Genomic DNA, 144,179 nt, shown 5'->3' on the forward strand with positions numbered 1-144,179 from the left:
TTAGGATAATAAATTATTAGGGTGCGTGGGTGCGCGGACCACTAAAGTGGTCCGCGAGCATGCAGTGTTTGTTCCACCGAGTAGACCTTCGGACCCTGATCATCTTTTGCCAAGAAACCACTCTTCCATCTTTTATAGCCTCCGAGATACACACCGACGAAATTTGTACGGCGGCCATTTTGTTTTTCCAATATTTTCCACTTTTTCTATTAATCGTTTACTACATTCTTCAAAGATTGCGAGTTTCAACGAAATCGGTTGGAAAATAAAAGAGTTGCAAAAATCATATCGGCCGCCATCTTGTTTTTCTGAAATGTCTTAATTTTCCCCTACTCATATTGCGCATCCAAACATATCTCCCATACATCAATGTATCGTCTTCTGACTCTTTCTAGGAGAAATGAGACATTCAATATTCGCCATACATTTTCTTTCTTTTTCATCGAGAAACCAAGATTGCGAGTTTCAACGAAATCGGTTGGAAAATAAAAGAGTTGCAAAAATCACGTCGGTCGCCATCTTGTTTTTCTGAAATTTCATAATTTTCCCCTACTCATATCGCGCATCCGAACATATCTCCCAAACATCAATGTATCGTTTTCCGTCTCTTTCTAGGAGAATGAGACATTCATAATCGCCATACAAAATGTATGGAAAAATAAATTCCGCCATTTTGAATTTTTTTTCTATTCATCGAGTAGACCTTCGGATCTTGATTCTCTTTTGCCACGAAACCACACTTCCATCTTTTATACCTTCCGAGCTGGACACCGGCGAAATTTGTATGGCGGCCATCTTTTCTTCGCCATTTTGAATTTTTTTTCAGCTTTTTGGCAATTGGATGACGTCATGAATGACATTTGCTCGAACACCCCCCACCTATCTTCAATACCTTAAGCGGACCCTTCACCCGTCTCCGATGTCCTCAATCATCAGCTTTCTCCATAATTTTGGCTTACTAAGTTTTTGTTTTCTATATAACACCATCAGTGAAAAAAAAATTTTTCATACAAAATTTTACAGGAGTTTCTTAGTTGAAAATCTCGAAAATCTCCCCAAAACTGGCAACACCGGTTGCATATCTCCATACTGCCAGCCGAGATACACAATCGATTCATACATACTGACTTTCCAAAATGTTGCCAACTGCCTCAAAAACGTGATCAAAATTTCGAAAAATTAAAAAAAATACAAAATGGCTGCCAACTCGTTTCACAGAAAGATTTTGCACGGTTTCATAATTTTCCTATTATTTACAGGATATACCGCGCCCGATGACGTTTCAATCTCTCCTCTCGCTCACACCCACGCGAAACGATCGCCCCTAAAAAAAGACCACGTCGAAAATCACTTTTACTTTGATAAATTCCAGTGTTGCCAGTCTCCGGTGACAAAAATACCCAAATGTCATTTGTACGAGCAAAACACGTAATCACTCATACTCGGATTTTGCTAAAAGTGCGTATTTCGATTTTTTACAATTTCCCGAAAATCTTGAAATTTCCCTAAAAATGGGGTAATTTTTTCCCACCGATCTATACCTCGAGCCTATACGTACAACCGCTTTATAGAAGCCGAATCGCTCCGATGTTGCCAACTTTGAGATATTTAACTTTTAAAATTGCGTTTTTTCGTACCTCGAACAAAACGGCCGCCATGACAGCCGCCATCTTGAATTTTTAAAAACCACTCCCGTTCTGTCAAAATACAGGATAGTCGTGGGAGAAACCAAGAAAAATAATTATCCTCGATTACCCCGTTTCGGATCTGTGGCGCCGCGGTTCGGGGTCGAAAAATGAAAATTTTGAAAACGCTACGGCTCGGCCGCCATCTTGTTTTTCCAATTTTTTCCACATTTCCCATTAATCGTTTACTATTTTCTTCAAATATTGCAAAATTCAATGAAATCGGTTGGAAAACAACAGAGCTGCAAAAATCACCTCAGCCGCCATCTTGTTTTTCTGAAATGTCATAATTTTTCCCCAGAGGACTCCCGAATCCGAACACAACTCCCCAGCATCATTATATCATTTTCCGTCTCTTTCTAGGAGAACAATTATGTCAATGAGTCAGTCAGTGAGTGAGTGGTAATCGAGCTATATATAGTATAACTAGTGTTTTGCTCGGTGCGCGAGCTGCTAAAGCAGCTCGCGTGACGTGGTAAGGTAAACTTTATTATATAAAACCAAATTGATTTATTAAGATACATAATTCACCCCGAAAAACCCCATAAAATGACAGGCATTTCTATTTTTTGTAGAAAATGTAAGTCCGCCATCTTGGATTTGAAAATTAATGTCATTATCAAAATCAGCACCCTGGAAAACCCTGAAAACGACATCCATATTATTTTTTGTAGATTAGGATAATAATTTAGTAGGGTGCGTGGGTGCGTGGACCACTAAAGTGGTCCGCGAGCATGCAGAGTTTGTTCCACTGAGTAGACCTTCGGACCCTAATCATCTTTTGCCAAGAAACCACTCTTCCATCTTTTATATTCTCCGAGATAGACACCGACGAAATTTGTACGGCGGCCATCTTGTTTTTCCAAAATTTTCCACTTTTTGTATTAATCGTTTACTACATTCTTCAAAGATTGCGAGTTTGAACGAAATCGGTTGGAAAACAAAAGAGTTGCAAAAATCATATAGGCCGCCATCTTGTTTTTCTGAAATGTCATAATTTTTCCCTACTCATATCGCGAACCAAAACATATCTCCCGAATATCATTGTATCGTTTTCTCTCTCTTTCTACGAGAATGAGACATTTAATATTCGCCATACAAAATGTATGGGAAAATAAATTCCGCCATTTTGAATTTTTTTTCTATTCATCGAGTAGACCTTTGAATCCTGATCCTCTTTTTCCAAGAAACCGCACCTCCATCTTTTATACCCTCCGAGCTGGACGCCGGCGAAATTTGTATGGCGGCCATCTTTTCTTCGCCATTTTGAATTTTTTTTCAGCTTTTTGGCAATTGGATGATGTCATGAATGACATTTGGTCGAGCACCCCACACCTATCTTCAATACCTTGAGCGGACCCTTCACCCGTCTCCGACATCCTCGATCATCAGCTATTTCCAAATTTTTCCTCGATTTTTTTTAAATTTTCTATACGAAACCATCAGTGGAAAAAAAAATTTCATACAAAATTTTACAGGAGGAGTTTTTGGGGAAAATTTCGAAAAACTCCCCAAATGTGGCAACACCATTTACATATTTCGATACTGCTGGTTGAGTCACACAATCGATTGATACATGTCGACTTTCCAAAATGTTGCCAACTGCTTCAAAAACGTGGTCAAAATTTCGAAAAATTAAAAAAAATACAAAATGGCCGCCAACTCGTTTCACAGAAAGATTTTACACTGTTTCATAATTTTCCTATTAACTACAGGATATACCGCTCCCGATAACGTTTCAATCTCTCATCTCGCTCGCACCCACGCGAAAGGGGATACCGTGAAAAAGACCGTGTCGAAAATCACTTTTTCTTTGATAAATTCCAGTGTTGCCAGTCTCCGGCGACAAAAATACCGAAATGTCATTTGTATGATCAAAACACATAATCGCTCATACTCGGATTTTGCGAAAAGTCCGTATTTCGATTTTTTTCAATTTCCCGAAAATCTTGAAATTTCCCCAAAAAATGGGGTAATTTTTTTCCTCCAATCTATACCTCGAGCCTATACGTACAATCGCTTCATAGAAGCCGAATCGCTCCGATGTTGTCAACCTTGGGATATTTAACTTTAAAAATTGCGTTTTTTCGTACCTCTAACATAATGGCCGCCACGACAGCCGCCATCTTGAATTTTTAAAAACTACCCCCATTCCGTCAAAATTAAGGATAATCGTGGGCGAAACCAGAAAAAAATTATAAGTTTCAATTTCCCGTTTCGGATCTGTGGCGCCGCGGTTCGGGGTCGAAAAATGAAAATTTTGAAAACGCTCCGGCTCGGCCGCCATCTTGTTTTTCCAATTTTTTCCCCATTTTCTGTTAACCGTTTACTACTTTCTTCAAAGTTTGCAAAACTCAACGAAATCGGTTGGAATACAAAAGAGCTGCAAAAATCACGTCGGCCGCCATCTTGTTTTTCCGAAATGTCATAATTTTTCCCCAGAGGGTTCCCGAAACCAAACACAACTCCCCCACATTATTATATCATTTTCCGTCTCCTTCTAGGAGAACAATTATGTCAATGAGTCAGTGAGTCAGTGAGTGGTAATCGAGCTATATATAGTATAAATAATAACTAGTGTTTCGCTCGGTGCGCGAGCTGCTAAAGCAGCTCGCGTGACGTGGTTATGTTAACTTTATTATAATTAACCAAATGATAGACAAAACGACACCCATATCAATTTTTTTCTTAAAAAGTGCATGTCCGCCATCTTGGATTTGAAAATAAATGTCATTATCAAAATCAGCACCCTGGAAAACCCTGAAAACGATATCCATATTATTTTTTGTAAATTAGGATAATAATTTAGTAGGGTGCGTGGGTGCGCGGACCACTAAAGTGGTCCGCGAGCATGCAGAGTTTGTTTCACCGAGTAGACCTTCGGATCCTGATCATCTTTTGCCAAGAAACCACTCTTCCATCTTTTATAGCCTCCGAGATAGACACCGACGAAATTTGTACGGCGGCCATCTTGTTTTTCCAAAAAATTCCACTTTTCCTATCAATCGTTTACTACTTTCTTTAAAGATTGTGAGTTTCAACGAAATCGGTTGGAAAACAAAAGAGTTGCAAAAATCACGTCGGTCGCCATCTTGTTTTTCTGAAATGTCATAATTTTTCCCTACTTGCTTCCACCAGCCAAACACATCTGTGCTACATTATCGTATCGTTTTCCGTCTCTTTCTAGGAGAATGAGACATTCAATATTCGCCATACATTTTCTACGGGGAAAAATAAATTCCGCCATTTTGAATTTTTTTTCTATTCATCGAGTAGACCTTTGGATCCTGATCCTCTTTTGCCACGAAACCACACTTCCATCTTTTATACCCTCCGAGCTGGACACCGGCGAAATTTGTATGGCGGCCATCTTTTCTTCGCCATTTTGAATTTTTTTTCAGCTTTTTGGCAATTGGATGACGTCATGAATGACATTTGCTCGAGCACCCCCCACCTATCTTCAATACCTTACGCGGGCCCTCCACCCGTCTCCGAAACCCTCAATCATCAGCTCTCTCCATAATTTTGGCTTACTAACTTTTTGTTTTCTATACGACACCATCAGTGAAAAAAAAAAATTTCATACAAAATTTTACAGGAGTTTCTTAGTTGAAAATCTCGAAAATCTCCCCAAAAGTGGCAACACCGGTTGCATATCTCCATACTGCCAGCCAAGATACACAATCGATTCATACATATTGACTTTCCAAAATGTTGCCAACTGCCTCAAAAACGTGATCAAAATTTCGAAAAATTAAAAAAAATACAAAATGGCCGCCAACTCGTTTCACAGAAAGATTTTACACGGTTTCATAATTTTCCTATTAACTACAGGATATACCGCTCCCGATGACGTTTCAATCTTTCCTCTCGCTCGCACCCACGCGAAAGGGGATACCGTGAAAAAGACCGTGTCGAAAATCACTTTTACTTTGATAAATTCCAGTGTTGCCAGTCTCCGGTGACAAAAATACCCAAATGTCATTTGTACGAGCAAAACACGTAATCGCTCATACTCGGATTTTGCGAAAAGTCCGTATTTCGATTTTTTACAGTTTCCCGAAAATCTTGAAATTTCCCAAAAAATGGGGTAATTTTTTTCCTCCAATCTATACCTCGAGCCTATACGTACAATCGCTACATAGAAGCCGAATCGCTCCGATGTTGCCAACTTTCAGATATTTAACTTTTAAAATTGCGTTTTTTCGTACCTCGAACAAAACGGCCGCCATGACAGCCGCCATCTTGAATTTTTAAAAACCACTCCCGTTCTGTCAAAATACAGGATAATCGTGGGCGAAACCAAAAAAAATAATTATCCTCGACTACCCCGTCTTGGATCTGTGGCGCCGCGGTTCGGGGTCGAAAAATCAAAATTTTGAAAACGCTACGGTTCGGCCGCCATCTTGTTTTTTCAATTTTTTCGACATTTCCCATTAATCGTTTACTATTTTCTTCAAAGATTGCAAAATTCAACGAAATCGGTTGGAAAACAACGGAGCTGCAAAAATCACGTCGGCCGCCATCTTGTTTTTCTGAAATGTCATAATTTTTCCCCAGAGGGTTCCCGAATCCGAACACAACTCCCCCACATCACTATATCATTTTCCGTCTCCTTCTAGGAGAACAATTATGTCAATGAGTGAGTCAGTGAGTCAGTGAGTGGTAATCGAGCTATATATAGTATAACTAGTGTTTTGCTCAGTGCGCGAGCTGCTAAAGCAGCTCGCGTGACGTGGTTGGGTTAACTTTATTATACTAAACCAAATTTATTTATTAAGATACACAATTCACCCCAAAAAACCCACAAAACGACACCCATATAAATTTTTTCTTAAAAAGTGCATGTCCGCCATCTTGGATTTTAAAATAAATGTCGTTATCAAAATTAGCACCCTGGAAAACCCTGAAAACGACATCCATATTATTTTTTGTAAAAACGGGGTAGTTAGGGTTAATAAAGTAGGGTGCGTGGGTGCGCGGACCACTTAAGTGGTCCGCGAGCATGCAGAGATTATTTCACCGATAGACATTTAGATCCTGATCATCTTTTGCCAATAAACCACTCTTCCATCTTTTATAGCCTCCGAGATAGACACCGACGAAATTTGTACGGCGGCCATCTTGTTTTTCCAAAAAATTCCACTTTTTCTATCAATCGTTTACTACTTTCTTCAAAGATTGTGAGTTTCAACGAAATCGGTTGGAAAACAAAAGAGTTGCAAAAATCACGTCGGTCGCCATCTTGTTTTTCTGAAATGTCATAATTTTTCACTACTTGCTTCCACCAGCCAAACACATCTGTCCTACATTATCGTATCGTTTTCCGTCTCTTTCTAGGAGAATGAGACATTCAATATTCGCCATACATTTTCTATGGGGAAAAAAAATCCGCCATTTTGAATTTTTTTTCTATTCATCGAGTAGACCTTCGGACCCTGATCATCTCTTGCCAGGAAATCACACTTCCATCTTTTATACCCTCCGAGCTGGACACCGGCGAAATTTGTATGGCGGCCATCTTTTCTTCGCCATTTTGAATTTTTTTCCAGCTTTTTGGCAATTGGATGACGTCATGAATGACATTTGCTCGAGCACCCCCGCCTATCTTCAATACCTTAAGCGGGCCCTTCACCCGTCTCCGAAACCCTCAATCATCAGCTCTCTCCATAATTTTGGCTTACTAAGTTTTTGTTTTCTATCTGATGCCATCAGTAAAAAAAAAAATTTTCATACAAAATTTTACAGGAGTTTCTTAGTTGAAAATCTCGAAAATCTCTCCAAAAGTGGCAGCACCGATTGCATATCTCCATACTGCCAGCCGAGATACACAATCGATTCATACATACTGACTTTCCAAAATGTTGCCAACTGCCTCAAAAACGTGGTCAAAATATCGAAAAATAAAAAAAAATACAAAATGGCCGCCAACTCGTTTCACAGAAAGATTTTACACGGTTTCATAATTTTCCTATTAACTACAGGATATACCGCGCCCGATGACGTTTCAATCTTTCCTCTCGCTCGCACCCACACGAAAGGGGATACCGTGAAAAAGACCGTGTCGAAAATCACTTTTACTTTGATAAATTCTAGTGTTGCCAGTCTCCGGTGACAAAAATACCCAAATGTCATTTGTACGAGCAAAACACGTAATCACTTATACTCGGATTTTGCTAAAAGTGCGTATTTCGATTTTTTACAATTTCCCGAAAATCTTGAAATTTCCCTAAAAATGGGGTAATTTTTTTCCTCCAATCTATACCTCGAGCCTATACGTATAATCGCTTGATAGAAGCCGAATCGCTCCGATGTTGCCAACTTTGAGAAATTATCTTTTAAAATTGCGTTTTTTCGTACCTCGAACAAAACGGCCGCCATGACAGTCGCCATCTTGAATTTTTAAAAACCACTCCCGTTCTGTCAAAATACAGGATAATCATGGGCGAAACAAAAAAAAATAATTATCCTCGATCACCCCGTATCGGATCTGTGGCGCCGCGGTTCGGGGTCGAAAAATCAAAAATTTTAAAACGCTACGGCTCGGCCGCCATCTTGTTTTTTCAATTTTTTTCACATATTCTCTTAACCGTTTACTACATTCTTTGATAATTGCGAGTTTGAACGGAGTCCCTTAAAAAACAAAGGAGCTGCAAAAATCACATCAGCCGCCATCTTGTTTTTCCGAAATGTCATAATTTTTCCCCAGAGGGTTTTGGAAACCAAACACAACTCCCCTACATCATTATATCATTTTCCGTCTCCTTCTAGGAGAACAATTATGTCAATGAGTCAGTGAGTGGTAATCGAGCTATATATAGTATAACTAGTTTTTGCTCGGTGCGCGAGCTGCTAAAGCAGCTCACGTGACGTGGTAAAGTTAACTTTATTATATAAAACCAAATTGATTTAATAAGATACATAATTCACCCCGAAAAACCCCATAAAATGACAGGCATTTCTATTTTTTGTAGAAAATGTAAGTCAGCCATCTTGGATTTGAAAATAAATGTCATTATCAAAATCAGCACTCTGGAAAACCCTAAAAACGATATCCATATTATTTTTTGTAAATTAGGATAATAATTTAGTAGGGTGCGTGGGTGCGCGGACCACTAAAGTGGTCCGCGAGCATGCAGTGTTTGTTTCACCGAGTAGACCTTCGGACCCTGATCATCTTTTGCCAAGAAACCACTCTTCCATCTTTTATAGCCTCCGAGATAGACACCGACGAAATTTGTACGGCGGCCATCTTGTTTTTTCGAAATTTTCCACTTTTTCTATTAATCGTTTACTACATTCTTCAAAGATTGCGAGTTTCAACGAAATCGGTTGGAAAACAAAAGAGTTGCAAAAATCACGTCGGCCGCCATCTTGTTTTTCTGAAATGTCATAATTTTTCCCTACTCATATCGTGTACTTGAATACATCTCCCTTACATTATCATATCGTTATCCGTCTCTTTCTAGGAGAATGAGGCATTCAATATTCGCCATACAAAATGTATGGAAAATTAAATTCCGCCATTTTGAATTTTTTTTCTATTCATCGAGTAGACCTTCGGACCCTGATCATCTCTTGCCAAGAAACCACACTTCCATCTTTTATACCCTCCGAGCTGGACACCGGCGAAATTTGTATGGCGGCCATCTTTTTTTCGCCATTTTGAATTTTTTTTCAGCTTTTTGGCAATTGGATGACGTCATAAATGACATTTGCTCGAGCACCCTCCACCTATCTTCAATACCTTAAGCGGGCCCTCCACCCGTCTCCGAAACCCTCAATCTTCAGCTCTCTCCAAAATTTTGGCTTACTAACTTTTTGTTTTCTATACGATACCATCAGTGAAAAAAAAATTTTTCATACAAAATTTTACAGGAGTTTCTTAGTTGAAAATCTCGAAAACCTCCCCAAAAGTGGCAACACCGGTTGCATATCTCCATGCTGCCAGCTGAGATACACAATCGATTCATACATGTCAACTTTCCAAAATGTTGCCAACTGCCTCAAAAACGTGATCGAAATTTCGAAAAATTAAAAAAAATACAAAATGGCCGCCAACTCGTTTCACAGAAAGATTTTACACGGTTTCATAATTTTCCTATTAACTACAGGATATAACGCTCCCGATGACGTTTCAATATTTCCTCTCGCTTGCACCCATGCGAAAAGGGATACCGTGAAAAAGACCGTGTCGAAAATCACTTTTTCTTTGATAAATTCCAGTGTTGCCAGTCTCCGGCGACAAAAATACCCAAATGTCATTTGTACGAGCAAAACACGTAATCACTCATACTCGGATTTTGCGAAAAGTCCGTATTTCGATTTTTTACAATTTCCCGAAAATCTTGAAATTTCCCTAAAAATGGGGTAATTTTTTCCCACCGATCTATACCTCGAGCCTATACGTACAATCGCTTCATAGAAGCCGAATCGCTCCGATGTTGTCAACCTTGGGATATTTAACTTTTAAAATTGCGTTTTTTCGTACCTCTAACATAATGGCCGCCACGACAGCCGCCATCTTGAATTTTTAAAAACTACCCCCATTCCGTCAAAATTAAGGATAATCGTAGACGAAACCAGAAAAAAATTGTTAGTTTCATCTTCCCGTTTCGGATCTGTGCCGCCGCGGTTCGGGGTCGAAAAATCAAAAATTTTAAAACGCTACGGCTCGGCCGCCATCTTGTTTTTCCAATTTTTTATACATTTTCTGTTAACCGTTTACTACATTCTTCAATAGTTGCGAGTTTGAACGGAGTCCCTTAAAAAACAACGGAGCTGCAAAAATCACCTCGGCCGCCATCTTGTTTATCTGAAATGTCATAATTTTTCCCCAGAGGGTTCCCGAAACCGAACACAACTCCCCCACATCATTATATCATTTTCCGTCTCTTTCTAGGAGAACAATTATGTCAATGAGTGAGTGAGTGAGTGAGTGGTAATTGAGCTATATATAGTATAACTAGTGTTTGCTCGGTGCGCGAGCTGCTAAAGCAGCTCACGTGACGTGGTAAGGTTAACTTTTATTATATAAAACCAAATTGATTTATTAAGATAATTCACCCCGAAAAACCCCATAAAATGACAGGCATTTCTATTTTTTGTAGAAAATGTAAGTCCGCCATCTTGGATTTCGAAATGAATGTCATTACCAAAATCAGCACCCTGGAAAACCCTGAAATCGACATCTATATTGTTTTTTGTAAAAACGGGGTAGTTGAGGTTAATAAAGTAGGGTGCGTGGGTGCGCGGACCACTAAAGTGGTCCGCGAGCATGCAGAGTTTGTTCCACTGAGTATACCTTCGGACCCTGATCATCTTTTGCCAAGAAACCACTCTTCCATCTTTTATAGCCTCCGAGATAGACACCGACGAAATTTGTGCGGCGGCCATCTTGTTTTTCCAAAATTTTCCACTTTTTCTATTAATCGTTTACTACATTCTTCTAAGATTGCGAGTTTCAACGAAATCGGTTGGAAAACAAAAGAGTTGCAAAAATCACGTCGGTCGCCATCTTGTTTTTTCTGAAATGTTATAATTTTTCCCTACTCGCCTTCCCCACCCGAACACATCTCCCCTACATTATCGTATCGTTTTCCGTCTCTTTCTAGGAGAATGAGACATTCAATATTCGCCATACAAAATGTATGGGAAAATAAATTCCGCCATTTTGAATTTTTTTTCAATTCATCGAGTAGACCTTTGGATCCTGATCCTCTTTTGCCACGAAACCACACTTCCATCTTTTATACCCTCCGAGCTGGACACCGGCGAAATTTGTATGGCGGCCATCTTTTCTTCGCCATTTTGAATTTTTTTTCAGCTTTTTGGCAATTGGATGACGTCATGAATGACATTTGCTCGAGCACCCCCCACCTATCTTCAATACCTTAAGCGGGCCCTCCACCCGTCTCCGAAACCCTCAATCATCAGCTCTCTCCATAATTTTGGCTTACTAACTTTTTGTTTTCTATACGACACCATCGGTGAAAAAAAAAATTTTCATACAAAATTTTACAGGAGTTTCTTAGTTGAAAATCTCGAAAATCTCCCCAAAAGTGGCAACACCGGTTGCATATCTCCATACTGCCAGCCGAGATACACAATCGATCCATACATACTGACTTTCCAAAATGTTGCCAACTGCCTCAAAAACGTGGTCAAAATTTCGAAAAATAAAAAAAAATACAAAATGGCCGCCAACTCGTTTTACAGAAATAAATTACAACGTTGTACAACTTTTCCAATAACTACAGGATATACCGCTTCCGATGACGTTGCAATCTTTCCTCTCGCTCGCACCCACGTGAAACGATCGCCCCTGAAAAAACACCACGTCGAAAATCACTTTTTTTTTTATAAATTCCAGTGTTGCCAGTCTCCGGCGACAAAAATACGCAAATGTCATTTGTGCGAGCAAAACACATAATCGCTCATACTCGGATTTTGCGAAAAGTCCGTATTTCGATTTTTTACATTTTCGCAAAAATCTTGAAATTTCCCGAAAAATGGGGTAATTTTTCCCCACCAATCTATACCTCAAGTTCAAACATACAATCGCGTCATAGAAGTCAAATCGCTCCGATGTTGCCAACTTTGGGATATTTAACTTTTAAAATTGCGTTTTTTCGTACCTCTAACATAACGGCCGCCATGACAGCCGCCATCTTGAATTTTTAAAAACCACTCCCGTTCTGTCAAAATACAGGATAATCGTGGGCGAAACACGAAAAAATAATTATCCTCAACTTCTCCGTTTCGGATCAGTGGCGCCGCGGTTAGGGATCGAAAAATGAAAATTTTGAAAACGCTCCAGCTCGGCCGCCATCTTGTTTTTTCAATTTTTTCGACATTTTCTATTAATCGTTTACTGTTTTCTTCAAATATTGCAAAATTCAACGAAATCGGTTGGAAAACAACGGAGCTGCAAAAATCACGTCGGCCGCCATCTTGTTTTTCCGAAATGTCATAATTTTTCCCCAGAGGGTTCCCGAAACCGAACACAACTCCCCCACATCATTATATCATTTTCCGTCTCCTTCTAGGAGAACAATTATGTCAATGAGTCAGTGAGTCAGTCAGTGGTAATTGAGCTATATATAGTATAAAGTATAATAAAATAATATAATATGTAAATATGTATGTATGTTTGTATCCAGATTCTGTGTTCCACCGTAGCGCCTAAACTACTGAGCCGATTTTGATGAATGAGGTGTCAAACGATTCTTTGTAATGGCCCTGGTAACATAGGCTATACTTTATAAGAAAAAAATTGGCCTGATGGAAGTTACATCAAAAAAAGTGAGGGTCTCAAATTTTTTTTTATTGCTATTGTGTCGAGTGGGATGTCCAACGAAAGAGGAAAAAATTCTGAGTTCATAAATATAAATATAGTTATTATTAAAATATACCAAGCGACAGAAACCCCATTTTACTATAATTAAATTCGTTTCGATTAGAAATAACAGATGGCGCCACTAGCTGCTTACAACGCATAGCTCAATGAATTTCTCATATAGTAAGTAAGCGACAAAAACCCCATTTTATTATAATTTTATTATTTCTCATACAGCAGCGCCACCTATTGGCTATTTACGAGACCTCGGTTATTCGTCGCATCTTTTTCAAATAAAAAAAAGTTGAAAAAACAATAACCCGACTACGTAAAAAATGAGACAACTTGAACCCGACTTGGTACAAGTAAAATAAACTAAAAAGAAAGAAACAAGATTGTGCTTAGTACTATCATCGTCTTGATTGAGATTCAATACAAAGGCCGTGGTCGTGCATTGTCGACAGCAAAAAGAAAATATTCTAATTTGGTAGACAAATAAAATCATTGGGAATGCCGTCAATCAAGGATAAGACATACGCTGTCGACAACGCACGACCACGGCCTTTGTATTGAATCTCAATCAAGACGATGATAGTACTAAGCACAATCTTGTTTCTTTCTTTTTAGTTTATTTTACTTGTACCAAGTCGGGTTCAAGTTGTCTCATTTTTTACGTAGTCGGGTTATAGTTTTTTCAACTTTTTTTTTTAAATATGCGATTTTCTACTAGAATATCTTTTTAATTATATTTAAATTTAGTGTTTTCTATTTTAATGAAATCTTTGGTTATACAAATAAATAAAGAAAAATAACAACTGAATACTTACTCTTTACCTTAATGTCATTTCCTAAAAATTCAGCAGGTAACTCGTATACATAATACCTACTAAATTGTACCGTGTATTTTTAGGCCAAGATAAAGCTCCTTATCTTTAGATCGGAAACTAGCACAAGGCTGACATCCGCTCATCCGTTTGGAAAATTTATAATATTACCTTTCCAAAATCAATTTTCCCCGAAAGTGCTAGAGCGAGGATTCGCAAAAAAATCGTATTACTCGTATGGAGGTGCGATTAAGTTGAACGGTAAAAAGGTTGAAAATTATGATGCCTTCATAGCACGTCTTGTATTCGTACTATACCCCATATTGTACCTATTATTTTCTTGTTGTTTACTAAATGACTACTCAAGTAATAACTATTTAAAAATATAATATAAAAGTATAAAATTAACTGTTTTGAAAGGCACTACCTTTTATAAGTGGAAATTGGAAAAGCTTGCCTTTTAAGATTAGTGCTTTCAAACATGAGCGAAGTGGATGGACATGATTTTATTTCATACTATGTACGTTTGTAAGTACCTATTAGCAATGATTAATTTACAGAATATATTATTATTATGTATAATGCCTAAAAATGAGTTCTCACGCGCCATTTTACCTTTATGTGTATCATGACAAAATAACGATTTAAGTCCTTATTTTAAAGTTGAACTGTACCTACTTTTGAAATGAAAGTTGACCCATAGAGTTAAATGGCGCGCGTAAAGTCATGTTGTATAGACTATAATAGAAATTAGTTAGTATACGACAAAGGGCATGTGGTCTAGTTACCACAGCTCACATAAATCGACTGCACTGGATAAACAACGTTAACCCAAGTCGCTATATGGATGGGTGACTAACATTAGAGGTCAGAATAAGTTTATTCTTCTGAGATCATGTTAAGGTGGCCCTTTTTACAAGAACCCTTCTCCATACAAACCTATAGCACCTATTATTCTATCCTTTGTTGTTCTAGACCTAAACCTTACTAAGCCATATATCGATTTAGCTCTCCATTATCTATGCAATGCATGCATTACGAGATTAGACGTTTACACGTGCAATTGATAATGAAATTAATGTCGTGAAACTAATTTCGCGTCACTAATTTCGTGATGTAAATCTCGCTTTACTCGTACATCTTTAATGTGGTGGTAGAGGTAAGGCCTCCCTTGAAGCCTTCATTTCTGTGAAGAATATACCAAATATTTCCTTTTTTCGACGACGAGGCGGCTCTACATTTCTTATTAAACCAAATTCAGAGTTCGTGTTCCTTGGGTAAGAATCATAATCATTACTCATAAGAAACGCCATTTTATCGCATAATAACCGTGAAAATTATAGTATCTCAACGCGGGGACGATAACGACTTTTCGACCGGTCGAAAAGTGTCATATAATTGGATTGTTTTCTGTACGAGCTGTTTGATGGTCAGTAAAAAAGTATCTCGAGTGAGAGAGTAAATAATAATGCCTAGCTACAGTAGAATATTGAGATATTTATAATACGAAACAAACATTTTTATATTTAATTAATATTTTGTTTTTCCTCTGGCAAATCTTTCCTTGATTCAAGATTTGTAGGTAATAAGTTAAGATATAGTGAAGACTATAGTATAACGAGTAATTTGTAACTAAGAAACAAGGTAGTAGAATAAATGGCTATTTTGGCTATTTCATCAGTGCAATGATAGACCATCAGGTATTTTTGAAACAAGACGCACTAGGGTTGCACCAGATGATCAAATTTCAAAATCACACACATAAACAAAATATTTCAGGTACACGAATTGGCAACATTGCATTGAGAATTTAATTTATCTTTTATTTGTGTGTTTTAGTTATATGTATATTTGTCTATACATACAAAAAAACTTGTCCTAACTGACTCACTGAACTATCAATACGCAGGCTAAGTCAGTGGGGTTAGAAAATTGAAATTTTGACTGTAGGTTGTTTTTATAACATAGGTACCGATTATGAAAAGATTTTTGAAAATTGCACCTCAAAGCCTGCCTTGCCTTTTTTTGAAAGTTAGCATTTTGGAACTAACGAAATTAGCTAAATAGGACTTAGGTGAACAATAAACGTAATGGTACTTAAATATATAGAAAACGTATCTGAAAGTTATGTGGTATTGATTATTCCAACAATGTACAGTGAACATTGTAGTCGAATGAGTGGGACCAATTACTAATTCCGAATAGTTGATAGTCAAGTACGTACTGTTGCGACCCACTATTAGAAAGTTCGTACCTAAACTTACTAACACATGTAAATATTAGTACCTATACTATTTCTTGGTCCACCGTTAGCGGTCCATACGGGGGTCAATTCTATTACTCTGCGCTTGGGTCTTCAGTACGATACACCAACTTTTCGTATTGTACGCCTGGCGGATGTCTAGCAAGAACAATTCGGTAACAGGTTTTAGACATTTATGTAAGAGAGTGACTAGACGTTTATGTGAGAGGTCTGTCCCGCTTTTAAACCCCGACCCAAAAAGAGGGGTGTTATAGGTTTGACGTGTGTATCTGTGTATCTGTCTGTGGCATCGTAGCTCCTAAACTAATGAACCGATTTTAATTTAGTTTATTTTGTTTGAAAGGTGGATAATATGATCGAGAGTGTTCTTAGCTATAATCCAAGAAAATTGGTTCAGCCGTTTGAAAGTTATCAGCTCTTTTCTAGTTACTGTAACCTTCCTTGTCGGGGGTGTTATAAATTTTTAATTTACACTTGTAACTAGAAGTAAGCTCCGAGCAAGATTAGAATATCCTCTGTAGCTCTTAGTCAAAATATGTACACAGCAAATAACTATCCAATAGCATAGATTTTGAAAATACGACATTACGAAGATGGGATATCCATGTGTTTACCTAGAGTAAGAGTTGGTGTATGTGGGGTTTCTTCAAAATATTTTGGATGCAATTTTGTTTAAGTAGGTGTACCATCTTACCTCAGAACAGGCACATAGTCATATTATTATAGGGAGACCAACTTTATCGTTGTAGGTTTAGTTTTATAATTTCTCGCTTGTATTTAGAATTCACAGTAGAATAATCGTGGTTATTAAATTATGCGTATGGTTGATCATGTACTATAAAATAATAATTATATTATTGGAAATATATCAATTACCAAATCAGGATTCGGACAGTTGTATGGCAGGTATTTGCAATATACTATCCTATTAAAATTTGATGAGGGAAACGCGGGTCGTCAATTTGCTGATATTCCAAAATTTATATTGTATGCGGGTATCCTTTATCGAAAGGGATGATATTATTATAATGAACATTGGCCAATAGGTACACGTGATACTTCAGTTGTATTAACCGCCGACCCAAAAATAAGGGTGTTATAAGTTTGACGTGTGTATCTGTGTATCTGTCTGTGGCATCGTAGCTCCTAAACGAATGGACCGATTTTAATTTAGGTTTTTTGTTTGAAAGGTGGCTTGATCGAAAGTGTTCTTAGCTATAATCGAATATAACGGCTTCAGCCGTTTGAAAGATATCAGCCCTTTTCTAGTTTTCTTATAAAGGTTTTTATGTCTGGGGTTTTTTTAATTTTGAATTATAGAATTCTGTGGAGCGCTCTCTGTAGAATATGTATCTGTAATCTGTTTAACTATGTATTCCCTTTTTCCTGTTGATATATTAAAGCTGTGAAAGTCTTAAGACGCCGACCTTCTATTCGGAAGGGGCTTAGATAGATCCCGGGAAACTAACTTTTCGGAGTTATGTGCATTTTAAGAAACTAAATATCACTAGCTTGAGCGGTGAGGCCAAACATCTTGAGGAAACCTGCATGCCCGAGAGTTATCCATAGATATTGTGAAGTCTACCAATCTGCATTTGGCTAGCGTGATGGACTATGCTAAGCCCCTTTTCATTCTGATACGAGACCCGTGCTCAGTAGTGGGTCGGCAATGGGTAGATGATGAAGATGATGACAGTGATATTAAAATCCTGGAAAAAGAATATCGCAAAAGAACAAAGATATTACACTACCAAGTTAAGTAAACAAAAATAACTTCTTAGTCCACAGTTTCATCTGCGATCAAAATGTTTCTCACGCCTTGAAAAATGAAAACTTCCAAATGGTTATTTTGCACGTCTGACTTTTTGTTAATACACAGGGCGCGTGGGCGTAGGCAAAGTTTACGAGGGTAGGCAAGTATGACGCATGGGGAATAAATTACTTTTACTCGTTTGTCGGTGTTTGTATCCCTGTCAAAGTTCAACACCCTCGATAGTGTAACTGTTGTATCGCTTTTGGGGTGCGTAGGGCACTCGTCCCACCGCCGACGAGTAAGCGTAGCGACTAGCTAGCGACTATTTTCTTGCTCAAGAAACGTACAATCAATTCTAGAAATTAAAATGTGTTCACAAAAAATAATTTACTATATCACATTAACTTGCAGTGTTCTACATAAAAAATGTTAGGTACCTATATCTTGTACGTGATGGTGTGGAACCACGAATCCAACTCGCACTTGCCCGGTTTTTCACATTTAGATTTAAGACTAATTAATTATATTAGTCAGTAAATAGAAGAATGGTGGATCCAAGTTATTTCATTTGAATTGCATGTATTGTTATTCTATGAATACTAGACGACTGTTAGAGAGATTTTTGCATAAAATGTTTTCGAGATTTTCTCAGTTGCGAGAAATATTAAGTAGGTAAGTACTTTGTAAGAAGTTTTACGTTTTATTTCTTGCGTAGTTAGTAACGCATTTACGTTTATTTGCAAATGTAGCGTAGGTATTTCTTATAAATGTACGAGTCATTATCGTATCATTGCTTTTTAAGCACCGACAAAAAGAAAAACTGGACGTTTATATTATTATATTAGGTACCTCTATAGTTTTGTTAGTCTGTGGCAATTGTGAACTCTAGGAGTAAAATATTAAATTAAACACAGTTCTGGGAAAAGATACAATATGGACATGATATTTCAACTAATTAATCATGATGTAAATTGCTGTTAATGTGAAATTGCATATCTTCTAAAGGTATATAACATTATATTTTTAAGCGAAATTATAGAATTTACATGTATTTGCTTTAAGCGCCGGCTCACTACTGAGAAAGAAGAGGCTCACTACTCTACAGCTATTCTGCTATATTATAGAAAATTAAATATTTGAATAGAGTAACTGTCGAGTTTCTTGCTAGTTCTTCTTGGTATGAAGTGTATTCCAAACCAATAGATCGGAATTCTCAAGACTATTCAAACGCACTTGTAAACGTTTATTTCTTGTTGTTTTTCTATTTCTACTTATTTATATTTCAAAATGGCCTCTGCCAGTAGGGTGGTAACTGAATTTGACAGAATAACCAACTTTATTTATATATAACTGAATCTATTTATAGGACACTATAGGAAATATTTGTATACTCCAGCTCGTACATTGTGTCCTTAAATAGGATGTCCTAATAACAAAGGCATATGGGCTGTACAACACAGTGAAGGCAGTTTGCAAATTGCTTGAAGCAAGTTTACTTTATATCGCTATACTAGTTATAATGTATTTTGTAGTACCGGAGAGTTGATATTTACTAGAGCAGCAAGTTACTAAATGACGAACGTGGCACAGTCCACGTTTACTTCGGTTTTTTAAAATTCTTTGCAAACTCCTTAATTTTTCGGGATAAAAAGTAACCATGAGTAGGTGTTTAACTATATCACATCGACCGTTGCCCTGTTGCAGCCGGCATGAATACGTAAAATATGGCAAATCAAGAAACCAGCTTATCAAGCACTTTCTGGGTAGGTATTTCTATTTTATCCTGTCTTGTCCACACTAATTTTAAACTTAGATTATTTTACCCCATTAGGGTTTTAACCCCTAAAATCCGTTCTTAGCGCATGTCTACGTCATGATAGCCATTTGCATGCCTTTCAGCCCGATCCATTCAATAGTGTGAGCTGTGCGTTAATAGATAGATCAGTCAGTCAGTCTTATATATATTTAGATACAGAGATAAGGGGAAATGTTTAATTAAATTAACCCTTAAGGGTTAATTTAATTAAACGTTAATTAACATTTAATTTAATTAGGGGGGTTAAGGGGCGTAGTCGTGAAAAATATTAGCGCTTCTGTAATCGCTGTGATTTTAAAATGGTACCTACTTAGTTTGAAAATGAATATTTGTTTGAAGAATTAATTTTATTATTTATTTAAATAGTATCAAGAGTGTATTGTTGGGTCTTATGTATGAGGTTTGCTACTCTACGGTGTGTGTAACTCAATGACTGGAATGTCACAGCCAGTCTTCAAAAGTGATGCCTATTTGGTTGGATAGCTTTATCAGCTACCGGATGCAGCCTCCACTACGCAAACTAATTAATGTACTTCATTCACTTATATATAAGGTTGCGAGTATGTATAACACTGTTGCCCGATTCCTATATAAGGTTGCATGATACTTTGGTTTGAATTGACATTTTAGCTGGGAAATTCTAAAACGAACGTTTCAAAGGAAGAATTTTAGATGGAATTTCAAAACAAATCCTTTTCTCGTGCTGGTCCAAGTTATACAGGAAACCTTTATGAGAAAAATCCATTAAAGAGAACAGAGAAGATTACATGAACCAAAGCTATGCAGTCATAATCTATTGTTATAGCTTTAAATGTAAGTACCAAATAAAGTGTTGAGGAATTATTTCGCCTGAAAAAAAGTGGCTTCATTTGCAACTTTTCACTTAACGATTTCGCCTTACAAACTCGATCTCGTTTTATCAATTGTCAAAGTTTAAAAACTTAATCCACTTAAGGACCCTTTTCGGGAGCCAGCACTGCGCATGACGTTACCCTAGCGGGAAAACCAAGGACATTCTGCGACTCAACCCGACGCGGGTTGCACGCTCCTCTCTACCATTTACTAATGGAATTCGGACTCGCTCGGTGACTTGTGACTCGTAAACAAGTGTCTGTCAACAGACGGCATTCGAAATTTGAATTTAAAAGTTTTGAAACCATTCGAAACTTTGTGTTCTTTTCTTTAATAAATGTTTTTTTATTGTGTGCTATCTACGATGAAGATTAGAAAAAGACTGTCTGTGTCCTTTAGTTTGTGACTGTTTTTGACTGAAGTGCTTGTGAAGTTCTGGACGATAGATATTATGTAATGCGATAAGTGCCCCAAGACCTAACAATGAAGATTTTAACGCTTATAGCGTTGTGTGGTAAGTAATTAATGAAATATGCAAATGAAAGGAGTAAACGCTTTTAGTGTGATTAGAAATTCGAGCGAGCGCTTTAAGGCATCTATGGTACTGGTAAAATAATCATTTTGTGTAACTGTTAGGCCCGTTTCATTTAGATTGAGAAATAGAAACTTCGTAATTTCAATCGTAGGCAACATAAATTTTTATTTGGGATATTCTAGTATTTAAGAAAGTAAACTCTCGACAAGTACGGAATACGTCAATAACTTAGAGTGTATAATAATATTAAAGTAAGTATATTGTTATGTTTTAGGGTTCCGTGACTCAAAGGAATAACAGAACCCTTATAAGATCACTTGGTTGTCTGTCTCTCTGTCCATCTGTCCCTCTACCCTTATGTCCATCTGTCCGTCTGTCCGTCTGCCCAACTGTCGTGTCTGTCAAGAAAACCTATAGGGTACTTCCCGTTCACTTAGAATAATGAAATTTGGCAGGTAGGTAGGTCTTATAGGGTAAGTAAAGGAAAGAATACGAACACCGTGAATTTGTGGTTACATCACAAAAAAAATTAAAATGTGTTCATGAACCAATAATACTTTCAATTTTCAAAGTAAGAAAACTGTGAGTAATACGAAGTGGGGTATCATATTATGAAGGGGCTTTACCTGCACATTCTAAAACATTTTATTTCTCGACACTTTGCACGATAAATCGAAAAGTATTATGGATCAAAATAAATAAATATCTGTTTTATGTTCATTCTAATATCTAATAATTTTTATGCTCTGCTATAAACAAATTAAAGTCGAAGTTAGACTTTTATGTTAGATTTTGTAGGTAACTACAAATCTTTTCACAAACGAGGCAAACTTGATATTAGGTAGAAATAAATAAAAAATATCTACCTAAAACAGTAAAAACTTTCAAATACATTCAAAACAATCCACTCAGGGATGCTTCCAAATTATGCTTAATTTTTGATGTGCAAATCCTGAAAACGTGCGAAATACGGTTTCATAGACCGCTTTTCATTTATATAGAAAAAGGCTTTTCATATTCAAATGTCAGACGTCCAACTTCCTTTTATATAGAAAATAGAAAACGTTTACCGCAACGACGACGCGTCGAAAAAACTCAATTTCGGGCGGACCTGGTTTCCCGTATTTATTTATTTCCGAAGGCAGGAGATTTGGCAACAGTTTTTCGATAGATAAATCAATTCCGTCTCAGTTTTGTAGGTAGACATACTCGTATGTTCGCTTACAGAAGTAAGAAACTTAATGATGTGGAAACATTGGGTACGACAATATGTAAAAGTTTTTCTTAGCTAACTTCGTAAGGCCCGGTATTTATTCAGTTGTATTATGAATGAGCATAAAGCCGTTAATTTATCATTTTATTTTGGAATTGCTGTAGAGTTTTCTGTTTATACATTCGGTAAAATATACCCACTTAGTTACATTTCCATATCCATACCAATATTTTAAATGCAAAATTGTCTGTGTCTGTCCTGTCTGTCTATCTGAGTGTTACTTTTTCACGGACCATATTCAGTTCAACCATAATTTTAATCTTTGGTATAGCTTGCATTATATGCACTTTAAACTTAAATCTAAGTATCTATCACAGGCATCGTCTATTTAGTACAGAGTTAGCTTGCACGAGACGGACATAAGTTTTTTTTACTCGAAAAATCAAAGAAATGGTATGATGCCTATGTCTAAAATAAATTATTTCTTAGGAATTATTAAATAGAGGGACTTCCAAAACTCGTAAAATCCATATCCGCTGTTAGTTCTAAGTATGCTTACCATTTTAAATTCTCGATTTAACTAAAAAAGTACGTCAAATTATGTCAAATGTCACATCTGTGAATTTCATACAGGCTCCCTTACTAAGCGAGCATTTTGACGTTTGATAAAAAGTCACTGATTTGACTAGTAGTGATCGTCCCTATTCTCCACAAAAAAGGAGATCATTATTTTTGGGCCTTTTCTGAAAGTGCCGGCCAACGAAAAAAAATGGTACAGATCGTTAGAACTAGCCATTTGGAGTAATAGTTAATATGGCAGAAAAGTTGTAGGATTGTTCTGAACCAAGATATACAGGGTCGAAGATTCGTCATTTTCATACATTTTATTGATTTCTAAAAGTGCTGGGAAACATAAAATAATGTTAGATATTGCTAGAACTAATGATTTGAAGCAATTGTCATTATGACGCGAAGGCTATGGGGCCATTATATGTCGTGTTATACAAGGTATACAAAAAATGAATATACTTTGTATAATTAATTGTAACCGATTTTATGATTTTGTTACTGTTCTGATTGTTTTAGACGAATTTGAATACACGTACAATTATTTTGACTCCCACGAAGTGCTGGATCAGCTGCAATGTGGACAAAATTCGTTTATACATACCTGGATTGTATGCGGCCTTGTAATACTAGGTGATCTCATCCAGCCATCTCCCAAACTTCTGCCACTGGGATATCTCCGGCGAGCTCTGTGATGAATGCACCATTTGGTTATAAGTACTGTTCACCATAGTAACTACGGGCCTTCTTCAGTCGATAGCTGCCCAAAGCAACCTGCGTCGATTCTTCTGTGAATCTAGGAAAGTCATTGAACGGAGGATGTCGGCTTCCATAGCCTAGAAATGAGCTCTTCTTCTATTATAATTATTGTGTGTGATAACAAGTTCTGCTAAACTGTTTTGCGCATTGACTAGTTCATGGATTTTGTCAAGGAAATCACGTCTGTAGCACACGTTATTGTCTATCAGAACATGATAGGTGTTTAGCGATGCTATCGCGATCCTGAAATAATCGACCACGTTACTTAATGCCCGGTCACTCTGATCAATCCTGAGCAAACGAAAATCTCTTTTAAAGCAATTGTTCATCACTTCCACCATCCAGCGGCAAATGTTAACAAGCTTAGATTTATTGGTTTGGTCAGTAATTAGCTGGGTTTCATTTAAATGTTTTGTTTCTAGCATTTGTGTCACATAACCGCATGCCTCAAGAAAGAAAGGCTATCTATAAAGGGCATGTACAGACAGATACAGGCATGTACATATATCTTCAGAAAAACACTAATTACTTTTTCCAGTGAAAATCATACCCTAACCACAAGTTCCGAAACCACTAAAAGCCTTTATATTTGTTGCGATGGAACAATAATCTACACGCTGCAGCAACTTTTAAATGATACCTTAAATGATATAGAAGATTTTTACTGGATTTTTATCTTAGTCCATGGTTTTAGAGATACCATAAACAATCTTGAGGTAATCTTTCTTTCTTGAGGTGTGCGGTTATGTGGCACAAATGCCAGTAACAAAACATCAGTAAAAAACCCAGCTAACTACTGACCAAGCCAATAAATCTAGACTTTTTACCATTTGCTGCTGGATAATGTAAATGATTAACGACCGCTTTGGAAGAGATTTTTGTTTACTCAGGGTTATTCAGGATTTGTAACCGGACATTAAGTAACATGATCGATAATTTCAGGATTTTGTCAGCATTGCTGAACGGCTATCATGTTCTGATAGACAACAACGTGCATGCACGTGATTTTCAAGACGTAATCCATGAACGGTCAGTGAGCAAAACAGTTCAGCAGAACTTGTTATCACAAACAATATGTAATTATAATAGAAGGAGAGCTCATTTCCAGGCTATGGAAGCCAACATCCTCCATTCAATGACTTTCCTAGATTCACAGAAGAATTGACGCAGGTTGCTTTGGGCAGCTATCGACTGAAGCAAGCCCGTAGTTACTATGGTGAACAGTACGTATAACCAAATGGTGCATTCATCACAGAGCTCGCCGGAGATATCCCAATTCCTAGTGGCAGGAGTTTGGGAGATGGCTGGATGAGATCACCTAGTATTACAAGGCCGCATACAATCCAGGTATGTATAAACGAATTTTGTCCACATTGCAGCTGATCCAGCACTTCGTGGGAGTCAAAATAATTGTACGTGTATTCATATTCGTATAAAACAATCAAAACAGTAACAAAATCATAAAATCGGTTACAATTAATTATACAAAGTATATTCATTTTTTGTATACCTTGTATAACACGACATATAATGGCCCCACAGCCTTCGCGTCATAATGACAATTGCTTCAAATCATTAGTTCTAGCAATATCTAACATTATTTTATGTTTCCCAGCACTTTTAGGAATCAATAAAATGTATGAAAATGACGAATCTTCGACCCTGTATATCTTGGTTCAGAACAATCCTACAACTTTTCTGCCATATTAACTATTACTCCAAATGGCTAGTTCTAACGATCCGTACCATTTTTTTTCGTTGGCCGGCACTTTCAGAAAAGGCCCAAAAATGTATGGAGCTAGAATGATCTCCTTTAAAAACCGAAATTCACACGGACTAAGTCTCGGGGAATAATTATATTATTAGCGAGCAGTTTGGCATATCAATTGATTAGTCAGTTATTTCAGCTATTTCAGTAATAAACACGGTCGGTACTCTGGCAACGTGGTTGTAATGTTTGTATGCCAGCAACTTCAAACGTACACTCCTATTTTTTGTGTAACGATTTCATCGATAGCTTGTTAAAGCGCTGTCAACAATATGTTACATGTCAACAGTTATCGCTGCAGCGCTATTTTCGATATATAAACTGGCACGGAAGCGGTGAAGTGTCAATAACTTGTATCAGGCTACGTCAAAATTATACAGGGTGGAAAAATAAAATATCAAGCTTTTCAGACTTAGGTTCTTGAACTAGGTATATTTACATAGAACCATAAGAACGCAAGGCTGAGAAAGACAGCGGAAAGAGTTTAATAGTAATAATTTTTAACCCCCGACCCAAAAAGAGGGGTGTTATAAGTTTGGCGTGTGTATCTGTGTATCTGTCTGTGGCATCGTAACTCCTAAACTAATGAAGCGATTTTAATTTGTTTTTTTTTGTTTGAAAGGTGATCGAGAGTATTCTTAGCTATAATCCAAGAAAATTGGTTCAGCCGTTTAAAAGTTATCAGCTCTTTTCTAGTTACTGTAACCTTCACTTGTCGGGGGTGTTATAAATTTTTAATTACCTAAAACTTAATAAACCGTCGGTCATTTTTTTCAAAAACTATCAAAGCTGATATAGATGAAATTAAATCAAATTGCGATAATAAGATGTAACCATGTTGTAACCTAAACATCCCAAATACTACAACTGATTTACCAAACTTAAGTAAAACTCGCATAGTTGAATTACATACATTAATCTTATTAATAGGTTTACACGTCCATAGTTACATATTATTGTATGTCAAAATTATACTTATATCATTAATTAAGTAATTAAGTTGAACTTTTTATCAAATAAATGTTTTGTTACAACTTACTCACGTTAAGGTTTGAACCTTTAAAACCCATTTTGTAAATTTTTTGTCCTTCTGAATTTCTGTATGTTTTGGTCTGTTAATACTCGAAAGGACTGAATTGTTTTTAGCAGCAATTTCACCGACAGGTACTCGTACAAGCAGTAAGTCTAGTTTTAATCAAAGGAAACAAATTGTTTCAATGCAACTTTAAAAAAAAACCAAAACCATGTGTATGAATTCACTGGTTGAAGCTTTAGCGAAGTAGTAATTCCCTGTAATATTAGATGTAAGTTTTGGAAATAAATAAATTAATGCAATTTAAAGCAATAAAAATCTCAAATAAATAAATTTATTTGAGATTTTTATATTTAAGTATTTATTGTATTTAACAATTTAGATCATCAAAAGGAGTACAATTAATGTAAGTAATTTCCCACACGTAGGTATACAGTTAAAAACATGGAAAGTGACCTAGAGATTTTTTCATCTCGGGCAAATAAAGAATTGCCCAGGTTTTGTAAAAAGCTAAATCCACACAGACAAAGTCGCGGGTATCAGTGAGTGAAACATGATATTGATTAAGGCATTATCATGTTAGCCCCAGCATAATGCGGTTTAATGATTCGTAGCAGTAGATTCGCGTCAGTGACTTTGCAAACAGGAAATTTTCGTTATCCGTAGGGCTGCTACGAATCGTGTAGCAAACAAACATTTCTGTTTTCAATCATCTACGAAAATACTACATACTAGCTTTTACCCGCGTTTGTATGTTCGTTATCCATACCTTCACACAATGTTCATCCGATTATATTAAAACTTCGTTCAGGTATTTTGCATGGCCATAGGGTATAATTGTTTGACTGACTGACATTTTGAACGTAATTATGTCTAACTCAAACCGCTGGATTTAGTTTGATAGTTAGTATGTAATCTGTTTACGAAGTAGACTCTCCCATCTCAGTGGATGTTAATCATTTTGAGACATCAACCATTGCAAGCAAGTTTTCAAAAATCATTCGAAATTCAATTCGAAAATGTGTTTAAAAGACGTTCGAATTTTAATTAGAAAACATCATTTCGTATTTAATTACTTGGCGACTCAAAATGGTTAGCGCCCGCTGAGGTTTTTCTCTCTATCATTTATATGAGATTACGTAACAGAGAGAGCGCTATATCTACTTTTTTCCGTGGATAGAGTTTGGTATTACATTATTACAAGATATTGCCATTATAAAAGCTGAAAATTACCATAGTAATTACTAAAGTAATGGTTTGTAATTTTCCTTAAAAGGTAAAAGGAAACCCCCGTATTAATATTTGTTTGAATTAGCTGTAACTCCTGTGATATTGTCCTCGAGTTTTTAAATCTTTTTGTTCCAAAAATCCTCCTTAATTCCTTTTTATGATACAGAAAATAGATTATATTATGGATAATTTTATTTTCTTTAGGATAAAATACATTTCAATGTGTTACTTGGGGCCCTTTATGAGATAAGGAGTCTGCCTGCGGCTTGTGTAGAATTCGATTTTCGTTCGTGCAAAGACATCACACGTTACCCCTTTTATCTTATAGTTTAAGTATGTAAATTATGTAGGAATTGTAGTACTCGACAGGTCAAATTGGTAATCGGAGTAGCGACGCCCCGTATAGATAGATCGTTTCACCGAATAATTCATATAATTCCTATGGCCGATGGCGTTATGTTGGCTCCCCTGTCTGTCTAAGTCCATATTGGCATAAGAAGACGCAGATTTTGTTTATTTTCCGCGCTAACCCGGTGCAGGATAGCACGTGCGGGTGTGCGGGGCGTCCCCCCGCCTCATACCCCGATTGCCATCTCGACCTGTCGCGTACTATAGGCAGGTTATATTATTTGTTTTGTATACCCAGACTAAAAATTGTGCACTGTAATATTTGAACTGATTAAGTGTGATTTATCTGAATTCATAAATCAGTGCTTCCAGTAAAAATGGGAACAACACTTTGTCACTTTTCAAGAGAAGCAAATTTATAGTATTTCACGCAGTTAAAATTATAACTCTTTCATATTATGATGATTTCATTAAAAAAAAAATGATTTAAAGTGCAAAACACTAAAAATCATTAAAAGTATGTTTTTACCTCTCTTAGACACTATTTTACTGGAAATATTGAAATATTATGTAAGTAGTTAGAAAATTTCACCATCCGTCTTTATGGTAACTTTGCTTAAAAATGGTATAGGTATACAAAGACCGATGCTTCCAGATTTCATACTTTAGGTACGAGTAGGTACAAAACCGTATCGACTTTCACCTTTGCTAAAAAAATATCACCTCAGTGGTATTGAAAAAACACTCGATTAGGGGTAGGTAAATAGGGTACAGGAAAGTTTTACTTTAGTTTTTATTCGAGAAAGCTGTAGAAAAGACTAACTTGCATTCGATTAGCAAACGGAAAGAGAACTACTTTTGTAACAGTTTGCCAGAAAGTTTCTTGTTGATTTTATTAAATGAGCTGAATTCATTTCGCTGCTTTCGGAAAATTTGAATTTTATGGCGGGCTTTTTACTGGATTACTTAGAGTTGAAAAATATGAGTTTATGGTTCTAGGTACAAAATATTAAAACAGAAAGGTAAGTTTGGACTTTACTACATAGCTAAAGAACTCAGAGAATCAAACAAGTGTATTTCATTTATAAAAGTAGGTATATAGATCCGGCTTGCATTTTCCGAGCCACAATATTGGGACCTTTAAAAGAAGAGTGAAGAGGCTCCTTCTAAGTAAGTGTGCTCTACTTTAGGCTGCATCACCAATAGCAATTGCTAGCACTATTTGGCGTGATTGCAGTTCATCGCATGCCTGTACAGTTTAAAAAAGTTGGAACATCAAGGTCCGTAATGATTTCTTAAAAAAGATATTAAATAGGAACGTAAATAAGAACATCCCGAAGAAACTCTTTGATTTTTTGGGATCGAAAGTAACCTATGTCTTTTCCCAGACTGCAAGGTACATCTGACCTTTTATCAAAATGCGTTAAGCGGATGGGTCGTGAAATGCTAGCAGAAAGACAGTAATATATTAACAGAGAGAGCGCTATATTAACTTTTTGCCGCAGTTAGGGTATAGTCTAATCATTCTTCATTACCTAAATTCATTATTCACGATTCTTAATGTTTTACACCGTTTTTGCTTCGATATAAATTTAACAAGGGTTACCTGTTCCATTAACCATTATGGACCGATTAAGTACATGTTGTAGGGCTAAGCCTACCCACATAATTCCATTACAAAGCGTAATCGATATAGCTTTTAAGAGCTAAGAGGAAAGTTGGCCCGAGTTAACTCCTTATGCATTAAAAATTACTGCCTCAACGACTTTTTTAGCGATAAAAGAAAACCAAAATAAAATTCCTCTCTCTGTCGATTGTATTATGTTACGAGCCTACCTGGATATACATATCCTTGTATAGTACCTAATTATCAATTTATATAATAGAGTATGTGAAATGGAAATTAATCCATATTAATACCTACCATATACCTACCTACCTATGTTAAAATGTATCTATCTGTCCGTCAGTTGCCTACCCTTTTAAGGTCCATCTGTTTAACCGATTTCGACGAAGGGTGCAGAGTTACCTTGCATCCTGGATAAGGAGATAAGCTACTTTCTACCACTGGAAATCAAAGGACCGCCATCAGATTTTTAAAGACCCATTGTTTAATTGATTTTGATGAATTTTGATCGCTGCATTCTAGAAATGAACATAGTCAACTTTTTATCCCGAAAAATCAATGATAGCTCCCACGGGAATTTTGAAAAACCTACATCTACGCAAACGAAGTAATAGAGAATAAAGAAAAACATTGGGCATTGCAGCTACCTATATTTTTTTAATGTTTTTAACCGACTTCAAAAAGGAGGAGGTTCTCAATTCGTCGAAATCTTTTTATTTTTAGTTTTAGTTACTCTATCGTAAAGTTTAGTGTACTTATAACCATTTAAAATTCACTTTAACAAAAGCAGCTGTAAACATCTGAGTGGCATTAAATATTTATGTAAGCGGGTTACTGTAAAATAATATGTAATTAGAGAGTTGGCCGTTTTAATCCAGTCAAAGCTCAGAATTCGAAACAACATTCAAAGAGAGTTCGTTAACATCTTTAAATTAATTTTCGTGAAACTCGTCAATTGGGACGGAATAAGGCTCCGTCTTCAGTACGCGCCTGGCACGTAGCCAGTGTGTTTCCATTTATTCTTTCTTAAGCAACGTATTCGAAATATTTCTTGTAGGGAAAAAGGTTCAACTGTGAAGCAGTTGTACCTTGAAACATTTGTCAAAATAATGAGTTTGAAATGAGTTACTCACAAATTAGTCGATACTATAACTAATTTCTTAAACTGGATCCTTTCAAGTAAAGATTTTGATATAAACCTGTGAGGATGATATTGCCATTGGCGCAATTAAAATGCCATAAACCTACTTTGTCGTATTAGTTTAGAATTGCGAAAGACCAAATTAAATTTGATTTTCGCGGTGCATGACACTAGTTATTCTTATTACTTACTTGATTTTATTTCATGCAATATTTAATGGCTTTACTTAAAGTCCATATTTCACTTAAATATGATATTATTATATTGTATGGATAGAAAATATTATATAACTCATAATGTTATGCTCGTATGTTTATAATTTTAGTAGTAAATACGAGTAGCTACAGTTCATTTAATATGATATAGAAATATCAAAATAGTATCAGCCAATACAATTGACTATCCTATCAGATACTACCAAAGTAAAATACACGATATTTGACAACGATTTCAGTTCGCGAACCTATTGTAAGAATTAAACAATACCTGTCGGTGATACATTTTCTTTGTGACTACTCAAGACGCTGAAAGTTACACCGTTAATTCTATTGGGCCGTAACATAGGAACATAGAGAACATGTTAGAGTTACCAAGGCTTGGCAATGGGCCAGAGGACGATTGTGCTTTACTATACCGATTATTTTCACTGAATGGTTCAAAATGCTCACGAATCCAACGTTTGAGTAGACATGAAAGAATTTTCGTGTGCAAAGACCGTCTGTAAAGACTATCGTTTATTTCTATGATAATGCAAGCGGTAACGCCGGAGTCCGTGAGTTTAATTTTGGCTGAGTTAGCTTCCAATTGTTATAACCCATATTCAAAAGTACCTAGATTCAATTTGGCGCAGACTGAAGCCTTAAACACAAAGGTGTATCAGCAAACGTTATGACGTCGCGACAGAATGTGGCCGTACATGTGTACGATTTGTAATAAAATCCGTACTTATATTATAAACTTGAGGATGCCCGCAGCTTCGCCCGCGTAGATTTCGGTTTTTTTTTAATCCTGTAGGAACTCTTTGATTTTCTGGGATAAAAAGTAGCTTATGTCCTTCCCCGGGATGTACCCCAAGTCTGTACCAAATTTCATTAAAATCGGTTCAGCAGTTGGGCCGTGAAAACGTAGCAGACAGACAAACAGAGAGACAGACAGACACACTTTCGCATTTATAATATTAACTATGGATACGAAAATTTCTGTCTGTTTGCTATGTTTTCACGGCCCAACTGCTGAACCGATTTTAATGAAATTTGGTACAGACTTGGGATACATCCCGCGAAAGGACATACGCTACTTTTTATCCCGCAAAATCAAAGAGTTCCTACGGGATTAAGAAAACCGAAATCCTCTAGTAACTGTATAAAGCCCTCCGTAACGCTATAAGCAAGACACGCTACGTTTTCGGAATGCCTTACGCGTTGTTAGTTTCAGAATTTATAAAAGTCATCACCTATGATGACTTTTATAAATTCTGAATATAATGATAGATATTCTCAACAGTTGCATTTGCATTTGTACACAGACCAGCGATACCTCGCTCAAGTGCGACTGTATCAGTAGCGATACAACCACAAAAAGTTGTGGGTGATGGCCCTTAGACTAATTTAAAAGGAAAAGTTGACTGGCTGACTGACTAACTGATCTATCAATACACAGTTCAAACTGCTGAAAGGATTGGGCTGAAAGGCATGCAAAATAGTTATTATGACGTAGATATCCGCTAAGAGAGGATTTTTGAAAATTCAACCCCTAAGGGAATAGGAAAATAGAGGTTTGTTTGTATAGCCCACTCGGACGAAGTCGTGGACTTAAGCTAGTCCATAATAATTTGAAATCGACATGGCAAAATCTGCTGCTTGAATCAAGACTGCAAGTAAATTAGTACGTGAAGAATAAACTTATTTATTTATTCTTCATCATTTTATTAAATTTCAAGTTCTTATAAAATAACAATTTCAATATCAAATAACGTATCTCTGTAATTTATTGCGTAAAATCTCTACCACAGAAACTCTATAAGGTACCGAGAATTTGGTACAAGAAAGCCAATATTGGGTGCCATAATTTTCAACTCAAACATAAATTTAACTTTACTCGATTATTAATTTCATTATTATTTAACAACTTTCCCAAACAAGTACCTGTATAATATAACCTTTGTAAGGGAGTTCTGGTGTTATATAAATAAGCTTGTTATATGTAGGTATTACGCTGTAAAATTAAAACTGCCGTTTGAACTTTACACAGAATTTTCTGCAATAGGTACATGACACCTACATTTACTTCGGGGTTTCAACGGATCCAATTAACCCGAACTATGCTTTAATGGGACATAATAACGCCAACAAGACCCTTTGTTTATATACCTATTATATTTTGCCTTCACAAACTTAGCTACATAGTCGCATGTTTAACCAATAAAGTCTTTATACATAACGTAACATAGATACAAATCTATAAACAACTTTTAACTCAATATTAATATTATATAGCGAAAGTATCAAAAATTATCGGTCTCTCTGTATGTCCGTCTGATAGTTTTTCACGGACCATCCATTTAATTGATTTTACCGTTTGGTACAGAGGTAGCTTGCGTGCCAGAGATGGACACAGGCTATTTTTCGACCCAGCAAATCGAAGAGTCCCCCGGGTTTTCAAAAAACCAAAATCCTCCTGGACGAAGTCGCTATCATCCTTAATTTGATGCAGATGTAGCTTGCATCCCAGGACCGGGCACAGACTAATTTTTATCCCGGAAAACAAAGAGTTCCCAAGGGATTAAAAACATTTTTGCCTTTAAATATTACTTACCCAGGGTATAAAATAAATGATTCACTGAATTGTAATAACTTTAACAGGGCTCTCTCCGTCACTCGTTTCCACTCGTTTCATACAATCGTTGTTCCAATTTCATTTGAATATTAAGCAACCAAAGTCCATGAAATTTTGCAGACATATTCTAGAAACTAATATCTGTGTCTGTGGTGTTTTAGAATTTTCTAAAAATATGTAGTTTTAAAATTACAGGGGCTCAAAGATTTGTATGAAAATTTCAAGACCGCGTAAATTTGAAACCGAATATTTTAACAGAAATCTGGAAAACCACAGATATTAGTTTCTAGAATATGTCTGCAAAATTTCATGGACTTTGGTTGCTTAGTATTCAAATGAAATTGGAACTACGATTGTATGAAACGAGTGGAAACGAGTGACGGAGAGAGCCCTCTTAATGCCATTTGTACAGTAACATTAACTGATTAATCTTTAAACTAGGTGGAAAAACAAACCATTTAACTCGAGGTCAGATGACAATTACTCTGAATAAAAACTTGTAGCGTAGCACATCTGGGCTTACAATACTAAGTGGAGCTTAAGTATAAACAACGGAAGTTTGTTACGTAGAAGAGAAAGCTTACAAAGACGTTTTTTTGCATTTTTTGTGGCGCTCAGATTAGTATCTTAACCACACTAATATCACACTAATCACACTAATATTATAAAGGCGAAAGTTTGTGTGTGTGTGTGTGTGTGTGTTTGTTACTCCTTCACGCACAAATCACTAGACGGATTTGGCTGGGAATAGAGATAGGAAATATCCTGGATTAGCACATAGGCTATTTTTTATCCCGGAAAATCAAAGAGTGTGATAGAATTAGAAATGTTTTGGCTGAAATTGGGAATACTAATAGCGTGTAGAGTAGTCCAGCCAAATCAAACAGTTCCCAGTGGATTTTTAAAAACTAAATCCACTAATGTGGTGGACGAATTTATATAATTTTTGCGTTTTATTATTAACGAGCATTTCCTGCTAGGCCTTAAGTATAAAACTAAACGATTAACTGAATTGAAATAGCTTAAGGCCATTTGTGCTAACATTAGCTGATTCATATTGAGATGGAAAACAAACTGCTTTACCCGAGGTCAGATGACAATTACTCTGAGTAAAAACTTGTAGCCTAGCACATCTGGGTTTGCAATACTAAGTGGAGCTTGTATAAATAACGGAAATTTGCTACGTTGAAGAGATCTCTTGTAGAGGTTTTTTATTTGATAAGGTCAGATTGTACTCATATTTTTATCTTAGCTTAAAAAGCAAACGTTGGAAAAAAAATTAGCCGGTTTCAATAGCTAAATGGAAAAACTACCTAATTGGTTTTTATAACTGTCGGCTACACAAGTTACCTACTGTTGATTTCATAAAATGAGATGCTTAATTAATTTTACTGCGAATCAAAACGTTTTTCAACTTAATTTTGCAGCATTTTTTCACATTTTTAAATAAGTTTTGCTATTTAAGCATTAAGGTTGAGCGCACTTTGCTTAGACTTAAGTTTCAGTTAAAAGAGATAGATTTATGCAAGCGGTATAGCGCTGTCTTGTTTTAACAGTGTCTTAAGTCTGAGTGAAGTCAAAGTGCACTCTATAGATCTAAGCCTAAGATACGAATACTTACTTAAATATACCTGTAGTATAATTTTGAGATACTAAAGCGTGAGTTAGTATTTTGTGCCTACTCTAGATCCAATTGAATACTTAAAATATAAATCGGGGTTTTTAATTTTGATGTAATCAATAACTTTATGTCTAAAATCCTAAGAGGGTTTTATAGAGATAAAATTATTTATTAAATTATTAGTTTCCATCACAAAATATACGCGTAATTTAATTCCAGTGATTAATTAATTAATTTATTTATTTATTTATTAGGACACCAGAAAATTATAATATCAATACATTCTCAAATCTATAAATACACACACACGTTATTAGATACATAACTTATTAATTAGGTGTCACAACTTGTGCCAAAAGAAATTAGAAGTGATGATAAAATAGTAGGTGTAACGCCTCTTCCTGTGATTCACGTTTAATCTGCCGACTTATTTATGGACCAAAGAGGTCTGATTGTGACCAGTGTGGCATTATAAGAATTTAACTAGTCGACGACTGCGATTTCATCCGTCAAGTTTTAAAAACCCGTAGGAACTCTTTGATTTTCCAGGATACAACCTAGCCTAGGCATGTGTTAATTCAGGGTAGGTATAAGTTATCTTCATTCCTTTCAATCAAATCTGTTCAGTAATTGTGAGCTGAAAGAGTAACGTACATCTAAACTTTCACATAAATAATAATATAATGTTATCATCATATCAAGATTAGGATATGATATCGGGCTTGTTATGTGTACATTCAAATACGTCATTTTAAATCAATAGTAGCCTTATAAAGCAGCAAGATTCTACCATCGTTAATACAATATAAACAAAATTCCTAGTTGGTTTTATCTCCAAATAAAACTATCATAGTTAAAATGAGGTTTTCTAAAATTATGAAATATATTTTAATATGAATATGAAATTCTCAAAACTTTTAATCCTTTTTTAATTTAAACAAGATGCGAAGTTGATACAAAATGTTACTCACGTTAGAAACTAGAATTTTAAAACACTCGAGATTCTACATGAATATTCAGGACGTACATAAATGTGTACGCTTCTTTACGGGAGCAATAAAAATGCTAATGATTCTCCCTTTGCTATAGCAGCGTATGCCAGCACAGACGAGTAGTGTAATAGTCACTGGAATAAGATTTGAAGACGTTCCAAGTGGTCTCACGGGGTTGCAAGATTTCTTCACTTTGTGACTTTGTAAAAGAAAATATTATACTAAAGTAAAATTTATGACTTGAAATTAATTCTTGTTTTGAAAGTAAAGTTCAGTATTTACTTTGAAAGAAAGTAATTAGTCTTGCTAAACAACTTTTATTTGTTGAAAGCTAAACGCTATTTAATTGTACAGCTTGGGCTATATGCGTTTTTAAGCAATAACTTAACTAGAAAAGCGAAGAAAAGCATCGCGAGGAAACTTGCATATCTAAGAGTTAGTCATATTATCATCAAATGTGCGTGCCAATTGACCCTTGACCAGCGTGGTGGGCTATAATCAAACCTTTCTGAAAATCCTGAAATTCTGAGAAGAGATCCGTGTATACCTAGTAATGGGCTTGGGATGGGTTGAGGTGATGATGAGACATATTACTCCATAGGTACATACATATATTTCGATGTATTTTATCTTTTATCTTAAACGAGTAACGACCTATCCATATATTACGCTGTCGACTACAAACTAAGAAAGCAATTTCTCTTGAGAGCGGTATTAAAGTGCATCATGAAAATGAGGCCAATGTAAACAACGGTTCAAGCACTCACTCTTATATTTTAAAATTGTTCCTACCTTTCTTATTTGTGACAATTTTAAAATAGATTCAGTCAAATTACTTAAGCTTGCAAATATTTGTTATTGTGTTTTTTTTAATCTTAGGTAGTTTTTTTGGTTTTGAGAAAATCTACAAATCTACAACTGAACGGATCTGGCTGAAATTCAGAAGGGAGATAGATTACACTGGATCAACACATAAGCTACTTTTTATCGCGGAAAATCAAAGAGTTCCTACGGGATTTCGAAAACCTAAATCCACGCGGACGAAGTCGCGGGCGTCAGCTAATTAAAAAATATTATAATGATATAAGTAAGAGTTCTCTTCGAAAAATAATGCGGTGGGTTCATAATAGGGTAGGTAAGTATATGTTTTGTTTATTGTTATTAAAATTCAATTTAAATAATGTCAAAATAACTATTCATTGTAATTGGAGATAAACGATACAATGGCGATTGATAAAATTCTATTGCGCCATAATGCATAGGCAACCATGTTTGAGATGGCATGGCTTGGCAGCCAGCCAGACGACGATTGTGCTTTACTATAGCGATTATTTTCACTGAACGATTCGAACAACCCCAGAATCCACCATCTGAGTACACATGAAAGAATTTTCGTTTGCACAGACCGACTGTAACGACGACCGTTTCTAAGAATGCAATCCGCTACGCCGAAAGAATACCCTGTTCTTCTCAGAGGGTAACTACCTTACTAACTTTGTGTTTAAACAGTCGAGTCTTTCAGATTTAGTTATAAATTTAATGTTGCCAAGTAGGAATAGGTAACAGAAACAAAGATCTCTTGTTGTGACATGAAAACAATTTATTTTGATAAGTTCGAAGAATTATTATTGTGTGAAAATATTGCGCAAAATGGGTACGACAAGGTTTTTACAGTTATCTCTTCGTAAATCTTTGGAATGATCATACATGAATTTTGTCAACCATAAACTCTATTAGTTTACACTAAGCTACTAACTAATTTTGAATGTTATATATATTACTATTAGCTCATTCTTAATTTCCTCTCTTGAGCTCTTTGATTTTCCGTGATTAAAAGTAGCCTGTTATCACTCTCCAGGTCTTTAATTACTATGTTCATGCAAAAAAAAAAAACAACGCCAATCCGGTTCTCCGTTATAGTGTGATTGAAGGACAAACCAACCAACACTTTCGCATTTATGATAATATGGCTAGTGATAAAATAATTAGATTTTCACTATAATTGTTTGCAGCACAAGCCATTCAACAAATATAATATGCTCCTTTATCACTGACATCATAATAGAACCGCCCATCTTCTTTTACCTACATAATAAATCATATCAAATTACATCTTGCGAAATAATTTATTGCTCGAAATCTCTACGACCTAAATTATATAGCGAATGACGACGACATGAGACTTACAAGAAAGCTAATATTGGGTGCCATAATTTATAACTCAAACATAAATCCAGCAAAAGCAGCAAAGTCAATTAATAATTTCATTATAGGTACTTTCTATTTGTTCGTAAACAAGTTATATTACCTTTGTATCAGACGATTTCCCTGGTGGCTGGTGATGTGGTTGTCTTTAGTCTGGCCTGGTCTGGGGAGAGGCTTCGGCCGTGGCTAGTGGTTAAGTAGTAAGTAATCGGAGTAAAAAGTACTAAACCTTGAACACATAACCAAGCCATACGTAGAACTATAGGGCTATTTCAAACTTTGTGTTATGAAGCTGTAAAATTAGTAGCGTAGCGTAGTAGCTGTGGTAGTAGTTATAGTACGCGACAGGCCGCGATGGCAATCGGGGTATGAGGCGGGGGGACGCCCCGCACACCCGCACGCCACCTGCGGTATCCCGCATCGGGTTAGCTGCATAAGGCTGTGCGGGTGTGCAGGGCGTCCCCACATAATACTTATGTATAATTAGGATACTTACTGGACATCAAGTTGTAGTCAAAAACTTTTGTTCGGAATGATCGTATAATATCTAGTGCGTATATGTAGTAATATAAATAGAGGTCATAGAAGTTATAAAAGCCTCAAAGTTAAAATGACATTTACTCGTATTATAACTTTCAGCAAAACATGACACCTACATTAATTTCTGGGTTTAATAGTGCCAATTAACCCGTCCCGCACCGTAATGGGACATACTAACCCGGCCAGGTAACACGTTTGCTACTGTACCTACTACCTAGACAAGGCTACATAGTTAATTAGGCATAGATTTATGTACAAACACATAACATATTAATGGATAGGCCAATTTGTGTTAGTATTCTATGTTCTGTCTTAATTTATTGTTGAAGGTTTATATTATTGTGAATCAGTGGCAGATCTATTACTATATTATCAACGGATATACCTCTGATAGTACAAGAGTTATCTACAAAACGTATAGGTATGTTTTGAAAAACCCTTTTTAACCCCCGACCCAAAAAGGGGTGTTATAAGTTTGACGTGTGTATCTGTGTATCTGTCTGTGGCATCGTAGCTCCTAAACGAATGAACCGATTTTAATTTTAATTTACACTTGTCTAAAATACTATTTTTGGGCCACAATGACGTCAGGTAGAGTAAGTGCCTAGTTTTTACGTTAGTTGTAAACAATTATCTAATTGATGGTAACATATCCATGAATTAGGTTAGCTGTCTAGGGACACCGTATCGTAAGTTAATGACGATACCTAACATGATCGTAATTATACGTTATTTATTGCTTTTCGTAACGACTTTGTACGTAATAAGCGTAATGCATATCCACCCTTTTTAGCTAATTTGAGTTAAAATGTAATATTTAATTTCAAATATTGAGTTATTAGTGTTTGAAACGACACGAGATTCGTGTATAGTAATTAATGACATTAAAGAAGGAGTGTTTTGCCAATGAGTGTGAATAAGGAAGAGAATCCAAGAGATTATCACTATGGTAACTATATCTTATTTAAAGAATATTTTGAATATTTGAAATAAATAGTATTTTTCTTAAATCTAAGATCGTAGACAACTTAGCAACATAGTGTAAAGAATATAATACTGTTACGTGCAGACCTAAACACATTTTACACTATCTGTTACATTATCGAATTGTCTTTGGGCGTCTTTTACGGTCATTGAGTTCACCGAGTCGCATTGGAATCGTTTATTTTCCCTAATGGTACGGAAAGTACCCACATACAGCTGTTCGAGCTGCAATCTGTTTGTAACAGTTGAGGGTTAATTAAAGAACAATACGGAAACCTATATGTACGAACCGCCATAAGCCGTGGTAGCCTAGTGGTTAACATGTCCGCCTCATATTCGATAGGTTGAGGATTCGATCCCAGGCACGCACCTATAACTTTTCGGAGTTATGTGCGTTTTAAGCTATTAGATATCACTTGATTTATAACGGTGGAGGAAAACATCGCGAGGAAACCTGCATGCTTGAGAGTTCCCCATAATGTTTTCAAAGGTGTTGTGAAGTCTGCCAATCCGCACTTGGCCAGCGTGGTGGACTATGGCTTAGTCTTTCTCATTATGAGAGGAGACCCGTGCTCAGTAGTGAGCCGGCGATAGGTCAGAATTATGACGTATAAAATATTATGTATCCTTTTGTTTTGAAATATATTAGTTTATGCTATACTTCAAGGTAGAATCAGAAGATATACCTACTTGAGTTCTGTGTTTTGTTAAAAGATAGATATTATTGCTCTAGCTCTACCACTAGTATAGGGGCCAGCGCAGACAGACGGATTAAAGTAGAACTGAGGCTTTATTATAACAACTTGGACTCTGACATGACGTTGAAATTGGTGTGCTGAAAACAATAGGTACACGAAGTTCTCACTATGCTTGAGTGCACCTTGGCTTGCGACTTGCCTCCATCGTTATGTCACGGTAAATAAAGCTTAGTTTGCGAAGTTTTCATGGTCGACCTTCGGTTCGGCTGGTGTGCGTTTAGCCTAACTGTTAAACTTGTGCTAGGATTAGATAAGACCACCGACTACCTCATGGTATTGGAAAGTAGGTCCGTCATTTACGTCACATACGTTATACTTATATACCTAGTTTGTCCCGTTGGAGTTTCTCAAAACCTTTCTTAGTTTCTACGTTAAAAAGAGAACCTATAAGGAACATTCCAAGTCTCTAGACCCAGGAGTTTGAGCTGTTGATTATCAGTTAGACAGTTTCTCCTTTTAACAAAAGAAGATAAGTATAGATTATAAAATCATTATTAGATAAATACAACCCCCCTCACCTTTAATTAAATCCTTTGTAGAGTTCAACACTATGCCATAACAGCTTGTTAAAGTTAGAAATCAAATTGCGTTCATACCAAATCCACTAAGTATATAAAGTAGACGCATATTTGTACTACATATAGGCAAGAGGTAACTTCACCCATATAGGGCAGAAGTTTCATATTCCACGGTGAAAGTGGAACGATGGATGAGTGCATATTGTTCATACGCGTTAGCGCGTGCTTTCCATCGTGCCGGCTTACCCGGTATTAAACTGGGCCGTGAATGAAAAACTCTGGCCCGATATTTTTGTATCAAAAACTTCATTTTCTGACGTGTGACAATTAAAATGGAATCAACATTGAAAGCATTGGAATAACAAAGTCGTTTCACTGTACTGATAATATCAGAATTCATAAAAATATATATTTTTGCCGATTTGGTTGTTTACGGTTTGTTCGAAAACGAGTCGAGGTTTCGATGATTGTTAGTTATTTTTCGGGCAAATTCGTATTCTGCAGTCTACCTACTTCTGCATGCCTAAGGGTACCTGTATTGTGCCTGTATACTGAAGGGGACTTGTTCAACGGACCATTCAGATTATTGATAAATCACATTTAATATGTAATGAAATATTGACGATAAATCATGTCTAATATAATTAGAATAGAATAGAATAGAAATAGAAGAAGAATTAGGTTATACTTGGCAGGAACATGGATACCGCAAGGGCATTTCACACCTTAGCGGTTCGTGTCAGAAACGTTGAGAAAAACTTATCAAAAACTCTCAAGCATGCAGGTGTGACATTTAATTGCTTAATCCTGAAATATGGTAATAATCCTTTGAGAATAATTGAGATTCTGAATACGTACTCACGACAAAGCAATATTTCATGTATTCTTGAGAACGGTTCAAACAATGCCAAGTGAAAAATACGTACAACCGGCGAGTACTGGCGTTGGCTTCTTGCCAGTAGTGGCGACGATTTCACCTTTTTGCTGTTGACAACGTTTCTCCTCGGAAAATATTTTTGTATTACAAGGTTTATTTCGAAAGTTAATGGTTTCAATTACGTAAAGAGCATCCGTTTTTCCGGAGCCTTTTCTGTGCTTTTAATCTTTACAAATTGTTAAGTATATTTTAGTATACAGGAGGTATTTATAATTAATTTAATATCTTGTTTAATAATTTTACGTCTGTGGGTTGGCGAAAAAATTAAAGCTGACATTGCTAAGAGATTCTTATGGCCAAAGTTCGCTTTCCTACTAACGGCGTACCTACCGGTTGAAAGAGATGATTCGTAAAGGCCACCTATACACCCTAACTAGTTGTAAATCTGCTTATAATATTATAAAAGGAAAAGCTGACTGACTGACTGACTGACTGATCTTTCAACGCACAGCTCAAAATACTGGATTGATCTGTACCATGCAGATAGTTATTATAAGTTAGACATCCACAAAGGATTTTTGAAAATTCAAAAGGGGTAAAACAAAGGTTTGAGATTTCTGAAGTCCACGCGGACGAAGTCGCGAGCATATGCTAGTATTTAAAAAAAAAATACCTTTATTTAAAGGATCACAAGATGAGCTGATGCCAGAGACTTCAAAAAGTGTCGGTTAAAAATATCTCCTCATCCTCAATCATAATTACGGGCGATGGATAAACACTAATATTTTAAAGAGTTTTAAAAGTTTGTGCGTTGATGGTAGTAGATACCTATACGTCTCTGGAACGAATGATCTTATTCTTTCACTGATAAATAGCTATATAATTTCCAATTATATAACGCAGATAAAGGCGCCGGAAAGAGCTAGTTTTGTCATTAAAACGCATACTAAGTATTCTCTAATATAAATATTTAAAACTTCGCAATCGATTATTCGAAAAATATTGTTTTTCATACTTATGTTTAATTCATCCAAGTGATTATACGTGAATGACTTTCGCATGTAAGCTCAATGTAAATAACAAAATCAGATTGATATACCTATGGCTTCATGTTTTTTTTATTCAGATAGGTACAATAAGTTGTTTTCGCTCTGAGAGTAACTTAAACCTATTAAAAAGGTAGGAAAATTATTATCATTAATGAATAAATAATTGGATCTCTCCATAAATTGGGTAAGTAATTGTATATTATGAAGCACTCGTTATGGTTAACCAATTGGGGTTTCACTCCACGGCTAAAATTAAACCAATAATCTGTTTCAAGTAGGTATGCATTTTCATAAAATATTTGCAATCGTTAATCTTCATGTATAAAGTCACGTCCATACCAATAAAAAATTGCGTCATGTGTTGAGCGCAGTGCGGCATAAAGATTTTCATCGTAAAATGGAATGTAAAGAAAAAAACTGTCAATTTTTTTACGAAAATCATAATATTTATCATATTTAATATTCATTAGTAAGGACATAAATACAATTGAAATAAGAAATAAACTTAAATCTAAATAAAACAAAATTTTTAAAGCATAAAAACTTACACAAAAATATCCAAACCACCGTAAGGAGTTGCTTCGTTTCAGAGCATTGTACTGAGTTACCTTACCGAATAGCTAGATAATATTTTATGCTGGCCGAGGTAAGTGCCAGCTCTACGGTCAAAATGACAATTATTTTGTCAAAATAAAAACTGTTCGTCTTTTTCTCCAAACCTGACGCACGTCGCAATTTTTTGTTAGTGTGCTCATAGCTTAACCTGCTACAACATGGTCCATATGTTTCTGGCGTGTTCAAAATATATAGAGCTGCGCAATGCATATAAATGCTATTCATTTCTTTGGGAACGTGGTTTGTAAGACTTAAATTATATTATTTTCTGCAGCGATGGCTACAAATGCTATGTGACTACATACTGTTACTAATAAATTAAATTTGACGGAACACAAATAACTTTATCGTCCCCATAATAGATAGGTAGGACTTATTGTACAATAAAATTCATGAGATACAAGCCCACTGACAGAAAAACAGACGGACGGACTGACTGATGAACGGACAGCGGACGTTTAGTAATAGGGTTCCGTTGGCACACTTTGGGTACGGATTTAAAAATTGAGATATCATACTTAATCAGTGCATTTAATACAGCGCTGATAAAGCGATTAGCTTTAATAGATACAATAAAATTCACGAGATACAACCCACTGACAGACAAACAGATGGACGAACTGACTGATGAACGGACAGCGGAGGTAGTAATAGTAGAGGCATTTAGTACAGCGCTGATAAAGGCAATTAGCTTTAATAGACTTGGTAGATTTTTTTCTATCGTCCACGTGGATTTAGATTTTTGAAAATTCCGTAGGAACTCTTTGATTTCTCGCTATAACAAGTACTTAGCCTATGTCATGTCCAGGTCTTTAATTATATCCGTGCCAAAAATCACGCCAATTAATGTTCTGTTGCGGCGTCATTGAATGACATACCGACAAACAAACACTTTCTCATTTATGTGTGTTTATAATATTAAAATGATAAACAGGCCTGACTTACTAGGTATCTACAGGCATTTGGGATTAGTAATCAATTATTACCAAGATTTGTCATCCAAGCTTAACAATCCATTAACGGCACAATAGTAACAGGTGCTTTAGATTAATCAAACGTCTAAGGTATGTACAAATTATGAGTAGTTATTTGTTCGAGATTAAGTGGATTGATTACCTCAAATGCTCTATGAGGCGTATAACCACTGATTATATTGATTTCTGCTGGCAATTAATATTACCTTTTGAAGGACATCTTGATACTACTGATATCATTGTTTTCAAAAATATAAAGCAAACATACATATTTTTTTTTTTTTTTTTTTTAATCTTTATTTATTTTAAAGAACTTATATACAATTTGTACATGTCAGTTCTATAGTACTTAAACCTAGATTAAACTAATTAACAATTGACTTAATCAAATTTTATATAACCTATTACTAATCTATATTCTATCTCTTAACTTGAAACATATTATATAGTACCTAATCTATTTTTCGTACTTTTTATATAAAGGTTAAATAGGATTTTAGCCGAAACAGAATCCGGTTCGGCCAAAATACTATTTATGAATCCAACTTCATAGCTTTTAATATTTAATAGTGACCAGGCATGTTCTCTCAACTCACTATTCTGAACACACTCCATTAACAAATGTTGCATATCTTCCAACTTATCACAAGACAAACAATTTGGTGAGTCTACTTTTTTCATCAAATATGCAAACTTTCTCAATGGAACGTGTCCAGAACGCAACCTCAAAGCAGCAACGATATACGGACGATTCAGTCGGGAATGAGTAAACCAGGGAATAATAGAAGGCAAGTTCTGAACAGTTTTATACCATATTCCTTTTTCAACCGATTTACTATCAAAATGATTTTTCCATAAAACAAAGCAAGATTTTTTAAACTTTGGTAATATTTCCGAAACAGACGGTGTAATCAATACATCAATGCCGTCTTCTATTGCACACTTAGCCAAATTATCCACATGCTCGTTCCCAACAAGACCAATGTGAGACGGGATCCATTGAATCTTTATGTTCGAACCTCTACATTGAAAGTCATTCAGCATTTTAAGAATAGAAAAAGCTATCACAACACCTCTGTGCCCAGAGGCGCATCGAGCTAAATGCTGAATGGCACTTCGACTATCGGTAAAAATAACTATTTTGCTTTCTTCAATTGTGCTAGTATATTTTAAAGCCTCCAAAATTCCTAACAGTTCTGCGGTCATTATTGAAACATTAGAATTTGTCTTAAACTTGCCATATCTATTATTTTTGCGATCAAAATATGCTGCTCCCGTACCCTGAACAGTTTTAGAACCATCCGTATAAAGCATGTGCCACCCTTTGTACCGAGCATTAAGTTCTTCTAAAATATTAATTTTAATAGCCGAGTCAAATTCTTTTTTAGATGTATTAACACTTAAAAGACTATCCTCTAAAACATTCTTTATTTTAATTTTAGTTGTCCAAACGTCTAAAGAGAAGATTTCAATAGGATTTGATGATGATACAGTTTCATTTTTTAATTCATTGTATACTTTAACAAGCAAAGGTATTTTTTTCCTGTTCCAATATGCACCCTGGCAGAGATAATGTAGTTCATCAAGCAATGACAAGGTTTGAGTATTACTGGTAGACTTTGCTTTCAAGCAATACTTAATACCAAGGTATCTTCTTCTTAGAAATAAAGGAGGAACACCAATTTCAGACTCCATCACATGTATTGGTGTACTTTTAATAAAACTACCCACTATTCTTAATGCTTGATTTTGGATTTTGTCAAATTTTGAAATGTTAACATGAGAACTATTATCGAACAAAAAGCTGCCAAAGTCGAGTCTACTTCTTACGATGGAAATGTACAAACGTCTTAAATGTTTGGGATGAATCCCCCAAGATGGCCCGGCTAATACTTTAAGAAGGTTCAAAAATTTCGCACTTTTCCCGCAAATTTCATTGATGTGTCTTCTCCATCGTAAGGAGCAATCGAGCCAAAATCCTAAATACTTAACACACTCGGTTCTTGTCAATTCTATATCACTTATAGTTAATACAATTTGTTGTCTTCTTAAACCTCTACTAAAAATTACAAAATTAGATTTACCTGCAGACACACTTAGACCAATATTTTCCAATAAAATAACAATAGTATTTAAAGCTGCTTGTATCTTACTAGCGCAGTCTAGAAGATTATAGCTACTTACATATATCACAAAATCATCTGCATATTGTGAGATACGTACAGATTGGACCTGTCTACATATATTTGCTGTAACAATATTGAAAAGTAAAGGGGATATAGGATCACCTTGTGCCAAACCTCTATTTGTCCATCTACAAATATACTTCTCAGCATCAGCACCGACTTCGATTTTTAAATGCCTCTCATTAAGAAACTTCCAAAAGTACATACATATTTTTCTACCTACACCAATCTCATCAAGGCTTGTTACTATTTTTTCAACTGTCACGTTATTATACGCATTCTCTACGTCCAAAAAACAAGCCAAAGTGGGATGATTATTTGTATAACCAATCTGTACTTCCGTCACAAGCCGGGCTACATTGTCCAAACAAGATTGAGACCTTCTAAACCCTGTAGTGTTAGGAGTCAAAATTTTATTGCTCTCCACGAACCACTCTATGCGTCTAGATAACATAGTGTGAAAGATTTTGCAAACACATGAGATCAACGAAATAGGTCTAAGCTTTAAACCATCTGCTTTAGGTATTGGTATTATTTTGATATCACGCCATTGGACTGGAATGTAGCCAGATGTATATATCATATTAAAAATTTCGAGAAGGTATAATTTAGCTATTTCTGGAATATTATAAATCATTGAATAAGTTATGTTGTCATCGCCAGGGGCGGTATCTTTGGTTTTGGTTAAGCAGTGGTACAATTCATCCAAAGTAAAAATAGATTCCATTAATGAATTTGATGACTCGAACGATGGGCATTTAGACGATACTGAGTCAGGGGAAAGACTACACAACAGTTGTTCATTTTTTTCGGACGAGAAGTAAACCTTAGAACGTTTGTATCCCTTGATCCACCTCATGCGATTGTACATTTCAGGAGCTGACGTCGTTTCATTTATTGAGCTACAAAAATTACACCAACTATTTGAACTAGCTTGTCGAATACGTTTTTTAACCTCCATAATTTTTCCTTCTAATGCAGTAAGATTTCCTGGGGTAGGGTTTTGCCTAAAGTGTTTTAACGCTAATCTGCGCTCAGCAATTGCTTTAGAAATAGATGGATTCCAGTATGGTTTTGGGCGAAATTTAGCTGAAGGATTAGTACAAATTTTTATGATGGGGATATTTTCATCAGCAGCTTTATTAATGCATTCTAGTAAATTATTATATCTCTGTTGTATACCATTATTATCATTATTATTTTGAAAGAAAGTATTCAAATAAAGTTCGACAGAATTACTGTAACCTTTCCAATCAGCTTTTTTAAAATTACGAAGTTTTGTACATCTATAATTATCGCAAAAGTTCATAGAATATTTTATGACTAAATGATCACTCCCCAAATTTTCGTTTGTAACTTTCCATTCAAAATTAATTGCGATATCTGACGAGACAAAAGTAACGTCAGGTGATGTTTGCTGAAGGTTATTATTCACTAATTTAACCCTGGTTGGACTATTGTCATTGATAGATATGTAACCGTTCTCCAAACAGGAATCAAATAATTGTGTACCTCTAGTATCAACTTTACACGACCAATTTGAATGATGGGCGTTAAAATCGCCAGCTATAATAGTTTTGTGAGAAAATCTAGAAAATAATTCATCCCAGTCTGCTTGAGTGGTACAAACGGTTGAAGGACAATATATTGATATTATATTAAGCAAATCTTTGACATTTAATATTTTAATATGTACTATTTCTATACCTGAATTTGAAATAGATATTGGGCATACTTCTACTTTAATAGATTTATGACTTATAATACAAACTCCACCATAACTATCATACCTATCCTTTCTACATATATTATAATCTTTAATACGCAATGCTGAATCTGGTTCTAGCCACGTTTCACTCAGAAGAGCTAAGTGTACCTTTTCCTGATATAATAAACACTCAAACTCGGCCACCTTAGGCTTAATACTTTGTGAATTCCACTGAACTATATTCAACACAAAATCTTTTAAATTACTCATTTTTAAATAGTGACACTACTTTCTTCAAAATATCTATCTTCTCGAAATATGTAAAAATAAATTTGTAAATAATTTCAAAAATAAACTCCGCAACTGCTACCATCTTTTCTTCTAATTTTCTATTTGACATAATAATTTCTTTCATTTTGTTTAAAAATAATGCAAGAGTAATTTTACCTTCATATATATTATTCTTACATTCTTTTGATGCTTCATTCTCTGTATGTTGTTTGGGTTGCTCTTCATTATCTTGTGAACTCTGCTTAAACCGATCTTCATTTGAGGGTCTTGTCTTTGACTGTTTCTTTTTCTTCTTTTTATTTTTAGACTTTATAGTATTAGCAACAGAACCTTCTTCGTTATTCATATTGTCATCTGTATCAGACTTTTCTGCGTGTACTGTTGCCTCAGTCAACAAAATATCTCGATAAGTCCTTTTCAAGAAATCTGTGCCTTTCATTGTATCATCATCTTGATCAGTACTTTCACACTCACTTTCACTCTTGTCATATTCACTCTTGTCATATTCTTCATTTCTATTTTTGCTATTCCGATGTATCTCAAGAGCTCTTCGGTAAGTACAATTCTCCAAAAGCATTATTCTTCTTATCATTTTTTCTTTTAGGAATATTGGACATGTCTTGTCATTTGCCATGTGATCATTCTTACAATTAACGCATTTATATTCTGTCGTTTCACAATTTTCATGATCTGAACAGCATTTTGGGCATACGATTTTTTTCATTGGACAGAGACGGGTTTGGTGACCAAACCGCCAGCATTTCGCGCATTGAGTTACAGGAAACATATATGCTTTCACTTCAAATCTGCAACCAAACCCATATACGTACGGAGGTAAAGTCTGACTTTTAAAAGATATTCTTACAGTCTCACTATCTATCCATTTTCCGTCTGATAAGCGCTTAAGTCTTTTCACAGCCAATATTTCATGGTCACACTGAAGATTCTCCATCAATTCTTTTTCCTCTTCATCTAAATCAATTTCTTTAATTATGCCATAAGACACATTTATTTCATCCACTAATTGCATCCTATACCCCATATCACTTAACTTCTTATTCTGAATTAATTTCTCTGCATGTTCTTTGCATCCGAACTGTATGAGTACTTTGAATGGACTCCTGAACTTTATTCTAAGAATATTAGTAATATTTTCTGCTCTTAAAAGCTTAGCAAAAGCTATTTGTTTTGGCAAAACTTCTTTAGATGTAATACTCACTTGATACTGCTCTTCTAAGTTACTATTATTCGACTTGTGAAAGTCACTATGTTTTGTGATGTTTCTAGCAAATCGTTTCGAACGTCTAGTACGCACAGTAATAAATCCATCATCTATGTCATTTTCCTCTATTACATCACTGTTCGGCCGTCTTCTTTTTTCTGTTCCTTTCGGCGTAATATTACCCTCCATATACTGTTCGCACTCCATATTTCCGATTACTTCCATACTTGAAATCACATTTAAACTATCGTCTTCCACTCTTGAACATGTTTGAACTTGTTCATCACCGCCTACGTTCTTTCCACAAAACGACATCAACCTATTATTCACTTGAGGGTACCTTGTATAAAAGAATAGGCAAACGGTAAATAAACAAACAAAACGAGCGCTACTGACAGCGTTCGGCGCGCGACGAAACATACATATTTAAACAGTTAAAGTCAACGTATTACGGACTTGTTATTTTGAACAAAAATTTTGCGAGCTGCAACTCGTTTTAGTAAAGGTGTGGTATACTTTTCGGAATTATTTTAACCCCTAGATAGTAAAAGTATAGAACTTGTACTTTGGAAGAAGGTACGCCTTTTTTAGTACACACCTAGAACATGCGTGTAGGGTGCCTGCTATTCATGGAATTAGCTCTCTGATAGAGCACTAACTGAAATTAGTTTCAAGGTAAGCTTACGTTTAATAAAATACCTATGAGTCAGCATTGTCATACGAAGTTAAAACCAACTTCTTTCTTAGCCGTGATAGCCTAGTGATGTTAAATTGCTTTAGACCGAAAATAGCCTCGATAGCTCAACGGTTGAGGAGCGAACTGAATTCCGAAAGGTTGGCGGTTCAAACCCCACCCATTGCACTATTGTCGTACCCACTCCTGGCACAAGCTTTACGCTTAATTGGAGGGGAAAGGGAAGTATTAGTCATGATTATCATGGCTAATATTCTTTATTAATTAAAAAAAAAGAGGTGCGTGTCCGGGATCGAACCTCGGATCCCCGACGTCTTAACCACGCTTAGCTAATCGTTATTAAACGTTATTTATCTTTTATTGTGCATTTCATCAGCTTCATGCTGCTTTTACTTTTATCATAATATGCGCCATCAAAAAATGTTTGTCTTTTTTGTGGGAAATAAAATAAAATTTTACAAGATCATAAATTGTGATCGGGCGTTTACAAGCACTCGGAAGTTATTTTTTCGGGATCCCGTTTGCAATTAACATCAAGTTAAATTAAGTATTAATTTTCTTTCTTATGAAACTTTATTATTATCTTCCTTAATTTTCGCCCAATTACTTAGTAATGAACTTGAAATACAATTACCATTTCATTAACTCCCACAATTTTTTTCCCAACTTTTTAATCATATAAAATTGGCCTTTGTTAACCATAATATTATTTAAAACTGTTTTTGTAAATTATGATCTTTCGGAAAGAATTTACTCTAACTTCTGTAAAAATTTATTCTAAAACAAATACCTGTTATTTTCGTAGAACCTGTTTTCCGAACAGATGATAGTCTAAATTAAACCAATGCTAAGCACTTCTAAACTTTAAAGTCTAAAGGAAGCCTTCTATGTGCTAGCATACCTACATACTTTCGTAATTATCACTTACCACCAGGTGAGATTGCAGTCAAGGGCTAACTTGTATCTAAATAAAATAAAATAAAATTAGAAGTTGAGACATTTTGTACGTGCTATCCCTACAATATTATACGATCCAACATGGCTAAATTCTTATATTAATATCTGAAATAAGAATAATCCTGAAAGTTTTTCGAAATAGCTTGAATTAAAACATCATTTCAGCCTTATGAGATTAGCGTTTTCGAATAGTACGATGGGCTGACTTAACTGTAATTACTATGCAGTGATTTACCAGTATACCAATGTGAAATAGACTTCTAGCATAACATTCATAAACAAATAAAGTAACACAACATGAAAAGTAAACAATAATATCAATGAATATTCAATAAGCGTAAATATCTTAATATTTGAATACATAATGGGTATGCCAGTTCATCGCCAGGAAGCAACTTAAACAAATTACTCTGGCAACCCTCCATAATTATTATTCAACCTTTATCCAGGGCAAATCGGGTAAATTTGTTCCGAAATTACTTTTATTAAAAGCATTTCTTTCCCTCTTTAGTGAAACCAAAGTGCTAGAGTAGACTAAATGGACTGGAAATTCCGTTTGAATAAATTACTCTTTGAATATGACTGTAAATAATTCCATAAAACGTGTGGGATTACGGTTGAGAATAAGGTTTTTCAAAGTAATGACGTACGGGCACTCAATTTTTTCTATTCTACTCTCTACTGATACTTTATTCATGTAAGATGCAGTTGAACATTGAACTTGCGCAGTGGGTGATATTTCGAACTACATTTGGCATCTGCTTCTGGTCTTAATAACGCGCAGTGGGTGATTTATCGATGTATGGCTAGAACAAACGTTATGACCAGAAGAGGTGAAATATAACAGTGAGCTCACCCACAGGTCGCGTCGCGTATCGCTGTTTCATTTCCTCGCAATCGAAGGAAAAAGTAGAGTGTTTAATTCGGTACTAGTACCTACCTATTCATACTCGATCAAAGTTGTGATCATGTACCTATTTGACGTGTTAAATTCAGATAATATGTATTTTTATAAATAATAATTAATATTCCTATTAGTTATAGTCGTCAAAAAGACCACCCCTGGTTGCCCCTGGACCAAAAGTGTCCATCAAGCTGGCAGCATTGCCCCGCTGAATGGCGATGGACAACCTTTGGACCAGGTAGGCCCCAGAGCGTGGATCGCAGCCTCTTTCTCTTAGACGACGGCCAAGTCGCGCACAAAGCCCCGCGCCTCCTCACCCCAGCAGCCCATCGTCTCCATCGGGTATTTTTATTGTGTTTTTGGTATACTAAATAAACTCTTATTTAAGTATTTTATTATTTTATATATTTGAAACCTATTATTGCTACTCCATAAAAAAGTATCTATTAAATAGAAGCGTACCTAGTCACATACAAAAGCTATGGTACAATAAAAACATTAAAACAAATCTGACTTCGAAGAGGGAGAGAAGTTTCCTTCTAAACTTTTCTATTATATTTTGTACCTGCTTAATGTTGTCGAAAGGAGTTTTAGTTAACTTTAAGACTTCCCGACAGTAAATTACTGTAATATTAAGTTTATATTACTTCGGCTGAATTCTCTTGGAATTGTTAAGTTGGTAAGTATATAGATATCGCTATCTAAATGGTCCAATAATGAATTGTTAAAGCAGTTGGCAAGATAGTATTTTAATAATAATTTATACTTTCATAAAACTTTGTACATTTAAATTTCTCATTAAGTTAATGTCCTTTGACATGATTTTAAATGTCAATATATTTTATTCAAGTGAAAACTTAGCACCTAGTTTACAGATCAAACCTTCAGTCTTGAAGACATAATAGTTGTTGCTCTTGTAAAGTCCACTTTCCCTCAATTTTCCGTCCACTTTGTTCAGTCTTACTACGACTACGAAAGACTAAATTTTTAAGTGAAACCCCCAAAATAACTAACTTTTTCTGATATTTGAACAGCATATTTCTACTGCAACACAAACTCTGCACACGATTTTTTTCTACATATACAAAAAATATAGTTTTACTGCACTAGTTAACTAACGTAGGCCGTATTTGAACTGCACCGTTGTTTCGCGAGTTATTTACATTTCACAGAAGGTTTATACGTGCACACTCATAATATCATATCCTCTGACAAGATTAAGTACAGAAATTAAAACCCGATTTTCGTACTTTTTATAGTCACACTAAAAGATACCCGCGACTTCATCCGCGTGGATGTAGGTTTTTGAAGATCCCATGGGAACTGTTTGGTTTTCCGGGATAAAAAGTTGACTATGTCAATAACATGGACGCAAGCTACCTCGGTATCTTTCATACAAATCAGTTGAGCGGATGGGTCTTTAGGATCCCGTGGGAACTCTTTGATTTTCCGAGATAAAAAGTAGCCTATGTCCGTCCCCGGGATACAAGTTGACTCTGTACCAAATTTCATCAGAATCGGTTAAACTGTTGGGCCGTGAAAAGGTAGCAGACAGACAGACAGACACACTTTCGCATTTATAATATTAGTGTGGATTTCTACAAACAAATGGAATCGTACACCATTCCATTTGTCAGGTTCTGATTCGAAAATGGACCCCCGGGAGGGTGAAAATAAATCGGTCGCAATCAGTATCATAGACTAATAAACAGTAAATAACTATAAACAATAAATAAATATTAATTGTAGAAAATTATTATCATACACAAATATTATAATAAATTGAAAACGGTTATTTTACAGAAAATAGGTAGCTTTTGTTACAGAAGCAATTACTTTTGTTATTAGCCTAGGTAGTCCTTTGTTTGGAGTTGACCCGCTTTTTACACAATGACCAGGTAATTTTCTGACACAACACTCCACTTTGCACCTTAATTTAGTTTGAAATGCCGCCGGTTCGCCCTGCGTCAAGTTTAAATTTAAAAAATTATAATGCTACCGGGACAGATTTCAAAATATTTTTTTATGGAACAACATAATCTTGTTTAACAAGTGTAAATTAAAAATTTATAACACCCCCGACGATCCAAAGTATTTGAGTTTTCCAAAACATAATTTTCAAATAAATAATTATGTATTTAGGCAACGTCCATCTTGACAGCTTGTCATTTGTCTATTGACATAATATTATGAACCTAACGGTTATCTAACCTTCTTTTCTACAAGAAAACTAGAAAAGAGCTGATAACTCTTAAACGGCTGAACCAATTTTTTTAGATTATAGCTAAGAACACTCTCGATCAAGCCACCTTTCAAACAAAAAAAAACTAAATTAAAATCGGTTCATTCGTTTAGGCGCTACGATGCCACAGACAGATACACAGATACACAGACACACAGATATACGCGTCAAACTTATAACACCCCTCTTTTTTGGTCGGGGGTTAAAAACGGTGCTGAACGTAAGTATACCTTTTATTAACCCCCGACCCAAAAAGAAGGGTTTTATAAGTTTGACGTGTGTATCTGTGTATCGGTGTATCTGTGTATCTGTGTATCCGTCTGTGGCATTGTAGCTCCTAAACTAATGAACCGATTTTAATTTAGTTTTTTTGTTTGAAAGGTGGCTTGATCGAGAGTGTTCTTAGCCATAATCCAAGAAAATCGGTTCAGCCGTTTGATAGTTATCAGCACTTTTCTAGTTATTACTGTAACCTTCACTTGTCGGGGGTGTTATAAATTTTTAATTTACACTTGTGGTAAGTTGCTATAGTATAAAACAAGTAAATAGTCTTCATCAACTTATATATTAACTGCCTCTTATTGATCATTCCGTCAGAATGAGAAGATTCTTAAGCCATAGTCCATTACGCTTATCAAGTGCACATTGGGAGATTTTACACATCTTTGAGAAAATTATGGACAACTCTCACGCATGCCCGTTTTCTCATGGTGTTTCCATTGTCATTTTTTTATTTAAACATTAGATTATAGCAAGTGATATTTAGTAGCTAAATGTACCGGGATGAGTCAATAACTCAGTAGGTAGGTATATTGGGATAATGTGAAGGCAAAATGGAAAGAAAGCATTGTAGAGGTAGCGACATTTCCCCCGTGGTATATTTTTCCACATTTAGATTATACAAAAAATGTATTTATCTAGGAAGCACCACTGCAAAATGAGAATTGGAATGACTGGGATAAAACTATCAATAACATTTTTTACAGCAGCTTAATATGTTTTAAATAATTTTACGATGTAAAATTGTTACTAGTGACAACAAGGGTTGACTTCATTTATATAGGGCACGAGTTTCATATACCGCAAAAAGTGGAACGACGTATGAAAGCATTTGTGCATATTGTTCACGCGCGTTAGCGAAGGCTTTACTGAACCTAACAGTCTCAGGGTGATATTTATAGAAAGTACTTTGACTTTGCTCAGATTTAAGATAGAGTTAAAACGAGACAGATTTATGTGAGAGATATACATCTGTCTTGTCTTAACTCTGTCTTAAGTCTAAGCAAAGTCAGTGTGCGCTCAATAGAATAGATCTCACCATCAATGTACATACTCGTACGTTCAGTGCAGTCCCTTCCACTCCCTTACTGGTCAGTATTAATAAATAATAATAATTAATTATAATCGTATGAGTTTTTGGATAATAATGCGTTGGGTTTCCAAAATATAGGGCTGTATATAGATACGACCCGAAGAGTACGATTTTGTCTTTGATAATAATAATATCGTTAAACTTTAACGATATTATTATTTTGATCGCGACGGTGACTAAAAGTGCGTCAGTTTTACGTTACATTGAAGAAAATTATAAGATTAAATTTGGAATTTAAAAGTTGGTTGCCCATATTATACTTACATCTAAGAACTTATGCACTATTAACTTGCCTACTTAATAATCTTATGATTTCTATGCCCATCAGTTACTGGCTTGGACGATATCGCTGATCCAACTTAATTGATTGGTTATTATGAAACTGGGTCACATCACCCTTAATAATACTTAAAGTATGTACCTAACCCTTTCTAAATCATCAACTTTTTATTAATAAAAAGCGATAAGGCAAAAGTTTTTCAAAAGTAGAAAACACTGGAAAGACGAACTCAATTTAAGTAATTAAAACTATTAACTTGTAAAAAGTAAACGTATTATAAAATGTTTTCCATCAAGAAGCGTTGTCAACAGCAAAAAGGTGGAATCGCCGCCACTTAAGAGGGGTCTCTCCGTCACTCGCTTCATACAAACGTAGTTCCAATTTCATTTGAATATTAAGCAGCCAAAGTCCATGAAATTTTGCAGACATATTCTAGAAACTAATATCTATGTCTGTGGTTTTCCAGATTTCTGTTAAAATATTCGGTTTCAAAGTTACGCGGTCTTAAAAATTCACATACAAATCTTTGAGCCCCTGTAATTTTAAAACTACATATTTTTAGAAAAATCTAAAACACCACAGACAGATATTAGTTTCTAGAATATGTCTGCAAAATTTCATGGACTTTGGTTGCTTAATATGCAAATGAAATTGGAACTACGATTGTATGTAGCGAGTGACGGAGAGAGCCCTGTTAACTGGCAAAGTTCCAGATTTTTTTGTGCGTTTTATTACTTCGTATTGTTAGCACGTTTCAAGAATACATAAAATATTGCCCTGCTATGAGTAATTATAATTCATTTTATATACTAGTACCTATACTCATATATTTATTATTTCTTTTGTATAAAGGAAACACAATGAAAGAGGAACATCCATTAATAAAATACCATGTCACTGTTTTTTTTAATTTTTGTCGCTAGTGTTTGTCTGTAGTTTCATCCACGTTATTACTATTTCTTAACAATCTTCTTATTTCGGAGGCGAATCCTCTAATTTATGACTTGATCACATATAGGTTTTTCAAGAATGGTCAGTCCTCTGTTAGTGGCCATTAAATGAAGGGAAGCGGACCTCACCTAGGTAAAATAACGTTTTCGAAAACGCCCTAAGTCATTACTCACAACACGCACTGTTCTCAAGACATTCAATTAAGTCTAATATTATTAGGTATGTCTGTCTCTATGCCTAAATCCTACTCATTCTGAGAGGAGACCCGTGCTCAGTAGTTTGCCGGCAAAGGATCGATCATGATGATGTCTGTACCTTATGTGTTCTAATAGTTTCGGCTTTAAACCTAATCTGCCAAGGACATCCGCCTTTACGTGTAAACTACGCAAATTACGCGATAACATAGGTAATCAATTTATTATTAAACATATTATTTAGTCATTCACTTTATAATCTAACCATACATGTGTTTAGATTGATTAAATTCCTAAGGTGTTTACAATTAGGTATAATATTATTCAGATAGATTAGCGAGATTGATTGCCTTAAATGTTCTCTGAAGCATAAAGGCTGATATAACGTGAAATTTGGCGAATTTCTTGATGGATAATGCGAGATTAGGTACCTAGTAACCGCATTTGCTACCTATACCTTACTCTCTGAAATACTCGAGCAAAATGGTTTTTCTCTCGCTTGGTTTATTTTAATGTTGATGTACATTTATACATATTTATGAGCTCAGAATTTTCTTCTCTTTCATTTAACATCCCACTCGACACAATAGCAAAATTTTTTTTTCACTTTTTTTAATAATTTTTTGATAAATTTTGTCATTTTTATTTTTTTTGTATAAGATGTATATTGAAGCCTATGCCACCCGGATCTTTACAACGAATCAATTGATGACACCTCATTCATCAAAATCGGCCCAGTAGTTTAGGCGCTACGATGGAACACACAGAATCTGCATACAAACATACATACATACATAGACTGCTAAAATTACAACCCTTCCTTTTAGCTTTGCTGCAGTCGGGAAAAATCTACGCAGTCTTGGATAAAATTACTACGTTCTTGTACTAATCCAGTCCATTTATTTTGTATCAATGTGTACACAATTTATTATTCTCTTCGGATTTACCTTTATTAATATTTCCACCCACATACATTTTATTTTAATTTAAAATGCCGCTGGGGAAAGGTTTCTGATCGCGAATAAGACGGCCTTTGTTCGCCTATTAACCTTTATTATCGTGGTGTATTTTTCGTATTTGCTTTGTGTATAATTAAGAGATCAAATGTTCTACAAAAAATAGGTAGGTGAAAGGGTTTTTATATTGTTTATTTAATAAAATAATTGCGAAACTAGTTTGCGTATACATTTTTGTCCATATTCTCTCTGTTTTATAATTTTTAAAAACCTATATCCACGGGAACGAATTCGCGGGTATCTTAGTTAGTTACTTATAACTGCAAAAGCGTAGGTATAGTTTGCTGGTTTGTCCTTCAATCACGCTGCTACAATGCACGGATTGACGTGATTTTTTCATAGGTATAGTAAATTGGAGACCTGAAAAGTGACTTTTGCTACTTTTTATTCTCGAAAATCAAAGTGTTCCCACAGAATTTTTAAAAACCTAAATCCACGCGACTGAAGTCGCGGGTATCAGTTATATTCTAAATAAACGTTTCGTTTCTTTATTTCTTTGAAAGTTAAGAGTTTTTTTAGGAATCCCTTTTTTTATATTTCCTGTATTTTGTTTATGTGGTTATCTATAAATATAATGCCACAGCTTATTTACAAAGTTTCAGCCAAGCGTTTTGATTGAAGGAGATTAACGAACTACCAGCTTATGCTACTATAGTCTGCTAAACCAAATTTTGTACCTACAACGTGCAGCATGCATCACCCACTCTATCACCACACAATATGTAGGAAATGCAAGTAAACAAAAGGCACCAATATCACGCAACACCATACACAGCCTCTGAAACACATTCTACGCACGTTTCTCTGAGATCAGACCATTCTCAAGAGATGTTGACTCTAAAAAGCGCAATTGAAGTTTAACAATAAACTTGTGTATCATGGACTTCAGCAATGTTATGCCAACATAATGCGAATTCAATTTCACTTCTAAACTTCCCTATTACATAACTTGCTGATTTACCTACCTTGCTTAATTCTGTCGACAGGAAGTTAATTTAAAAGCTAGAATCCATTAATTGTAATATAAAGTTAATTTTACTTAACAGAATAATTCTCCTTTATTACAATGGTAACCATCAGAGCTGTCGGAAAGTTAAATCTTGTTAATAGGCACTCAAGCACTATTTCAACTTAGTATGTTCTTTTTCTGTACCTTAAGATTGGTTTTGTATAATTATATTTCTGGGACTATATAAAAATGCACATTGAGGTTGATAAAATAAGCAAAAAATTTTGTTGCCAGCTCGTTAAATAGTTTAAAGGTTTTTATTGAATTTCCGGAATAATTCATTATCATAAGAAGTTTCTCGCCTTTTAACGAAGGATTCTTTCGCTGCCTTCTTTAATAAGTACTTTAGTTTATGCAACAAGCTCTGGAGAATTCCTTTTTTATTTCTTTCGAAGGGCTCGCCTGCAAGCGATTCTTTTCTTCTTTTTTGAAAATACTCACTGGCGTAGTTTACCGTGAACTCACAATAACTTTCATAATTACCCTTTTCCTATATTCGGGTATGACCCACTTTATACAACAACCAGGAAACTTTCGACACCGCTTTCAACTTCACACCTTTTGGACCGTCGCGCTTCGTCGCGTCGTCGGTCCAACTTCGAATTAAAAAATTGAATTCAGCTCGGTAGATTTCAATTTTTTATTTTGCAATGTAAAAATAGGGGCAAATTAAGCATACACCTGGACGGATTTTTTCTTCAGCATTTTTACGACACAGATACGACGCTCTCCAAATTTTTAATCCATACTTATTATTATAGATACAAAAGTGTTTCTATTTGTTTGTCTACTAGCTTTATATGGCCCATCCCTATAACCAATTTTGACGAAATTTTTTATTTTTATTTTTATTTTATTATTCAATTGTAATCAACAGCGTTATACAACATAATTATTATAATAAATCTAAGTTAAACTTAAGGCCACATGAGATTACCTTCTTAAAATTAATTGACAAGTATTTTAACAGAGTATACAATAATATAAAGAAAAACAATAAAAACAAAGAGATGTACAAAAATTAAAACTGTGTGTGTGTGTGTGTGTGCATGTTTAGTTGTTAACTATTTTTTTTTTTTTTTGCGAAGATGGAATTCCTTTTTTAATTTATTTTTTGTCAGGTGAAATAAGTCGAACTCAGCATACTGCTTATTATAAGTGCGTGCCACAAATTTTGTACAAAGATAGCTTGCATCCCGGGGACGGCTATACTATTTGTTCCGGAAAATCCCATAAGTTCCCATGGGGTTTATAAACATTTTGGACGTACGTGAGTTACAATTTAAAACATCTCTTTTTATGACAAAGCGAATTAAGCGAATTATATTTCGGACAAAACGTAATGTAAATAATCCCGAGTTTTGGGACACAAGAGACTTTTGGGCCTTTGAATATTTTTATAAATCTGTAGGTATTGGCTGAATGCTTTGTGATGCGTGACGTTTCAATTCAATTCATTCCCAAGGGACTGATATTATGTTTCTGCATTTCAAAAGTAAATTATATGTCCATCCTTAGACTTCAGGCTGTCTTGGTTCCCATGATTTTGCTGAAAAGTGAACAAACCAAAAACACAATCGTATTTATAAATGACTGAGAACGAAGCTTCCGAGACTTATTTAGGTACTTCACTTAAAAAGCACATGTCGCATAATTGCCTAAGTAGGTACTTAAAATTCTCAATTTACTAAAAAACCTATGCCTACAAGCCGAAAATTAAATTAAATCAAGATGTAAGAGTTGCTTTAGTATTTGCTCCCTCATGTATAGTTTCCTCTGTGTATTTTGTATTTGTAAATGTTTCTGTGTGCAATACAGAATTATCAATATAAATCATCAATCAAATTAAAAATTTATGCCGATAGATAAAATCAGAATTAGGTGTCAAAAATCTAATTCACTGTTCTGATTCTGTACGATGTCACGTCGATCAGCGGTATGGGTTTAATGAAACTACCACACTTATACGTCCCAAGTTTGACCGCTTCGGTCAGACTGCATCACCACTTATGACCAGGTGAAATCGCAGTCTAGTGCTGATATGTATCGGAAGAATAATTAATAAATTCTATAACCACTAGTGAATCAGTGGTAGTTTAGCTAAAAGTTCTGTTGTTTACGTAATTAATTCTGTAGTTAATTCATGTTAATATGAGAAACCCTTATGAAAATATACGAAATAGGTACGTTGAAATGAGACCCCTAATATAAATTAACGCAAAGTAAAACTAGCTCTGACAAAAGAAAAATGTGTACACATTTGTTCACTTCATCCGACACTACCAACGCCACTTTCATTATGCCAGGACATAGAGACGAGACTAATGCAAGATAATGTATGAATTACGCGCAGGAATAATGGCGTAATAACACACCCGCGACTGGCGGAATGAGGAAGTCCAGACGCATTATTTAGATTGATAATACTCTTGAGCCATATTAGAGTAAGAAGCAAAATTAATGTCGTCTCAAGTAGGTTTAAGAATATGACAGTACATTGACACGTTGACTTATTGTACTATGACGAGATAGGCCTACGACTTCGTCAGCGTGGACACAGGCGTGGATCTAGGACAACTAGGGTACACCTTCGCATTTATAATATTGGTATGGATTATTTTATCAGATGCTAATGATACCTAATAACTGAAACCAACGGTACGTAGCTGTAATGTCTTGATTAGGGCATAATATGTATAAGATGCATAAAGAAAAGGCCAAATTCAGATTTTCAAAGTCGGTCACTCACAAAAGCTGATTTAGGTTAAAGTTTGACAAAATACGTGTAGATACCTACCTACTTATCATTTAGAAAGTAGTTTTGTCAACATTTTTGGTAAATATGGCTTTAAAAAAGACTTGTCTGGGTAGGAGTAATAACTAATAACATTGTAGCTAATTATAACAAGGTACAACACAATCTCCAAACTAAAATCTACATCTAGTGCTATACGTTTCTGCAAGGAACATTTTAAAAGTGATAGAAATATATTATTAAAACCTGTTGGTTTAGTTAAATTTAAAAATTGTGTACAACAGAATAGCCAAATTTTATTTAATCTCTAAGAGTAGGTAGTAGGAGAGGTACGTACTCGTATTCGTACATAACAATCTACTATTTGTGTCGTTATTATTCTGTCACGTGTCTGTTGGTTTATTGTGACCTACATTTCAAATTGTGGTCCACCCAAAGTTCCAGGTCTCTAAGTTTTAAGGCTTATACGGCTGACTGTTACATAAGTAATGTTTGACAAAGAATTTATTGTAGAGTAGGATTTCACACTTATATTATAAAGGCGAATGTTTGTGTGTATGTGTGTGTATGTTTGTTACTCCTTCTCGCAAAAACCACGGACGGATTTGGCTGAAATTCAGAATGGAGATAGATAATACCCTGGATTAGCACATAGGCTACTTTTTATCCCGGAAAATGAAAGAGTTCCCACGGGATTTCAAAAAACCTAAATCCACGCGGACTAAGTCGCGGGCGTCAGCTAGTATTTCATATGTTTAAGTGTTTCATAGTTTATAATTTGTAATTAAAATTCCTATAGAAGTAAAACCACAAGAAAAAAGCTTGTTCTAAACAAAATACGTACCTACTCAGCGATTTAACAAAAGTCTTACCATAAATCAGTGCCTCCAATAAAGTGAAGAGTCAATTCGCGGCGATCATCAGCGCAAAGTGATTTATTTAACTGTTCTAATCTTGAGTCATTCTCAACCAACATAGATATAGAATATAATAGATAGAAAATATAGATATAGCAGTATGACCACGCGTAAAACCGCAGGAAAAAGCCTGTTCTAAACAAAATACCTACGCACTCAGCTATCTAACAAAAGCCTTACCATAAATCAGTGCCTCCGATAAAGTGAAGAGTCAATTCGCGGCGATCATCAGCGCAAAGTGATTTATTTAACTGTTCTAATCTTGAATCATTCTCAACCAACATAGATATAGAATATAATAGATAGAAAATATAGATATAGCAGTATGACCACGCGTAAAACCGCAGGAAAAAGCCTGTTCTAAACAAAATACCTACGCACTCAGCTATCTAACAAAAGCCTTACCATAAATCAGTGCCTCCGATAAAGTGAAGAGTCAATTCGCGGCGATCATCAGCGCAAAGTGATTTATTTAACTGCTCTAATCTTGAGTGATTCTCAATTCCTTACATTGACTAAATGACTTCTGCGTAAAAAACGTTGTGTTAATTCGAGTAAAGTACGCACTCAGCGGGCGAACGAAATCGTATTCATAAATCAAAGTGAAAGATCAATTTGGTAAGCAATTTGCGTAAAATTTTTGTCGATAATTTTCTTAATAGATTCAGAATAGTAGTGTTTATACTATCTATTGATTAGATCAAATAAAACGTGAATTAATTTAAAATAAATTTATTTTTACTTAAAAAATTACCACTCATAAATAAATAAAAATATTTTTATTTAATTAAACTTTTACAAGTACTTTTGAATCGTCAAATGTATTTACCATTGGTCCGGAATGCCTTTCCTACCGAGAAGAACCAGCAAGAATCTCGGCGGTTGCTCTTTATGATTATCATAAATACGAATTGAATGTGTTTGATTGTGGGTTTGTTGGTTTGTCCTTCAGTGCCGTCGCAACGGAGCAATGAATAAACATGGTTTTATACACGGGTGTAGATAAATACCTGGAGAATGACATAGGCTCTTTTTATCCCGGAAAATCAAAGAGTTCTTAAGAGATTTTCCTAACACTAAACCTAAATCCACATGGATGAAGTTTCATGCATCAGCCAGTTAACTGTTAATAAAGTGTTTTGCGAGCTATATTTTGGAGTTTGATTGTAGGTACGATATTCTGAATTAGCTTTGATATTAGGTTCCTTTGTCAAAACTCGTAAAATGCTGGGTAGCCGAATAACTTCCACTAATAAATTGAACAGTCACTTTGCCGCAACCATCAAAGAGATTGATTCGTGTTCCCGCTCTTATCTTGGATTGGTTTGTAGCTTTTATAATACCGTAATGACTTCTCTCTTTTTGATAACTTTATACTGTAACGGTGGTAATGGTTAAGACATTGGCCTCCTGTTCGGGGATCGGGGGTTCGATTCCGGACAAGCACCTTCTACTATTCAGAGTTATGTGAGAGAGGAAAACTGCATGCCTTAGAGTTCTCCATAAGGTTTGCAAAGGTGTGTGAAGTCTGCCAGTCTGTACTTGACCAGCAAGGGGAACTAAGGCCTAACCCTTCTCATTCTGAGAGGAGGCATGTGCTCAGTAGTGACCCGGCGATGAGTTGATGATAATACTCTAACGAGAGAAAAAATAGGCAGGTCGATAACAAAAATATAATCATGATCTTGATCATAAATCAAATAGCCGTAATAAAGAGAACAATCATTTCTCCCGGAACCATCAGTATTTTAGGTAATAATAAAGACGTTTTTCTCCTTGGTGACATTATTTTCTAGCTGAAGTATACTCATTTTGTGGCCGAACGAAATGTTATTCATATATCAAATAGCTATAATAAAGTGAGCAGTTTTTATGCGACTTTGTTACTTGAGCGATTGGCATATTTCTAACTTCTTTCATCTTTGGAAGTTTAATCATGCAGCCAACACCCAGTGGTCAAGATTATGGTACTAAATCACACATAAGGTTAATAGTCAATTGCCTGTGACGAATTGGGCATGGATTAATTAGCAGGTAATTAGTGGTTATCTCATCGAACTTAGATCTGGTGGTATTTTCGCTAAAAGCGTATTTTTTTTCTATGTGGTAATTTTCTGATATTAGTAATTCGCTGTTAATGTGGAGTACCACTATGTACAATAATAATATTTATAGAGTTACAGTCTTTGGCTACCGTTTTTGTACTGAATTCGGGACAAAATTGGCTACTCGTAACAGATTGCTGTTATCAGATAAAAGTTCTCTTCAACACCCAGTAAGCCTGGTTTGTATCTGATAAAAAAACATTTTTGACTTTTATTAGCCTTTTGAATTTTCCTTTATTGCACACTTTTATCAAATTTTTTATAGTTTTTATTCAATAATTTCTTTTTTAAATGTAGGATCGTCACTATTTTTTGTGAATTTATTTAAAAGAAGATAGACTGTTCACTTTGCACATTCATCTAAGTAAACCCAAAGATTTTGCTGCTTTCGATCAATAATCTTGACCGGTCCTGGTCCAGATCCCTACTTTATTGCTACCGACCTCTTTCGTAGACTGATATTAAACCATTATTATTCTTGTCGTCTATCTCAAGCGCGTGTCAAATTCCAACCAAACTATCCACTGATAGCATCGAAACTTACAATGATCGGGCGACGATACCAAGTAGTGACTTGTCTTAAAATAGCAACTACAAATTGTCGGTCAATAACTCCGAAAATCAGATAACGAAATTTTTTCTTAAACACTTTAATCGGTTTACTCTTAATCGTACCTTTCTTTGACTTGACAGTTGACATTTAGAGCAAATATGGGGAGTGCGTTTTCAAAATGTATGCACTATATTATACAAGCAGAACTAAGAAAATTGTAATCGGGATTTGGCACCTCTCCGTAGAGGCCTTATTGAACTTTTGTTATTGACAAGCCAATGCCCGGGATTTCGTCCGCGTAGCTTTATGTTTTTGAAAACCCGTGGGAACTCTTTGATTTTGCGGGATAAGAAGTAGCATATTATGCTACTCTCAAGGTCTTTAACTAGGTCTTTAACTATAGTTAAATCCATTACAAAAATGGAGCAAAACTCAACAAACAAACATACTTCTGAATTTGTGATATGAGTACTGAGTAGTTATAAGTAATGTGCATACCTACCTACTTAGTTGTATTTTATATTTGAATTTCTCGTATTCTTTTTTATAAGGATAGTTTTCTTCAAAAAAATATGTGATCGGTGGTCGAAAGTTCAAAGTCGTCCAATAAAGTGGGCAGTCAATTTGCCCGCGGCCATCGACGTAGATTGATTTATATCAGTGGTCTAATCTCGAGCGTTTGACAGTTTTTCTCATGTTACGGAATTACTTCTTTGGAGAAAGGAAACTTTTATTCCGTTCTATTCTGTTTGATGAAATTCAGCCTCGGTTTAGTACGAACAAATTTATTGCAAGCTCTATAAAAATTCAGTTTACCATATTACCCCAAAAGTGTATTCCCGGGATTTTTTTTACGTTTCATTCATGACATTTATTAACTTTATTCAAATGCTAACAGGCACGGCTTACGCTTGCTTCACTCAGAAATGTAATAAAATTTGTAACATAAAGAAGCTGGGAGTGAAGTTAGCAAGAGGTGCGAAACCGTAGCTTTTAGCATTTGAATATTGAATGATATAAGAATTTAAAGCCATTAATTAGTACCTACTAAAATCAGGTTTTTAACCGTGTAAAATTGCATTGAATATCCATATTTTTATAAATGCAAAAGTGTGTCTATTTATCCATCTGTCTGACTATTTGTTACCATTTTATGGCACAAGTGAAACCTTCTAACCGAATTTGACGTAAGGTACTCAGCCAGCTTGCATCCCAGAGACCGACAGTGCCTACTTTTTATCCCAGAAAATTAAAGAGTTCCCACGAAATTTTTAAAACACTCCATGTGAATAAAGTTACTGGCATCCTCTATTTGGTACGGAAATAGCTTGCATCTCGAATGGGACGTAAATTACTTTTTGTCCCGTAAAATCAAAGAGTTGGGATTTTTGAAACCCTAAATCTACGCGGCGAAGTCAGGCGCACGGCGCATCATCTAGATAAAAAAGATAATTTAATTGCGATAAAATTTTTATTGTTTTATAAACCACATTCATACTAGTGGCAATAAAATATATGCGTCAGAGTTGGCGGAGTTGCCGCCTCGCTGAAGATTTTCAATTAAGATAACTCTCAGTGTAAAATGGTTGCTGTTTTATAGCTACAGCAATTATTGTTTCACATAAATATCATCCAATTGTTCTCAGTAGTTTCATATCTGAATTTTGACTGTAGGTATCCCTTAATATCATTTAAATGTATCATCTATCGAGTCTAAGGATGTATTTTACGGTTATTTTACTATACCTACTTCTTGCAGTTTTTAAGAAATTATTCTACTTATTGTATGTAGATAATAGAGCATTTAAAGAAATCCATAAGTTAACTATTTGCTTGCACAAATCGTATGTTTTAATTTTAAAAAATATATTCAGGCTCCTTTAGTATAAGTTTTTTAATCTCCGAGTGCGGAATGAATTATAAACGAAGCACTTAAGTTTTAAGAACTCTGTATTACTTGACCTGGTTTACATTTAAAAATAATTTGAAGTCGAATATTTTTTATATGAAAGTAAGATCATTAGATATATTTTAATTTTGGATATAATTTTAGGAAAGTTTAAATTATAACTTTGTACAAAATCCGCAGAAACACGAAACTTCAGCAATAACTCAAAATTTAAAAAAAACTCGATCAAGCCACCTTTCAAACAAAAAACTAAATTAAAATCGGTTCATTTGTTAAGGAGCTACGATGCCACAGACAGATACACAGATACACACGTCAAACTTATAACACCCCTGTTTTTGGGCCGGGGGTTAAAAATACTACTATCTTGAGACCCTATCAGTTTTTCAAACTAAACTTTCAAACTAGTATTAACTACTTTTACAGATAGATTATGAAAAATATTAGATGTTATTTACTCAGTCGCAATGCGCAAAACTACGCCCAGATAAAATGCTTGACAATGTGATCCGAAGCGTACCTTTAACCCTTTGAAAGGCACGATATTTTTATTCTTTGTGTTGGATCGTCAATTTGATAAGATCTTAAGTAAAACTTAAAGAGTGGCCCCATGTGGAAAAGCGCTTTAAATTAATCAATTTTCTCTCTGCTTTTGATGAAATAAGTTATATTAATTTTGGTCTTCGGTTTCGCAGAATTACTTACAAGTTTAACAAAATTAAATAAGGTTTGGAGATTTATAGCTGTAGGTAGACATTTTGTACCCTATAAGTAGATAAGAGTTTGTAGAGAAAGTTCCACTCTAAATAAGTCTAAGTAAGTCGTGCGTGATTCTTGGGTTTGTGGTTATTAAAGATGATTGATCGCAGATTTTGGCTCTGCCATTGACGCCTCGCCTTTAGTGTTTTGAGAATCTCTTTCCTTTGAGTTGCTGCATAATTATTTATTAAGATGTCAAGGATCAAAAAGTTTAGAAGAGAACATCGTACTGTTTGGCAAGCCTTACTAACCAAAGTTGGGAAAATGGGCGATTAGAGCCCCAGCGTGGCCCCAGCACTTATGATACTTTTAGCATCAGCGATCAGCGATCTTGCAATTGCATCGATGGTGCTTCGCGTTTTGCCGACTTTCTGCATTCAATCGCTAAGTATATTATGGAGATCACGCGCTTTAGCGATTTTTACGATTCTGCAGTATTTGGACGCACCATCGAGTTTGCGAAAATCGACTTGATCGCTGCAACTGAAGATAATTAATATTATAAATTGTGTGCGAGGTTCCAACAAGCAACTAAATCGCCGGTCGCTGATGCTGAGAGCATCATGTCTGCTACGGCCCTTATAGATGTCATCGGTAATAACTGTTAATAGGGCCCGAAAAAAATTAAACTCAATACAATTACATAAATACAATTTAAACAAATGCAAATACCAAATTAATCAGCAACATGTTTCAGTAAAAATGTATAAAATGTAGCCCAAAGCGGGCATAAATAATTTAATTAACATTTAAAAAACGCCCTGGGACAATGAAGCGACATTTAAAATTAATATTTCATTTCCTCCGTCACGCGAATTGGAAACATTTTAAAAATAAGTTTTTAATTCACCCTAGAAATATCATACTATAATATGAAGACCTTTTAAATTATAAATTAGTCGGGGACAAAGATCTACTAGCTGAACATGTACCAAGACACAAAAAATCCTCATGATGAGAAAAATACTATTTTCAAATTGGTCTTCGCTATGGTTAGGTACTGGGCTTATTTAAAGCGTAGGTGTTTTGCCGGTTAATTAGTGGTACATTCAAATATTTTTAGGGTTCCGTACCTCAAAAGGAAAAATGAAACCCTTATAGGAACACTTTGTTGTCTGTCTGTCTGTCTGTCCGTCAGTCTGGCCCGTCTGTCAAGAAAACCTATAGGATACTTCCCGTTGACCTAGAATCATGAAATTTTACAGGTAGGTAGGTCTTATAACACAAGTAAAGAAATAAATCTGAAAACCGTGAATTTGTGGTTACATCATTAAAAAAAATTAAAATGTGTTTCAATTTTCAAAGTAAGATAACTATACCAAGTGGGGTATCATCTGAAAGGGCTTACCCTGCAGGTACTACATTCTAAAACAGATTTTTATTTATTTTTATGCACGATAGTTTTTGATATATCGTGCAAAATGTCGGAAAAAATAGCCGAGTATGGAACCCTCGGTGCGCGAAGGGCTCCCACTAAGAAAGGCTTAAGCTACGGGATTTGCGAGACGAACGGCAGCTTTCATCACATTCAGTTCAAAACGGCGCATATTTTTAAATTACGACTTTCATTTGTTTCAGCAATAACAACGGCACACAAAATCACCGAACTGAAGGTTCCACTGTACGCGGATCCACGTCGAGCCGCCGAGCTGAGCTGTCACTTCCAGATGGACGATCAGAAACTCCACTCGGTCAAGTGGTATAGGGATATGAACGAGATATTCAGATATAACCCATCACAGAAGGTACTTACTCGTATAAATGGATATCTATACGAGGCAAAATCAGCCAGTGAGTTGCCTTATGGCCTTAACAGACTTATGGTCTCAACAAACTTATGGCCCCAACAGACTTATGGTCTCGACAGACTTATGGTCTCAACAGACTTATATTCTTAACAGACTTATAGCCCCAACAGAGTTATGGTTTCGACAGACTTATGGTCCCAACAGACTTATGGCCCCAACAGACTTATGGCATCAACAGACACAGTTACACAAAATCTAATGCAGGCATTTTTTAGTAAACAGTGATTGAATGCCTCGTATAAACAGCTTCAGTAATAAATTTCTTGTTTAAATAGATGATGAAGGGGATTTTATCTGCGTGAATTTATGTTTAAAAATCTCCTGGGAGCCTTTTAATTTTCCGAAACCAAAGAAGCCTATGAACTTTTTCGGGATAGTACCTAAGCTGTCTCTACTTATACAAAATTTCGTCGAAATTGGTTCAACGATGGGTTGTCAAGAGTTAATACCGACAGGCAGATAATTTCGTACTTATAATATCAGCATGGATATATGTAAAAGTGGCTTATGAGAATACGACCTTCAAAAAAGTCATGGTTTCAACGTAAAGAATTAATTGTAAAGGCCGTAACACAGCCGAGGCCACGTGAGTAATCCTCATGTTTGGAGAACTTCGGCTTTTGAAAACGTGACCTGAAATTTATAATTTGCAATGGCCTATTTCACTCGTCAAGTCACATGTTTGAGGTCATGTTAAGTACTGCGGACGTTTTAATAGCTATTGTGCGAATTTCCCCATTAATTGGTATATTTCGCAGTGCAAAAGATTTATTGAAGAATTTTTCCAACCCTCGCCCAACCGAAATAGTACTGCACTTTTTGTAGTTGTTTGTACACTGCTTCAATCCGAATTCGATAAAAATATACGTTCCGGGAAAACAAATGCCACGCTCGAATGCCATTTTTTGTTCTGATCCGTAATTTGATATTGATTGGCACTAATAGCACAGGATACTGTGCTATTAGTGTTATACGTCACTTCATTGTGTTTGTGAATTTTTCTCTCCGATCTTTATGAGTGGAATGCGATCACCCCCCAAGGTGATTCAACACCTTGCTTAGATGTCCTGCCACCAGGTTCTGTTTTTAGTATTTTGTATTGAACCGTAGAAGTTGATCGTGACATTTTCGTTAAGTATATTTGATTACCGGGATGGGGAGTATTGAAAAGGGAATTGTGGTCGGGAACATGGAAGGCAAGACGCCGGGAGACAGATCTCCGTTCTATATCGAACATAAATTCGGCATTATCTAACAAGTTATGACCTCTTAAATAATGTGAATGATAGAGTTACCTAGACTATATTTAATAACTCAAAATTTAAAAAACCCCCGACACAAAAACCTCAATAAGAAAACTACAAAAGAGCTGATAACTTTCAAACGGCTGAACCGATTTTCTTCGATTATAGCTAAGAACATTTTCGATCAAACCACCTTTCAAACAAAAAAAAAACTAAATTAAAATCAGTTCATTCGTTTAGGAGCTGCGATGCCACAGACAGACACACAGATACACAGGTCAAACTTATAACACCCCTCTTTTGGGTGGGGGGTTAAAACAGGTTATTTTTATTTGTTCATCTTGTCCGCAGCCATCCATACGCCTCTTCAACATAACTGGAATCATGGTGCAAGGAGGGGATTGCCAGGTGGACTCATGTATGGTGCGGGTCATGCCTCCACCAGTCGCTACCAGGGCTGCATATAGTTGTGAAATTTCTACCGAGGGTCCCAAGTTCCAAATAGCAAGACAAACTAAACACATGACTGTTGTTGGTGAGTTTCTTTTGAGTAACTTTTACTGATATGCTTCATTTGGTGAAAGGTTCAAGTGATTGAACTAAGGCATATAGGAACGCACGTTGGCAACTGCAATATTGTTTTAGCCTTTATACCTATAGAGTACAGGATTAGAGTCTGAAGAGAATTTTAGATAATTGACAGTTAGTTAGTGTTCCAACCAGGTGAAAACTATCACCAGCTATCTATTGAAACACAAATTGGTTGACTTTGCTGGTAGATTCATTGTTGTATCAACATTCGAACCTTCCAAGTTATTGAACCAACCGCATTATAGAAAGACTGAAAACAATCTCATTGAATTTAAACTTTGGACTCTACGTAACCACCGCTTCTAGCTAATTTGTGCTTAAACTTTAACTAATATATTCACATTCCCACAAAGCGATTCCTGCAATGAAACTTCTTACACCAGATTATCTTAATTGCTAAGTTTCCTCTAATTTAGGCAACATGCTCTACCTAAGTCTACAAACAGAGATCTAATCAGAGTTTATGCTTGTAGCTACCTGTATTAAGCTGCATAATAATCTCGTTTAAATTTCCGTTGGCGCGCGTATTTTTATAATATTATTACTTTATCCACGTTGTTTTATTTAGTTAATACCTCATTATTTTAATATCAATTCAATTTGCTGTTAAAGGCTTTTGCCAATGAGCATCACCATATACGATAGGTCAGCCATCACACGATAAGTCACAGTAATAGTGTAATATCAAATCGTCAAAAATTGGATACCACATATTGATGGTACCCTACAATAAAATTAACATTTTAGATCTTATTCTAATAAGAGTCAAACATTGACTTTAACACGATATTTAATTGTGAAAGTAAGATAATACTATATTGGTGCATATAAGCTTGAAAATTGATAATAAAATTAGATTTTCTTCCAGCAATGCCAGACAAGGACCCCATAATAATTGGAGCGCCCAAATTAGTGAAGCCTGGGGAGCAAATACTGCTGAACTGCACTACCGACTACTCTCTACCGGCGTCCGATATTAATTGGTACATCGACAATGAGCCAGCCAAGGTATATTTTAGCTTTATTTTTTACGGTATTCAACAGGGTATAGGATTATTAAAATTAAAGTCATAATTCATACCGTTCCGTTATTAGTCTGTCTGCCAGATACATTTTCACAGCCCATCTGTTTAACCCAGGTTTAACCGATTTTGACGTTTGGTTTATAATAATGGTAATAGTGAAATATGTATTTTTTTAAGTTATCAAGTCATAAGACTAGATTGTAGTTCAAATTAATTAGACACTCAACAATAAGAAAAAAATTATAAAGAAGAGTTTTAGATTTTAAGTAGCAAGTTTTTCAACTATGTTAATTGTGATACAAACTGGTTTTTAAATAATTATTTTATAATTGAATTACTTGCTACTTAACATCTAAAACTCTTTTTGATATTATATGATTTTTGGCCGTTTGATCATTTAACTTTATGCTTAGGCTTTCACTCTGCTCGTACCTTTTTCTTTACCTCTACAGTCCAGTTTCATGAGTTATACTAATATCGATTAAACATCTATTAGTCTAGACTCCAGATAATTAATTATAGTGCTTGCATGTTCGGTAGGTATCCAGACTAAGCCTATAACCCCAGATAATGTGTAGCTAATTATAATATTATCGTGCTTAATCTTTGAGTAAGTGCCCGTTTATTATACAGCACTTACTAGTAACTCATCCTGATTAACCCATCGCCGGATCAACTGAACACGGGTCTTTTCTCAGAATGGGTTGGGTTAGGCCATGGTCTACCACGCTGGCCAAGTGCGGGTTGGCACGTTCACGTCCTACCTTGCCTCAAACATCACGTACCTTTGAGAACATTATGGAGAACTCTCAGACATGCAGGTTTCCTTACTATGTTTTCCTTCAGGGTTCTATTAAGTGATATTCAATTGATTAAAACGAAAGTTTGAGAGCCCGGGATCGAACCCCCGACCTTCTGAACAAGAGGTGGAGGTTTTAACCACGAGGCGATCACGGCTTATTCAAAAAAAATTCAAAATTCAAATCATTTTTATTCAAGTAAACTTTTACAAGTGCTTTCGAATCGTCAAAATAATCTACCACTGGTTCGGAATGCTGTTCCTACCGAGAAGAACCAGCAAGAAACTCGGCTTATATAAACAGTTACTGTATATTATATGTAATAATACCATTTTTCCACCAACAAAAATACATACACTTCCTATTATTATAGGTACGTAACTATACAACACTACGTGACTTAAAATTGTAAAAAGATCATCATGGAAAATGTAAAATGATCTAGATTTTTCATTTTTGAATAAAATAGGTACGTAACCTTCTAGCGCGTTGATTGGAGTCTCACGTCGAATACGTATGACCTTCTTATGCCACTCCTCATTAGGGAATGCCAAGAGGGAAAAGTGTTACATATTCATACAATACTTGTACGTTGGTATGTTACACGTTTTATTCAAATAAGCATGAGAATATTTTACGTGATATTTTATATTTTTCGTCGTATCACGAGCGTAGTATGACACACCTTTTAAAATATAACATTTATTACTACCAAAAGTGCGAAAGCGCGTATACGCAGTTTTTTTCATTGCAAAATTTTGAAAAATCCAGAGATGGACAGTGAGTTTGTTGGGCCCTAGGCTAGTACTAATTGGGGGCCTGCCTAATTATGTAATCGACTAATTGCTATTTAAAGTAGTAGGTATAGGTACACGGTACAGGAAAAAATTTTAAACAACCTTTATTCATTTTTGTGGTGCAAATTCCTTTATTTGCTCATTATTTGTTAAATCACAATTTATGGAAAGAACTGATTAAATAATTTAAGTCGATATGATTTGAGATGTCCAAGCTTATTTTTTTTTTTAATTTACAGTTTAACCAAAATGATATGGGTTTAGTAAAAACTGTAATACATACCCCTTTCAACTTAGCCCGCTTCCATCTTAGACTGCATCATCACTTACCACCAGGTGAGATTGCTGTCAAGGGCTAACTTGAAACCGAATAAAAAAAAAAATTCAAAAGAAAAATAAAACCGACTTCAAAAACCAAAAACACTAAAAAGTAGAAAATAATTTTTGTTTAGCTACACATGTAATGTACCTAGGTATGAAGTCGAGCGACAAAATTAGAAATCCAAGAGTGAAGCTCGCCCGACTTCATACCTAGGTACATTACATGTGTAGCTAAACAAAAAATATTTTCTACTTTTTAGTGTTTTTGGTTTTTGAAGTCGGTTTTATTTTTCTTTTGAAAATTTTTTATTTCACAATTTTTAGTGGCCCCACTGTACTATAATATGCTATGCCCAGTTAAAACCCTACTGTTTACTAAGCTATTACAGTGATCGCGAGCAATTTGCTCTTATCCATTGAGGAGTTCTGTTCTCCATCTCCGAAGATATTCATCAGATCTTCACCAAATTTATATGGGACTACCTGCACAGTATACCCTTTCAAACAAAAAAAAATTTTCCAAATCGGTCCAGGGGTCTTTGAGTAATCGAGGAACATACATAAAAAATAAAAAATAAAATATAAAAAAAAAGATCCCGACGAATTGAGAACCTCCTCCTTTTTTGGAAGTCGGTTAAAAAGTGAATTTCAGCTGTTTAAAACAGGTCATGTAATGAGCACCACCACATCCTCAGGCTTCCTTACCCTGCCACTACCGCCACCTCCTTATATCGCCATCGTGCTGTTTTTGAATTTTACTAAATTCTATACTAAAGATAATAAATTACTACGAGTATAAATATTCAATTTCATTATCTAAATCGACAAACGGGTACTATTTCAATCTACGATGTCTTCGCAATAGTCGATGCACTCGGGATATAGACCAACTTGATTTCGTTGTTTGTCTCCTGCTCCTACCTAATTCAATCAGATTGGCTCCCTGATTGAATTAGGTACATACCACCTTGCTATCACTTACGAAATTGGTAGCTGTATAAGAGAGCGTGCATTCATTTCCGACACTTTTACTAATCGACTTCCAAAAAGGAGGTGGTTCTCAATTCGGCCGGTTTGAGCAATGATTTCTCGGTGTCCAAAATATTCATCACAAATCTTAAACATAACAATCTTCCAACACCTGTATATATTATAGCTAGATTTCATCCATTATAGTTCATTAATAATATATTAAATGCTTAGTTAAGAAAAAAATAATTAGCATTTAACACAGTATATTTTATGTCAAAGGCACTATTTTTTGTTTCTAGATTTTATTATCTTTCTTTATTCATGTCAACGTCGTCGTCACAATAATTGAAATTCCACAACTGGATGTAGACGTCTCTTATTAAGATTTCCACATTCCACGATCCCGGCTCGCTGCTAAACATAAAATATAAGAAAAGCATGTCTCTCTCTGCATCGTTTTCCTCATTGCTGAGGGTTATGACCCTTTTCCGCTAACCACATAACAGTAAAGGCTTTTTGAAATTCATTATAGACAAGCGCTTGACCACAATCACACCTGATGGAAAGTGATGATGTGGCCTAAGATGGGACGCGTTTACCTAGTTGTAGCAGAACACGTCTACTCCATCGGCGTCAGTTCTACGACAGACATGACCTGCCCATTGCCACTTCAGCTTGCTAATCCTTTGACCTATGTTGGTCGATATTGTCCTTCTGCGAATTTCCTCGTTCCGAAAAACATAAGATCGAGCTGATATCTAAGCACAGCTCAAACTACTGGATGGATCAAGCTGATATTTACGAGTAGCATGCAGATAGCTATTATGATGTAGACCTTCGCTAAGAAAGGGGTTCGAAATTTGTCGAACCCCTATTTTACCATGAAAGTCCACGTGGACGAAGTCGCAGGCATAAGCTAGTTAATGATAAATTAACGATACTCAATACTCATGTAAGAAAACAATAACTTCCTACAAATGTACATTGTTGGGCGCTCAAGCGAATGCCAGTTCAAACAACACTTTGCCGATAGGCTTTGCACTCTAGGGACAGGCTAACTCGATTTGGCTGTTTGCCTCTTACTCTAATCGAATCAGGAAACTAGCCCAATTGAATTAGGAGCTACCTACTATCGATTATTGCTATCAAAGTGAGGAAGCTCAGTAGGCCAGATAAATTTCAGTTGCAGGATTGTTGTATTTTGACTTCCCGGCAGGAGCTTTTAGGAACTGCCTCTGATCTTACCACCTTGCTGGCATAGTTGTACTTCCAAGTGATTTAGCATTCGGCACGATGCTATGTAAAAACCGAAAAAAACTACAAGCTTGGCCCGGTTGCCTATAGGATTTTTAGGAGCTATTCCTAGCTTGATAAACAATGATAACTGTATTTGTAACTATGTAACGCAGAAAAACCATTTCTGCGTTACTTGTACCTATATCTACGGTAAACTAAACTTACCAGCCGGTCAGTAGACCATATACCAACTAGTCAGTGAAATCTTAATTTTTCAAAAACTATTGGCTTTTTTGAAGTGTTTTAAAACCAAAAGTCCTTGATGTTTCCACCGACAACGTCCATTGCTGGGTATAAAGTGTCTAGTCTAATGTGGAGTCCAACGATTCAGTTCCTGGCACCGGGTCCACTTGTGGACCGAACAAAAATGTCATCCGAACTGCTGTAACGAGGCAGGGTGTCCAGAACGCGGGCTGCGTTACCTCGTTGAAATAGCCAGACTTATATCTCAGTTTTATGATCTATAAACTGTGCTAATATTATGCTGACCTAGTAATATGATGCCAGACCTCCGGCCACCCGTGGACTCCACGAGATGGGACGGTCTATGCGAAATTTTAAAGAAAAATGATAGCGCGCGGTAGTAAAATCAAAAGGAGTAAGCAGGTATCCAAAATTTAGACATAGTAATGAAATCTAAACGCAAACGGAGGTTCAAACATGCTGCCCGTGCAAAAGCGCTGCACTCAAAAGATAGGCTAACTGGATTAAGCTGTTTGCCTTTTGCTCTAATGGAATCAGCAATCCAATCAGATCTGACTGAACTATCAATTATTGTGATTGGGTTCAATCGGCAATTGGATTGGCAAATTAAAGCGATTACCCATTGAACTGTTATTAAATAAGTTTCTCTTTTAACGTATGGAAATTTTTGTTTTAAAATTTCACTTTTATTTTTGCAATAGCTGAATGCCCACGGATTTGTAGGTTCTGTATCATATTACTAATCCTCCTTACAAAGATTAGCCAATGTCAAGTTTGTAGTAATCTGTAACAAGTTAATTAAACGATACAAGTAGGGACCCCGTCTGTGCCGGTGCTCGCCGACATACGCATGGCACCCCCTTAGAGCCCTTTCCAGTCAGTTTTAATAAAAAAAACACACCAAAAAGGCACAGCACGCCTGCCAGCTAACACCGACACAGACGAAGTCCAGTATCACTCTTGTTAAAGAACCGCAAAACTAACTTTGATGGTAGAGGTACCTATAATATTTCTGAAAAACCTAGTTATTTAAGAAACATTATCCAGATAAGTAATCTTACCTTTATAAGAAGTTAGGGACCCCAAAAATCTTGAGCTATAAAAACTTTTATAGCTGTAAGTTTCTGCGGAGGGAGATAAAAAGCGTAGATATTATAAATTATTAAAATGTTATAAAATTTCCGTAAGTATCCAAGTTAGGATGATGCTAAGACTTTTACATATTTCTGTTGTAAGTATTTTAAGGAACCATGCCTGAAGAGATATGCACTAAGCATACCTAATTCATATTTTATGTAAGTACAATAATATTTACTTACGTGTAGATTTTTCAGAGCAACGCCTCATAATCAAATTCTTATTAATGTTTTTGCAATCATGAAGAAACCAACACACATACCTACTTAGTCACAAATACTCATACATAAATTGCTAAACACAAAACCTATGTTTATATGGATATGGCTTTATTAAAACTGCCATACCCTACCCAAGTTAGCTCGCTTCTCTGTTAGACTGTCACCACTTACCACCATGTGAAATCGCAGTCAAGAAGGAGTCAATTTGTAACGGAATAAAAAAGTTTTCCGTAGGCTAGTAATAAAAGACGTCTATAAATCTGCGACAGAATGAACGTAGGTACCTTAAATCATACGAGTATTATTTCCTTTTCATTCTCAATTCATAATAATAGTGCCAACCATAGTATAATAGAAACCAATTTATTCGAACAAAGATTTTATTATTGAGGATCGGTTGATATATTATATTATTATGTCGCTTGTACTTATGACTTGACCTACCTTATACCCAGCGGCGTGCAGGTCATAGAGGCATAAAAGCGCTGCTTACCCTGATTGAAATAGTTCAATGCGCATTTTTCATCGTGACCGCTAGTAATTAGGCAACTACCTACCTTAAGCCTACCCTAGCTATAGACCCTGTGCACGCCACTGCTTATACCTATAGATATAAATCGCTGATCTGCTGAATATTGAAACACTACTTAGGTAATATTATTATGTACTTAAAAGTTTATGAGTAAAAGTAGAGTAAATATTTTTTACGTCTCCAAATAAAATCAGGCCGATAATTCAATGGTTTTTTCCATTGCTTATTATGTTACAAATTGATGAATGAGTTTAATTTTATTTTAATTTAACAATGTTATTGAATGGTTATTGTATGTGCATTAAAATTACAAGCCTGCATTATAATATTAAGCAACGGTGATTTTATCTCTAAAGACAGAATTTTATAATTATATATATCATTTTTTAATCCTCATTATTATCATCACATTACCCTAAGCCACTACACCTGACCCTCAGATTTCGTCACACAGCTACTTTCTTCATATCGTTGGTCTCAAGTGCTGGTGAACTCCAAACTGCGCTTTGTACAGATCTCCACTCTAAAGACCTTTTAACTTCATCGGCCATCGCTCCTACGATAAGCATGGTGTACCCAAGTGCACTTCCATTAAAAATTTGGGCTATACCAGTGATTTATTATTTACAACTTACATTTTGTACGAAGTTGATTTTCTACGAAGATCAACTTGGAGTATAAAATATACATTAAACAATTCAAACAGCAAAGGTACATTTTGCGAGATATATTAACCATTTTAAAAGGCCGTTAGTGAAGATTTAAAGTGGCTCGACCAAGTCTTAACAATGAGCTCCGTAATGGCAAACAAAACAAACGCCCCCGGCCATATAAAGGATCCCGGCTGTGAAACGTACCCGTAAATAATACGCCCAATTCTGATATATAACGACTTTAATATGTAGAGCAAGTAGACTTGATCTAGTCTATTGTTAAGATCTAAAATAACAATATGAAGAAAATAAAAATATACATACATACATAGAGGATGCCCGCGACTTCGTCCGTGTGGATTTAGGATTTTAAAGATCCCTTGGGAACTGTTTGATTTTCCGGGATAAAAAATTGCCTATGTCTGTCCCCGGGATATAAGCTAACCCTGTGCCAAATTTTTTCAGAATCGGTTAAACTGTTGGGCCGTAAAAGGTAGCAGACAGACAGACAGACAGACAGACACACTTTCGCATTTATAATAATATTAGTATGGATTTATAAAGAAAACCGAAAATAAAGCTTGAAAAGCAAAAGAACTTGTTAAGGACTTACTATCAACCAATTTATCTTGCCCTCTGAGACTCAATCAGCCAGATTTAATGCTATCAGACATTTATCCGAGTTACCTTCGATGTCCATTTCCATTCACAGTTTAATCGGCTGATTATTTATTCGTGTAATTCGGTTAAATTCAATTGCTGTCTGAGTTCAATCGAATTCTTTGATAGTATTTAATTTGATCAAATTAGATTTAGGATTCCATTATATAACAAACAGTGAAATCTTTGGACAATTTGACTAGATCATTGTAGGTAAGTAAGTGAAATGAATTTTTTTTCCGGTAGGGAGTAAAAGTAGTCTATGTTCTTAGACCTCGGTTTGCAAGCTATTAGATATCAGTCCGAATTTCATCAAAATCGGTTAAACAGATGGGCTGTGAAAACTAACAGACAGATAGACACACTTTCACATTTATTTTATAATATTAGTATGTGGATTATTCACTATCACACTTCACACTAATATTATAAAGGCGAAAGTTTGTGTGTGTGTGTGTGTGTGTGTGTGTGTGTGTGTGTGTGTGTGTGTGTGTGTGTGTATGTTTGTTACTCCTTCACGCAAAAACTACTCGACGGATTTGGCTGAAATTGAGAATGGAGATAGATAATATCCTGGATTAGCACATAGGCTACTTTTTATCCCGGAAAATCAAAGAGTTCCCGCGGGATTTCAAAATACCTAAATCCACGCGGAGGAAGTCGCGGGCATCGGCTAGTGCTAAGATAATATTTTATGCTAACCACTTATGTCCGTTTAAATATACTCACTTTATGAAACCGAGTAGGTAACGAACTGATTACCTACTTTAAAAAGCTCGTTAATTCATGCATATTAAAACATTCTCAAACGCTTTTATTCAGCGCACACTAATGAATAATGTAATAATTACCTCCGTAGACTCATAGTGGAGTTTTTAATGCAATCGCATACATTACGGATGGGTCTCAAATAGGCGGAGCGATGAGAGAAAAAAGAATGAAGAAGAAAAGAAAAGAAACCCAAAAAGAAAAACTTTAAGCGTTTTAGTTATCTCATAACACATTTATTTTGTTCTAGTTGATGCTCGCGACTTCGTCTGCATGGATTTAGGTTTTAAAAATTCCTTGGGAACTTTTTGATATTCTAGAATATAAAGTATTCTATGTCCATCCCAGAGATGCAAGCTATCTTGCCAAAACTAGTCAAAAACAGTTATCTAAGCGGATGGGCCATAAAAAGCAGACTTAAGTATAGATGCATTAATCAAAATAATATAATACCTATTATTATATGAATTAAATAATTTCGATAAACATATTATGTACTTAACTTATTTTTATGTCTGGCTTTCTATCCCTATAAAATATATAGGTACATACTACATCTGTCCCGCTTCGCTTGTTGCAACAATCTGAGTCTTAGCTCTCCAGGATTTATGGAATGAAGTAGATAAGCTAAATAATGAGACGATAGTCGCTTAATTAATTTTACAGGAAGGTCGTTATTCACAGATTAAATGAGAAGTTGGTGTATTGTTTTATTTTACATAACGTTTTATTCAATTGAGTACAATCTTGCTTCTGTTTTATTTTATTTTTTGTTTTGATCTAATGATCATTTAGCAAAACGGTGTGGTAACTGGATAGGTTTTTTCCTTTTCTAATTTTTATTAAGATTTCAGGTTTTTGACGGTGAATGGAAACATTGCAACTAAAAATATTTTATAAAATTGTAAGTAAATCTTTAGATTTTAGAACAACTTTCATGTTTCAACTCCGACATACTAAGTTACTCATACCTCAATAAACTCTTTTTTAAATAAATAAACCGTTTATTACTAAGATCTAGGTAAAGTTTTTGTTTAACTGAAGTCGATATTTTTACAGTAATACGAAATATACAATTATCCATTGTGAATTCGGAATAGAGGAAAGTTGCAGCAAAGTAGTCGCCAGCATGTTAACAATATTTCTGTAATTTACAGTAGGATCCGTGTATAAAAAAGATATCAAAGTATGTACTTATTAGGTTTCTATATCGAAATATAGATGATACTGTGAAGTGAGTTACTCGTAGCTCTCCATAATATTTACGTTCGACGGTTCGTTATCAAATCTTCATTGAATAAAGCATTTTTTATTTTATTGCCATTATAGTTGAAATTGTATTTTCATTCCATTGTGTTCGAAACAATATCTTTCTTTTGTAATTTTTACTACGATAATGATTGGTGTAGAGTAGTGTTTATGTCAAAATAAATTATGTCTCAGTAATTACCACAGGTAATTACTAAATAGAGGGTCTTCTAAAATTGCTAACCTTTTTTAACCCCCGATCCAAAAAGAGGGTTATAAGTTTGACGTGTGTATCTGTGTATCTGTCTGTGGCATCGTAGCTCCTAAACTAATGAACCGATTTTAATTTAGTTTCTTTGTTTGAAAGTTTGTTTGTGGCTTGATCGAGAGTGTTCTTAGCTATAATCCAAGAAAATCGAATCAGCCGTTAGAAAGTTATCAGCTCTTTTCTAGTTACTGTAACCTTCACTTGTTGGAGGTGTTATAAAATCATCGATTTAACTCAAAAAGTAAAAGTTAAATGCTTATGACGTCCAATTTCATACAAGCTTCCATACTTATGGAGCTTTTTGAAGTTTAATAAAAAGTTGCAGATTTGACTAGCACTTACCATCCGGTGTTTTTTATTTTCTTTTCAACGTACTTCTTCTCAAAGACAAGAAAAGGTTACCTTTGAAAAACTAATAAGAGATGTGGAACATCCTTCATGCGTTCGTGTTTCCGGCCATGCTATAACTTTGAGGGCCATCAACTTTCAAAAATCCATTGCTGGAACGCCCTTCCGGCTTCCAATTCTCCGCTAGCTATATGGGTACTTTCAAAAGAAGTGTGATTGCTTGTGACACCTTTTATGCGTTTAGGCGGGTTCCAACTTAGACTGCATCATTACGTACTAATCGGCGTGATTGCAGTAAACGCAGTAAACTAAATAGATGTTACTTGCAAATTGTATGCGTTCACTGCTGGACTATCTCTGAGAGCGTGCTAACCATTGGTTCAACGGGCACTTCCTTTTGCTCATTGTATGCCTTATTACCCGACTGCGGCAAAGCCAAAATGAAGGGTTATGATTTTAGCAGTCTATGTATGTATGTATGTAAGTATGTATGTATATTTGAAAAGAATGAATGTGTTAAAAAGGAAAAAATTCTGTGTTCATGAAAATAAATGTAGTACAACATTAAAATATATCAAGCGACAGAAAAACAATTTAACTATTTGTATTTTAGCGTTTATTAAGACAATCGCAGTTGGGTTTTAGTTTTCAACATTATATAAGTCAATTTATTCATCCACAGACAGAGCCATGGCAGCACAGAGAGCTAAGCGCACCTCAGCCAGGCGGTCTTCGAGCATCCTGGCGTATTCTTCGAGTAGCCGTTCCGCCCACTGCAAGCGGAGCGTTGCGCGTGCGATGCGAAGCAATCCTCCCCGTAGAACCCCCCGTAGTCAGAGATACTATGACCATCATCACTGTGTACTCACGTACGCAGCTGTCAAAGTACGTCTCCAACAGAGGTATGTTAAAATATTCACAAACACAAAAAATACTTAAATATAAAAATCACAAAACAAAAATGTCATTCAAATCACTGTAACGAGGCAGGGTGCCCAGGACGCTGGCTGCGTTACCTCGTTGAATGGCCAGACTAGTATGCTGACCAAGATAACTGCCAGATCTCCGGTACCCGTGGTCTAAACAAGACGGGATGACAGGTTCTTAAAAAAGGATCTGGCATTCTCGCCCCACGAAAGTCGGTCTTCACTCCAAAAATGGTATGTTAAATTATCGACAGAATTTATTTTGCAGCATCAAGATTCGTATAAGCTACGTAGCGCGGGCAATGTGCTACGCTGTGATAAAAATTGTGGAAAAATAATAGCCTTTCCTACGTGAAATGGATTCAATCCACACAGAGTTCATTTTATATATGTAGTATCTTGAAAGATCAGATTTAAAGTTGATATCTAAACACTAAATCTGATCATCTAATCTTTTTTATTATTATAATTTGTTAGTAGACTGTTTCCCTAGTCATTTTGGTGACTCAGTAGTGAAGCAATCATTTAAAAATAAAAATTTGTGTTTTTGGTTTAGGCTTTGTTATGTGATAGGCTAAAGATGTGGTAACATATAACTTCCACATTGTTTAACCTTTTTATATAATCTTTCTTTACTTGCATAATGCATCCACATAAAAAAAATATTCAACTTGTCATCTATACTAATATTATAAAGAGGAAACCTTTGTATTTTTGTATTTTTGTATGTTTGTATTGAATAGGCTCAAAAACTACTGGACCGATTTCAAAATTTCTTTTACCATTACTTAGAGGGATTCTTCCGAATCCGTATAGGCTATATTTTATCCCGGAAAATAGATAGGATTTTTCGTGGTAGTGAAAATTGTGGAGTAAGGCGTCGAAAAAACTGCCGTACGTTAACGATTCTCGCGAACGCTGCCTAAATGGTTAGAGATGTATGGTTGACTTCTATAGAAAAGTTGTAGAACTCAATAATGCCTACAAAAAAGTCCGCGATAGTATAAACCAAACATTTATATTTTAGCCATTATAACCACTTTTCCATAGAACACCCGTGCGAAGCCGGGGCGAGTCGCTAGTATATTATAACACTATGTCTTATGATATCTGGACGCACCTTTATGATGCAAGATGTTTAGCGTACTAGCAACAGAAAAATTTATAAGTACAATAAAAGTTTTTAATACAGGTAGAGTGGACACTATTTCCTCCGAATTTCCACACATTTCCACACAATATGTAGAATTCGTAAATAATGTAGCTTTTATTAAATCTATAAAGGTACCTAGCTAAGCTACGCTGTATGAAACATATTGTATTATTTCGATAACACCAGCATAAACATTTATTTAGATTTTCGTATAGCTAACGTTACATTTATGGCGAATTTCGTGATGAGGCTGCCGTTCATACAAAAGGGATCCCGTCCAATTTCAAAACAAGGGGATTATCTGAAGGGTTATTGTTTTACCATTGTCTCGGGTTTTTGTGAAATAGCCTGCAGAATAATTTCATTATTATGTGGTAATATAACCACATAGGTGTATATAAAACTTTATCTAAAAAGTGTACAATAGTACCTACTTTCAATAAAATTTTTAACCCCCGACCCAAAAAGAGCGGTGTTATAAGTTTGACGTATGTATCTTTGTATCTGTGTAGTTATATGTCGGTGGTATCGTAACTCCTAAACTAATGAACCAATTTTAATTTAGTTTTTTTTTTGTTTGAAAGGTGGCTTGATCGAGAGTGTTCTTAGCTATAATCCAAGAAAATCCGTTCAGCCGTTTTTGTAACCTTCACTTGTCGGGGGTGTTATAAATTTTTAATTTACACTTGTGAATAAATGATTTGAATTTGAATTTCACTAACAGTTTCCTATCACGAGTTTAATTATACGTTTCGGGTTTAGGGATACAATACAAGTAAGTTTCTAGTTGCAAGCGAAGTGTAGTTTCAAGTCATATCCAGTATTTGCTCGCATTCGCATAATCTCATGTCATCTGAGGCACGTCTATAAGCCATATATTACCATACTAATTAGAAATTCAGATAACAACAACTACACGGTTATTACATGCACGATCAGTATACATAATCTTAGGAAGAGTTTGCATATCTCGACGATGTTAGTGGATTTCGAGTATCGAAACATGATAACTTCAAGTTATATGAGATATATCTAAGTAAAATGATTTTAAACCTCTTTATTTTCAAGTCATTCATAGCTGCTACAGTGCAGAAAATATCATATCGAACTTTAGAAAGAGATTTCGGCTTCGTAGAGCGTTGTCTCTGTCACTTATACCCATGTGATGTTTCGTCGGTCTCAACGACAGAGACAACGCTATACGAAATCGTTATCTCTTTCTAAAATTCGATGTACTTACAATATTTCCTGTCGGGCACTGTACACTTTGCTCTCGATATGCGCATTATCAAACGAGTCGTAGGGAGCCGCTGGATTCGGCACCAAACCGTAGCGTGTGAAAGTTCTTATAACAGACCTTTGTCCAGCAGTGGACGTTGGACGTTTATCGGTTGGCCATGATGATGAAATACTCCGGGCATGCCTGAGAATTGCTTAGACCAATCGCAATGTGTCCGTATTCGGCTTTGGACTATAACATAATATACACCAGACTTTGGTCAGGTAATGCTTAAAAGCTGCCCAAGGGAAATTAGTAGCTAGCCGAAACAATTATGGAGCGTCAATATTTAGATACGAAGTAAAGTGTTTACTTTTACAGCTCTCAGCTTTATTGTTCTAATAACTGGCCGTAATTTTTGGATTTTGTAATTAGGTCAACTGTGGCTGACCAAAACAATTTTGAACAAAATATGAGTACGTGTTAAATTTTTGATGTATATTTGAGTATAGAGAACTGACAAATTCAAATTCAAATTCAAAATATTTTTATTCAGTTAGACTTTTACAAGTTCTTTTGAATCATCAAAAGCATCTACCACTGGTTCGGAATGCCTTTCCTACCGGGAAGAACCAGCAAGAAACTCGGCGGTTGCTCTTTTCAAAGATTTGATATACAATATTATGCCAAGTATAAAAGCAATTGAAGTCCTGCGCATTGCTGGAGCGAATTGCAGGTCAAATCCACGCTTTTTTATCATTTACATAATCCACTAAGACATGTCACTAATGTCTTTTTTTTTTAACTTACACATAAGTTCATGATGCAGTCTGGTATAATGTGATTTCCTAGAAGATGCTTATTCACTCTTGATTTTAAAGTACTTACGAACAATAATATAATCTCTATCAGTAATATATATATATAAATCTGCACTTAATTACTTATTATGTTCAAAGTTGTTTTGCTATTTTTTTTAAATGGGAAAGTTGAATATTGGTTACTCCTCACACCACGATATACCTACGATCGGATGAAGATAGCTTATACTTATCCTACATTGATGCGTAGGCTATTTTTTATTCTGGAAAATCTAAGAGTACCCGTAGGATTAAAAAAAACCTTATATCCACGACGAAGTCGCGGCTAGCGGGCATCTATGATAATGTGTAGAATAAAACAGGTTTTTAAATAAACATTAGATAGTTAAAAAGCCAAAATGAGGTAAATATTTGTAGCAAATAAATACACAAGTAAGTAGGTATTAAGCACAAAATATAAAGTAATGAATACCAATGTTTTATCATAATAAGTTTGATATGTATTCGGTTGTATACATAAAGTTAAGTTGATACCTGGAATAATTATTATTTATTTATTATTAATATATTACTATAAATAGACTTTCGTTGCTTCAAAACAACTGTAGAAGCTCATACCTATAGCCACTACCCCTATTAAAATGCGAAAATGCGTCTGTTTGTTGATTTGTTGGGTTGTTCTTCAATCACGCGCTATGGATTAATAGGTACCTACTTACTTTATTTTCATGAGCATAGTAAAAGATCTGGACAGTAACAGGCTTCATTTTATCCAGGATAATAAAAGTGTATTCATGATATTTACCTAAATACACACGGACATTATCTAGTAATTAGAAATTATATAGCTACATGAGTTTAGAAGGAATTTAAATTTTAAAGCCTTGATATTATCCACGTTAATTTTTATAGCACGAATTATTTTGATTCTACAAGCATAATAAAATAACATACCTCTGTTACAAGAAAATCAATTATTATAATTTACTGGCGTTTTTAGAATAAATAAATTATAAACAGCAAGTTTTATACAATATATGCATACCTACTATTACCAGTTCCAATTTATTCACAGTCTGAAAATCAACTCTAGTTTGGTTCTGCTCTAGGTCGGTTCATATGAAACCAATTAGAACCAATATGCAAGTGGTATTTCGATAACAATCGATACGCACAAAATAATAGCCTCTTCCTTGGAACTAGAAATAGACCATTTCACAGATAGCCTGCGAAAATTCACATGAAAAGCTTTTTTATATATAACACTTGCTACTTAACGAAGTCTGTGAAAAATCACAAAATCTCTACATAATCCCGCTTTATATACTTTTTCGACCGCGCACGGTCATAGGCTGCGTGTTAGATTAGAAAACATCTATCTATTTATATTAATGTAAGTAAATAATCGTTTATTAAAAATATCAGACAAGTGTAAATTAAAAATTTATATCACCCCCGACAAGTAAAGGTTACAGTAACTAGAAAAGAGCTGATAACTTTCAAACGGCTGAAGGGATTTTCTTGGATTATAGCTAAGAACACCTTTCAAACAAAAAAACTAAATCAAAATCGGTTCATTAGTTTAGGAGCTACGATGCCACAGACAGATACACAGATACACACGCCAAACTTATAACACCCCTCTTTTTGGGTCGGGGGTTAAAAATAGCCGTTATTAAAAAATTTGCCTACCTATCTTACTTTGACGTAAGATTTTTTACACCTTTGTTACCTGTTTTCCCCCAAAGCCACCATGATCCAAACTTCATAGTCGCTGATCGTTCCTCCCTGTGTTGCAATATGCAGAGAAACTTTCAACTTTTATAAAATAACGAAGGTCTGGCACGCACTGGCTCTCTGTCTATGTGCATTTCTTTTCGCCTAACACACTTTATTTTAATATAATGTTGTGTTTTAGCAAATATAATTACATTTTGTTTTACGCAAATTTTATAATATACACGGTCTGGTAACGCTAAGCAAGCCCAAGGGAAATTAGTGGCCAATAAAAACGTTGAATATAAAATAATATTAATGAAGTAAAATGAGTTACTTCAATTATTATTCACCTCTGTTCTGTAATTTTAGACCTCAATTTTTGGAGCGTGTAATTAGCAAAATGTAATTTGGTAAATTATATCATTAATTTTCATTTTATATTTATTCAGCAACAACTTTATAATTGACTACTATGTTATTTAGACTAAGTAAAGCTTTCTTTTGTAAAAGTTGTATGTAGTATGGTATATATACCTAACTACCATAAAAATTATATAGTTTGAAAAGAGCGACCATCGAGTTATCTACTTGCTGGTTTTTCTCTGAAAGAATGGCATTATAAACCAGTATGAAATTCTTTTGACAATCCAATAATATCTGTATGATTCAGAAGCACTTGAAAAAGTTTATTTCAATAAAAATCTTTCTATTCTAATACCAACAGGGTTTACTGGCAGATAAGGTCTTCGAGCCTTTTAATAACTCTTTGTCTATGCAATGAACTTGCAATAAAGTGAAAAACTAGAAATAGAACAGAATCGATCGATCGATTGATTGATTGTATAGTTTATTGACACATACACATAACAAAAAAATATACAAACATACGAAAGGACAAATTGAAAATTTGTAGATTTGAAAACTTTGTAGAATTGAATTCTCATTCAGATTTATATTTCACTAGATGATGCTTTGGGATGAAAAGTATCCTATATGTTAAGTCAGGGTATAAGCTATCTCCATTAGCCAAATCGGTTCAATTATTCTTGCGTAAAGTAATAAGTAGTAATAACAAACATCCAGACATCCAAACTTTCATTTTTGTAATGTTATTAGGATACTAATTTTTTATTAAACTTATATCATTTTTTGTTTCAGGTATTCAAATGGATTACAAAATTAGTTTTATTTTAGTTTTAATCTGGACTTTTAAAGAAATATTGAAGTTCATGAGCTTATGAGGCTTGGTATGAAGTACTTTCACAGTGATATTAGAATAAGTGTAGATAAAATCTGATCGGCCTCAAAACATAACAAAATGTTTGGGAGCTAGCGAACAATTTAATTCCCAATGTAAGTAATATTAAATTAGTCATCGAGATCATAAAGTAATCATCTGTAATGGAAAAGTTAAATGTTCGTTCGCTCTTTGACTATTGCTGTAAACTATTAAATATACGATATTAGATCGTATGTAACCTACAAATAAAGAAGAATTTAATTCAGCAGTCTATAGATATCCATAGGTGTAATGATATGCGATACGGAGTTATTATTTTTTGTACATTACCAAGTGTTGTTTTTTAAAATATCGTCAAAGTGTATAATATAAAATGTATTATTATGATTATTACGTATTGTGTAAAATATAAAATTTGTTAGATAAATAAAAAAAGAAAACTGAAACATATTATATTATTGTAGAATAAATGTTATTTGTTCATTATCAAATTTTAATAACTTGCTCTACAGTTTTTAAGTGTCACATATTTTTCCGATAAAAAGTTTCGTGTTAAAATAATGGATGGCACTGATGGATGAAGGTTTCAATTAACATAATTCATGTCGTAATAATTTATATGTATGCTGAAAATAACACAATGGTTTAGTTTCAAATAAACATAAAATTAATTGAGTTACTTATCGAGAGATTATGGATATTTTAATTATTTATTATTTATTTCGGCCGCAAGAGAGTACCCGGTTTAAAAAGGATGTGGAAATTAGAAGCTGTAAAAAGTGAAGGATATGGGGTTCCAATAAATGAAATATGGTTATCTGGCATGACATATTCAGCCGTAGGTCACTGCCATATATTTCGTTACTGAATTCTGTCACAAGCTGTCGTCATAACAGTCTATCATGCGATATTGCAGGCCAGCGAAATGGGGTCACATTTTATAAACTAGAAAACGACTTTGAAAGTGTTTTACTCCGTTTGAAACTCCCAACTTGGCTTTTAAAACCTACCGATTTTAATGCCACTTTTAAAAAGAGAGGTTAAAATTTATTTGAACGTCTATTTCCACTTGTGCATGTGTGTATTATTGCCGAGCTCAGCTCTACAAAGTTATTGCAATTTTAATGGGTACATAAGCTTTATGGTTGCACTAAAATGTATGTAAGTAAATAATAAAATTAATATTGTCTATTATTTATTTCGTTGCAAGATATCAGATAACTGTTTAAATGGTCACACTTTCACGCCGATTTTATTGTCTTTCTCTAAACTTAATTTAGAGTATCTGCATCCTCCTCCTTTTAATATTGCTAAAAAAGGACGGATCATAAATTTTATATTTAGAGAAACGCTACTTTGAACAATAGGCTCGTGACTGGCAGCTAAAGTCACGAGGTTTGACAGCTTTTTAAAACTGTCAAACTGTGTCTGTCCTTTTCATATTACATTAGTAAGAAGAGGATGCGAATACTCTAAAATTTAGTTTTGTTCAGAATCAGTATTGACTGCGTAGTTGCGCAAAACATTACTCTTATTCCACGGTTAGTGTGGATCATGTTATGGATGTAAAAATCTACTTTAAAAATGTTTTTTTAATTTAAAATAATATGACGAGAAATATTATTCAAAAGTTTACATTAACGTGTTAGATATTACCGCATATTTAACTGACAAAATTATGACCTATTTAATATGAGGCAGAGTGTAACGAGAGAACTTATCTCTAAAATTTATCGGAATAATCGGACTAGTTTCAACCCTATCAGAGGTTTTTAGCCATTAACTGCTATTGATCTATACGGTCAATGTTAGCCGCAGCGCAGTATAAACTTTTGCGTTATTCTAGTTCAATAATTCCGATAAATTTAATTTGTGAGTTTAGCCGCTATCGTATTTTCCCACTGCGCTTTGCGTTAAGCGATCTTTAGTTTTTTCCAATATATTTAATTAAAAAATATTATATTGTCAGCCTTTTTTAATGCTCCTTTTTAGCAAGACATAATTCACAAATGGGAAGTAAATGAACCTTTTAAACACTTTTGTGTCTTCACAGTAATTAGTTATAAAATATAAGCGTTAATCTATGGCTGTGTTTTCACCTAAGGTAATGTCAATTCTGTGCACGAAATCATCTTTTAACTTAAATGTACAGTTAAATGGTATCATTGTTTTATTTTATTTATTGTAAACTTAAATGGAATACGTAAATAAAGTATTAAATTAATTTGTTGTATTTAATTTTTCCTTACACTTCCTAGGTGGGTATAGTTATTCTGTTTTAGGGTTCCATACCTCAAAAAGAAAGAAGGAACTCTTATTGGATCACTTTGTTGTCTGTCTGTCTGTCCGTCTGTCTGTCGTGTCTGAAAATCTGGCAAACGATAGAAGTACTAGATATAAGTAGATATTAATTTCCAAAATGTACATCTATAAAATTTCATTGAGATTGATTGGTTAATATACAAATGAGAATCGAAATAAGTTTGCATGAGAGCACTAGTCTGTACCTATCGTGAAAAAATTGCATACGTGGATGACCTCGCGGGCAATAACTTGTGATGCATAAAGAATTCTGAAACTCAGCAGTCTTGATGGCAGAGTATTAGTTAAGTCAAATAACGATTTAGCGCATAAATCCATAGATATGTACATAAATCAGATCAAGTTTTAAAGTGTCAATGATCATATTCTGTTTATATAACGTACTTACAACTTTTCATCATAAAATAATTGCTAGCAAAAATTAAATTATGTTTTAACAGCTGTTCAAGAATAACCCCTATTGTAAGAGTATAAAGTTGTCCCAAGGCCTCGTTAATATAAAAAGGTGGGTAGTTGTAAACTCAGGATGTAACCCTATATTTTATAAAGCGGGGTAGAAACTACGGTTACATTTTATAAACTAGAAAACTACTTAAAAGTGAAGCTAACATCCAACTCTGTTTAAAACTTTTAACGTAGTTACTTTCCACCCGAATCCAACGAGGTCGCCGTAAATAATATTATGTTAACATTTTTGTGTGCTTGTTTTTGACGCTACATTTATTATTTAAGCTTTTACATTTTAGCCGTAATAACTCAAAAGTTAGAGCACGGATAAAATGTTATTTTAGTTGAGTTTTGTTTTTAGAAAAGGTAGAAAATTCAGATTAAAGCAAGTCACTTTATACGATCATTGAACGGTTTATATGCATTCATAAATGCAACAGACAGCATAGCGCAACACTGAATCTGCGGGGCAAACGACACTGAACACTCGCGTACTTGTGTAAAATTTGCAAAATAATGAGTGAAGTGAAACTCTGTCTGGAACTGTATGAAGCACGTAATACTGCATACATAGCGTCAACGGTCCGCGACTGAAGGAATGCAGCTACTACACTTGCTTAGCTGTGGGAAGACCTTTCTCAACTACAAATCTGTGCTTCAATGCCGTTACATGACATAAAAGTACGTGACAGGTCGGGATGGGGTGGGGACGTCCCGCACACCCGCACAGCCTTCGCGCTTACCCGGCGTGGGATAGCGTGGGTGACAATATACGGGTATGTGGGGCATCCCCCCATCTCATACCCCGATTGCCGTCTCGAACTGTCGCGTACTATACCTAGGCATTTATTATCTGTAGATCTATAGCATGAATTATTTCCCACCTCGTGAGAATACCAATTTCCACGCGCTATCATAGTATAACTGCGATAATGATATTAGTAACCCAAGACAGCACGCAGAATTTTGGTATTTCCACGGGACGGAAAATTATAGTCTTGCCTATAGGAATAAAAGTTTAAGTAACAAAAACAACATAAAACCCTTTTAAGAGCCCCAACCATACATGGAAGGATTAACCCTGTTAATGTTTAAGGGGATAAATCAGGACGAGCATTGACACTGAGGCATCTATGTCCACTTTGAGCGCTGCGCTCTTAAGATAAAGCCTTGTTTACGTTACCACGGTAAACAGCTAATAAAACTTGAGCGCAAAATGCACAATAGTCATTACTCATCTCGTATACAGCCCCTGGAGCACGTACCTTGTGATTGATGCATCGCAAACTTCTCATCATTCTTATTGGTTGAATTTAAGTACCTCTTATAAGAGTCAAGATTATCACATTACATCATTAACCGATTGCCAGTTCACTACTGATTACGGATATCCTCTCAGAATCAGGAGGGTTTGGCCAGAGTCCACCACGCTGGCAAGTGCCGATTGGCAGACTTTACACACCTTTGACAATATTATGGAGAATTCTCAGACATGGAGGTTTTCTGACAATGTTTTCCTTTACCATAGCAAGTAATATTTGAGTGATATAAACGCACATAGCTCCTAAGTTAGTGGTGCGTGCCCGGGATCGAACCTCCAACCTTCGAATAGGAGACGGACGTCTTAACTAATAAGCTATTACTATTTTTTTAGCATTCATAGGTAATTCATACTATTCATATATTTAAATATTATAAATGCTAAAGTAAGTATGTCTGTATTTTAGTCTGCAAACTTTTCAGGGGCCATCTGTTTAACCGATTATGATGAAATTTGGTACAGAGAGAGCTTGAACTCAGTACCTAAACGGTTTTAGATTCTTCCATTTTGGTTTTTGTATTTCCGGAATAAAAAGTAACCTATGAGTACTTGTCTTATTTTATCCCAGAAAATCGAAGAGTTCCCATGGGATTTTTAAAAACCTAGATCTACGCAGATGAAATTGCGGGCCACCATAATATTTATTATTATCAACTAGATGATAGTAATTGATAGTAATAAATATTATGTGGTTTGAAAAAAAAAATATTTACCTACCAATAACTACCTAAAAAAATAAAACAATACCTACTTAAATATATTTTTGACAAGATTCATTTTGTATGCAAATAAAATTAACAGCTCCAAAAGCTTAATTTACTGGCGGGTTCACTGCGGACCCTCGCCTCATTTTTTATGTAGATTGCGTAAAGAAAAGTTTCATAATATCAGTCGGTGACACCAGCGGGCCGTCAAATGTTCCTTAGGGGTTTGTCTATATTAAAAGAGGGCTCAGAATCGATAGAAAAATCCAGCTTCGATCAAAATAAGTTTTAAGTAGAAAGTATCACAAAATATTATTACACAATTAGTTTTTTATGAGTTTTACGTTACTATGTTACACCGCAATCAAAGTCAAATAAAAAAGCGGCCAAGTGTGAGTCAGACTCGCGCACCGAGGGTTCCGTACTCAGGTATTTTTTCGACATTTCGCACGATAAATCAAAAACTGTTATGCATAAAAATAAATAAAACCTGTTTTAGAATGTACAAGCCCTTTCATATGATACCCTACTTGGTATAGTTATCCTACTTTGATAATTGAAAATACTAATAATTAATTTTTCATGAACATATTTTTGTGATGTAATTACAAATTCACGGTTTTGGATTTTTCTTTCCTTGTGCTAATAAGACCTACCTGCCAAACTTCACTGTAGGTCAACGGGAAGTACCCTGTAGGTTTCCATAACAGACGCGTCAGACGGACAAACGGACAGACAGACAGGCAGACAGACAACGAAGTGATCCTATAAAGGTTCCTTTTTTCTTTTTGAGGTACGGAACCCTAAAAATCAAAATCAAAATTTATTTATTCCATGTACATCTATACTAAGTAATCCATGCTTTAGTACTTAGGTATATTATAAATGCTAAAACGTGTTTGTCTCTCTGTCTGTTACCTTTTCACGGTCCGCTATTCAATTTGGCGTAGAGATACTCGTAGCTTGCATTACATGCGGACGAAAGCTCCGGAATACTGAAATCCACACGGTAGAAGTCACAGGCAACACCTAAATTTTCTATATACAGTGATTTTAACAACGCTGGGTATTTTTTGGACATCCGCCGTAGTCCTTTGATTTTATTTTTCTTTGTGCAATATAAATTCTCTAACGCTCAGATGGGACTGTAGGAAACTGAGTGCTTGCGTAAAATTAAATTTATATTCAGATATCGAATGCAGGGTCACGAACGCTCATCTTGGAATCCCCTTTCCGATGCTCCTTAGAATTATTAAACCAAGCATTTTTTAAGACTTCAAACATTCTTTTGAATGGAATTCATTTTTCATATAAAATGAGTTTAAATAAGTGGTGTATATTAAAAATATACCATTTGGTAGTTTTGAGGGTGTGACCTGTTTCTTGTGACATTGTGTTGATAAAGCAACATAACTTTAACATAAGCTTTGAACTGAACGATTTTATTTCTCCGTGCCTTGGAGGGCATTTTAAACAGTGGACCAGGTTATTATCACAAAATCTAATTCGTCAAAATTTAGGAGTGGAAATCGTTCTCCAAATCGAGTCCTACGTAATTCATACGGAACCTCTACCATTATAATAGTGTTTATTAGAAAAGGTCGCGACGACGTCTAGCTATGAGGAATAAGACGCAGTGAGTGAGATAATATTATGTAGCTGCAAAACATATGTAAATGTTACCTATTAACACAGGAGTGGACGCTACGCATTCGACGGCATTTTGCATTTCCATCTTATGTGGCGCCCATAGACCAATGCGATCATTCTATGACGGACTGTAACATTTTAGAAAGGGCATTGGTTACTACAACAGATGATTCTGTCGGGTAAAGTGATCAAATGATCAAATGGAATGTGCGAAATCGAAACATCGTCATTTCAACCTATCCCCGGCGCACTACCTGAGCACAGGCCTCCTCTTAGAATGAAAAGAGCTTAGACGATAGCCTACTATCAAGTTTGAATTGGCAGACCCTTGAGAATAATAAGAAGGACTCAGGCATGCAAGTTTCTTCACGACGTTTTCTTTCACCATTAAATCAAGTAATATGTGTGTTGTTTAAGACGCATGAACAAAATAATTTTAGTGAGCGCATTTCTCTCGAAGTTTTTGCTATTATCAATGTAAAAGCTGTGAGGAAGCGTTGTCGCACTGACTGTGCTCGGGCTGCGAGTGGGTTAAGCCACCAAATTGGTACTTAATGGTTGCGTCCATGTTGCTCTGCTATCATTTGCATGTAAATATTCTAAGCTCGAGCGAAAGCCGCCGCTTTTTATCTCGTTGCGCTGCGTTTTCTGCAATAATTTATTATGATGTTTTACTACTACGGGTTTCTCCGTTTTTTCTAAATGGACGTAGATTAATATTTATTAAATAAAACCATATGAGAAGAATGTATACGTTCTTTTAATGGAAATCCATATCCTAATATCCAATCCATATACTAATTATTATAAATGCGAAAGTATTTGTCCATTTTCACGGTTCATCCATTTTGCCAAGTTTACGGAATTTGATATAGAATCTAGCTTGCCTTCTGGAAAAAGGCTGCTTTTTTCCCCGGATAATCAAAAAGTCTTCGGCATCGCGCTAAACGATGTACGAGTTCCATGACAAATAAAGCCAATAATAATATTTCAACCCATTTGCATTGGATTTTAAAACGAGTTAGAAATTCGGTTTAATACAATATGATATTAATGTACATAACAAGCATTGTAATCACAGCACCGAAGCACGTAAAATATCACGAGTAAATTATGTTAAACGCTGGTTTGTGTAATATTAAAAACATACTAACTTGGTCCAAGCTGCAGCAACAAACGCTTTGCTTATCCCACTTTTAAAACATGTTGAGCATAATATTATAACAACAAGTTTAGATGACTTTTTAGGGTTCCGTACCTCAAAAGGAAAAACGGAACCCTTATAGGATCACTTTTTTGTCTGTCTGTCTGTATGTCTGTCCGTCGTGTCTGTCTAGAAACCTATAGGGTACTTCCCGTTGACCTAGAATCATGAAACTTGGCAAGTAGGTAGGTCTTATAGCACAAGCACAGGAATAAATCTGAAAACCGCGAATTTGTGGTCACATCATTAAAAAAAATAATTAAAATATGTTTCAATTTTCAAAGTAAGATAACTATACCAAGTGGGGTATCATATGAAAGAGCTTTACCTGTTCATTGTAAAACAGATTTTTATTTATTTTTATGCATAATAGTTTTTGATTTATCGTGCAAAATTTTGGAAAAATACCCGAGTACGGAACCCTCGGTGCGCGAGTCTGACTCGCACTTGGCCGGTTTATTTATTTATTATTATTATGTTGCTTGGGAGTTTTTTTTCAATGAGTGTGTCCTAGAGTTGTTAAAGTTAATTGTAACATGGGTTTTTCCAAAAAAATACATTCTAATGAAAATGAAGTGAGTAGAACCCCGTTGACAAGCCGCCATTTTGGAGGCTCGCCAGGCCTTCGGTACATTGCAACTCCCCTATGAGCGCAACAAATTTGCTGTCGAAAAGTGTATTTCGTTTTAATTTAGCCATTTTGGCACGTACGCGACGGAATTGCAGATCATTTGTGTAAAGTACAGATATAATACAATCATATTACGAAGCATAAGAAAGTTACTCGACCTTTTTAGTGATAGGTACGCAAGCCGAATTCTTCCAAAAGAAGGTTCCTAAAACTTTTTCAGATGTAAAAGATTGCTCGCTTTGTACTATAACTCTATCGTCAAAATGGAAAAGTTCTCGTATGATGGTCTTTACGTACCTACTTCGAGTTTTAGACTAGTATCTGCTCGAAGGTATATTATAAGTCAATGTAAACTACAATATAAATTATACTTGTCTAAAAGTGCTGTATGAAATTTTGCACAGAGCTTTCCTTTATAATCTAGTTAGGGAGTGAGGCTGGATTTTTCAAAATTTCCACGAGAGCGAGGCTGCGGGCGGTCTGTAGTGAGTATAGTTCTACATTAGGGATAAAAGGAGCACGTGGGCAAATGACTGACTGACATGTCAATTTATACTTAAAATACAGCTCAAACCACGCTTTGGGTCAGACTCTTGAGTTTTTGCAAGAAAGGATTTTGAGAAATTCATACGAGATCTATAAATACCTATAAATTCAAGAGATGGACCAAATAAAATTAATGTAACAAGCATTGGTTTGCTTTTTTCACACTTACAGTTTTTCTCACTTAAGTCATAATTGCAAATATTCAATTTTCGTGAAAAAGCGACTGTATTTCGCGTTTTTTGCTTCATCGCGTATTCATCAGCGCTTTTCTCAAACTCAAACTCAAAATCATTTATTCAAAGTAGGTAGTACTGTACACCTTTTGATGGTCAGAATTGTTAGATTTGTAAGACAATAAAGATTTATTTATTTATATATTGTAAGTGCGAAAGTTGAAAAATCACTTTAGGTGACACGTCAAAATCGTTCGGAAGAAAAATAACAATTTCACCAAATGAACAGATTTATAACTCAAAGTTTAAAAAACCCCTGACACAAAACCTCTAGGTATAAGAAAACTAGAAAAGAGCTGATAACTTTCAAACGGCGCTCTCAACGCTCTATCAAACACTCTCGATCCAAGCCACCATTCAAACAAAAAAACCTAAATTAAAATCCGTTCAATCGTTTAGAAGCTACAACGCCACAGACAGATACACAGATACACACGTCAAACTCTCACCCCTCTTTTTGGGTCGGGGGTTAAAAACTAACAATAATGTCCAACTCTGCTAAATACTATTGAATATGCATGTATTTTTTTATAATTTTATTTCACTTGCATATTCGCTATTGTTAAGATAAAGCTCATGCATTCAGAAAACGTTTAGGTACTTGTAATATGTATCACATAAAGCGTGTATGTTCGCTTTATTTTTGCTTTTATTGCATGTCTAGCGAGCGTAACATTACTTTCAGCCGTGAGATGTAGCGTAGAGCTATCAACGTATAACCGTAAATATTTTTCGCTTTTATATTTTGTATATATATTTTCTATTGGAATTCAAAAATTATGTAGAAGACTTGGCCATTTTATAATACCTACTGTAAGGTTATTTTTAAAAATTGATTTGAATTGTCAACAATAGTATAAAATTATTAATTTATCTAATGCAGGTAGTTTGATAAAATCGATATGTGGCTCATTCGATGTCATACAATCTGTTGCTAGGAGGCCAACAAGATTGAACTTCCATAAATACGGGTGTTTTGAAGGTTTTAGTTTAGTCTCCTTCTGAGATTCACGCTCTAATTAAATTATTTATTTTGGCATTAGTTTGTTTAGATTAAGACTCTCGGATAACCTTTACACATTAAACTAGTGTTTTTTGTGTTGGTTTTGAGAGGACATTCCAATAATCCGATAAAAATATTTAAATAATACCTGCTTTTCTGAGTGACGCCAATACTACTAGCAAATGCATCGGTCTCTCTTCGGTCTTAGTTTGTATAAATTTTTTACGTCAGGTTTAAAAAAAAAAATTTAAATCTACTACTACTACATTTTGTAGAGAACCTACCTACCATACATGCAACTTTACTAGGTAGGAGAAATATTTTCTGAAAATACTAAAATGTTCTTAATAAAAATTACCTACTTTTTTGTAGTATAACGACTGAAAAGTGATCGTGAGTAAATTTCTTTAATTTATTGTAGGCTATGTACTGCAAGTTTTAACATTTTAATGTTTTATTATACCTAAGTATCTAATATTATTTTCTTAATTTAAAGTAATGGAAAAGTAGTCTTTGTTAGTAATTGAAAGAACGAAATGTTGTTTTTTACTATATTTTATTAAATTAGGTTGTGAACGGAAAATTTAATAAAAATTTCACCCGGAGTTCATTGTTCTTTTTTCCCTTTTCGCAAGGGAGCGTCTGCTCCCAGTAATTTATTACTTAACGTCACTGTTGGAGACAAATACAATGTAAGTACGTATAAGCTATGAATAGATTGTCTATTTTTAACCTCCGACCCAAATAGAAGGGTGTTATAAGTTTGACGTGTCTTTCGTGTTTGTGTTTCGTGTGTGTGTAAGTCTGTGTCTTTGTGTATCTGTCTGCGGCATGTCCTAAACGAATGGACCGATTTTAATTTTGTTTTTTTGATTGATAGGTGGCTTGATCGAGAGTGTTCTTAGCTATAATCCAAGAAAATCGGTTCAGCCGTTTGAAAGTTATTTACTTTTTAGAGAGTTTTGTGTCGGGGGTTTTAAATTTTGAATTTATAGTATTATCTGTACTAATATTTATTACACAGAGGTAAACTTTGTATGGGGACTTCGTCTGTGTTGGTGTTAGCTGGCGGGCATGCTCTGCCTTTTTTGAGTGTTTTTTTTTTTGTTAAAACTGACTGGAAAGCGCTCTAAGGGGGTGCCGTGCGTGTGTTGGCGAGCATCGGCACAGACGGGGTCCATACTTGTATAGTTTCCCTAACTTGTTACAAATAACTACAAACTTGACATTGGCTAATCTTTTTAAAGCCAGACGAGAGAGAAAAAAAAAACTTTGTATGCAGGAGATTTCGAGGTTATGTGTGGGCTAGTATTAATATGGATCCACACCTGCGTACGCGCAAATATCTGCAAATGACGCTCATCGGTCGCATATGGACGCATCACTATCTCTATGTGCACGTAAATGTTGCGAATGGCCTGTATCATAATTTGTACTCACTCCCAAAAAGTCACAAACATTGGCACACTGTGACTTGTCTAGTATGCGATAGGTGGCGATAGGTTGAGATGGCAATCGGAGTATGAGACGGGGGGGACGCCCCGCACACTCATACGTCACTGATGTGCGGCGTACGTGTGCGGGACGTCCCCGCCCCGCTTGTCAACTCAACCAGTCGCGCCCTATAGGTGCAACATGCAAGCGACGGCTCATAAATCACTTGTGAACACGTCGAAATTATGTTCTTATGATGCGAGTTGTGTGCACGGTTCATGCGCGTAGGTGTGGATCTACCTTTAGAGAGCTTTGAGTTTAAATTCGTGACATAGTGCCTACCAGTAATGCAGTACGTAGCGAAATGGACGCAAGCTGCATGTCCAACTGCAATGAGCTATAAATAACTCCGAAACAGATCGGAAATCCCGTGCATAAATTATAGAGTGATTGTCGAAATTGGAGCTTAGTCTTACTCTTGGCACTACCCAATCTGTAGTCTAATGAGTCTCCCTGGTGAATAATCGGCAGAAATCGATTTTTCATTCGCCGTCCATACATATTCAAGGAGTTGCGTCGACTTTAGTGACGGTCCGTAATTGATTACTACGAAGTGACTACGACGCTATTACAATAAAGACTTAACTAATTTTAAATATCGTGAGATGATCGAGAGTGATATTCATTCATTATATAAATCAATATCATAGACGCTACATGGCCTAGCGCACGGTAATATTATGTATAGATAATATTACCATGCCTAGCGCGTAGTAAGCGCTGTGGTCTTATTGGTAGGAAGGAGGTCCCAGGTTCGATTCCCGGCAGGGGTTTGGAATTTTATCATTTCTAAATTTCTGGTCTGGTCTGGTGGTAAGCTTCGGCCGTGGCTAGTTACCACCCTACCGGCAAAGCCGTCCCGCCAAGCAATTTAGCGTTCCGGTACGATGCCGTGTAGAAACCAAAGGGGTATGGGTTAAATAAAACTGCCATACCCCTTCCAGATTAGTCCGCTTCCATCTTATATTGCTTCATCACTTACCACCAGGTGTGATTGCAGTCAAGGGCTAACTTGTATCTGAATAAAATAAAATAAGTATATAATTCGGCACAGTACTGAGCAAGACAGACGACAAAAACGCCGGCGTCGTCAGATAGCGCGGATTTCAAATCTTATGAGTTTCCATTGATGCGAAACTAAAAAGAAAACTAAAACACATTTTCATTTATTTGCAAATATCGCGTATTATGCTTCTTTTAAATGATATTATATTCTGTGGTTTTAACGTCTGTTTCCGATCAATTAGTAGGTTGATATTAACTACTATTCTAATTACGAGGGTTGATAAAATCTTATTTGCTATATATACTACAAGTCATCTTAATAAACCCACATACCTACTTTCGTATAAATACATACAATCAGTTATTAACATAGAGACCGTTGCTATAAGTCTGCAGAATATTTCGCAACTGAAAAGGGTAGGTTGGTTAGCAAACTTTTTTTCTAGCTAGCTATATTTCAAAATGCTTTTGAAAGGAAAAAACTACTTATTTGTAAACATCAGCCTCGGGAGCAATTTTCTGTTTTAATGCATATTTAATTTAAAATAGAATAAGCAGAATGAAACCGAGAAAAACACTATGGATGCAAATTAAAGGAAATGAAAGGGGCTAAATGAGAATTGTGGCACGACCAGCTCAGGCTTGAAAAGTAAAGCTCGTTTCACATTGAAAACTCACTAATATTATGCACCTGAACTACTGTGTCCATACTAATATCATAAATGCGAAAGTGTGTCTGTCTGTAGGTCTGCTACCTTTTCACGGCCCAACAGTTTAACCGTTTCTGACGTTTGGTACTGAGTTAGTTTATCTCCCGGGAACGGACATGGGCTACTTTTTAACCCGGAAAATCAAAGAGTTACTAGAAAGAGTAAGAAAACACGATTACTTTGTCTGGACTTCGAATCTCTGTTAATTAATTAATATCATATCTGAACTGTTTGTTTATTTTATTGAATGCACATGTCTTGCATGCGCTTGTGTCCGTGCGCGCGCGCGCGCGCGTTCTTGTGTGTGTGTGTGTAGGTTCCACTTTGATTTTTGCGTGTAGAGATGATATCCCATTTTGACACTTGGGTGTGTAGAAAATGCACTCCTGTGCCCCAAGATAAATATGTAAAGCAAGTCAATGCAAAAGCAATCACTTAATAATACGATTTGAAAAGTGTTTGTCTCTCATCTCAACTGTAAAGCTTGAAAATTAATACATTAGCATCCAAACTAGGGCGGCTCTGCAGCAATAAGATGGAAATGCAAAATTCCGTAGCGAGTTGATAATGCATACTGTCCTTTCACATTAATAGCTTTGCAACGGGCTCATTTCATTATGAAACTCTACCGGGAAAATTAATAGAAGTTACGATATGAGGAGGACAGATTTGTTCACTTACATGTAGCAAGAAGGAGATGGCAATAAGGCAACAACAAAAAATAGTTTCGATATATTATACCCTTAAGCTATGATAAAGTAAGGTTTTTTATCGATATTGTAGACACGGTATTCCAATACCAACCAATGAAGAAAAACTGAGAGTGGAAAATAGAAATCAGTAAATATAATTACAAAAAAATACCATTTCTGATTGAGATACGTTTTGGAGGCAAAAATATTTTGGAGTTTTTTCTCGGGTTCATTTTTCACATGAAATTCCCAACTCTGTGAATATTTCGAAACATTCTTTGGGGCAATTTACATAAAAATGAAGAGAGGGCTCGCGGTGACCCTCGGTTAAGGAAACCTTTGAAACTGATAACTTTATTTATTTACTGAAAAATATATTTTTTAAGTAAAAAATTTCGTGATTACAAAACATGGGTTATTTTGATAGAAATAAGAGTTCGATGATCCTTGTCCGTTGTTTTCCTGGATAAAAAATAGCCTACGTCCGTTCCCGGGATATCAGCTAACCCTGTACCAAATTTCGTCAGAATCGGTTCAACTGTTGAGCCGTAAAAAGGTAGCAGACAGACAGACAGACAGACACACTTTCGCATTCATAATATTAGTATAGTATGGATGAGCAGTTTAGCAATTATGAGGAAGCCGATGAATAGACACAAACGCATAACTGCCCAATAGGTACTACTCGGGTAACAAGCTGGCGATTGCAACATAGTTATTATTTTTGTTAAAACAATTAATTCAATAAGTCCACTGTGTAATTTAATCGTTGTTTCTTGGATCATAAGGCCCGTACTTCTGATACAACAAATGATCCGCAGTTCCGTGGGGACGTGCCAAAATGGCTAAATTAAAATTGAGTACACTTTTGGACAGTGAATTTGTAGCGCACATAAAAAGCCGCAATGTCCCGTGCGTCTGGCGGGCCTCCAGCCTGGCGGCCTGTCAACGATCTTACAATGAAAATCACTTACGATTTAATTTACAGTCAGTGTCACGTATAAAGGCCTGGATGATAATGCCAGGGTCTGCGCATGGGTTTGTACTCCTCTTATCTACATCCCGTGGAACGAAAGTTTGACCTTACGAGTCAGTAGCTACCCAAAGATGTTAGACACTGCGGCGTGCACAGGTCTTAAAGCCAGGGTGGGCATAGGTTAGCTAGGTATTGATTTACTGGCAGGTCATGATAAAAAATAACCTTTTTTCAATTTATTATTGTAATCCAGCTTTTATGCTTCTACATGCCGATGCCCGCAACTTCGCCCGCGTGAATTTAGATTTTTCAAAATCCCGTGGGAACTCTTGATTTTTTGGGATGAAAAGTAGCCTATGTGCTAATCCAGGATATTATCGATATCCATTCCAAATTTCAGTTAAATCTATCTAGTAGTTTTTGCGTGAAGGAGTAACAAACATACACACACGCACACACATACACACATACACACAAACTTTCGCCTTTATAATATCAAGTGTGAAGTATGATAGTGTGAAGTGTGATAGTGTGATGAGTCTCACAGAATTCACGCCATCGTCTCTCACTTGTTAATGGATTGAAAAATCACACACTGCATAGGTTTGATGTCAGTGGACTTTCATGTGACACCGACTGCTAACATCTACTAAAAGGGGGACCAAAATCCATACGTTTGCAATCTGTATATCTACATACATTGCAATCTGTATATATACTACCTACATTATTGTGTAATAGGTATGTATTGTATGTGCATTGTAACTATCACTATTGTCGTATTTAATCCTTGGTTTTAGTATTTGTATATTTAGCTTTGTAAGTACTGAATAAAACTATAGATAAAATGCGCCTACAAAATAGTCTTAGCAAATTACCAGTAGCTAAATAATCAATATATATTAAGTAATATCATTATTTATCTATCATTTGTATGTAATGACCCAGTTTACGAATTCAAAGAAACAATTTCTCAAATAGAACATTTTTACAAGTTACATCTCTACCACGAACTCAAAAGTAACGGAACGGGAAAAGAAATTCATTAATCTTTCGTTCAAGTGAATTTTTAAGGAAATATAAATAATTTATTTCATAATTTTCATTGCATCATTTGAATTACAATCAACGCCTTGAGCTGACCGACATTTAATCTTCCTGTTTCTCCAGTTACGTTAAGTCTTCTTGTTGAATAATCTGTGGGAATCGATTTGTCATTCATAACCCACACATGTTCAATATTACAACGATGAAAATCATCGACAGTTTATATAATTTTAGAAAATATTATGAAACATTTATACTAGATAATACCAGTGACTGCATCCGCGTAGATTTAGATTTATAAAAATCCCATAGAAACTCTTTGATTTTCTGGGACATAACGAAGCCTATGTCCATCTCTGGATTCAAGCTATCTTTGTACCAAACGTTTAAATGTATGTGCAGTGAATAGCTAGCAGACAAATAGACTGATAAACACATTTTCGCATTTACGATAAGGACTTTCATGGGATCATTTGAATTGCAATGAACACCTTGAGCTGACCGAGGTTTAATCTCACTGTTTCTCCAGTTACAAGTCTCCTTGTTGAATAATCCGTGGAAATCGATTTTTCATTCATAGCCCATACATATTCAGGCAGTTCCGTCGCCTTCGGTGACGCTCAGTAATTGATTGCCCCGAGAGATGGTCCCTTGAGAGGAATATTACAACGATGAAAATCTCCGACGGCTTAAATATTTCTAGAGAATTATATTATGTAATACACTAATTATAAAATGTTAACTGCCTCTTTGGTCTAGACTCTAGTGGTTAGCAAGTTAGATTTCAGATGACGAGGTCATGGGTTCGATTCCTAGGTTGGGCCAAAAATATTTAGGTATTGGGGGTTTCTGTCAAGAAATTCTCATTATTAGCTATTACCTGAGTAGGTTAAAGTCTATAATTAATGAACATTTTGCGACAATATACTAGTACCGGTACCTACAGTTGAATACCTATAAGAGTTAGGAACAGTATTAGGTAGCCCTTAAGTACGCTTAGGCAGGTACCCTAGTTAGGTTAGGGCCCTTAGGTAGGTAGGTAGGTTAGGTAGGTAGGTTAGGTAGGTAGGTTAGGTAGGTAGGTTAGGTAGGTGGGTTAGGTAGGTGGGTTAGGTAGGTGGGTTTTTTTTTTTTTTTTTAATTTAACGGAAGGGACCTCCGATGTGGCGGTCGGAGACTTTGTGGGACTGGTAAGGGTTCTGTCTGAATTTAATTGAAGGCTAAAATGGTCAATGCATAGGTTGACCATTTTACTGGCGTAAAGTAGCTTATTATTATAATATAGGTAGGTGGGTTAGGTAGGTAGGTATAAGAGGTAGACTATTGAGGTGTATGTCGACCTCCCTGGCACAGTGGTAAGTGCTGTTGTCTTATTAGTGGGAGGTCCCGGGTTCGATTCCCGGCAGTGGCTTAGCATTTTATTATTTCTAAATTTCTGATCTGGTGGGAGGCTTTGGCCGTGGTTTGTTACGACCCTACCGGCAAAGCCGTAAGTGATTTAGCGTTCCGGTACGATGCCGTGTAGAAAACAAAGGAGTATGGACTATGGGTTTAATAAAAACTGCCATAACCTTTCCAGGTGAGCCCGCTTCCATTTTAGACTGTACCATCACTTACCACCAGGTGAGATTGCAGTCAAGGGTTAACTTGTATCTGAGTTTAAAAAAATAGCTCATAGGGCAATAGCTGAACGATACCTAGACTCTGCAGCAGCTAAGAGTAATGTTATGCTCGCTAGACATGCAATAAAGATATAATAAACTGAACACTCCCAGGTTATGAGATGCCTTCGCATACACTTTAACGTTCGCTGCACTTGGAGTATGAAGTTGATACATAATGTAGTGAATTTTCAACGTTATATGATCTTAAACGGTATCTACAAGCACTGAAACAGGTGTGCTATTTCGATCGAAACATAATCCGATAGTTAACAGGGCTCTCTACGTCTCTCGCTTCATACAATCGTAGTTCCAATTTCATTTGAATATTAAGCAACCAAAGTCCATGAAATTTTGAAGACATATTCTAGAAACTAATATCTGTGTCTGTGGTGTTTTAGATTTTTCTAAAAATATGTGGTTTTAAAATTACAGGGGCTCAAAGATTTGTATGTAAATTTTTAAGACCGCGTAACTTTGAAACCGAATGTTTTAACAGAAATCTGGAAAACCCCAGACATAGATATTAGTTTCTAGAATATGTCTGCAAAATTTCATGGACTTTGGTTGCTTAATATTCAAATGAAATTGGAACTACGTTTGTATGAAGCGAGTGACGGAGAGAGCCCTCTTAACGCTCAAAGAAGTCTTGACAAATCTTGCAATTATGAAAAACAAAAACATGATACACAAATTAATATTTCCTACTACAATAGCATTTTTCTTATAATTTTTATGATAGTGCTTTATCTACACTCAAGGAAATTTCTAAATAATTTTTAAATCCAATCCAAGAACATCAGAGCCCCTGAACCCTAGGACCGATTCCCTGAAGAAACAGCTTCGAATTCAACCGGTTCCGCAATTTTTGAAATGTATTTCAATAGCATAGATTGATGGCTTTTTATTAATTTATTTATAGATTTATCAGCCATACAAAATATAGAAGCTTGTTCCCTCTAAATTTTTTTATACAGATTGTATAAAGAAAAGTTTCACAATATCAGCTGACGACGACGAAAGCGACGTTCAACGTTTCTTTGAGCACTTTTCTTTATTATATTGGAACTTATTTTTTTCTTTGTGCAATAATTTAAATAACGTAAAAAGAAATCTGAAATATTTTAGTTCATCATAAAAATGCTGTCCTCGTTTCATGAATTTTATTTTAAATCTGGTTGAAGTGTTAATCAATATAATTGTGATACGAGAAAGAAAATAATGAATGTACCGATTGTTCAAGGCTTCAATATTAATCGAACTTACTAATCTTAAACACGTATAAGACCTAAGTTTTTTAATAATTGATAGTCAGTAGGAACCAAATTCCGTATGATTTAGAAAAATTGTTCTAAGTAGGTGGTTGTTTAAAAAACTTGGTAGAAATTTCAACGTGTAGTTTTCATTTGTGGAGGGAGGCCGGCAAAAAACCCATCTAAAATATTATGCACAAATGTAAATATATGAACATAAAAAAGTACTTACTAAATAATAAATAATTTTTTTATTCTCTCATTTATTTATTTTTTACATTTTATCCTATTTTTAAACAATAAAATAACAAAAACAACAGAAAAAATAACAGAAACACAGAAAGAACAAAAAATAAAATAACATCAACAACAAAATCAATAAATAACAGAAACAAAAGAGAAATAAAATAACATAAACAACAAAAAACTAAAGTAACGGAAAAAAAAAAAAAACATTGAATAAAAATATGATAAAATGTACCCCACTGGCAACAGGGTGGGTTGGACCCAAGCCGCCAGTGGTCAGGGCTCCAGAGTGAGGAACCTCCTCACAATGCGTGCCGTCTCAAGAACCACTGCCTTCTGTATCTTACCCTTGATCCAACAGTTAAGCGACAGTTTCTTAAGATGTTGGTCGAAACTGTTCGCAATAAGACCGTGGACTGATACAACTATCGGTACAATAATCGCTGAGTCAACACTCCACATGGCAGTAATCTCGTAGGCCAGGTCCAAGTATTTCGATACTTTTTCCTTTTCTGCTTTCACTAGATTATCATCATGTGGAATAGTGACATCAACAATCATTGCTCGACGCGCTGATCGGTCAACTAGCACTATATCAGGTCTATTGGCTACAATATACCTGTCAGTGATAACCGACCGATCCCAGTAAAGCAGGGCACTGCTATTTTCAAGAACATAAATAATTATTATTATGAAGTTGATTAATTTATGTAATTCAATTTGATAAAGTAATGAAATGAAAGCTTTGAAATGCTTTCATTTATTCGCGGACCACTGTGGGAATTCTTCTCATATTTTTTATTTTGATGACTTAGTAGAAGAAAAATGTATCACAATATTATCAGCCAACGACATCAAAGGGACGATGAATATTGCTTTGGGGATTTGTGGATTTTTAATTAAAATGCTTCTTTTTGCAATTATTTAAATTCATAGAGCACTTGATGGAAAAACTGGCCAAGTGCGTGTCGGAATACGCATAGAGTAGGGTTCCGTAGTTAACTCTCAGTTGCTGAGGACTTTGACGGTCATTTTACCAAAACGCTAGTTTTTATAAGACAAACATACGTACGTACCAACAGTTTTTATTACAATTATAATATAGTATACATCTATATTCTTTGGGACATTATAATGTAATAGCTGTTTAAATATTTTACTTTATATTTGTAATAGATATTTTTATGCCTGAGTAAGTACCTATTAAATAAATAATAAAAGTTCGTATTTAACATTATGTATAAACAATAAAAACGAATCATTTTATTTATCTACTGACCCAAGTGAAACTTCGTAACTTTTTGTAACTTTGATTGTTTGGAAAAATGTTTTACATTATCAGTTAACGACCTCGAAGGGACGTTGAACATTTCTTTGGGGACTTGTAGTTACAGGAGTTCATTTCTCTTTTAAAATATAGGGTAATAAGTATCGAACAAACTTCTTATCATACATTGAGATCCCATTTGCCTTGTCATATCAACTGTAATGTCAAAAGTAAGTATGTGTCAATGTCATGACATGACATTGACACATAGAGCAAGTATGGCGAGTGAGTTCTCAAAATGTATGCGTTATATTATGTCTTCTTGTATGGCACGTAGACCCACTGAAATGAACATATTATACAAATACGTTGAAAAAGGTTCACATACAAAACGACAGTTATATTTTGTGCATATTCCGACCGTTTATGTATTATACATCCAAAAAATATTTTATATTTCTATTAATATATTCTATACTAATTCAATCAGTTCATAGTAATAGTTAAGTTTCCTTAAAAGCATGTTCCGAGAGAAATTAAATGTTAAAAATTTTTTCCATGCCTCAGGTGAAATAAATCTTAAAAACATTTTACATTCTATATCACGTGATAAAATGGTAAGCTTTTCCGGGGTCTTCCTTTTAAAATATGTTGAAAATACATTTATTACAATATCACTCCAGGTTCGTGAAAAATTGCACTGCTCTACATCTTATACCTACGCTTGGTCTTTGGTATGATATTTCACAACAGAAATGCCACATGGATCATCAGTATTGAACGAAATTTTCCTTCACAATCATGTTCAAAATATTAATTAAAATCTAAAGCGCTAAGTTTACATTTTCCCAAGCAATTTTATCTACGTAGAATAAAGTTTACTATAGAGTCGCTATATTCCTCGGCAAATGGATCTTTTGTACATTATTTATTTTATTTATTTAAATGGCATACACAAAGACAATTTTCTACCAGAAGTCCTAAAATGTAAGAACAAAAAACTTAGGAAAAAAAGGTAGTGCATTCTGTGTTTATTGTGTGTATTAAGTGTCTGCAAAATTTTAACGAAAAAATTCTTTAGATTTCTGATCCAATTCAGTAACGTATGTGCGGCCCACAGGTGGATAGGCCTTGTCAAGTTCGCGCCACCTAATATTGTCTTCCAGCTTTCTCGTTTAACCGCTTCTACGCATTTAAATTATTTCATGAAAAATAGTTGCTTAAGAATTTTGTAAATATTAATTTATTCATCACGGTATATTCCGATGAGACTTCGGACGATTTATGTTACTTTCACAGATAATATTACTCCTCGAGGAGAGGAAAGACGAAATTAGGCGGCGACGACGTCTCGAGTGAGAAGCCGTATTCGTTGCTTTCAGGTTACTTAACTAATTGCTTCTGATGTGAATTTCGGGTGAAATGTTTAGAAACATTATTTACCAGATGATGAACACGTTTAAGTTTTCAAAAATCCTGTTTGATTTTCCAGGATAAACGCTATGTAATTCTCCGGATTGCAAGCTATCTCTTATCCAAAAAGATAATGCTTGCGACTTCATCCCCTTGGAATTAGTTTTTGTAAAATCCCGTGGAAACTTTATATTTTCTGGGGTAAAAATTCCTGGGATGCAAGCTAGCCCTGTACAAAACGTCAAAATCAGTTGAACGGATGAGCCGTGAAAAGCTAGCAGACAGATACATCACTTTCGCAGTTATAATACGGTATTAACAGGGGTCTCTCCGTCACTCGTTCCATACAAACGTAGTTCCAATTTCATTTCAATATTAAGCAACCAAAGTCCATGAAATTTTGCAGACATATTCTAGAAACTAATATCTATGCCTGTGGTTTTCCAGATTTCTGTTAAAATATTCGGTTTCAAAGTTACGCGGTCTTAAAAATTCGCATACAAATCCTTGAGCTCCTGTAATTTTGAAACTACATATTTTTTGAAAAATCTAAAACACCACAGGCACAAGTATTATATATAATATTCAAATGAAATTGGAACTACGATTGTATGAAGCGAGTGACGGAGAGAGCCCTGTAAATTAGTATGGATTAGTTTTTTACTAGCTGACAAGGCCTTGTTTCTCACAGATGGCCTAATTTTACTTTTGTGTAGAGTATTCTTCTTTCCAGGGTCCTTTTCCGCACTTAGGCGCTTTTCGTTCGTTATGTACGTGAGCGTTGATGCAGTAGTTACAGTAGTCCCCTACTGAATTACTCCGCCAGCTGAGCTCACTTCATAATCAAAGCTACCAGGGTGGCTACCCTGGCAGTGAGGACTTCAGGGAGTGTTGCTAGGGAGCCATTACAGATATAAGAAACATCCTTGGAAAGGCCTATGTCCAGCAGTGGACGCTTACAGGCTAATGGATTGGATTGGATTGGAAGAAACATCCGTTACATTATGACAGCTTATTGACTGGCATGGCATAGGTATTGCCACTGGCATCATGACGGCATTCTTTAACTCTAGGCACTAGAGCAATCTCAAGAGAGAGGCAGCAGAGTCACTAATTTTTAAATTTTTAGTAATTTCATGTTTAAAATATTACAAAAAAGTAGGTAGGTAGGTAGTAGGTACCTACCCAAATAATTTTAAAATCACTACACAACATTTTTGTGAAAGAACCTTTATACAATTTTCCACCCCATTTTCATGAAGCAAAACCACACGTTACAAGACAAAGCAAACAGGTACCAAATAGTAGTGTATGTGCATGAAATCCAATCTCCCGTTTGGGGAACCGCGTTTGAAATAAAGCTATGCATGTCGTTACTGTACCGAAATAGAAATTTTCTTTTCTCTTCGGTCTGTTTACATTGAAGTTTAAAAAACTTTCCTTGAACCAGTCTGTTAGCTTCGTCATTCCCTGATGTGAAAATATAATAATTAAACAGTGAATTACACTATTATAGTAATACATTGTACTTAGATACCGTAATCATGTTCCTTCTGAAATAATAAAATGCATTCGTTTATGAGTTTTATTATTAATAACTTAACTGAGAGCGTAAGCGCAGAAATAAAGTAAAGCTAAATTTGTGACAGAAACGTCCCACGGGATTATTCCACGGCCCGCTGGTGTCGCGGACTGATATTGTAAAACTTTTCTTCACGTAATCTGCATAAAAAATGAGGTGGTGGTCCGTAGTGACCCGCCAGTAGGTAGGAAGAGGGATTTTGGAACGGTTAATTTTAGGTTTGCATACTGTATAATGTTCTGGGACAGAGGTGTTCTGGAGTGGAGACCGCGTACCAGTAAGTGTAGTGTGGGACGACCTCCAGCTTGCTGTAGCGATGACCTGAAGAAGGTGATGAGGAGCGGTTGGATGAGGAAGGCGGAGGACCATGTTAGGTGGCGCGCTCTTGGAAGGGCTTATGTCCAGCAGTTGATGTAAAATAACATAAGGCAATTGCAATTTCGTTAGTTAGTGAAATCATTATTAGTGGAAATCATTAGTGAAATAACTCGACTCAAGAAGTTGATTGGATGCTTCTTGTGGTTTATTGTGTTAACCTTGGATGAATTAACCACGTTGAACACATTCTAAAAAATACCGGTCAAGTTCGAGTCAGACTCGTGCACCGAGGATTCCGTACTCATGTAATTTTTCCGACATTTTGAACGATAAATCACAAAATAAAAATCTGTGTTCAGGTAAAGCCCTTTCATTTATGATACCCCACTTGGTATAGTTACCTTAACTTTGAAAATTGAAACACATTTTTTTTTAAATGATATAATCACAAATTCGCGGTTTTCGGATTTATTCTTTTACTTGTGCTATAAGACCTACCTACCCACCTATTTTCATGATTCCGTTTTTCCTTTTGAAGTACGGAACCCTAAAAAATGACCCTAAGACTATGAAAACTAAGTACGCAACATTTAGTACGTAGGTACTAAATGTCGCGTACCTACTTAGTTTTCATAGAGTGTAGAGTGTAGATTCTGACCTTAGTGACTCCGACATTGTAGTCTATTCTGTTGTAATATACAACAACCCCGAGCTATACTCAACTAAATCGACATGTCTACTTTCATAATACTCCCTGTCTAGTGCACGGAGTATTATGAAAGTGACAGCATTTAGACATGTCATTTTAGCTTACAGATTGTGTACAACAGAGTTTGCCAGTTTTTTAACACAAAATATATCTTGGATAAAAGTGCTAAACTAGATCAATCATAAAGTTTTTATTCCATAAGCGCCGTCTTGTCCCAACTTTGTAAAGTGATCTCAGCGGTGCTCAAACCAAGAACCTTCCGCGACTTTCAGGAATCACATTTAACTAGCTCCAGACTTGGGATGAGCTTCACAGTAGTGTAATATAAAATCTTGTCCGTACACTGCACCGTACTGCGGAAAATTTAATTTCGTTAAAATTTCTCTGGAACTTGCGTTACTTGTCATCTCGAAATAGAACTAAAGTACCTACTCTGCTTTTTCTAAGTTTATTGTTCTCACATTCTAGGGATTCTGAATTTCTCAAAGAGATTAGTTGTTCTTGTGCATGCCTTTTCAGTGTTGAGTTTTTCGTGTACAATAAATATGTATGTATATTTAATAAAAGGAAAAAAAATATATACAGAGGTTTTTTCTTACATTCAGCGCCACAAAAACCACAGTTGGTTTAACTGGGCACTGAGTTAACTTAAGCTATACAATAAAACTTAAAGTATAGAAACCAACATGATGACAAATTGGTAACATAAAATTGGTATGATGATAGTAATAATAATTACACGAATATGATTCTCTAATAGTTGAATACTAGAATGTATTCTTGACCGAGTGTATTTGGATGAATTGGTTAAACCCATAAATGAAAAAGACATGCAGCATTGTTACTTTTGTCCTAGCCCTAAAGGCGAAAGTAAAATTCGCCAATTTTTTTTCATCCTCTAATTTCCAAAAACTAAAATAGTACTTTATATAAGTACTAAATAGTACTAGTGTAAAACATAAAACATAGTCAAAAGTTTTATGCAGCTATGTTCTTTTGATGACAAAATTATTAATAGACACTAGAGCTTAAAGCACAAAGTGTTATAAATTATTTATTTTTGTTTGAACACCCGATCTTCCATATCATAGCCAAATTATTTATGAGACTAGTTATTCAAACAATTGCGTCCGATGTAGTTATTTCTGTTTTAGATTCCTGAAAATTGCCGTAGGTAGGTTAGCAATACAAAAAAGCAGACAGGTTTCAATATTAGACTAACTTTTGGTGTCGGTGGTTCGTATCCGTAGCGGACACTGACGTCAACAGTTTCGTCCGATGGGCTTTTGTGGAAACGTGAGTACGTTTCCAAAAAAGTTCAGTCAGTCAGTCAGTTCTGTTTAGATCAGTTCATTTGTCCTATTACCGCCGCTTGCACCAGTCTACTTGTCATTTGTAACTTAATGTAGATGAATTTAATTTCCTGTGTAAAATCTTTGTTATTTTACTACAACCTTGATAGAAAACAAGGCGCTACCACATAGAACATATTTAGTGAGTACTACGAGTATCTGCTAAATTGGTGACTATAGTATCACCAAAGTATAGCGGGTCCAAATGAGTGTTCCTCTAAAAAGTTATGCTAACTATGTCTATACGCCTGTTTGATTATACATCTACTGTTCATTAACTTTTTTTTTAAGAATATTAGCCATGTTAAATGAATAATATTCCCCTTTCCTCTCCAATTAAGCGTCAGGCTTGTGCTAGGAGCCGGTACGACAATAGTGCAACGGGCGGGGTTTGAACCGTCGACCTTTCGGTTTTCAGTTCACTCCTTTACCGGTTGAGCTATTGAGGCTGTTAACTGTTGTTAACTATCGAGTTACTTGCAATTAAAAATGAAACCCGAACCAAAATGGAGAACCCCAATGGAAATTTACTGTTTAATCGGTCGCATCGACAAATCGGAAGTCATTAATATTTGATTTTCAATTGCAGCTTTGTTTGGTTTATCCGTGACTGTCAATAGCGGTCCCATCCGGCATGCAAACAAATTATCACGATGCGATAATTGTACTATTGCGCTGCTTTAATTATAAATTATTTTTTTAATTAAAACAATTAAATATTTACCCATGTGATTAAAAGTAAGTAAAAAATAAAAATAAATAATTTTCTCTATACCGAATATCGGTCGAATTCAGTAGAGATGAGCCATCGATGCAAGAGATCACTACTATAAGCGAAAGTGCGTTTGGTTGTTTGATTTCTTGACAGAAAAATTAACATTTTTTTAGCCCAACCTCAGTCGAAGACGAAACCCTCTGATTCACAGGCAAATAAGCAGTCTTATGCCAACGACGAAGTCTAAAGTAAGATACCATCTAATTATATAAAGCAGATTGATGTTATACGATGCACGCCCGGATAAGGCTCGTGCTTTGGTCTGTTGTGATTAAGTTTTGTATGGAATGCAAGCTAAACTGTGATCCGTCTGATAACAAAATTGTGACATTACTTAATATGTACTAACCTACTGGACAAAATGTCAAATTGTAGATATGATGCTCCAGAAAGGTCTCCACAATGAGCAAAATGACATATTCACCGGCATTTTATTCCAGAATATTCCGGATTGTACTCATTTTTATACAGTTAATAAATCCGCATTGATACACAAAAAACACCTTTATTGATACTTCTGACAAATTAGCCCCGTCCGGAATATTCTGGCCGGAAATTCCGGTGAGTATGCCATAGAGCGGAATTATCAGTAATACATAATACATTCGATTCATATGTTATAGTCATAGAAAAAAACTCCATTAGGTAACCTTTTTCGAATATACCTACTCATATTACACGAATTTTGAACGCTATCCGAACAACATTTAAATTGTTAAACAAATAGCGCCGAAATTGGGTAGACAAACAGAGTGAATTCGAAAATTTAATGCGAGCTGAACTAGTGACACAAATAGAATGAAACTGTTGTATTCCACGTAGAATAATAATCATATTATTTTATTCTAGGTATTATATTGAGGATATTATTATATAGGATAGTGCACAGTGCTGAGGTTATATTGAGGAAGGAAACGGTAACAGTGCGCATAGGATAACATTTTTTTTTTCAATATAAGAGTTTTGTGTTTCAAAATATGGTATACAATCAATATTATAAAGGAAAAAGTGTCTTTGATTGTTGATTTGCCCTTCAATCAAGACGCATTAGAGTAACGAATTGACATGGTTTTTTGCAGGATATATTGGTGCAAAAACACTTTAATTGGTTGCTCGTTTGTGGCGTGAAAGACGTGCAAATAACCAGGTCAATTCCATCGCTCCGTTATGGCGTGAAATATTAGCAAATAAACCACGTCAATCTGTCGCTCCATTGCGGTGTGAAAGACTTGCAAAAAAACCACGTTAATCTGTCGCTCCATTGCGGCGTGAAAGACTTGCAAAAAAACCACGTCAATCTGTCGCTCCATTGCGGTGTGAAAGACTTGCAAAAAAACCACGTTAATCTGTCGCTCCATTGCGGCGTGAAAGACTTGCAAAAAAACCACGTCAATCTGTCGCTCCATTGCGGCGTGTATGAATTGTGAAAAATACGTCAATTCGTCGCTCTCGTTGCTCCGTTGCGGTGTGAAAGACTTGCAAAAAACCACGTTAATCTGTCGCTCCATTGCGGCGTGAAAGACTTGCAAAAAAACCACGTCAATCCGTCACTCCATTGTGGCGTGAAAGACTTGTAAAATAATATCCTGGATTAGCACATAGGCTACTTTTCATCCCGGAAAATCAAGAGTTCCCACGGGATTTCGAAAAATCTAAATTCACGCGGGCGAAGTTGCGGGCATCGGCATGTAGAAGCATAAAAGCAGGATTACAATAATAAATTGAAAAAAGGTTATTTTTCATCATGACTTGCCAGTAAATCAATACCTAGCTAACCTATGCCCACCCTGGCTTTAAGATCTGTGCACGCCGCAGTGTCTAACATCGTGTCGTAGCTACTGACTCGTAAGGTCAAACTTTCGTTCCACGAGATGTAGATAAGAGCAGTGCAAACCCATGCGCAGACCCTGGCATTTTCATCCAGGCCTTTACACGTGGCACTGACTGTAAATTAAATCGTAAGTGATTTTCATTGTAAGATCGTTGACAGGCCGCCAGGCTGGAGGCCCGCCAGGCGCACGGGACATTGCGGCTTTTTATGTGCGCTACAAATTCACTGTCCAAAAGTGTACTCAATTTTAATTTAGCCATTTTGGCACGTCCCCACGGAACTGCGGATCATTTGTTGTATCAGAAGGACGGGCCTTATGATCCAAGAAACAACGATTAAATTACACAGTGGACTTATTGAATTAATTCTTTTAACACAAGTGTAAATTAAAAATTTTCAACACCCCCGACCAGTGAAGGTTACAGTAACTAGAAAAGAGCTGATAACTTTCAAAAACTTGGAGTTTTCCAAACATTTTCCAAAACATCATTTTCAAATAAATAATAATGTATATCTAGGCAACGTCCATCTTGACAGCTTGACATTTGTCAATTGACTTAATATTAAGAACCTAACGGTTATCTAACCTTCTTTTTTACAAGAAAACTAGAAAAGAGCTGATAACTTTTAAACGGCTGAACCAATTTTTTTGGATTATAGCTAAGAACACTCTCGATCAAGCCACCTTTCAAACAAAAAAAACTAAATTAAAATCGGTTCATTCGTTTAGGCGCTACGATGCCACAGACAGATACACAGATACACAGATACACAGATACACAGATACACAGATACACAGATACACAGATACACAGATACACAGACACACAGATACACAGATACACACGTCAAACTTATAACACCCCTCTTTTTTGGTCGGGGGTTAAAAACCACGTCAATCCGTCACTCCATTGTGGCGTGAAAGACTTGTAAAAAAACCACGTCAATCCGTCACTCCATTGTGGCGTGAAAGACTTGCAAAAAACCACTCAATCTTTTGCATTACATAACCTCAGAGAGAAAGTTCTGAAAGAAAAAAAAAATGGTTTTTAACCCCCGACCCAAAAAGAGGGGTGTTATAAGTTTGACGTGTGTATCTGTGTATCTGTGTGTCTGTGTATCTGTGTATCTGTGTATCTGTGTATCTGTCTGTGGCATCGTAGCGCCTACACGAATGAACCGATTTTAATTTACTTTTTTTTTTGTTTGAAAGGTGGCTTGATCGAGAGTGTTCTTAGCTATAATCCAAAAAAGCCGTTCAGCCGTTTAAAAGTTATCAGCTCTTTTCTAGTTACTGTAACCTCCGCTTGTCGGGGGTGTTGAAAATTTTTAATTTACACTTGTAGTACATGTTTTAAATGATAAAGGCCAACCGGAAGCACTGCAGTCCTGGGTTTTTATACTTCTTAATACTCATAGAGGTGTTTATATGAGCATTGAGCATTATGATAGAAGCTGGTAAACTTTAGAAGAACTGATTCCCGAGTAAAAAAAACAACTTATTTTATATTGTAACAACCTAGGTTTCCGTTAGTTTACCTAAATAAAAATAATTTGATCCTAGATTGACTTGGAAAACCTATCGCATAGAAAGATCGGTTTTCAAATCGCAATAAAGAGTTGTTGAATAACGTATGAAGCAAACCGTTTTCGATGTTCGGGGCCATTCCCAATTCATGAACTAGGGCTGCGAAATAAAATTTTGTACGTTATAATCCAAATCGCGAAGTAATAAATTTTATATGATTTTTTTTTGGCAACCGACGGTCGTTTATGATTTAGTTTGGTTCGGGTAGAATTCAATTTGTAAAGTAACTTGAATGATTTCATTTTATAATTGCAATTTAAAGTTTCTTTGGCCATACAAAATTTTTGTTTTGTAAAATAAAATACCTAATGACGGATATAATTATTTTGTGCTTCTATAAAGCAGATGTCCAACAAAAATTTGGCTAAACGAGTAAAATCTCGCTGACCCGTACCGTTTCTTGACAGAATTCAATACAGACGCAGGAATGCAGGATAAAATCCAATACCTACTTTAAACTACTTTTAGATATTATATCGGACACCACTCCTCGTTATATAAAGTCGACCGGCCGGACAATCATGTCCCATAAAAATCGGTCTTAGATCTTAACATTTTCATAACCTTCCTTAGAGCTAACCCTAGATGTAAAGCCCATGTTTTGTTTTCAGAGTACTAATTGTATCGGTATGTCAAAGGTCATAAAGCTGAGTTTAGATAGTTGTCAAATGATCGAACTTCGCACTCCATTACGTCTGCACTGGCCCTTAAAGTTAGTTTCTCGTCAACGTTTTAATATTTTCTTACCAGGTTGACAATAATATCTAAACAATGTAGGTATGCAATTAATTTTCCAAGTAAAATAAGCTTGCACATTTTCCGTCAATGAGTATCTCCAACTGAGCTTAAGTAAGTTCTCAGTTAATTTCGCAACCACATAGGGTTACCAAAAATTACTATATCATTTTTAAATTAAATCGGTAAAATTGTTTTGTTAAAGAGAACATTATTCATTTTAGGATTTGCGATTTTACACTTAAATAAAGAGGATAATAATACAATGTTATATTTTTACAAAACAACAATTTTGCTTACTTTTCTGTAATTTAATTTTAATATTGTGAATATCAGTCTTTTTTCACACAAACTTATTATTAGTAGTTATTTCCTCATTCATTAGTAGGTAATTTTATTCATATTATTATTTAAATAAAAAAATATTTATTTAATGAAATGCACCTACTAATTTTTATGCATCAAGAAGGTAATAAAATAATGTTATTTAGAGTAAAGAAATATTTTTAATTTTATCATTGTATAAGAGACAACCCTAAATGCAGTCGACTGCGTACAACAATGCAATTTCGTAGACAGTGCAGGCTCATCAACTGGCAGAGAAGCGTTACACCAAAGTTAAATAATTGCTGCAAAGTAAAAACTTCGGTACCAAAATTAAAAACAATCATTCCAGCTGAAAAAACACAGTTGATGAAAGAATCATCATCATCATCATCATTATCTTAACCCATCGATGGCCCAGTACTTAGGATGGGTCTCCTCTCAGACTGAGAAGGATTCAAGCCATAGTGGAACCAGGCGTGGCCAAGTAGGAACAGATTGATTAACAAAATACAATTTGAGAATTGAGAACTTCTTTCAGATCGATTTATAAAGTTTAAAATTAGCATATACTTTACAAGATGGTATCAAATTTTATTTGGATTAAAAACATTTTATATACCTAACAAAGTTTTTTCAAAATGAAATGATTCCAAGTTCAAAAGTGTAATTAATTGTACACCGAGATCATTTACGTTAAGCCGCACGCACAAGGTAAAGATGGATAGGATGCAATTACGTTGTTCGTAAATAATAATCTAAAAGAGATTACAACAGGTTTCATTTCGTATTATTAAAGGGGAACAATAATAAGTGGCAGGATCTTTTCGTTAATTGCCAAGTAAATGCAGCTCGGAAACCTAATTTGTTGTTCCTTCAAAGCGGAAAAAGTCTTTAAAAAGCGGAAAACGGGGAACAAAAAGGCAGGTAGATTTCCCAATTAGCCTTTCGGATTAAAACGGTAAGAAATTACGGTGCTTGACAGCCCTAGGACAAACCGAGATGCATCCAACAATGCAGACTCGCAGCTAGTTGCTCGTTAATTAGCAAGGAAATGCCGCGCCGGAGCTAACTTGTTCCTTCAAAGTGGAAACTTTAGCGCTAAGTATGCGAAAAGTGATAGAGCGCGGTATTGTCTGTAAGAGATGAGAGCGAAGTTTGGGGAAAAACGGCCTCATGCACGGATATTCTGTGTTGTTCATTCGTTGAGAGTAGTGTATGTTGATAGGGGTGCTTGTTTTTACCTCGTCATAAAATCTTTACTGCGCTAAGAAAGTTTTTTACATGTTTAGACCTCAAATAGGTATATAACCAAAGAAATAGGTTAACAAAGTTAATGTCTGTAGGACTGCTTTAGCACTCGTACCTACCTACTAGGAAAACCTGTGCTACAAGCTACTAGTATCTTTCTTCGGATAGACCCTTATTTGTTAACAGGGCTCTCTCCGTCACTTACTCCATACAATCGTAGCCCCAATTTCATTAGAATATTAAGCAAGCGAGGTCCATGAAATTTTGTAGACATATTCTAGAAACTAATATCTGTGTCTGTGGTGTTTTAGATTTTTCTAAAAATATGTAATTTTAAAATTACAGGGGCTAAAAGATTTGTATGTAAATTTTTAAACCCGCTTAACTTTGAAACCGAATATTTTAACAGAAATCTGGTAAACCATAGACATAGATATTAGTTTCTAAAATATGTCTGCAAAATTTCATGGACTTTGGTTGCTTAATATTCAAATGAAATTAAAACTACGATTGTATGAAACGAGTGACGGAGAGAGCCCTCTTAAGCTCTATTCGAAACAGTTATAGATAAGACTTCGTAAGATATTAGGTGGGTACGATTTTAATACCATACATTTTATCCATCAAGGCAATTTTTAAAAAAAAATAAGGAACATGAATTTACATTTGTAGATTTTTCTACTTTCCTTCCATAAATATAATTATCGTAACCATTTTTCGTTTTAATAAATGAAAAAGGTTAAGACTGTTTTTAAAGAAATATTGCGGGCAGAAAAGTTATTGTGTTCCATGCATACCTAATTGGACGAGTACCCAAGCTGGTTTCTTCTCGATAAATAATTTTCTTTGAAGAGCGCTCAACATAAATTGTGCCATGTCGATTAGGTTTCTATTGTTGTAACGCCTTTATTCTTTTTAATAACTAAGTATAAATAATTTGCTTTATCTTGAAACAATAGTGTTGATCTCAGATTCTGTAACATTTTCAAAAAAATCGGTGTCATGACTAATTCAGTTGTACAAAAATGAATGGTAAATATTCGTTTACAAAATTATACTTCCAAACAAAATTATACTAACCATAATGGAGTTTTTTTTTCAAAAATAGAATAGGAAATGGATCAAAGTAGATGTTAAAGTTAACATTTTAAGCAGGCAAAAATATATTTAGAGAGACTTTGTTATATTACAGCCATATTATGCACCCATATTTTACTCCTAGAACGTAGAATATTTAGTAAAATTAACTAAAAATGCCTAAAACTGGCAACACTTTTTACAGTCTAAAGTTAGTCATCACCAGAAAAAAATTAACAGTCAATTAAAAGAGGCTGCCGAGATAAGTTAAAACTTAAAGTTAAAACTATGAAATAACAGTGGGTTTTCAAATTAATTTGGGTAACAAAAATAAAATTTCGTAATTTGTAAATACCTATAACTTAAGATAAGTTTTTGCATCTATCGGCACTCCAAGCACTATTAACATTAGCATGTTGGTGACTCGACCTTGAAGGCTTTACCCATCCCAAAATTACCCAACGCGCCTAAATAATTTCATATTAATTATTCCTAAATAATTTTCACTTCAAGAATTGGTCCCAAACTAAAATCTGCTGTAAGTTAAGCTTAATGCTAAGGTCACAGACCACCTCCTGTGGCTAAGGTCAATTTAATTTAGCATTGTCACGCATTGTGATGGTATGAGAGCTTCAGAACTTATCATAACGTATTCTCTAAGACACAATAGGATGTAGTATTAAACGCTTAACCTTTAATCACTGCGTTAGCCGGCTTAACATTGCTTAATCTATGTCAGAACTATACGCAGTTGAACCGAAGCAGGGTCACGGTATGTACTATGTATGCCTTAATCTGGGCTTAGATCTATTGCTTATTCAGTGAGATTCTACCGGCGACATACTATTACGGCATCAGATGAATTTACATAATATAGCTATACGCATTACCTTTAGGTATTAGGTACTAGCTGACTTGCACCAGCTACTGATTTGTCATAAGTAGGTATTAGAAGGATCGTATAGTTGAAAAAATTTTCATACAATAATCGATAACGTTATTCTCCTCATAGATGTAATCAAATTTTCATAATTTTTAGGGTTCCGTACCTCAAAAGGAAAAACGGAGCCCTTATAGGATCACTTTGTTGTCTGTCTGTCTGTCCGTCTGTCAAGAAACCTATAGGATACTTCCCGTTGACCTAGAATCATGTAATTTGGTAGGTAGGTCTTATAGCACAAGTACAGGAATAAATCTGAAAACCGCGAATTTGTGGTTACATCATTTAAAAAACTATTAAAATATGTTTCAATTTTCAAAATAAGATAACTATACCAAGTCATGTGAAAAGGCTTTACCTGTACATCCTAAAACAGATTTTTATTTATTTTTATGTGCAGTATTTTTTGATTTATCTTGCAAAATTTTGGAAAAATACCCGAGTACGGAAGCCTCAGTGCACGAGTCTGACTCGCACTTGGCCGGTTTTTAGAAATTTGTAGATGTAATGAAGGACTATGCTCGTATCTACGTTTTAATTTTTAAGAAATATTGCTTATGTTATAAGTTACTAGCGCTAAATATCCATATTCATGACCTAAAATCTTTCTTAAAAGTTTTTAGTTTTTGTAATTTAACTAAACTAAAAAACTAAAACGTACTAGCCTAGGTTATAGCCTAGGTTCCTAAATTAACCTGCGACTCCGTAGTAATCTAAAAATCCATGACTAGCCTTAGGTTTAATATCTGAACTTTTATTTATACTAACTACGAGTAGAAGTAAGGTACATTAGTTTGCCTCAAGATCTCAACTAGTTAAATGTCACTAGAGGCCAGAGGAAGATCTCTACGGGATTGAGGCTGAGACCACTTTATGAAGTTGGGACAAGATGGAGCTATAAAATAGTACTTGGCTTATGATAGATCCAGCTTGCTTTAATAACTTAGACAGGCTAGGGGGCTGGGTCTCGAGTCTTGTAGAGTTTAAGTGGGTGGCACGTTGCTTTTTATTGCTTGCTACATTTTGATGCTCTGTATCAAAGGTAAGAAAGGAAAAGAAAGAAAAGTTAGACTTATTAATATAATATTGCCGATACAATAAAATCGACATTTATACAAAATAAAGAAAATAAATTACTACCCATATCACTACCTATACTTATTATAAAGGCGAAAGTGTGTTTGTTTGCTGGTTTATTGGTTTTTCCTTCACTTATCACAACGGAGAAATGGATCGGCGTGATTTTTGTAAGGGTATATAGTTAAAGAACTGGAGAGGATGTACTTGTCATCTCGGAAAATTAAAAAGTTTCCGGAACAGAATTTTTCTAATCCGGATTTTTTTAGCCCACTCAATCGAAACTTATTAGAAATCAAAACGACATAACACTACGCTAAAAATGAGTCAATAGACCGTAATTTCGGTCTTTTCTAAGCAAAACGGCCTAAAACTATGCTAAAATGGAGTCCTGTGATTTGGATCAAATCGTACGATTACGGTAAAGTTTCAACTATGCCGTTGCTTTTCAGCTTCTCAGTTTATAGTTTACATGCTGCTCTACAAAACTGTTATACGTACCTATACCTTGAAAGTGCATCAAAATAGTATTCACTTAAAATATTTTTATCGTTGTTAACGCGGTTTTTCTTTCCTGACAACAAAGAGAATAACATAACAAGGTGTTAGAGTTTTTCTTTGCAGTGTTAACAGCTAAATCTCCAACATTTATCACGCAAAACGGATTAACCGCTCAAAAACAGAGGGACCGACGGTTGTCACCTTATTTTTTATGCAGATTAAATTCACAAAGTTCCCTCAGCAACGGAGCAGAGTATTAACTGAGTTTACACTTGTAGTTGCCACTTCTAAAAGTAGAAACCATGCTTGTACTTTTTTAGTTACCTCTATACATCATCATCTCATCAGATCTATCAAGTAGCAGCATGAGATGAGATGATTTATATCTCATCTCAGAGCTGCTAAAAATCAAACGTTCGTTTCTGATACGCAATGCTACGAGTAGAATTTGGAATGCCGTTCTTCCTTTTCTCCGATGCTGTAATATTGGTATGTGCGGTCAATAGAAGAATGAATATATAAGCACCTCCTAGGCAGACGCGTTCCACCTTCCTCTGCATCATAAATTGGAACTTACCTAGGTACTATTAAGAAGTTTAAAAAACACTGCTTAGCTGCTGACAAAAACCGATCACTTATGATTGGGAAAAAAATAGGTAAATGGACGTCCAGATTTAAAATAAAATTTACACAAATTACAAAATATTTTAATGTTTTATTCACAAATTATTTTCATTAAAATACAAACAGAAAATAAGATAAACAAATGTAACTTTTTTTAACCGACTTCAAAAAAGGAGGAGGTTCTCAATTCGTCGGAATCTTTTTTTTAGTGTAGTCGTTCAACAATTCGACGAAACGCAAAAATATGACTTTTATTTCTAAATGAAATTGCAGAATACATTTTCAGATTAGAAATAAAATAATAATAAAAATGCCAGAGACAAAGCATAAAATATTCAAACCCTACGACAAGTATAGGTTTCCATACACCTGGGACCCGTGGACCGTCAATTCTAATACCGTATGCTTCGCTTTCCAGGGTACTTTATTTTATTATCTTTTATTAGATTACACTGAGCCTTTTATGAATTAGGTTAGCTGAAGCTTTGATGCTGAACAAGTTGTAACAATGTTTCTACTAGTTACGGAAGATTCGCAACTAGAAAAAGTTTATATATACCTACATAATATGTCGCAGTGAAATTGCATAAGCCGGGAGTTAGCCAACTCCCTTAGGCATATATCACAATATCTTCTGATTAGATTCACGTTGTTTCAAAGTAACAGAGTTTTCAATTATTTCAATTGAACCTATACATAAGGAACTTCGCACACAATTTTATTTTCCCACGACTTTTATACAGCATTGTATCCGAGTTCCAGCCTCTCAGTCCTGATGCTCCGAGGTGCTTATACATCCATAATCACCAGCACTAAGAACCTGTCGACTGTGTATTGACTTTGTGATACTAATGCCCAATATATCTATATCTTTATAGCAAATTATTGTCATTGAACTTCGGCTTCTAACTCTCATTGTAAAGGACCGAGTTGATATGTGTTCTATGACCTTAAAGGTCAAATCATACCGCTTCCGAATCCAAATTCATAATCATATCGCTTCTATTCGCCTCGGCTCTGAGTGAGACCCACGATTGCGTGAGAGAAAAAAAGTGGATTGTATATTATGTAAAAAGCAACAGTGCATTATTTATATAAGCGAGACCACGAATGTATGTCTGTTCGCATAAACAATATTATAATGGCCTCTGCCCGCCGTCATACCTTTTACCATATTTGTTTTATTCATGCGTTGTTCAATTCACTATGAAATATTGAACAAAAGTGCGACACGCGTTTTCAAAATGGGCAGAATTGAAATTGAATATTTCAAACATTTTTCACAATATACTTTTTAGACCCATTTTCCTATATTCTGCTGATCGTAACGACTCTGTAGCTATAGAATGTAAAACACAATGGTTTTACTACTAAGCCATATTGAATAGATATGAAATGAAAAACTTTGCCTGCCTTTTTTCCGTATTGATAATGTACAAAAAAACTTACGTAACGTACCTACTTATACTAAAAATAAATTAGTTTGATATTGGCTACTAGCTACCGCCCGCGGCTTCGTTCGGCGAAACTATTTTTCTAAGCTGTGGGAATTTTTTGTACTAACTTAAAAAAAACTGTAAAATAGATGGGCCATAAATAGTTAGCAGACAGATAGATGCACTTTCATATTTATAATATAGGTATGGATTTATAATCGAAAGTTTCATCCAAAAATCTCTAAAATACATTCACCTTGTCAGATTCTTCTTCAAACTTGATTACAATAGTGATCTTAGATTATTTAATTAGGTAAGTATTATTAGAAATTAGAATGGATGGATGGTATGGATTTAGATTGAAATGAAAATATCATATCAACTTCAATACAGATATCTAGAACTTTTTAGAACTTTACAGTCCAGTAAATATGCACAAGTGATTATAAATCTAATCGTGATGTAAACGGCTCGAGAGAAAGCCCGTGCTTAGCATTTTAATGAGTTCAACATTATATTTTCTCATCAATGTAGATAAGTTTATGGAGGATTTAACAGGATGAGCACCTCACAAATACCTTAAAATTTTCACTTTCGTTTAAGGAATATAAATGTGTTTCTTATAATACCTAATCCGCTTCCTTATAATAATATTTTTTTGGTGAAAAACGTTATGTAAACCAATTTCGAGTGAATATTTTTTCGAGATAAAACACATTTTGACATGACAGTAAGACAAATAAATTCAAATATAATTATTTCCACAAAAAGATTTTTAATTTGACCAAGGCAGTTTTAAAATGTGTATGTAGAAAATGTTGGGATATTTTGAATTTATAGGAAAAATATCAGTAAAAAGAAAAGCTTGGACGTCCTGTTTGAGATATATATTTGAAGTGAGATAAAAAGTCATCGAACGTAAAACAAAAGGATTTTAGACAAGTGTAAATTAAAAATTTATAACACCCCCGACGATCCAAAGTATTTGAGTTTTCCAAAACATCATTTTCAAATAAATAATTATGTATTTAGGCAACGTCCATCTTGACAGCTTGACATTTGTCAATTGACATAATATTAAGAACCTAACGGTTATCTAACCTTCTTTTCTACAAGAAAACTAGAAAAGAGCTAATAACTCTTAAACGGCTGAACCAATTTTTTTAGATTATAGCTAAGAACACTCTCGATCAAGCCACCTTTCAAACAAAAAAAACTAAATTAAAATCGGTTCATTCGTTTAGGCGCTACGATGCCACAGACAGATACACAGATACACAGATACACAGATACACAGACACACAGACACACAGATACACAGATACACAGACACACAGATACACAGATACACACGTCAAACTTATAACACCCCTCTTTTTGGGTCGGGGGTTAAAAAAGAATAAGAATAAGTTTAAATATAAACAATTTAGTTTACAGCCAGTTCCAACAGAAAATAACATTGGCTAGTATTCAAATGAAAGTCAAACTAAGTTTATTTGGAGATCACTACGAATAAACTCCTCTTAATGGTCAAGAATATGACAAATATACGTAAATGCGATGCAATAACTCAGCATCAATCAAGTCATAAACAAGATTACAACAAATCAATCAAGAGTCAAGACACGAGGAATGGACTCACGTCGTTGACGATTAATCAAGTAAACGTCGCCACTTTGCACGCTGCTAAAGAAACCTGGGAATGCTAAAACGTTAACGTATCTACTTCCTGTAAATTGTATGACGGTATCCTGAAAAAGTAGTAAAAGACTAGTTGGTTAAGCGTCCGCCTCCTATATGAGGGCTCAGGAGTTTGATCCTAGGAATGCTCCTCTAACTTTTTGGCGCCATACGCTTCTTAAACAATAAAATATTTATCTTGCTTTAACGGGAAAGGAAAACATTATGAGAAAACCTGCATGCCTAAGAGTTCTCCAGAATGAAGGAATGAAATCTACACTTGATCAGTATGATCCATTATCAAAACACTTCTTTCTGAGAGGGACCCGTGGACATCAGTAGAGTCGCTTTTTTTAATAATTATAATAAAATAGCGAGCAAACGAGCAGGCGGGTCACCTGATGTTAAGTGATTACCGCCGCCCATGAACATTTGCAGCACCAGAGGTAGCGCCGATGCTTTGCCAGCCTTTCAGGAATTGATGGTCCGTCTCTTAAAAAATTCTACGTTGTAATCTAGTGGGGACACCGCCGATGGGAGTAGATTCCATAGTGTGCATGGAAAAAAGGATCTGGCACAACGAGCGGTCGAAGTGCACCAGGTACTCAGGTGGTGAGGGTGAAATTGTTTGCGGTGGCATGCAGTGCGGTTGCGTTTGGTTGGAATGATGATGATGATTATGATCAGTAGGCTTTTACGTCCAATGCTAGACATCCCAAGGTCCTTTTAGACATCTAGGTCTTCCCAAGAGCGCCCACCACACGCGGCCAGCGGCGCCATCCTCATTCACGTGGATCTGAAAAAAAAGTTATAGTAACAGCTCTTGCAGACAGAATTAACTGTGAATGATAGATGCATTTTTGAATTAATAATACTCTTTTAGTTTTTTTTTAAATATGAACGTATAATTCGATAAGCTCTATTACCTTAAAATGAATGAAATAAAGGATTTTATCAAAATAATTTCTCTCCTTGAAGGATTTTTCGGGCAAACTCTCTATTTACATTAAACCTCACAGTTATCCCTTGTCACACGTAAACTGACAAAAAAGGCTTACACGTATCTCATGCTAAAAAGGCTTCAAAGAAATCTTTTGAGCTTCAAAGTTTAGGGTGCACTGATTAATGGTATATCCCCTTTTCGTTGCTGTAAAAACAAAGCCACAATACTAATGACACCCCAGAGAGATATTCCTATATACTAGAGGAGCATACCAGATGCAAATAAGTAACCCCACTATTAATTATTGGAACTGATGAAAATAATCTCTTTTATAGTTTGCTTTCTAGCACATTAAAGTCTTGTCATTAAGCATCACATAGAAATAAGTTCTAACTCACTCACTGTCTGACTCATCAAAGTCCAGCCCTAACCTTTAAAACTAGAATCCCAAAGCACAGAGGTTCCATTTATAATGTAGACAAGAAATAAGGTCGGTATATTTGAAATTCCCACGGGAATAAAGGGAGGTTAACAGCTTCAATGTGACGATTGCAATCACCTCTAATTGACAGACACTCTCTAACTTTAGGCCCTAAGGTAAAATGCACTATTTCCTTGATGGTGATATGATAATCCAAATTTCGTGCTACAGGGTCTGGCTTAACAGGGCTCTCACCGTCACTTACTCCATATAATCATAGTTTCCATTTCATTTGAATATTAAGCAACCAAAGTCCATGAAATTTTGCAGACATATTCTAGAAACTAATATCTGTGGTGTTTTAGATATTTTTTTTAAATACATATTTAAAAAAAAATCTTAAAAAGTTTTAAAATTAAAGGGGCTCAAAGATTTCTATGTGAATTTTTAAGATCGCGTAACTTTGAAACCGAATATTTTAACGGTAATCTGGAAAACCACAGGCATAGATATTAGTTTCTAGAATATGTCTGCAAAATTTCATGGCTTTGGTTGCTTAATATTCAAATGAAATTGGAACTACGTTTGTATGGAGTGATGGAGAGACCCCTCTTAAGGCCATTTTGCGTAACATAGCATGCTCTATTAATGGGGCATCTCTCTACAGCACTCCAAAATAAAAGCAAATTTGCTTAGTCCGCTCCTCAAATGAAATGGCACTACGTAATTGTGTTTGTTTCAGTCAAATTATTCAGTTTGGGTGCAAGTGGCTTGGCCTCTCCCATTGAGCGTCCGGTCGTACGGTCGTAATAATTAGCAGTCAGATGCCACCATTATATTTGACATAAGCTTGGTAAAATCACGTTTGTCCTCGTTTATTGTACATATATTTTCATATAATTTAGGGATTCCTGCCATTTTATTACGATATCGTTACATCCGAAACTTCTCACTTGTTACGGCTTTGAACAGTTTAAAAGAGAGGCCTTTTTATTATTGTCTGATTTTTGATATTCCTACCATCTATGCTGCCATATATAAAAGTCAATCATCGCGTTTATAGTCCAGAAGAAATATCAATTATTTTCACTAAAATTAGTAGATAGGTACAGCATTTTGTCCTCACAACAGACAACTTGTTTTTAAAATAAAATGTAATGAATTGAATTAAAATGAATTCATTTATTTCGTGTAAGACAACTTGTGCCACTTGTGATATAATGGCAAGACTTTACCACCGGTTCGAAAAGGAGATTCTACGGAGAAGAGCCAGCAAGAAATTCAGCAATTGCTATTTTTACAAAAAAAAATGTTAAAACATGTAGATATACAATACATAAAAGACGTAACTTTTACACTACTTGTAGGCTACTGAATAAGACGAGAGCGTTATCTGCTTTGAACGAGCATTAAGAAGTTCGAGAATTGTATGATAACAGCGACTTAATAAAATTGTATGTAATTTTATGTTAGAAAAATATGTTGTCAGTACTAATGTTTAAATGTTAATGTAAAAATGAAATGCAAGTTTGTAGTAATATTATTTAACATAGAAAACATTTTCGTAAATCTTAAAAGGAAAGGAGAAAATTCTTTACAAATTCCCTGCCTGTCTGAATAAGCTGTACGTATTTCAATGGTAAAAGGATTTGTAAGAATACCGATGAAGTAGTCATTTAAGAAAATATCTTCTTTCTACTTGCTAAATGGGTAGAAATTCAGATTTGAAATACTTTGTCGGTGTTTCTTTTGAAAAAATATGTAGTAATGTAAATTATTATTTTTAAAATATTCTTATCACCTATCTTACTTCAAAAACATTCTAGACCTTAACAGGGCTCTCTCCGTCACTCGCTTCATACAATCGTAGTTCCAATTTCATTTGAATATTAAGCAACCAAAGTCCATGAAATTTTGCAGACATATTCTAGAAACTAATATTTGTGTCTGTGGTGTTTTAGATTTTTCTAAAAATATGTAGTTTTAAAATTACAGGGCTCAAAGATTTGTATGTAAATTTTTAGGACCGCGTAACTTTGAAATTGAATATTTTAACAGAAATCTGGAAAACCACAAACATAGATATTAGTTTCTAGAATATGTCTGCACATGGACTTTGGTTGCTTAATATTCAAATGTAATTGGAACTACGTTTGTATGAAGCGAGTGACGGAGAGACCCCTCTTAACCTTACTGTGTTATAGTCTAGTAGGTACATGAAATTACATAGGTACATACTTACAAACTTTCGCGTTTATAATATTAGTAGATAGGATTAAGTACTAATGGTTTTTTGTTGTTTATTATTTACTAGCTGACGCCCGCGACTTCGTCCGCGTGGATTTAGGTTTTTCAAAATTCCGGGAGAACTCTTTGGTTTTCCGGGATAAAAAGTAGCCTATGTGCTAATCCAGGATATTATCTACCTCCATTCCGAATTTCAGCCAAATCCGTCCAGTGGTTTTTGCGTGAAGAAGTAACAAACATACACACACACACACACACACACACACACACACACACACACACACACACACACACACACACACACACACACACACATACAAACTTTCGCCTTTATAATATTAGTGTGATAGATAATGCGTGTTTGATAAAATACACAACTCCTTTATAGCCTACCTATAAACTGTTTCTATTACAACAGTCCACTATTGTAACGTATGAGCAAGTGATGCCAAATCCCCATTTCTAAGTAGGTCGAAAAACAAGGCCCTTTCTCGTTATTTTCGTGACTCACAGCTCTTTCTCAAACCGAACGGGTGCGTGTGTGTGTCGTTCGACGAGAAAAAGATATAGTTCCTTCAGGAAATGGCCCATTCGCCGCCCTTTCCAGCTATCGGGTATTAGCAATTTGCTTTGAGAGATTTCTTTTTGAAAATAGATTGCATTGGAAAGGGAAATGGGTTCAGGTTACCGTTTTAATTGACTTTTTTGTTGTGACATGGAAAGATCTTAGATCACTGCATTATTGTCTTTACAATTATATGACTAATGTGGTCACAACCCTCATCAATGAGGATTACGACACGACAGATTTTTTTTTCTTAGAACTATTGAAGTGAAAGAATGTCTTCATATACAGCTGCAAAATATGTTTTGAAGATTAATTTATGAAAACAGACTGAAAATGATATTTTTTGTATTCACAAAAAATTATAAACATCTTATAAAATAAAATGAATGGAAATTTTAATATAGACAAAATATGAATATGAATTTACTTCTCAGATAGCTTACATACCAGAGGCAGACGTAGGCCATTTTAACCCCCGACCCAAAAAGAGGGGTGTTGTAAGTTTGACGTGTGTATCTGTGTACCTGTCTGTGGCATCGTAGCTCCTAAACTAATGAACCGATTTTAATTTAGTTTTTTTTGTTTGAAAGGTGGCATAATCGAAAGTGTTCTTAGCTATAATCCAAGAAAATCGGTTCAGCCGTTTGAAAGTTATCCGCTCTTTCCTAGTTACTGTAACCTTCACTTGGGGTGTTATAAATTTTTAATTTACACTTGTTTATCCCAGAAAATTAAAGAATTCTCACGGGATTAAAACAAACCTAAATCTACGCATACGAAGTAGTCTAGTAATCATCTAGTAATTAGTAAAGTCTCATCCAATTAATTTCCAGACCTTCAAAAAACTTATCAAAGTTCTAAAAGTTTCTGTCCACGTCAGGCTCGTATCGGATAAATAAATTTTTTACTTGAAGTGTTTCTGAATTAAACTGTTAACGACGGATAAATAATTCAAAATTATAATTTCATATAAATATATTATTATATTTCATATTACTTATTTAGTTAATGTAATATTTTTTGTTTTAAATTAAGATTTGTTTAGTTTATTTTATAGAATTATCAGTTATAACTTATTACACCATTTTAAATAAATGATATTAGATATGTACATAATATTATTATTAATTTTTTGTGATATATCTTCTCATTGCTGAGGCTCGTAACTCGTGAACTCCTATTAACATAAAGATTGGTTAACATGATATTTTGAAAATCTCAATTTGACACTAAGTTTTAGAATTAGCATAAGACTTTTGCTAAGCAACACGATTCTTCGAAATTTCAATGACCTGAAAAAAACCTGTGCCAAAGCTTTATTATAAGCCTTAACCCTCGAGAGAGATGCGTTGAACTGATAGAGCTCGAGCTACAGAAATAGATTTAAAAAAAACCGACTGGATCTCGCGTGGGTCAGTCAGTATTTTTTCATTAAAAATAGAAATGCGCTCGGATGAAATAGAAACAAACGTATAAAGTCCGGATTGATTGCCGTAGTTGTGGGGAGCGATCCCTTGACAGATTACGCCGGCTAAAAATTAATCAAAACGTCTAATGCTGAGCCCTGCCAGCCAGGCTTCTTTGCTCGTGCAATGTAATTACCTACTCCTTGATCTGGGTATCCACTTAAGTATAAGAAATTTTGTTATGTTAAGTGAAAATTTCTTTAGCCGCATTGGGCGATTTTAAGTTGGGCAAAAACTTCAAAATGGCATTGACATGAAATTTCGAAAAAATCCCTCCGCATGTTTAATAAATAATGTTCCTTTTAGTTAATTTATACCTGCCCTTGAATGATATTTCCATTCCATTCCATCAGCCTGTATGCGTTCACTGCTGGACATAGGCCTTTCCAAGAGCTGCCACCAAACACGGTCCTCCGTCTTCCTTATCCACCCACTCCCCGCCACCTTCATCAGGTCATCGGTCTAGCGGGCTGGAGGTACTCCCACACAGTGCTTACTGGTATGCGGTCTCCATTCCAGAACACGTCTGCCCCATCGGCCGTCGCGTCGGTTGTGCGACAGACATGACCTGCCCATTGCCACTTCAGCTTGCTAATCCATTGAGCTATGTCGGTCGCTTTTGTTCTACTTCCCTCGATCCGGATTTTATCCCTGAGATTGATATCCAACATAGCTCACTCCATAGCAGGTTGAGTGACTTTGAATGATATAGCATAACATTATTATTTGAAAGGGCGATATTAGATCATCCAATATCAGTATGAGTAAAGTATGAGCTACGAACCTCACCGCCCTTTGTAGGCTGATTGACATTTTAATTATTGCTTCGTTACGTATACCTTTCCCGTCGCTTAATCACGTTTACGTTATCGTAGCCGTAGATCGTTAATTTCGTTTCATTAAACGGAATTCGAAATTAAGGTCGAGTTTTTTCGCTTTCAGTTAAACTCGACTATTTGTGCTCGGAATGCCAGCAATCACCTAAAGTACCTTTTATAAAATATTTTGCTAGAGTTGGAATAATTTCAGCAAACAGTATTAAATGCAATCTTTTTTTCGTTTCAAGCTTTTTATATTCGTTGACTTCAAAATTTGTCTTGAGTCAACGTCAGTTTTTGGTTACTTCCAAATTCCAAAAGTCCGATTGAGTTGTGCAGGCTCGTGTGGTTTAGATGATAATGGGTGATTATGGTACCAAAGAGCATCTGTAATGATGGAAATGAGAGATGGAGGTGGGAACTCTCTGATGGCATATGGTATGGCAAATCCACATGGACAAAGTTGCGGGCATCATTTACTTAGTACAGATATGGAGATTGACATATTTTTAACCCGGAAAATCAAAGAGTGCCCTCAGGGGTCTCAAAAACCCAAATCGGCAATGTCGCGTCCATTATCTGCTCTAGTAAGGAATTAATCCTACTAATATTATAAACGCGAAAGTTTGTAAGTACGTATGGATGGATGTTTGTTACTCTTTCACGCAAAAACTACTAGATGGATTTAGCTGAAATTTGAAATGGGGATAGATTATACCTTGGATTAACACATTAACGCTGCTTTATATTCCGGAAAATCAATGAGTTCCCACGGGATTTTTAAAAATCTATATCCACGGGAACGAAGTCGCTCAGCAGCATCAGCTGGTAAAATATATAAAACGAAAATTGTAGTTATCTTAGGACATAGCCAAAAAGTCATCTGCAAAACGTGGATCATGGTGAGCGGTGAGTAAACAGTCCATAGAAATATGAGGCGATCGGAGTCGTCTCCGCCTTTTGCGCGTTCACGTTTTTGCGCGAGTCACCGCACACGCGTTTTAAAACGTTGTGATAGAATGTAAACGTACTCTGTCTGCCACATTAAATTTAGATTGCATGATGAGCTTTCAAAGCGGATTTCAGATTACTAATCGTTTATTATAAAATTCTTTGATAACAGTCGAGGGTATCAGCTAGAAAATTATAAAATACAAATTTTGCTTATCTGAAATCATTGAGTTAAAATGTAAACGTGCTCTGTGTGTTTCAGCAAAGACTGATTAAGCTTGCCGCATTTAGATTGCATGATCAGCTTTCAAAGCAGATTTCAGATTGTTAATCGTTGATTTTACAATTCCTTGATAACAATCCAAACAACCTTTGTTTATTCATTGAGCTGTCCCTTTACATGTAGAGTAAATATTTGATTCGGAATAATTAGAAAGGTCTAAACGGGCCGATGAACATTGATTACATTGTAGATTTATTGTTAAATAAATCAATACAACCGTAAATCTTTGTTGGATAATTGCAAATTTATATTATTAGACTATAAATACACACAACCTCAATCGGTTTAGGGGATGGACTGATATCTGAGAGATCGTTAGCTCAAATCCTAACCATTGAACAATTTACTGTCGTACCATCAATGGAAGAGAGGCATTCATTAATTTATAAGGATGTTAGTGCTCTCATTCGTATTTTATGAGTATGTGTCTCGTATGAGTAACGATTGACGGATCTGCATAAATACGAACCAAATTCAACAAGCTCCTAACCTAAGCTACTTTCATTTTATATGACGGCAACTACGAATCGTATTTTTACGAAAACTTAGTAAAGTGTCACAATAATATTATGCTGCATGTCAAAAAAGGAGAATATAAACTATCATTTTTAGGCAAAACCTGAACTGAACCTTAACTGGCGATTATAACTATGTATTTGAAACTATTTTGATCACAATTTGTATTTAAATTTTTGATAGAAAAAGGAACAACACAACACACAACTCGGCAAATACGTTCCAAATTGACTCCTAACTTAAAGACGCATACAAACATTATTCATGGCAATTTTTGTTTTACCAAACTTTCCAAGGTATATGTTAAACCATTTACAAGTTACTTACACTCAGAAATAGGGCAATTTCTTATTCTGCTAATCACAGGAAACACTTTTATTAATGGTTAAATTTCAGTAAAAAACCAATATTCTTAGAAGCGGAATCACACGAAATCGACCAAAAGAGAAATAAAATCGATAAAAAACCATATCTACAATGTCTACCAACTAAATATAAGTGATGTAGAAAATAAGAAAATACATAATATGATTTTCTTTAAATCACAAAAAAAACACATTTTCAAGTTTAATATAAAATATAATAATTAAATTTCAATTTAAATAGGATGCATGAAAATATAATAAGGTCTTTACAGTGGTATGATATGGTACATCATGAAAAAAACCTATTAAAACAATAAAACCTGGTCAATTAAACCTGTACTTTAACACTAACAAATTAAGTAGTTAATTATTGTTATAATAATACTTTGACAGTGATGGTTGTAAAGAAAAACAAGATAACGATTTCGGATATTCATCCTAGCTAGATTTTTTTGCAAAACAACTTTATGTGACAGCATCAGAGCTCAATTTTAATACGCGGAAGTAAGAATGTTATTGCTCCCTTAATGAAAACATTCCGATCATTATACATGTTGATACAATAGCTATAGGTAGGGAAGATCCCATAACATTAAATTTAATTTTACAAGCGTTCAATTATCAAAACACACTCCTCAATTCAATTTACCAAGTACGTACATCACTCACTCAGCGTCTGCTCAATTAATCTTGTACTAAATGCATGTAGCACAAGAGTTACCGGTAAATTTTGAGGGGTTGAATGTTATAAATTATAAAATATTATAAAGAGGAAACCTTTGTATTTTTGTATGTTTGTATTGAATAGGCTCAAAAACTACTGGACCGATTTCAAAATTTCTTTTACCATTACTTAGAGGGATTCTTCCGAAGCCGTATAGGCTATATTTTATCCCGGAAAATAGAAAAACTAAATGTCCACCCGTGCGAAGCCGGGGCAGGTCGCTAGTAAATTATAATAGGATAATGTGTTTTTTAATTCCACCTGGTGGTAAGTGATGATACAGTCTAAGATGGAAGCGTGCTAATTTTGAAGGGGTATGGCAGTTATGGTACTTTGCCGGTAGGGTGGAATTAGTCATGGCAGAAGCCTTCTACCAGACAGTTTGCATTAAATTGTTCCTCTGTAAAGTAATCTTCGTCTCTTCGTTGCATATATACCTATAGTTAAAGAAGAAGAATATGTCTATCCATCTTAACTATCCATTATCCATTTTAACTCCATCCACTATCCATTTTAACTCTCGATAGTGTCAAAAGTATGAAGAAATACTAAATGGATATAAACTACTGCTACCTGAATACAGAAACCAAGTGACGATTCTGTTGAGATAATATTCTGATAGTTGGCAAGCGTGTTTCAAGTTTTTTGGAAGATGTAGGTAACTAATAAAACAGCTGCCAGATTTAATTTGCTATAATTTAGATTACGCAATAGAACCATGGTATAAACTTTCAGGGTTTATCAAATAACCCCTCAGAAATGGCCACCAACTCTCGCAACGATACTCGTGTTACGTGATGTACTGCGTCGTAACACCGAGCGCTTTATTATGAGAGCGTTTCAACTGTTAAGGTTTTTGTTTACTTTGAAATTCACATCAGGCGACGCAAACTGTGGTGGCATTCCTTTTGAATCCTGCAAACTGAGGAGCTAAGTATTATATGTATGTACGTACTTACTAAGTATGATAGGCGACACAAGTTCCTCTTGGTCAGATTATAGTTTTTATTTAATTTCTATTATTCTATTGTTTAAAATACAATTTAAATTAAGATCATTAAATTTACCAATATTATTTGTTGGACAGTTCGAAAAATCAATAGATGTTGGAGCCCCAAGCAAAGCATACTCATCATCATCTTCATCAGCCTGTGGACTTCCACTATTGGACATAGGCCTTCCCTAAAAAGCGCCACCACACCCAGTCCTCAGTCTTCCTCATCCAGCCACTTCCCGCCAGCCGCTTTATATCGTCGGTCCATCGTGCTGGAGGGCGTCCCACACTACGCTTGCTTATACGCGGTCTCCACTCAAGGACTTTCCGGCTCCAACGGCCATCGCCTCTAGGACAGGAAAGCATAGCATTGGCAAACTCCCCACAAGGTGGGCAGACGATATCAAATGAATCACAGGGAGCCGCTGGATTCAAGCGGCGCAATACCGTGTGGACTGTGGAAGTCCCTACAAGACACCTAATTATCCAGCAATGGGCGTAAATCGATTGAAGATGATGAGCTTCATTAGATTGTAGAGCTATGACTAAGTAATTGTTGTACTATGTGCTAATTGGAGAACAATAGTTAATCTATCTTGGACTACAGCGTTAACTTTGGTTACTGACTGTATTCTAGTAATACTACATTTCAAGCAATGCTCGGTTTATCTCCGTTGACGTCTTGCATACGTGATGCGAAGGGTTATGATGGAAACATTAGAGATAACAAATGGGGGACAGTGTTGCTTTAAAACCCACTTCAACACTAAACTGTATAAATGGTGTTATATTTTCTTAGAGTAATATTTATTTCAGATCCTTAACAGGGCTCTCTCCGTCACTCGTTTCATACAATCGTAGTTCCAATTTCATTTGAATACTAAGCAACCAAAGTCCATGAAATTTTGCAGACATATTCTAGAAACTAATATCTGTGTCTGTGGTGTTTTAGATTTTCCTAAAAATATGTAGTTTTATAATTACAGGGGCTCAAAGACTTGTATGAAATTTTTTAAGACCGCGTAACTTTGAAACCGAATATTTTAACAGAAATCTGGAAAACCACAGACATAGATATAGTTTCTAGAATATGTCTGCAAAATTTCATGGACTTTGGTTGCTTAATATTCAAATGAAATTGGAACTACGATTGTATGAAACGAGTGACGGAGAGAGCCCTCTTAACAGGGGACTCTGTCGCTAGCTCCATAGAAACGTAGTTTAGTTCTCGTTTGAATATATTAGGTAACAAATCAAACTCGATGTAATTTTGTAGACACGTTCTAGAAACTAACATCTATGTCTATGGTCTGGTCCAGACTTCTGTAAAAGTAACAAGTATTAAAGTTACACGGGTTTAAAGATTTGTATGTATTCTTGAGACCGTGTAACTGTGAAAATGAATATTTCAACAGAAATCTGGAAAATCATAAAAAATTAGTTCCTAGAACTTTTTGGAAAATTCCGTTGAATTTGATTGGTTAGTATTAAAATGAGAATCACACTACGTTTGTATGGGGCGAGTGACGGAGAGACACCTCTTGAGTGCTGATGTTCGAGGAAGGAAGCACGAGGCTATGAGTTATTTTCTCTCGCTTTGCGTCGTAGGTATTCTTCACTGCTGAGGTTCATTCCCCCAATGACTTGTCCATTTTTTTCTCTATTTTTGATATATTATGATAGCTGTGACTTGTCTGCTTAGTCGTTTATACATATTCTATACTAATACCTATTATAAATGCGAAAGTGCGTATACGCATGTCTATCTAGTTAGGCTGGTGAGGCTGATTGCTTTTTTTTAATTATATAGGCTTGCCCTTGAATGCAATTATATCAAATAAGAAATGATGGAGCTTAAGTAAAGGGGAACACTACACTTCCTTCACTTTTTTTTTTAAAGTACCGTTAGAGTTAGCGGGAAAAAAACTTAATTAAAATCGGTTCATTCGTTTAGGCGCTACGAAGCCACAGACATACACAGACACACAGATACATACTTACGTCAAACTTATAACACCCCCCTTTTTGGGTCGGGGGTTAAAAAATCGAAGGTGGAAAGGCATTTCATATTCTAGCAGTGCGTATGAGAAACGAGGTAGCAAATCGCTTCGTACGAGTGCGTGGGATTTCGACTATATCACAGGGTAATGTAAGGTATGCGTAGTATGTGTATGTATTGTAGGTATAGGTGTAAATCGGTGATTTCCACGACCGGCAAACTAGAAACCGTAATAGGCTCGCATATCCTACGCTCCGCCTCAGGAAAGTGGGAAAATCGTTTGTGGGAATGAGTGTAATATTTTATAATAAAATTCCACAATCAATTTTAGACTTGCCTTTACACAAGTTTAAAAAATCTATTAAAAGTATGCTCCTGGAAAAAGCTTATTATACAATCGAAGATTATGTAAATGACAAAAAAGCTTGGATTTGATTCGCTCCAGCAATATACGGCGCTGCAATTGCTTGTATACAGTATGGCATATTATTGTAAATTGTACATTTGAAAAGAGCAACCGCCGAGTTTCTTGCTGGTTCTTCTCGGTAGGAACAGCATTCCGAACCAGTGGTAGATTATTTTGACGATTCAAAAGCACTTGTAAAAGTTTAATTGAATAAAAATAATTTGAATTTGAATTTGAATTTGAATTTGTATGTAAGCCAAATAAAAGACAGTTATAAATAAACTCAAATCACGTATACGATAAAGACCCCCGACTAAACGAAGAGTACATTGTAGACACAGTGAATGCAAGGGTACAACAACTTTGGTATTCACTTCGTCTTTATAAACTTCCCGCGGCACGTTTCGCAAGTGCTGGATGCTATTTGAATATTACCTCCACATTTTCCCTCCAGTGAAAATGTCGTATTTTTATTAAAATACCTGTTTTTCTTTGCATATACCGTAGTACGTAGTAATTTCAAATAATTTGGTTAACACGGTTAACAATGATTTAGGTTTACTGAAAATCTCGTGGAAACTCTTTGATTTTCTGACATAAAAAGTAGGTTTTGGGATGCAAGCTATCTTTGTATCAACAATCGGTTAAATGAATGGGCCGTAAAAGATAATGGACAGACAGACAGATAAAATATTTTACTCTTATAACATTAGTATGAAAGTAGCATGGATTAGTATGAATAAAATTTATGTATGGTTTACACTTTACAGTGTTCAACCACAGAGGTTATAATCATCATCATCATTATCAACCCACCACCGGCTCACTACAGAGCACGGGTCTCTTCTCAGAATGAGAAGGTTTTTGGCCATAGCCTACCAAGCTGGCCCAGTGCGGATTAGCAGACTTCACACACCTTTGAGAACATAATGGAGAACTCTCAGGAGTGCAGGTTTCCTCACGATGCTTTCCTTGCATAACTCCGATAAGTTAGGTGCGTGCCCGGGATCGAACCCACGACCTCCGATTACTTAGGAGGCGGACGTCCTAACCACTAGGCTATCTCAGCATGGTATTCCATTAATTCCATTCCTTCAGCCTATATGCGTCCACAGCTGAACATAGAATAGCCCTTCCA

General features: G+C 35.3%; 2 protein-coding genes and 3 long non-coding RNA genes across 5 annotated transcripts in view; 2 read left to right on the top strand and 3 right to left on the bottom strand.

The window, feature by feature from the left end:
• Positions 1-20,707: 20,707 nt before the first annotated feature.
• LOC123872001 lies at positions 20,708-92,044 on the top strand. The gene is made up of 6 exons (XM_045916106.1): positions 20,708-21,045; positions 70,323-70,489; positions 72,148-72,331; positions 73,256-73,395; positions 84,320-84,539; positions 90,634-92,044. Exons 1-6 carry the CDS (start codon positions 21,015-21,017, stop codon positions 90,714-90,716), a joined length of 825 nt encoding a protein of 274 aa, XP_045772062.1. The 5' UTR covers positions 20,708-21,014; the 3' UTR covers positions 90,717-92,044.
• LOC123872006 lies at positions 44,541-54,273 on the bottom strand. Its single transcript, XR_006797392.1, has 2 exons — positions 54,244-54,273; positions 44,541-44,637 (listed from the first exon to the last, which is right to left on the bottom strand). It is a non-coding gene; the product is annotated as an uncharacterized LOC123872006 (long non-coding RNA).
• LOC123871999 lies at positions 44,992-50,521 on the bottom strand. Its single transcript, XM_045916104.1, has 2 exons — positions 48,883-50,521; positions 44,992-45,844 (listed from the first exon to the last, which is right to left on the bottom strand). The coding sequence occupies exons 1-2, from the start codon at positions 50,440-50,442 to the stop codon at positions 45,818-45,820; spliced, it is 1,587 nt and encodes a 528-aa protein (XP_045772060.1). The 5' UTR covers positions 50,443-50,521; the 3' UTR covers positions 44,992-45,817.
• Positions 92,045-131,917: 39,873 nt separating the features above from the next.
• Positions 131,918-143,725, bottom strand: LOC123871671. Its single transcript, XR_006797318.1, has 3 exons — positions 143,680-143,725; positions 143,401-143,402; positions 131,918-131,929 (listed from the first exon to the last, which is right to left on the bottom strand). It is a non-coding gene; the product is annotated as an uncharacterized LOC123871671 (long non-coding RNA).
• The window catches only part of LOC123871672, a 10,792-nt gene continuing 700 nt past the window's right edge, over positions 134,088-144,179 (top strand). The window contains exons 1-2 of the long non-coding RNA XR_006797319.1: positions 134,088-134,097; positions 136,674-136,678. This is a non-coding gene — a long non-coding RNA (uncharacterized LOC123871672). The remainder of the gene's footprint in view (positions 134,098-136,673; positions 136,679-144,179) is intronic.

Source organism: Maniola jurtina, chromosome 14, assembly GCF_905333055.1.
Source record: "Maniola jurtina chromosome 14, ilManJurt1.1, whole genome shotgun sequence".
Taxonomy (NCBI): Eukaryota; Metazoa; Arthropoda; class Insecta; order Lepidoptera; family Nymphalidae; genus Maniola; species Maniola jurtina.

Excerpts from the sequence above, each read along its gene's own strand:
- LOC123872001 (XM_045916106.1), top strand. The coding sequence starts at position 21,015 with ATGAAGATTTTAACGCTTATAGCGTTGTGTG. Across the intron at positions 72,332-73,255 it reads TAAACACATGACTGTTGTTG|CAATGCCAGACAAGGACCCC; the intron begins GTGAGTTTCTTT and ends ATTTTCTTCCAG. Across the intron at positions 84,540-90,633 it reads AAAGTACGTCTCCAACAGAG|GTATTCAAATGGATTACAAA; the intron begins GTATGTTAAAAT and ends TTTTTGTTTCAG.
- LOC123871999 (XM_045916104.1), bottom strand. The coding sequence starts at position 50,442 with ATGTCGTTTTGTGGAAAGAACGTAGGCGGTGATGAACAAGTTCAAACA. Across the intron at positions 45,845-48,882 it reads TAGTGTCACTATTTAAAAAT|ATAGTCGAAGTGCCATTCAG; the intron begins GAGTAATTTAAA and ends TTATTTTTACCG.